The sequence below is a fragment of the Castanea sativa genome, chromosome 10 (assembly GCF_040712315.1).
Source record: "Castanea sativa cultivar Marrone di Chiusa Pesio chromosome 10, ASM4071231v1".
NCBI classification, from domain to species: domain Eukaryota; kingdom Viridiplantae; phylum Streptophyta; class Magnoliopsida; order Fagales; family Fagaceae; genus Castanea; species Castanea sativa.
Window position 1 is genome coordinate 1,785,566 of NC_134022.1, and position 144,179 is coordinate 1,929,744.

The 144,179-nt window shown below is 34.2% G+C and overlaps 8 protein-coding genes across 10 annotated transcripts; 5 read left to right on the forward strand and 3 right to left on the reverse strand.

Annotated features, from left to right (window-relative positions):
• The first annotated feature begins 7,490 nt into the window (after window positions 1-7,490).
• On the forward strand, window positions 7,491-14,898 carry LOC142612560 (uncharacterized). Of its 2 annotated transcripts, XM_075784649.1 has the most exons (7): window positions 7,491-7,708; window positions 8,144-8,197; window positions 8,823-8,932; window positions 12,124-12,746; window positions 13,448-13,550; window positions 14,489-14,564; window positions 14,661-14,898. In XM_075784649.1, exons 1-6 carry the CDS (start codon window positions 7,634-7,636, stop codon window positions 14,529-14,531), a joined length of 1,008 nt encoding a protein of 335 aa, XP_075640764.1. In that variant the 5' UTR covers window positions 7,491-7,633; the 3' UTR covers window positions 14,532-14,564; window positions 14,661-14,898. The 2 variants fall into 2 exon arrangements, with proteins under 2 accessions (XP_075640764.1, XP_075640765.1); XM_075784650.1 differs by lacking the exon at window positions 8,144-8,197.
• Window positions 14,899-18,336: 3,438 nt separating this feature from the next.
• On the reverse strand, window positions 18,337-23,692 carry LOC142614186 (uncharacterized protein At1g32220, chloroplastic). The gene is made up of 7 exons (XM_075786737.1): window positions 23,558-23,692; window positions 23,363-23,459; window positions 23,161-23,249; window positions 23,027-23,082; window positions 22,389-22,535; window positions 19,146-19,271; window positions 18,337-18,757 (listed from the first exon to the last, which is right to left on the reverse strand). Exons 1-7 carry the CDS (start codon window positions 23,650-23,652, stop codon window positions 18,477-18,479), a joined length of 891 nt encoding a protein of 296 aa, XP_075642852.1. The 5' UTR covers window positions 23,653-23,692; the 3' UTR covers window positions 18,337-18,476.
• A 15,156-nt stretch (window positions 23,693-38,848) lies between these two features.
• On the forward strand, window positions 38,849-44,356 carry LOC142613258 (dolichyl-diphosphooligosaccharide--protein glycosyltransferase subunit DAD1). The gene is made up of 5 exons (XM_075785512.1): window positions 38,849-39,078; window positions 39,171-39,218; window positions 43,150-43,237; window positions 43,510-43,553; window positions 44,105-44,356. Exons 1-5 carry the CDS (start codon window positions 38,995-38,997, stop codon window positions 44,186-44,188), a joined length of 348 nt encoding a protein of 115 aa, XP_075641627.1. The 5' UTR covers window positions 38,849-38,994; the 3' UTR covers window positions 44,189-44,356.
• A 3,781-nt stretch (window positions 44,357-48,137) lies between these two features.
• LOC142613700 (glycerol-3-phosphate acyltransferase, chloroplastic) lies at window positions 48,138-64,547 on the forward strand. Of its 2 annotated transcripts, none has more exons than XM_075786160.1 (13): window positions 48,138-48,614; window positions 51,205-51,302; window positions 53,359-53,445; window positions 53,564-53,661; window positions 56,257-56,314; window positions 57,747-57,848; window positions 57,941-58,002; window positions 58,104-58,214; window positions 59,591-59,669; window positions 61,278-61,397; window positions 61,474-61,587; window positions 61,767-61,918; window positions 64,130-64,547. In XM_075786160.1, the coding sequence occupies exons 1-12, from the start codon at window positions 48,317-48,319 to the stop codon at window positions 61,899-61,901; spliced, it is 1,362 nt and encodes a 453-aa protein (XP_075642275.1). In that variant the 5' UTR covers window positions 48,138-48,316; the 3' UTR covers window positions 61,902-61,918; window positions 64,130-64,547. The 2 variants fall into 2 exon arrangements, with proteins under 2 accessions (XP_075642275.1, XP_075642274.1); XM_075786159.1 differs by having other exon boundaries at window positions 48,230-48,614; window positions 61,764-61,918.
• An 11,413-nt stretch (window positions 64,548-75,960) lies between these two features.
• Window positions 75,961-87,666, forward strand: LOC142614273 (uncharacterized). The gene is made up of 5 exons (XM_075786857.1): window positions 75,961-76,755; window positions 77,739-77,775; window positions 80,591-80,827; window positions 81,030-81,077; window positions 86,944-87,666. Exons 1-5 carry the CDS (start codon window positions 76,430-76,432, stop codon window positions 87,481-87,483), a joined length of 1,188 nt encoding a protein of 395 aa, XP_075642972.1. The 5' UTR covers window positions 75,961-76,429; the 3' UTR covers window positions 87,484-87,666.
• A 17,755-nt stretch (window positions 87,667-105,421) lies between these two features.
• Window positions 105,422-109,018, reverse strand: LOC142614282 (putative xyloglucan endotransglucosylase/hydrolase protein 30). Its single transcript, XM_075786865.1, has 4 exons — window positions 108,561-109,018; window positions 108,262-108,362; window positions 107,448-107,656; window positions 105,422-106,089 (listed from the first exon to the last, which is right to left on the reverse strand). Exons 1-4 carry the CDS (start codon window positions 108,778-108,780, stop codon window positions 105,561-105,563), a joined length of 1,059 nt encoding a protein of 352 aa, XP_075642980.1. The 5' UTR covers window positions 108,781-109,018; the 3' UTR covers window positions 105,422-105,560.
• A 10,266-nt stretch (window positions 109,019-119,284) lies between these two features.
• Window positions 119,285-129,542, reverse strand: LOC142611591 (UV-B-induced protein At3g17800, chloroplastic). The gene is made up of 3 exons (XM_075783665.1): window positions 129,254-129,542; window positions 128,144-128,418; window positions 119,285-120,279 (listed from the first exon to the last, which is right to left on the reverse strand). The coding sequence occupies exons 1-3, from the start codon at window positions 129,371-129,373 to the stop codon at window positions 119,460-119,462; spliced, it is 1,215 nt and encodes a 404-aa protein (XP_075639780.1). The 5' UTR covers window positions 129,374-129,542; the 3' UTR covers window positions 119,285-119,459.
• Window positions 129,543-134,281: 4,739 nt separating this feature from the next.
• Window positions 134,282-142,440, forward strand: LOC142611663 (uncharacterized). The gene is made up of 4 exons (XM_075783760.1): window positions 134,282-134,829; window positions 135,739-135,934; window positions 138,588-138,719; window positions 142,009-142,440. Exons 1-4 carry the CDS (start codon window positions 134,537-134,539, stop codon window positions 142,129-142,131), a joined length of 744 nt encoding a protein of 247 aa, XP_075639875.1. The 5' UTR covers window positions 134,282-134,536; the 3' UTR covers window positions 142,132-142,440.
• Window positions 142,441-144,179: the final 1,739 nt, after the last annotated feature.

The following is a 144,179-nucleotide window of genomic DNA, read 5'->3' on the forward strand; positions in this document are numbered from 1 at the left end:
GTATTAATTTCTAAAATTAATATATTTCCAAATAAACAAATTTCCCATATGACAACACAACCAAACACGCCCTTAATAAATATGTTATATATCAATACCAACCAATATTAACACACAAAAGAAAAAAAAAAAACAAAAACAAACAAGGACACATGGCGGCCATGCGTTTGGGTGCATAACATACAAGGACACATGACAGCCATGCGTTTAGGTGCATAACATACAAGGACACATGGCTGCCATGCGTTTAGGTGCATCACCCAAAGTTTCCAATTCCCATGTAACTGCAATTAGTATTATTTTATTTGTACTTTTGTTGGCTTTAAAATATAAGCCACATCGTAGTATTTTTGTATCTCTTTTTTTTCTTGAACCCATCCATTATTAATTTTTATCTCTTGTGTCATTTTTTTTTTATCCCATTCCTACCAACCCACCCACCTGCTTTCCCTTATATTAAGAGTATTTTTGGTAGATTATAATAGACACTGTAATGTAATAGTTGTTATTATGGTTTAGCTATTCAGTAGTGTGATTATGCTTTTATTAAAGTGAATAGTCATTCCTTATGAATAGCTATTCTTTAAAATAAGGAATAGCTTAAAGAATAGCTATTCATCTCTAAAAGGGTTGAAATAACTATTCCATAGTAAGTGTATTAATTTCTAAAATTAATATATTTTCAAATAAACAAACTTTCCATATAACAATACAACCAAACATACCCTTAATAAATAAGTTATATATCATTACCAACCAATATTAACACAAAAAAGAAAAAAAAAAAAAAACATATGAGGACACATGGCTGGCATGCGTTTAGGTGCATAACATGCAAGGACACATGACTGCCATGCGTTTAGGTGCATCACCCAAAGTTCCTAATTCCCATGTAACTGCAATTGGTATTATTTTATGGAAAATGCTAACGAATGCCCTTAGGACATTGTTTAATAATCCATTTAAAGAAAATTTGTATGGGGAAAGAAAGAAAAACAATTAATGTTTTGACAGCTTTTTTCATTTCCCATAAAAGTGATGTCAAAACTTTCCTAAAATGGATTGTTAACCAATGCCCTTAGGGCACTCTTTAGCATGTACTTTTGTTGGCTTTAAAATGTAAGCCACATCGTAGTATTTTTGTATCTTTTTTTCTTTTCTTAAAACCATCCATTGTTAATGTTTTGTCTTTTGTGTCATTAATTTTGCTTTTATCACATTCCTACCTACCCACCCACTCGCTTTCCCTTGTATTATGGGTAATCTTGATAAACTATAATAGGCACTGTAATGTAATAGTTATTTCTAAGTTTTAGCTATTGAGTAGTTTGATTATGTTTTTATTAAATAGAATAGTCATTTTTTATGAATAGCTATTTTTTAAAATGAGGAATAATTATTCATCTCTAAAAGGATTGAAATAACTATTCCTTAATAGGTGTATTAATTTCTAAAATTGATATATTTCCAAATAAACAAGCTTATGCACGTAACAATTATGAAAATAACAAATCATAAAAAATAACTAATCTCTCTTTCAAATTTTTTTTAAAAATATTATTTTTTAATATATATAATTATATGAGCAAGATATTTCCTAAAATATATCTTAAGTTTAATTTAAAATGTTTTCATTCTATTGTCTTCAAGGTGCTATTATTATGTTGTCACCAAACAAATGAATAGTAATAAATATTACATTACAACATCTTGTATTTATTATAATACCTATTCATATTTCTATGTAATTACCGTTACAGTTTACTAAACGTGCCTTAACTAATAGTGTGTTTGGTTGTAAATGAGGAGAAGAGAAAAGAAGAGAAGGGAGAGAGGGAAAAGATAGGAAAATAAATGAAAAAGAATATGCTTCCTTTTTACATGTTTGGAAAGAGTGTGGGAAGAGGAAAAAAAATTTAGACATATGTTTTTACCTAAATACCCTAAATAAAAACTAAAGTGTTTGTTTTGGCGAGAAGTCATTAGAAGTGAGCCCCCCAAAATTGCAAGGTATGTTACTTGTCTTTCTTCTCATTTCTGCCCAATTTGGGTAGATAAAAAGTGGGTCCGATAGATGCTCTTTCTTTCCCTTTTCTATTCTTTTTTTTCCTATAATGTCAACAAGGGAAAGTGTCGTGCCAATACAATTTTCTTTATTTTCTCTTCTCATCCTCCATTTCCAAACATAGTGTAAGTTCTTATCTCCTCAGTTACACAATTTCAAAATTTTTCTCAAGTCTCATTCATTGTCTCTCTTTCTCTCTCTTCGTTGAACCTCTCTCTCTCCGCTAAACCAGTTCATCACCTAAAATTCTAAAACGAAAAATTCATCATTTTAACTCTTTTAAGCACCACATTTCTCACCTTGCTTCTCCCACCTCTTTAAATCTTATTTTACCCACAAATTTCAGATTTCCTCAAATCTCATCTTAGATCTTACTCACAAGCAGCCATGTTGCCTTCAATGAGAGATAAGTACCAATTTTTCTATCAAAATTAAGAAGATTATTGTTTATTTTGGTCAATTTATTGAAATGGTTGAAACCGGTTTAACTTCTCAATTCTCAATTTTCACGATATGACCGGCGACTTTTGGTTAAACTTGCTTTTTCACTAATTTTCAATTTTTGATAAGAACCAGACTGGATTAGTGCCCAGTTTCCCATTGAACTGGTCTGTTTCTGGTTCGGTTTTTAAAACCATGGGTAGGAGCACTATTTTAAGTCACCATGTAATTAATATAGCATATCATTCAGGATATCTCATCTATGGGAGGGATTAAAGATGTTTGATATGGTGTGATCTAAAATTATTTTTCTAATTTTTCATATGTCCGTGGTAGCTAAAAAACTTGGTCAAATTGAAATCATTTTCTTTAATTAAGGAAAAACAAGGTTGACATTATAAACCTCTCAAAAAAGAAACTCAGTCCCCCCTCCCCCCCACAAAAACATTATTTTGGTCCCTATATTTTAGGGTCACAGTCAATTTGGTCCATGTTATTTTTAGCTTACAATTAATTTGGTCCATACCGTTAACTAACATAATACTCCTATAGGGCAAACGGTGTGCATTTTTGGTACACTTAAAGCTTACATGACAACTAATATAAAAATATATATTTTTTAATAAATATTCAAAAATACCACGTCATCATTTAAATTTAAAAAAAAAAACAAAAAAAAAGTTTTTAATTTCTTAGTTATACATTCCTATATTTTCTTGGTAACCAAACACAAAAATCAAATTTACCAATTACTTTATAAAAAAAAATACCAATTACATTCTCATATTTTCTTCCATTTTCTTCTAGCAACAAAAAACAAAAGCACAAATCAAATTAAAAAATTCAAACATAAATTTGGACACAATCTAAACAAACTCAAATTGCAATCTCATATTTCATTTCATTTTCAAGAGACAAAAGTTATATCTAAAATCGCAAACACAATAGATTTGTTTCCATCTCTAAGCACCCATTTTGACGTAGGAGAGAGATTGTGAGGGTGTGGGTTTGGGTCAACTCGACTAAACCAACTTAGAGAACCAATAGTGAAATTGAGTGAGGAGAGTGTGAGAACCACCCTTGGTGTTGTGGTGGCAGTTTTTGGGCCGGTGGGTGGCTAGGTTGCTAATGCTAAGAGATAGAAATCATTGAGAGAAGAAAGAGTGAGCTAGAGAAATAGAGAGTTTCAGGTTCAAGGAAGTTTTAGATCTACCATTTTTCTCTTGAAATGTAAGTTCCTCTTGGTTTGAATGAGATGGGTTTGGTGATCAATGATAATGGTCTTTTTGTAAAAACCATTTGGTGGGACATTGTTTTTCTGCAGAATTATTCTCTCAACAATGATGTTGTTCTTCGTCTCTTCTTTTTCTTCTTTTCTTTATGTTTTTCGGTTTGAATTTTAACTTTCTCAGTTTCTTGGCATATTCTAAGAGCACTAGCAGTGGTGGTGCTAAAAAGCTAAATAGCTATTTTTAGCACCACCATATACAACAAATGTGATACATCAGTGGTGGTATAGGTAAAATTTTTACTTACTCAGCTACAGTGCACAACTATTTATGACTGTGCACTGTAGCTCAAAAGCTAAAATCAAATAATATATTTTATTATCTCTCTCATTAAAACAATATATATATCTTTTCTATTTGTTTTTTCCTCTGTTCTAGCATTCTTCACTCTCACCCAAGCTCCAATTCATCATCTTCCTTGCCCAAGCTCACTCTTCAGTCAGCCATCGTCGCCTACCCAAGCACCATCGCCAACTGAAGCACTCTTTCCCTTGACTTCTCTCAAATCTCCACCGTTCATCCCATTGCCCCTTCCATCGTCCACCATGTCATCGAGAAATGCGGTGGGGTCTGCCACGACATCCCTTACCTCCAAACCCTATCGTTCTTCAACTAAGCCATAGCCCACGATATTCCGGCCTAGTCCACTGACCCTTACAACGGAATAATCGACCTCACCGGAAAAGTTCACCAGTTCAACTTGGCTTGGCAAGTCATCGATTCGATGAAAGCCACCGTGCATATCTTGTTTATGTTGTGTTTAATCGAATGGAGGACTATGGAGGCGATTCTTGTGTTAGTGTTGAGGCTGATTTAGGGTTGTGTTTGTGTTTGGGGTTGTTGGGTGTCTGTGATGGTGGTGGTGTCGAGGTGGTGGTGGTGGGGGCGGCACTGTGAGTGCTTGAAAACAATGAAGAAAAAAAAAAGAATTGTTTATTGTAGTAGATATATTTATTTTATTGTGTTAAAAGTCAAAATAAAACTACTGATGTTGGGGCTTTTGTAAAGTGAGAAGATAAACTAGATAAAGTAACTTTTTGTAGTGCCAAATAGTTAAAAAAATAGCTCCACCAATGTGGATGCTCTAAATAACCTAGACTATCATTATCATTTCTTTTTCTTTTGAGTTCTTTTGTAATATTTTTTTCGATTAAATTTTTTTAATTATTTAATTGCTAATGTGGTATTTTTTGATGTTAATAATTATTTTTTAAATAATTGAGTTGCCACATAAGCTTTAATTGTGCCAACACAACATACTGTTTGCCACGTAAACATTTTCCGTTAATGAGTTAATGGTAGAGACCAATTTGATTGGAAGTTAAAAATAATAGGGACCAAATTGACTGTTTACAAAATGTAAGGACCAAATTAACTGTGACCTCAAAAGGGACCAAAACTTAATTTTCACCATAATATAAATAACAACCAAATATCCAAAACGATCAAAATACCCTCTTAAACCTCTAAAATAACAAAAATATCCCTAATCCAAAAAAACCAAAATATCCTCAAAACCTTCCCATTCCCCTAAAACATTTATAAAAAAAAAAAAATCAAAATCAAAATGGCCTAAAAACTCCTAAATGAAAAAAAAAAAAAAAAAATTCTAAATGATATAAATGCCCTCCTAAAATCTCAAAAAAAAATCCTTCAAAATAACTTAAGTACCCTTAAATCAACAAAATAACTTTGAAACCTCAAAATAAACAAAAGACCTTTACCTCCAATATGATTGAAAAACTTTTGAATCCACAAAAGTGAAAAAAATAACTCCTAAAGCCATTAAAATGAAGAAAACACCTTATGAAACCTCCGAAATTTACCTGAAGATTTTGGGAATCATTCCCAAACTTTTTAAAAACTACAAAAAAAATAATTTTTAATTATCATTTTAGAGGTTTTGAGAATTTATAATTATGAATGTGAATGTGTAATTAGGTGAATGGGCGGGTTGACTATTACGTGAATTAGGGTTGTCCAAGTCTAACCTTGATCCAACAAAACTGCCCAATTTGAAGCCATATGAATTGGGAATTACTTGATCTAAGTGGTGCAACAAATGACGACGGGTGCATATCATTCCAACTAATCAATATTGGTTCAAATGGCTGTTCTCCCCTCCCAAATCTTTGATCAACCCAACATATATTGCCTTTATTCATTCTTCTCCAGCATACCACTACTCACCATTGTGATGAAGGTATTGGATCCGGTGAAGACCTTACCAAATTTGGCTAGATCTTCACTGATTTGATGAGATCCCACTAAGTCCAATGAAGATCTCTATATCTTTGCCAAGAGCCACCATGCACTAAGAGGACGACGACTTTGATCGAAATGATCATCGAAGATCAAATGACTTTTCCAGATGACAACTCACATTCATAACGACTGGTAGTGGGTCTTAGAATCTAAGTCCCTCTAGAATTAGGTCGAGTATGGGTTGGTGATCAATTTGACAAAACCTGACATGTGGACACCAAACACCACTAATGTGGGTATTATTGTTAAGTTGATAATTTATATTTTTGGTAAGTTTAATCAATATTAGTTTTTATTATTATTTTTTTCACTGTTAAACTCTTATTTTAAATGTGACTATAAGGGTATTTTTAAAGATATTTTCTATAAGATTTTAATGAAAACAACTAGAAAAAATCAACAATTCTCTCAAAGCATTAGTATTAGGGGTTGAAGAATCCCTCAAATTGTTATTTATAGCATCAAACCATAAAAAGTGGGCAGTTTTCGGAAGGCTAGTTTAAAAAAAAAATTACAATCTAGCTACAGTAATGCCTTATATATAGAAACTATTGTTCATTGATGCTAAACTTATAAACTTATATTTTATTCAACTTTCACACTCTCTCTCTTCTTTCTGTCTCCTGTCTTCTGTCTCTTCTCACTTTCTCTTTTCTTCTCTTAAACCAACCTAGCCAAGATCCTCCATGTCCGAGACATCTGAGGCTCTGCCACCATGTGCCATCATGAGCCACCACCATGACATGCCACCACCTCATGACTCTTCTCTACCTCTTTGTCTCACCATCTCTTTCTAAAGCACAGCCCATGGGGCCGAACCCATGATCACCAATATTGGTAGTGATGCATGACGGTGAAGCCACCATTGGTGGCCGCCAATCTTTCTCCTACTCCTTTCTATCTCTAATTCTCTCTCTTTTTTTTCTTTTTCTTTTTCTTTGTTTTATCCTACATAGGTTTGAGGATTGGGGTTTCTTTGAAAAAGGGTCTAAGGGTTTTGGGTTGTGGAAATTTGGAGGCTTTGGTTGCTTTCAATTTTAGTGGCTATGACTTGCATTTGAATCCGTAGTGTTGGTTTGGTTTGGTTTGGGTGATGTGTTTGGTGCAGTAGTGGTGGGGTTGTAGGGGGTGGTGGTTGCTTGATAGAGAGAGAGTATAAATAAAAACTAAAGAAAGAGGAAATAAAGAATAATATTTAAATGAAGCGGTAAAAATGTAAAGTTTGGGATGTTAAATGTATTATATTGTAATATAGTGGTGTGGTATAATAAATAAAAAGTAACTTTTTAGACTATAAAATGGTAGATTTTATGCAATTCCAAATACCAAACAGTAAACACCAAATTTGAACATAAAAAATATTGGGTAAGTTTACTTTTTAAACCTCAAAATTTTTGAAAACATTCCATTTACCATAAACTTTAGTATTTTCGTTGATGGGGGGTCGCGTGCTAAAGAAAAGCAAACCCAGTCCACAAAAAGACTCAAAAGAGAAAGAGGGAAGAAGGGTTTTGTTGGGAGTTGGGACACAGAATAGAGTAGAGCATCCGCATAAACAACAACAACAAAAAACATGGGGAAGGAAGGCGACTTGTGGGATGATTCCGCTCTCCTCAACGCCTTCGACTCCGCCATGTCCAAGTACAAGGTCCTCTCTCTCTCTCTCTAGAACATATTCTATTCTATTACACTGATTGATTCTGCTTTGCCAGTTCTGTATCTGAATCAGTCCAAATTTTATGCTTGTTTTGTTTATGATATATAAGCTTGGCTGAGGCATTGCTTCACTTGGCTATACTTTATTTTTTAATTTTTTTTAAAGAATTAAATGTATTAGTGAATTGTGTAGAGTTAGAATTTAGAAGGTAGCATTTATTAGTTTTAAAAAAAATAGAGTGGAAAGTTTTCATTCTTTGCTTGATTTTAACAAGTGGATAAAAAAAAATTAAATTTACTACATGTTCATTGCATTGGTACTTATGGGTTTCAAAACAATAACAATGTTGTAGAAAAATATTTTGGTGAATTTGGGATGGATCAAATTACTAGAGTTTCTAATTGTTATTAGCTTTCTTGTTTTTAGGAACATAATAAGGGAGTACACAATCGGCTGCGGACTTCGCCTCATGAAGCTGAGGTCACTAGCTTCGAATCTCCCATTTCTAGTCCCCCTTGGGGTTATATATATATATATATATATATAGCTCTCGGGCATGAGCATGAGTATAAACTTCTTAGCCTATTAGGAATGTATGACCCTGGATTATCTGGCTACTGGTTTTGGTGGGTGGGGTCAGTTGTCCGTAAGTTTTATTGGCTAGAGGCGAGTCTAAAGGGATCTTCTTTAGAAAGGCGAGTCTAAAGGGATCAATGTATATAAATGACATAAAAGATTGATTTATAAAAATAAAAATAAAAATAAAGGACATAAAAGATTGAAAGTTACTTAGTAAATAGACAGACAACAGGCATGCAAACACACATGCATGTACAAAGTACAATATAATGATAAATGGAGTGAAAAGAACCATTGATCAAACCCAAAACAAAAATGGAAAATAGATACTTATTGGTTATTGAAAAATATACAAATAAGAGAACTGTGGAATAGAACTTACCAATTCTTTTTTCTTTAAATACAGTGATAACTGACATATGATCATGCATGTATTTTGCAAATTTAAAAAAAAAAAAAATTAAAAATCATCACAAATTTTTAGTTGTAGTAACATTGTAATCTTTTCAATCAATTCATTTTCCAGATAATGCATAGCAAAAATGGTCATGAAACTTCAACCGAGGGAGGAAAAGCTATTGGCAGCACTGAGGAAAATGTCTCTGCTAATGTTAACGGAACTCATGAGGCTAGAAGGTTGGTAAATTTATTATGCTATTGCCTATTTGTGATCTAATATATGCTATTTATTTTATATAAAATTATTGGAAATGCTACTTTTCAAAAATAAAATAAAATTATTGGAAATGTTAATGTGCAATGTGAAGAGATAATGAATGTTTTGTGTTTTGTTATGGTATTTTCATGTTTTGGAGCCTGTAATATATAAGAAATGAGTGAGTCTTTTTTTTTTTTTTTGGGATTTTTAGAACAATATTCTATAAGATAGTGTCAATAAGCTATGGCTCAAGTAACACTTCTTGCTGTTGTAAGGGCAATGTGGAGGATCAGGTCTTGGGTTAAAGATCCAGAGGGTGCGTGTATAACTTACCAATTAAATTATGGGTTAATTATACAAATCCACTCTAAATTATTGCGTGTTTTCACTTTACAACTTTGGGATGATTCTGCTCTCATCAATGGCTTGCGAAGGTTGTCTTCTTGTTCCTGATTCAAGGCCTATAATTGAGCAATTTGATGGGGCCCTCAGCTCAGTGTAGGGCATTGCCTTTAATGACTGTTCCTAATACATTTGCTTCTCACTGTGTTTCAACTGGCTTAAGATTGCTATGCTTTAGCATGAATCAAATAGATATGGGTGATTGGGGTTTGGGGCATTCTACTACTGTGATTTTCATTATAGTTTAAGGAGGGTAGTTTAGTAAATCTTGTAATGACAACGTAGTTTCATCTTTTTCTTGTTTAGAGGTCACGTGCATAGCATGTGACTGTTAAAGTTAACAGCCATTTGAACAATTGGATGCAAATTGCTATCTTTGTCCAAATTGGGGTGTTAATTGCAAGTTTTTATGCTTTGGGGTGCAAAGTGCAAGCACCCCTTAGTTTAGGGTGGATTTGTGCAATTAACCCTTATTGAAGATAGAGGAGATGGCTAAAATATGTGCCTTTTTGTTTTTAACTAAGCTGATCCCAAAAGGAGCACTTTTAACTCCTGTGGTGGTTTAGGCGAGAGTCAACCAGGGAACATACTTTCTCATAATTTCCAATTTGTAGAATTTAGTACTACAGTGTGAGAGACAAGTATAAATATTTTTAAACTATACAAAAAAAAAAGGAATAAAATACGGAGTTTGCAGTGGTAATGAGCTGTTTGAGGTCCACATGCACAAGCCTTTTTTAAAAAAGGTGATATTTCATTGAAAAAATGCAAAAAAAAAAAGTGCAACCTTAAGTATACATCTTGTATACTGAGTGATTGTTTTTTGTATCATTAAAGTTTCATTATTTATAAATAAAAGTGCAACCTTAATACTTGGGAAGATTTTTTTTTATAGGTAAGAAAGTTATATTATTAAAAAAGGAATAGAAGAAAAAATACATAGAGATCATGATAGTGAACAAAGGACAACACCGAAACAAAGAGAAATAAAGGAATCATAAAACTATTCTAAGAGACAAAAGAAAATCAATGAGAGTAGAACAATCCAAGAGACCCCAACACCGAGACTAATCGAAGAGAGTTCGTTGGCACAAATTTAACAATTGAGCCAGTGATTTCTTAGTATCCTCAAAAGAACGTTGATTACGTTCTGTCCAAATAGTCCACATCAAACAGACATGAACCAAATTCCAAATACCGGAATTATGTTTCCCAAGTCAATGGTGCCAACAAAATAATAAGTCTGCAACAGAACCTGACATGACCCAATCCATCCCAAACAGTTGAAGCATATGCATCCACATAGAACGATAATCTTTGGGAGTTTGAAGATAGTATTCATCACCTCCATAGGGCTTCATTTTGCTCTTTTTTAATGGAATTCTATTCACTTATTATTAAAAAGCACATTTGAAAAGGACATAACTGATCACCTCTGACCTGCCTTTTTCCCTTGGAAAATTTTGAGTAATGCATCAAGGACTTTAAACTTCTTATTCATAAAGGAATATAACTTGTAATTGAATATAGATAATCACATTGTATTGTCGGCATAGCATGGTTTCATTTCAAACAACAGAAATATATTTGCATACATTCTAATAAAATGTTCTTAGTTGGTTCATTGTGAAGATACCAGTAATTCAATGGAGGGAATGAGTTGCGTATCTTAATTGGAATTTTGCAGCCTATTACTTCTTTTTTTAAAAAAATTATGCAATCTTACTGTTATCAGCAATTTTCAATTGAGATGAACTTGTTGAAAACGAATATGAAATAAAAAATAGAGTGTGTGGATGTGTCACAGAGAGAGATGCTTTTATGGAGGCTTTGAAAAATAATACATAACCAAAATAAACAAAATAAGCTAAAGCAAACAAACCCCTAGTTCCGTTGGCTACTGGTATTGCAAAATGCCATGTAGGTTTTACTTGCAATAAGGTGGCTTAGGATTGCCATAAAGCCTAGCCAAAAGACTATAGCAAATTTTTTTTTTTTGATAAGTAACTATAACAAATTATTTGCCCATAACTTTATGATTTTGAATTGATGGATATCATGTCATTTGAAAAAGAAGTATTAGCACCATGCTTTCTGTTTCATGTTGAATTATGAATGGAATATTGTGTTTTTGCAGTATACTTGCTTATCAAGATAAACCCCACCATAGGAAAGCTTTTATCTAAAATAAGGGGAAAGTGTGCTAATCCTATAAAAGCAATATAATTTAAAATAAAAATAAAATAGACCTTATCATCTTTCTTTGTCTCTACATTTTTTTGTTGATATTATGCAAAGAGTATGTTATTTTTTTTTTAAAGGAGGAGAAAGAAGGTGAATGTACACTATCATTCTTTGTCTCTATGCTTTGTATTGATATTATGCATGAGAACCATTTTATTTTATGCTAATGCATATTAAAGGGTTAAGTCACAATATGTGGGTCAAAATTAACCGAAAATAGTTGCATGCAGGTCATGCAAGCATACATAAACTCAAAACCTTATTTCTTCTCTTTGATTTGTTTGTAATTGTTTCAAGTACAATTTGTTCACCATCGTGAACATAATGTACTTATATTCAGTAAAACTTTCTATTACCTATCCAAAAAAAAATACATAAACTCAAAACCAGATCATTGCATAAATTCTGTATTGCATGCAAGGCAATTGTTGTTCCTCTAGGGCTTATATTCTTTTGCTTATTTTTAAGTGTAAATTTTTTACCATCTCTCAAATATATATATTTTTTAAATTATAAAAATTAGGGATGCAGATGAGAAAAGCAATGTTGCATCAAGTACTGCAGTATACTCAGGAGAGACTAGTAATCTTTCAGAAGTTAAAGAAAATCATTGTGTAGATTCACATGCACCTGAACCCTATATAAATTCATCAAATAGTCTACTCGAGCAAGATGCCAGTAAAGACAGTTCATATTATCATGGTGCAGAGGATTATAACAAGTTACTCAACTCATATTATGAGCTTGAGGAGAATAGGCAAAAGATTTTGGAGCAGCTTCATCAATATGGTGGTTGGAACTATCAATATTCTGGTGAAGGTTCTGGTGTACAGTGGGGTAGCTGTTCTACTTCTCAAGAACATGCTATCCCTGCAAACCTAGATTCTCATCCAAATGTAGTCTGTTCATGTTGCCCCTGCGTTTACCAATGCTTGGCGGCCCCATGTACTTCATGTCCTGGCTGTTCTTTGGGTGGGACATGTGTGGGCAAGACTTGCGCTGATGCTTCTATGGCAATGGTTCCTGGAAGTGAAAGATCTTGCCTTCTCAAAGATAGTAACATTGTCCAAGCAGCAATGGGAGCTGCAGAAAAGGCACTATCTTCTGTGAAGCCACAAATTTCTGGTGATTCTAATATAAATGAAGGTGAGCACGGATTTCCTAAAGGAAGAGATTTGCATGAAAATCTTGCTTGTTGGTACTTTTATGATGGTTTATCAATGGTGCTGCCATGCAAATAGCTAGAATGTTGGGTTAAAAGGTCCTATTTGGAAATGTGACAACTAGTTTCTTTTGCCTTGCAAAATTGACTTTTCTGTTTTTCATTGATGATTAGACGACCCCCTTATACCTCATTTTAACTTGGATTTTTTCTAATTTCTCAATTTTGTTTCTTTGGGGTATGTCGTTTTTTCTGTTTGGTTGATCTGCTTTTATCGTTTGTTGGACCCTATTTATTATTCCCTGTGGATAACTTGTTTTTCTATCTTTTCACATGTGCAATTGAGGGGCTCTTCAAGTTTGTACTATATATTATTACTTTTCTACTTGTTATCCCTTACTTAAAACATATCAATGCACTCTGGAGTCTGGACTTAAAACTCAGTAGCTTTAGTTTTATTTACCCGTCATGACCTTGCCTTTTGTCGTATAAAGCATATTGTTAAGATGTCCCTTTGGTTCATGATAAGAACTGAATCCCCAGCTCCCACTTGTGCTTTGCCTAACCAACTTATTTTGATGGTTTAGCCGTCATTTTTTTTTCTACTATGTATATTGTGTAGATATAAACAGGGTGCTGATCTATTGTCTTATCATATTTCAATTTCTTTTTTCATGGAATGCAGATAAAGAAAAAACTGATGGAGAAACAGTTCAAAGTACTAGCTCTGAAACAGATCTGGCTGTTGTTTTAAATGCTTGGTATTCTGCAGGCTTCTACACTGGCAAGTAAGTATCAAGTTTCCGTTCAGTAGTATTATTAAACACAGATTTTTTTTCAATTGATACTGATTGTCTATAATGTATCCACTTCATGTTCCAGGTTTAAGCTACATGTCACTTTTCATTTCTCTCTTCTTACACACAATGGATCACAATGCTAAAATACTTTTTTTTTATGAGTCAACCTCACAAATTTGAGGCAATTTAGTTTCCTTACCTTTTTCTTGATGTTCCTCTTTAAGCCCTAATATATTTATAGTTTGTTACTTAGTGCCATGATTTGTTCCAATTAAATCCATTTTAGCTATAAGCACATTTTTTTTTATATTGACACTATTTGTTTAGTCAATAATGTTTTCTAGAAAATGAGTTATTTTCCAAAAAGTATTTTCTATTAAACTATCTGATCTTCCTATGTTTGGTAGTTGGTGGCAACCTTAAATGATTTGAAAAATAATTTCTTAACTTTCCTTAATTAGCTTATTGTGAGTTAGAGTTGTTTTCCAAAAAAAATTAATAGAAAACAATCTCTAAAAATAAGCTATATTTTTTCTGTTGATCAAAGATAGTTTTCTTTTTAACTCATTTTTTCTGATGCAACCAAACACTAGAAAACACGGAAAACTATCTTTACACAAAGATTTCATCGAAACAAATGAAGCGTGAGTGAAGAGAAGTCATGTCATTGACAGGCCCAAGTCGATCAGCCTGTAACCGGTCATCTTTCACTTTTAATTATCTATACGTCGTAACGGTGCCTCTCTAATTGGTTTTGGCATTAGTAATGGTTTTCATTGGTCCTCCTAAATTTAGTAGTACATCAATTCGTTATGTTGTTCCTTCTCCAAAAAAAGAAGAAGTTAGTATGCTGTTACGACTATTTTTAAGTTCCTGTTTATCAAAAAAAAAAACTATTTTTAAGTTCCTTGGTGGCATTTTGGCAGGTACCTTACGGAGCAATCTATTGCAAAGAAACGGCACAGCTAGGCATTGCTACGCTTTTGGCAACATTAAGCAGAGGTAATCCGCGGTGTTAAAAATTTTCAATTGTATGAGTGGGTTAGTAACTTTTTTTTTATTGAAGGATCAATATAATTATATATCAAATTTGTGCAGGGGCTGAATTGCATCTGATTGCTTGAGCTTGAGCTTGTGCAAAACTGTACGAAAACATCACTCTCATGGAGAAATAAAAAGTTGCTGTGTTTTACTTTTACAGTGAATGCCTTCTCAGAGCTTTTCGTTTAGTCCCTTTGTATTTTTATTAGCTTTGGACGTTAGTTTTGTGATTTCCAACCAGCATGGTGTTAACTGCAAATTGGCTTTTTTTTTTTAAGAGAGATAGAACGATTTTTGAATTGTGGGAACAACAGTTTTTAGAGATATAAATAGAGATAGTGTCAACTTATTTCGTTCGCTTCTAATGATAACTCTCTATCATCAGACTAAGACATCAATCAGTTTTTAGTATAAGCGGGAATTGAACTCCAAATCTCTTATTCAATTATCAAATTTCTTAGACTTTAAAGCTATTTAAAGAATCAAATCTTTTAAAATAGTTTACGGCACCAACCAATAAAATGACTAAACTTTTATTGTTTTTATTTTCAGTAATATATTTAGCATTTATCATTATGTTTTATTCTTGAAAGATATTTAGCATAGCTAATATACTTGAAAGATTAATTGTAATTTAATATCTTTTATTTTATGCTTTATAATTTTCTATTTTTTCTTTGTAAGAGTTTTGAAGATAGATTTGAAATTGATTTTATTTCTTTATATTTTTTAGATCAAGATTGTTCATTTTTACAAATTTGTTCATTTTTTTTGTATTTTATTTAATTATTAAATTATCTATGAAGTCATCATGATCACCTCAAAAAACTTTGAACCTCTCATTTTATTTGGGTTCTTTGAATGGTCCAAGTTTTAAAACTACGGGTCACAATTAGTAAAGGTTATGTTTTCCAAAAATAAAAGAAAAGAAAAAAAATTCTCATGACAGCTCATAATTTGTTAGCTTTTTAATTTGCTCAATAATCAGATTGGGCAAAATAATGAATTGAGGATCAGTTTTTCGGACCGCTTGGGATAAAATATTAGGCAATATTTAGGTACAGTACTTAAATGTTGTTCTTTATGTTATCTTCTTAAGATTCTGTCATATGGATTTTCTTTCATGGGTTAGAAGTATATTTTTTTAGTTAAATAGCCATATGACTAAATCTGAAGAGAGGAACTTAAAGAAACTGTACATAAATTTTGTCCTAAAAGATTATCCGAGCTATTGTGAGCAGATTAAATGGACCAAGCCCAGAATATTCCCAATTGAAGAATAAAGTCCAGCCCACGTTGGACCAAGATAGGTGACATGGAAAAGTGAAGAGAGAGCAATGTCTTTTAACACCTATTAAGGAACCGGTGCGATCTTATTCTTATAGTGCACAAAATATCAAAACATGGATTGTGATCATGTGTTTTTTATGGTGTAACGAAAATATTAGCTGATCTTATGATATGGATCTATGTCATGCGTTTCTCATGGGGTAATAATAATGTGGGATTTATGATTTGGAAGCTGAGTGTAATTCATGGAATGGGCCATGTGTGAACTTGTCATCCACTTGAATTAAAGCCAGATTTTGGTGCAAGGAAATGTTTTTATTATCTTATGAAAAAAAAAATAGGACCATAAATTATTTCACAATTTTGATGTGGCAATGTGTGATTGATGGAGAAAAAATGGTAGGTCCATGTGTAAATAATAGACAACTACTCACAATCTGTCACATCAGAATTGTAAATTTGTGACAAAGAAGTTGTGAAATAGTTAGCCTATAGATACTCTAGTTTGGATGGGTACAGTGAAATTGCCACCAATCTTAGGATTTTTATAGGCTTGATTGACCAGCTAATTGATTTTATAACCAACTTGGGGTTAAGACTAAGAGCAGGTAATAAACAAAATGAAATCTCTCTCACTCTAGCAGACCTCATTTGATTTCACCTACTAATTCGGGGAACACTCATCTTTGAGTTCCTCAATCTCATCTCATACATGCTACTTCATTTCCTTACTTTATACAAAACTTTCTGACACTTTTTATTTATAACTTGAAATCTGGCATTTTTATGATGTCTTCTACCTACAAATTTCTCACTAAACACCACTCATTTTAGAACTCAAAATCTTTTGGAATTGACTGTGGATATTAAGGCTGTCCAATGACCTGGATCAACTGACCCGCCTGCTCGAACCAGTTAGAACTGAAGGTCCATGGGCAGCTCCGAATTCAATCTACAGTTAGTCACGGGTTGGCAAGTGAAATAACCGAATAATTCGATTCGGATTCGGGTTTCAAAATATTTCACCCAAAAAACCTGAACCAACCGAATTATTTATACACAAAAAAATACAGTATATGATTTGACATGCTAGCAGGAGCAGCCTAGCAATGCCAGCCTGAGACTCAAAGACCAAAGTTAACTTTTTCTCACACAAATTCCCAAAATGCGTACCAGCCGTTCATCTCAAATTAAATTTTAAAATCAACGGTATTGATGAGAGTAAAACTGAACACTCAGTGATGATATGACCGAATTTATATATATATCCATCACTATTGTTACCCATGGATTGCCATTGTCCCTGATCTTCCTTTTTGCCATTAGGGAATATTTGGCTTTTTACTGAATAGGTTTATTATTGAATTTATCAGTTAGAGGATACTCGTAACAATTAACAAACACCCTAATTGAATATCATCCTCCACTGTGCCCTGTGGTAGTGTCAAACTTTGACACTGATGGTAGGGTAGTTGTAGAAGAAATAGTCTACTCCAGCTGAGGATTGATACGTGATCGTTTGGGTAATTTAAGTCCATAGGAACCTCAACTAGTTTAACTGTAGGAAAGGATTTTTACTGGCATGGAATGAAGGCTTTACTAAGTTAATTCTCAAAGTTTCAAGTATCTAGGTTTGTTACTAGCTAATATTCCTCCTCATTTTCGTTTTGGTCTCTGGTTGCAGGAACATCCCCGCTAGTCACTAGGCCATGACAAGTTTCTATGAAGCACATCCATCGTGAAGCAAATAAATGTACTGATGAACGGGGGATCATGGGATCTTATGATATACACTCTCTTTGTACCTTTTGCGTTTGTCCAAATCGCTTGCATTTTTATTACATTTAGGATGTTCAGCAGCTACATTCGCATAGACTAATTTAAGCTTGTTGACTATTTTCCCTTATCTTTTATTTTATCAAATCTAATATCCTTTCTTCCTACGCATACACTAATCTAAGCTTGTTGACTATGCTCCTTAGCTCTCCTTGCTTAGCTCTCCAATTAACATCATTTTTTTGGGACAAATAAGTTCAGAGGCCAACGCCTCCCAGATGAATATTACGGCCCCATGCTGAAATTGAAAGCTCAAACATCATTGTGCAAGTTACTAGAACTACAAGATCTAATGGTGACATTGTAGAAAAAACCTAAAAAGGTTTTAAGATACATTATTATGCAAGTTACTAGGACTACAAGATAATGGTAGGACATTATACAAAAACCTAAAAAGGTTTCAGGAAGCCTTTCACATAGATCCTTTACACAATACCTATGGCTCTTAGGTCATTTATAGGCATGGTATCTGGTCAGCAAACTAAGAACAAAGTAGCAGGATTGGTGGTTGTGGGTACTAGTAACATTATAAATTGATACATTTTGGTTAAAAAACCAGGAAAAAAAAAATGGGACTCTAAATGCCGATAATACGAAAATGTAAACGTTTTACCTCAAGCCAGTTGTATAAGCCATTTCCAAACCTTACAATGGTTCAATGTATTTTGTCTCCATACAAGGTCTCATGTGATATGCATTAACCAGCCTGTCTAATTACCATCTTTGATTATATGTAGATAAGCTAAATCAGACCCTCACTTTTTCTGCAGCTTCCTTGATTTGTTCAATTGTAAAAATGCCAAAGAAGTCATCATCTGAGACTGCATTGATAGCTGCAAGTGCAACATCATCAACACTAACAGGAGGAGCCAAGAGCAGATCAGATGCTGGAAGAGAACTCAAAGGTCTGGTAAAGCTCTCAGTAGCACGCAGAATTCTCTCCACTGGTTCCCCTATTAAATCCAGAGGAATCTCAAAACCATCCACCCTCCTTTTCCCATATATAAAGCCCGGTCTTAATACAACACCTGAAATTAAAATTTCAGTATAACGTCAAAAGAATGAAATAATGAGGGATCTTTCTTTCTTTTGTTGGGGGGAATGTTGTTGTAAACATATCTGATCTCTGTATTAAGAAAATTCTGGTATTTATTTACCATTAATTGATCAATGACTAAGTAGATCAATAGGCAGGTTTGTTGATTAGCAATATCTAGCAAACTCATTGATCATCCTAAATGAATGGTTCAAAGATGATTGTCATCCACTCAGTAACAAATATTTGCCTAACAAGTTTCTACTTTGGTACCTACTTTCATTTCTTCTGCACCAAAAGTACTGACAAGCCAAATATGTACCGCTCCTAATGAGAGAATCTTTAATTTTTTTCCCAAAAGTAAATGGTGGGTAAATTACCAGAGTTGGGATATTTGGAAAGAACTTCTGCCTCTGCTTTCCTCTTTCCAGTGAAGTATCCAGTTGAAAGTATAAATGATGGTAAATTGTAATCATGCACTGAGATCAAGATAAACTTTGGAATCCCTGCCAGGAGAAACGAAGAAAACATAAGAGATGATATCCCTCCTAGCATGATACTTTCAATATCAATATGCCATTGTACATAATTGACAAATCCCAGAGACATTAGAATGAAAAGAAATATATGGCAGTATGATATATTTGATGATACTGGAGATATTTGAAGAAAATTAAATTTTATTTCTATTCAATTCCTGGTAGTAGATTTCCACTACTTCTGAAATCTATTATGCTCCACATTATTGCCTAGAATTATCATTATTATTATTATTATTATTATTATAAGAACAACAACAATAATAATACTGTAATATAAAAAAATTTAAAAAAGACAGACCAGAAAACTGGTAATGTACAACTGTTACTCCAACTCCAACCTGTTACTTAGTATAAATATTTCAGTTATCATCTGATATTTTCTGCCTACAAATAAAGAATTAGGCTTCACAATGGCACAAGCGTCAAAGCATGCCCTGTTTAGGGTTCTGTTATTTAACAGTTCTTAGGCAGACGTGAATTAATTGAATGGAAGCAACAACCTATAAAATGAATAATGTTGTTATACAATCATTGGCTTTCATATGCCTCCCAATCTTAATTAGTGGCACCTTTGCCGACAAATAAAAGAGAAACTCGATCTATATAAGACTTCCCAAGTTTGTGTAAGTGAAAGTTTCAACTAAAAACCAACTATTATTGAATTAGCACTAATGTAAAGATTCCCATGTCGCAACATGTGAGGGACATGGGAACGTAAAAAAGGAAAGAGAGCAATGGCTTTCTCTCGCTTTTGGCATAGCGGGCCCTGGCGGGAGGCCCGCACGACAAGATATTAGCTTAGAGGGGCATACATAATCTATAGTGGTATAGATAATATATATCTATTTTGAATTGCAGATACATAAATGATAGAATTATTTCAAATTGGATCTTCGAAAGAGATGAAATTTCCTTGATTAACAATAGTTGTAGTTTTGCCAATATTCTGGGGTTCCATCAAGTTGGAACATCAAGAAAGAGACAAGGAAGAACATGTGGTAGAGGATTATGAAATTCATTCAAGAAAAGTCAATAGAAATCGCCTTTGCTATGTGAACTTTTATTTTAGGAGTAATTCAACTAATTGGTTAGAAATAAAATAATAATATCCACTTCTCATAACTTCATTTGAATCACCATTTCATATAATCTTTTAAATATTATTCAAATCTATTTAGCAAATACCACTATTTTTGGTTTTGGATCTTCCAAATCATTCTTGCAGGAGGTCTGGACCCATTTTTCTCTGATCCTTTGCTAAGGATTAGTAATCCTTTTTAGAAATCGAATGGATTCGATCTTATACATACACAAGGAAGGTAATCAAAAAAGGTAAAAGGTTAACATGTAAATATCCTTGTATCGTACCACCTGTGAAAGCTTGTTATCTCATGAATCATGATGCATTATTGTCTACATCTTAATTATCTTCTCCAACATATCAAATTTAAAAATTCTATGATATACACATTCCTGGTACCAACTATAATACCAGAAACATGCAGAAGTTTTCAGTAACTTTGAGGGTTCTGTTAGCTAAAAAAGCTGAATTTTTTATAACAACAAGAGGTTTCATCTTCTTGACTATTGTTGTGGATGAAAGCTCGAAGATTGGAATCCAGCCAAAACAGCTAATGATGATTTTACTTTATTTTTTCATTTTGACTAGGCCCTATTAGTTTTATTTACTTATTTAAGAATACAGCTCTTGTGAGCTTAATTCTCCATTCTACAACTGTTTTGGCTGTGTAGGAGCCACCTCAAAGAAGTTGTGTCTTCAACTTAAAATCATGTTTACAAAGCAAGACTTAACCATAGATCCTAAGATCAAGAATAAAAAAGATCCTAAGACCAAGAATAAAAAAGATCATATTCAATGTACAAAGCTCCTAATATTGCAGGGCCAGTGAGAGATTGGTAGGCGGCCTTACTCCACAAATATTTTTGGGAGAGGCTAATTCCTAGACTCGAACCTACAACATGCTTCTTTGGGTGGAAGGCACTTTCCATCCCACTAAGACCCAAAGTAAACAAATAAATTGTAATTAGAACCCACAATTTCAAGAAATCATGCACTTCAAGCATCAATTTATATATCACCGGTCAAAACACATTGTGTCCAGTTCACTCACAGTTCCCCTCTTTCCCTTTTCTTTGGTGATTTTTCCCTGCAATGACAGATCATATTTTGAAAGGAAGTGGCTATTGAACAGTTGAAATCATGAAATGAGTTGTTATGCTTCTTTGCAGTATTCCCTTGAAATCATGAGATGAAGAAATGATTTCTCTAAGGTAGCTCCTATGTGGCTAACACAGCTGAAGATTGGGAAGTAAGTTTCATAAGATTGCATTTTCAGATAAAAATATTGATTAGGGCCATAGGTTTCTGATAAACTCAGCTAAAGGATACTGCAACCTTTCCTCCTTTATGGAAATCTAAGTTTTATAGCCCAGATACTTTGGGGTTTCTAAGTAAAATTTCACAAAAACTTAATCAATATATCAAGTTATTAATCAACACTAATTGAATATCATAATCTTTCCTAGTGAAGCAAAAATGCATGAAAAATCACAAAGAATATAAGATCAGTGAAAATCCCACATCTCCCTTTCCTGCTCTTGATGGGCAAGATATTCAAAAAGCTGAAAGCCTAAGGGACTTTTTTCTCTTTAAATCCTTGAGGCTAACCATTCTTATTCAGTATTAATTTCCAACTAAGTGAATAGCATACCCGTCTTATGTAAGTCATCCACCATAACTAAAATGAAGGAGAAGTAGTTATCCAAAAAATTATAATAAAGAACTATTAGCAAGCTCTTTGAAAGATCTTTTGCATCTAGAGAAGGTGGGTTGACATTGATTACTGATTAGAATGGGAATGAACACAAAATTCTGTGGAGCATAGGCGATTGAGTTCTATTGATATATGTTTCTTATTAGGTCTCTACCCACAAAAAAAAAAAAAGGTTCCAATCAACAGGTTCATTAGCAAGAAAGAAAGAACAAACAACAACAATGAAGCAATAAGGTCCTCAATAATATAGTTTGTTGCAAAGAATGAGAATCAAACATTTCCTTACCATAATCCTTTGCGGCATTCACTGACACAACATTAGCCTCTCCATTAATCCTTAGCATTTGTTCCTCGCTACCAAAACCTCCAAGGGTTGAAACCACAGCAGTAGCTCCAACCAGTACTTCATCCCAGTTTACATAGAAAACATCTCCTGCACATAATAATGAAGATTAATATAACAGTCTGCATCCATGGCCTAGACCAAGTTTTTTATTTTATTTTTATATACAAAATGAAAATTCTACTCTAACCTAATTTAAATGTATATATGTGTAAAACTCCCTCCTGAATACTTGAACTCCGGCCCTTACGCTCTGCACCCTACAAGCACTTATATTTGTAGAGTGACCATTGCGCCAAGGATACAGGGATAGTTATAGTGAGTGTTTAGATTGCAACGAAACACTCACTAGCGTCTGCGTTTTAGTGGGCCCCGTGCACTATTTACGGGATCCACAAACTACTTTTTTTCAATAAAAACAACTTTAAAACTAGGTTCTACGGCACTATTCACGCATTTAAAATTTATTTTACTATCGTGTTTTTAGTTTTCAGCAATAAACGGTATCCAAACACATTCATAATATAATATAAAAAAATTATTAAAGAGGGGAAATAAAGAATATCCATTTATGTATGTACCTGTCACCCAATTTACCTGATCCACCCACGAATTTGGGTAAGTAGGACGCCCTGACCTGCGACATGAAAAGGAGGTGGTGCGTATATGTAGATAAAAAAATAATAGTAAAATGTATTAACAAAATGTTTCAGACCTGCTTAAACTTATGACCTCTATGCCCTTGGATACAGCAGCCTTGCAAATAGCAGAACCAACAAAACCACTTCCTCCTAAGACTACAACCTATTAATAATAATAATCAAAGGGAAAAGCATGTTCAATCATGAGAAGTATGAATTATATATTAATATTAAGAATTTTTGGTAACAAGTGTGCAGTGGTAGTGGTACCCTTACCCTTTCAGTCTTAATATCAGCTACAACATCAATTGTAGCAGATTTCAAATCATCCCTTATGGTTGCTGCTTCTGCATAACTGCATCTCACACCAATCCTGTACAAAAAGATACATATATAATCAGTAATCACCTCACAATATCAATAGAATAAAAGTTTGTGTGTGTGTGAGAGAAAGAGAGAGAGAGAGCTGACCGGTTGCGAAAATGGGAAGTGGGTGGACGGGTACGAAGTGTGGTAAGGGAAGTGGGAGCGGAGCTAATTGCAGAGAAGGACAAAAACGAAGCCATGTTGGAGAATCTCTCTCAGTGCTCCACACTCACACAAGTGTATATATATATAATCTCTTTTATTAGGGAGAAATATATATTATTTTCATCACATTTTTATACTAATTTTTTCGAGTTTACAGTGCACCTTTGGATTGCACTAAAAGAGAAAGTAGATAAGTTTGTGATTTTTGTGTGAATTCTGGGCAAAATTTACCAAACAGTATAATTCTGAAAAAAATTTAGATAGATGGTATGCTTTCAAACTTTATTAGTTAGTTGGACTCTTTTTTGAAAATCGAGTATAGTAAAATCGATTTTCAGCCAAAATCGCCAAAATCGAGTTTAATATACTCGACTTCCTATCAAAAATTAGCTCTAAGATGGATAAAAAAGGAAGTCGAGTATAGTAAACTCGATTTTGGCTGAAATTTTGGCTGGAAGTCGATTTTGTTGTACTCGATTTCCAAAAAACAGTCTAACTAACTAATAAACTTTGAACGTATGCCATCCACCTAAAATCTTCCCAATATTATACTATTTGACAAATTTTACCGTGAATTCTGTATACTATTTATAAAAGCGTAAGTATTTTATTTAGCAAAATTTTATTAAAACAAAATCTCATAACACTAAAATAAATTTTTAATTTCAATTTTTAATTTTCAACCGTATCCAAACATATCCTTTATAAGCTGTTTTTTCATTCCTTTACAACTTCCGAAATTTCAGTCAACTCCATACTGTACCTGCCCGAGATAAGGCCCGTATTTTACTTTCTATTGGTTTCTTTTTAACTCAAAACGTGACTTGACCCACCAATGCCTAAAACAATTGACAATTTGACTTTTAAATTATCATTTCAGGGTTGTATAAAACTAAAGTTTTTTTATTTAGAATTATTTTCAGACCACAACTTCTCGTCATTTTTTGTTATTAGTTATTAGACTTATGTGGTGGACGTGAGTAATTTTTTATTATTTTTATATAAACTTATCATTTTTTTCTCAACTAATCAAAGTCAATTACATCATAATAGTAGCACAATGACAGCTCTAGGCTTACTAATCCAAATTTAATCCGGAGTCTATTCCAAGAAGATGTCTCATTCCCCACTCATCTTGGCCCGAAAATGATATCTTGTACTATATGTCGGGTACACAATATACCACCTCTATCTTGGCCACCTGATTTTATTGTGGGTTACTGAAGATGAAAACGCTAAAGGCCCCGTTTGAAGACTATTTTGTGTTATTTAAATGCTAAAAATTGGGCTCACTTTAGAGTGAGTTGTTTGGTAGGAGAACTGTTACAAGTGTATTTATATTATAGTACTTAATATAGGCAGCTTAAGCTCCTAAAAATCCCATTCCCATAAGATAACACTTCAAAGACACTCTGTTTTCTAATGCCCCCGAACTAGACGGATTTTATATATTGTGATTTTCTACAAGAAGCTTTGGCCCACAGTAGGGAACAATGTAATGAAAGCGATCACATCCTTTTTCTGATTCGACTCAATGCTTGAAGAGATAAATATATCTTTATTTCTCCCCGTCCCTAAAATTTCTAATTCATCAACTGTGAATCATTTTAGGCCCATAATCCTATGCAATGTCATCTATAAAATCATTTTTAAAATTATTGTTGCCAAGCTCATGCCTCTCCTCGACAAGATTATGGGTCCGTTTGGATAGAATTTATTGCTAAAAACTGAAAACTGAAAACACTGTAGCAAAATAATTTTTAAATGTGTGAATAGTGTTGTAGAACCCATTTTTAATAAAAAAATCGGCTGAAAAGTGAAGTTGTGGGTCCTGTGAACAGTAAACGGGATCCACAGATGTGACAAAAAGGACGAAAAAGTCAATAAATCACGGTTACTGTTCACGAATAGTAGCATGAACAGTAGCGTTGTCCCCCTGACGCGTGCAGCAGCAGCAGAAGAAAAAAAAAAAGAAAAAAAAAAGAAAGGAAACATGAAAATGCAGCTTTGCAAAACGCAACGTGCATCCAAACGGGCAATATATCACTAGCTCAGTCTGCATTCATGCCCAACCGCTGGATTGCCGAGAACTAGGTTATTGTATAGGAAGTGCTTCATGGCTCCAAGTCTTGGAAAACAAAACCTGGATTGATGGCTATAAAGTTGGATCTACAAAAGGAATGTGATAAAGTAAGCTGAAATTTCATTCAAGTTGTCCTCATTCACCTTTGTTTCAACGAAGTGTTCATATAATGGATTCTAGCAAATGTTTGTTTTGTTTCTTTTGAGGTGCTAGTCAGTGGTGGAAAATCCGATAGTTTCAAGCCTAGCAGAGGTCTCAAAGAGGGGAACCCCTTTCCTCCTACCTATTCATTAATTTAAATTCTACTCAAACTAAAACTATTTTATCAAAATTTTCTTTTTCTTTTTTGTTTTTTTTCCTCAAGTTGCATGGTTTAAAAATTATTTAAAACAAAATTTAAATTATATTCAAACTAAAAGTTTATTATAAAAAATCTATAAACTTAAATCCTACACAACCCACATTTTTGTTTTTGTTTTTTTTCCTCAAGTTGCATCTTATTAAATTAATATTAACTATATAATAAAAGTTGGACTTAAAAGCCGTGGTTACGCCAAGTAGTTACTCTTGCTAATTAGTAAATTAATTTAATATTTTTTGTTAGGATATATTTCCTCAATTAAGGGATAATATTTAACAATTGTTTAATTTAGATAAAACTTTATAATTTAAATTTCAAAAAATTTAAATTATATTTAAACTAAAAGTCTATTATAAAAAATTTATAAACTTCAATCCCACACAACAACCCATGTTTTATATGTAAAAAAAAAACCAATGTTTTGATTAAGGGATAATATTTAAAAATAATTCAAAACAAATTTAAATTATATTCAAAATAAAAATCTATTATAAAAAAAATTATTTTTTTCCCTCAAGTTTCATGATTTAATAATAATTTAAAACAAATTTAAATTATATTCAAACTAAAAATATATTATAAAAAACTTATAAACTTAAATCTCATACAACCTACGTTTTTGTTTTTGTTTTTTTTTTTATCAAGTTGCATCTTATTAAATTAAATCAATATTTTATTAGGATATTAAGCTACAAAACTAATCGCTAAAGGATAAATTTAGATAAAGTTTTATCATCTAAGTTTTAAAAATTTAAATTATATTCCAATTAAAAGTCTATTATCAAAATTTTCAGAACTTATATATATATATATATATATATATATATATATATATATATATATATATATATTCAGTCATGACTTTTCAATACTGTAAGGACACAATTCAAATTCCCAAACTCTGACTGGTGGGAGATGGGCTTGAAAGGCCTTTCTTTACAATAAATTTGTAGAGGATGGGTTTGTAATCTAGATTTCAAGAATGGTTTAGGCAATCAGGGAAAGGATGGGCTTTGGGCCCAATGGGACAAATTAAAGAGTTGTTTGCAAAAGTAAGACAGCGAATTCCTCCTCGGACGAAATCCGAGGATAGTTTATAATATTATTTCTTTGAGTTTGGATACAAATGTTGATTATCATCTACTATTGGCTCTCTCTCTTCTACTCAAAAAGCCCTGCCCCTTTCTCATATGTCTTCCCTTCTATTTATACTCATTTCCTTCTCTTCATCATCTTCCACTTTATGGTTGCAATCCTCATTCCGGATACTTGTCCCATCCATTCTTCCCTAAAGCCCGCTGGGATTAGGGACCAAGTTCCAAGCTCCATGCTCAGGTCCCATCCTTCCATCTATACAGTCAGCATATCAATTACAGAGCTTTTAATGTATGGGCGGTGGTAGCAGCTTTACTTTAGACATTCCACCGCTCTTTCTATTGTCTTCCACGTGTACTGTGTATTCCCATAATCGTAGGATTCTTTATAATATAACCCGGGGACACTAAACTTCTCTTCCCATGTCCTCGGCCTAATAATCCGAGGACAAATCTACTCCTCGGACGTATTTGGACATTTAGATACTGCATGATCATTTTGATGTCTTCGGATTTGGGTTTCCAGCCCAAAAGACTTCGTTGGGCTATCCTTCATAAATTACTGGGCTCAATACCCCTACAATAGCCCCTCGAGATTCTTTATTTTTTCACCTCGGGAGAAAAATAGAATCTCGACTTAAAAGACCTTTTTACCCTGCAGAATCTTGGCAATATTGCTGACGGAAATAACTTCTGAATTACCCATCGCGTGTTCCCGATGCTTCGGTATGCGAAACGCCCCCGAATTAATTGTTGGCGCCTCTATGTCTCCCACGTTTCAATGATGTGACACATATCCAACGGTCGAGAGCGATTCCTGTGTTGAGGCGGGAATTCACCTGCTTCAAAACACCTTTTGATATATAAATACTAACTTTCTTCAAAATTCTTCACACTACAGTAACCTCATAACGTACCTGCCATACTTTCCATCTTCCCATACTTTCTCTTTCTATCAAGTACCCTGTCCGAGGTGACCGTGCTTTCTTCTTTTTCAAAAGTAAGTTCTTCAATACTCTTTTCCCTCCTTATCAGCTTTTTGTTTCTTTTGTTTCTTTTCCTTCCCATCTTCTCTTTTTCTCTGTATCTTTCATCCTCGGCGTAGTTCTTTGTTAGTTTTCTTCACACCCCCTTTTTTCAAAGATGGGTAGATTTGCGTCCCTGGTGGATTCAAACGAAAAGATAGAGCATTTTAAGGTTAAGTACAAAATTCCCTTGGATGTATCTATTAGGTACTGTAATGAGGAAGAATGTTATACAAAAAGAAAAACGGGGGAAGTTGTAATCCCGATGATTGCGTTCATCGAAGGGGGAATGAAAATCCCCATGGGAACCGTGACTAGGGATTATCTTAGGGCTTTTAGATTAGCTCCCACCCAGTGCGCCCCAAATGTCTTTAGGATCCTAGGTTCTATAGATGCCTTAAATGAGAAGATGAACCTCGGGCTCACTCACCACGACATGAACTAGGTTTATAACCTCCATTACCTAAGCAAAAAAGACGAATATTACCTAAAATCTAGATACCCAGAAGTTAGGCTAATTCAATGCCTGCCTGAATCAAATAAAGGCCTAAAAAACGACTTCCTGATCGTATCAGGAAATTGGCACGACGGCCTCCCCTGCCCGACAAGGGAAGGGACTCCAGGTGAAGTTTCTTTTACATACTATTATCCTTTGTCTTTTTACTTATTCTTACCCTCTTTTACTTGGATAACTCTATAGATCCACACGCCGCGGATCGTCATCCTAGTCTTGTTGATTTCGGACGGTTGGATAGGATCCTACAAGCTGAGGTTTTCGTGCATACTGACGGCCAACTCCGAGCGGCTCATCTGATCCTCGGCTACACTCCGATATCCAAAGCTTTTCAGGCGCCGAAGTGCGTGATCAAAGCCCACGATCCTCGTCTTCCTCGGATTAGCGTTGCCGTTGAAGGTTTCTTGCTACCGGAGGGGACTACCATTCCTCAAGGCACTTTGGTCACCCAACCAATCCAACCACCACAATTCGTTCCAGTTGGGATTCCCACAGTCCCTTTCTCCACACAATCAACCTCTGGTGAAGCTGCGTCTTCCTACCCTACCATAAAGGAAGAAGAAGAAGAAATACTTGAGGTATTAGATTCCGAGGACGAGTTTGAGGTTTTTAATCAACCCTACTCTCCTGAAGATTCAACTCCCATCTTCGGCACCTCTACACAAATCTCAAAGGCTACTACTCAAGAACCTGACAACATGGGCATTCAACGTAAGATTAAGCCCAGCCTAAAAGATGTCCTCGAGGGCGCTGACAAGGGCCCTAGAGTCCAAGAACCTCCTAAAGAGTTGCGCCCTCGGACTCAAGAAAAGGGTGCTGACAAAGGCCCTGAAACTAGGCTCCCTCCTCCTCCCCTATCCTCCCAAACTCAACGCACCAACATAGCTGATCTTAAAAGAAAAAGGGATCAGCCGAAAGGGAAGGAAGTGGTGGAGGCAGGAAAGGGCTCTCTTTCCAAGGAGCTTGAGGTGGAAAAGGGTGGAAAGCAGGCTCGCACCATGCAGACTAGGTCGGAAAGAAGAACCGAACAACAGGTGGCCGTACGCGCCCCTGTATGGCTTCCTGACATTTTCATGGACGACGAGGCCATCACCGTGGACGCGTCCATCAGAAACTCCGATGAAGGGACAACTGCATGCGTCGCAGATGCATTGGAGCAGGCGTTGTTACTCCCCGAAGACATGGTTGAGCTGAGAAAGAAAAGGGACCACACCGTTTTTATGACTTTGAAGAAGGAGCTTGCAATGGTGAGTTTTTTCCTCTAAAATCTTGGCTACTATTTTTATTACATATATATATATATATGTCTAAGTTTTATATGTTTCGTTCGTAGGCCGTTCAATCTGCCCATAGGGCAAAAGAGATTGCCATCAGCTCCTACAAAACTCTGAGGGCCGAGGAATTCAGGCGTGAAACCGCCCAAAAGATCTCGGACCTTCACAAGAAGAAACTGCAGGAGGTCACAGCAAAGTTGGCTAAGGCAGAGAGTGATAAGGCAGGCTTAGAGGCTGATATGAAAACAACGACTAAACAGGCCGAGGATCAGCGCCTAATGCTCCGTCAAGCCGACGATAACTTCTCAGCAGCACGAAGGCTCGTAGAGGATCTCAAGAAAGATCTGAACGAGTCTGAGATGGCCAAAGAGGAGGCCATCAAGGGCAAAGAGGAAGCCTTTGAGGAGAAGAAAAAGGCTGAGAAAGCAAAAGAAGAGGCCGAGATCTTAAGGGACCAAGCCGAACAAGACGGTTATGATATAGGTGTGAAAGAGGTCACTGAAACTTTCAAGGCTCAGGTTCCCGAGGTATGTAGGCATTACTGCCTCCAAGTGTGGAAGGAGGCACTTTTCCAAGCTGGGGTTGATGCCTCTTCCACTCTTTGGAAAGCAGAGAGTGTCTACTATCCTCCTGCAATTCGAGCTTCTACCATTCCTGAAGCTGCCCAAGAAGCTGCCTAGGGATCATCTGAGGATAAGGGGGTGATTTGGCTGAAGACTCAACTCTTCCTGAAGATGCTCCTAGACAAGTTGATCCAGCACAAGAAAAGGCACTTGAAGACGTACAGCCCTCAAGTGACCTTCAGGAATCTTCAAAGGATGAGTTGGGTGATCAAGCTAATCCAATAACTTTGATAGATGATCCTAAAGGCAAAGGAATTGCCGTTGAGTCCTCGGTTCAGCTTCCATCTCCTCAAGACCCCAAAGGCCCTCTGAAGATTAAGCTGAAACAGTGACTGCTTGTTGTCTTTCCTTTCTTTATTTTTATTTTATTTTATCTCTAAGTGTAATACCTAAGTGTAATTGCAAAAGTACTATTGGAATCTAATATAAGCATGAATGTTGTTTTCCTTGTTTAGATGATTCTTACTTTTTTTGCTTTATTTTGATCATATTGTTCAAAAAGTACCATCTTTTTGCTCTTTACCAAAGTTAATAGCAATAACCTGAATTGAAATTGATACTCCAAGAAGGTTTAGTTATGCCGGGAACTGCATTAAGTGATGCATTTAAGTAATTGATTCTTCATTTTGGATCTCTAGTTGAACTATGTAAAAATAAGGCATATGGTCTTTTAACTTAGGTATGCAAAGATTTGATGTTTTGACAAAAAAGAAAAGAAATGTTAATTATTCCCAAGTAAATGATCCAAGGACCAGGCCTAACTTAGGTTTTGTTTAACACTTGGTAAAGAATATCAATTTAGACGAGGTATGTGGTCCGAGGATTCAGGCATACCAAACTTCAGCTTGATACTTAGGCGAATAAATTGAAATGTTAATTTTCCCAAAGTAGATGATCCGAGGACCAGCCGTAACTTAGGTTCTGTTTAACACTTGGTAAAGAATATCAATTTAGACGAGGTATGTGGTCCGAGGATCCAGGCATACCAAGCTTCAGCTTGATACTTAGACGAATAAATTGAAATGTTAATTTTCCCAAAGTAGATGATCCGAGGACCAGACGTAACTTAGGTTCTGTTTAACACTTGGTAAAGAATATCAATTTAGACGAGGTATGTGGTCCGAGGATCCAGACATACCAAGCTTCAGCTTGATACTTAGATGAATAAATTGAAAATGTTAATTTTTCCAAAGTAGATGATCCGAGGACCAGACGTAACTTAGGTTCTGTTTAACACTTGGTAAAGAATATCAATTTAGACGAGGTATGTGGTCCGAGGATCCAGGCATACCAAGTTTCAGCTTGATACTTAGACGAACAAATTGAAATGTTAATTTTCCCAAAGTAGATGATCCGAGGACCAGACGTAACTTAGGTTCTGTTTAACACTTGGTAAAGAATATCAATTTAGACGAGGTATGTGGTCCGAGGATCCAGGCATACCAAGCTTCAGCTTGATACTTAGACGAACAAATTGAAATGTTAATTTTCCCAAAGTAGATGATCCGAGGACCAGACGTAACTTAGGTTCTGTTTAACACTTTAGTAAAGTATATCAATTTAGACGAACGAAGATAATGAACGCAATGCAGTTTACAACAAAAAACGGCCGAAGTGCCTTTTATTTAGTAATAGTACCTTCGTAGATTATTTACATTCCAGGGATGTTGTACAACACGTTCGTCCAAATCTTCCAGATTGTAGGCCCCTATTCCTGCGACCGAAGTAATACGATAAGGTCCTTCCCAGTTGGGCCTCAATTTTCCCCACGCAGGATTCTTCGTCGTGCCCAAAACTTTCCTTAATACTAAGTCACTAGGTCCAAAAGGTCGAAGTTTCACATGAGAATCATACCCCTGCTTGAGCTTATGTTGATAATAAGCTAGTTGAACCATGGCATTTTCTCGCCGTTCCTCAACTAAGTCTAAGTTCCTCATTAATAGGTCATCATTGCTATTTGGAATGAAGGAGCTTTTCTTCAGGGTTGGGAACCCAGTTTCTAAGGGTATTACTGCCTCGGCTCCATAAGTCATGGCGAAGGGTGTTTCACCTGTGGATCTTTGTGGTGTAGTTCGATACGTCCACAAGACATGTGGCAGTTCTTCCACCTACCTCCCCTTGGCGTCACCCAACCTCTTTTTGAGTCCGCTCACTATTACTTTGTTGACAGCCTCGGCTTGCCCATTTCCTTGGGGATAAGCCGGAGTGGAATATCTATTCGTGATGCCCAGATCACAGCAGTATTTCCGAAAGGCTTTGCTATCAAATTGTAAACCATTATCTGAAATGAGAGTATGAGGGATGCCGAACCTGGTAACGATATTCTTCCATACAAACTTTTTTGCTTCCATGTCTCTGATATTTGATAATGGCTCGGCTTCAACCCATTTGGTGAAATAATCTGTTCCCACGAGGAGCCACCATCTGTTTCCTGTTGCTTTGGGAAAGGGTCCAACAATGTCCAAGCCCCATTGAGCAAAAGGCCATGGGCTAGATAGAGGATTCAGGACTCCCCCTGGTTGATGTATATTTGGAGCGAACCTTTGACATTGGTCACACTTCTTTGCATAATCTTGCGCCTCCCTCTGCATATTTGGCCACCTATAGCCCTGAGTAAGGGCTCTGTGAGCTAAAGACCTTCCCCCTGTGTGACTTCCGCAAATCCCTTCGTGTAACTCTTCCAAAAGTAGCTCCGTTGCCTCGGGGTGCATGCATAACAAATATGGTCCCGAAAAGGAACGTTTGTACAATTTCTGGTCCTCGGATAACCAGAAACGAGTGGCTTTCCTGCGAACTTTATCTGCTTCAGCTTTTTCTCCAGGCAGGATGTCATTTCTGAGAAATGTTACTATTTGATCCATCCAACTAGGCCCTTTCCTAATTTGAAGAATTTGAGTGGAGTTACCATCCGTCCCAGTGGGTTTCAACAGATCTTCAACGAGGATAACTCGTGGTAGACTTTGTGCTGAGGACGTTGCGAGCGTGGCTAATGAGTCGGCATGGGTATTGCCACATCTGGATACATGCAATAGTAAAAAAGACTCAAATTTAGATTGCATATGCCTGACCTGGGTTAGGTATTCTCGCATTCTGGAATCCCTTGCTTCTAGCTTCCCTTCTACTTAGCCTACCACCAATAGTGAATCCGAGAACATTTGCACCGTCTTTCCTCCCATTTTATGAACCATGTTCATCCCTGCGAGGACGGCCTCATACTCTGCTTCGTTGTTGGTGGCCTAGAATCCTAATCTCAAAGATTTCTCAAAAGTAATTCCCTCTGGGGATATCAAAACTAGCCCTATACCAGATCCCCTCTGATTTGCTGCTCCATCAACATGGACTTTCCATAATGGAGGCCCTTCGCACGAAATCATGCCTACTGACTTTTTACCTATGCCTTCTTGATAGTCTTCTAACGAAGGCTCAGCAAATTCCGCCACAAGGTTCGCGATGACCTGTCCCTTTATAGAGGTGTGATGCATATATTTGATATCGAAAGCTCCTAGGACAGTTCCCCATTTGGCAATTCTTCCCATATAATCTGCATTTCGCAGAATCGATTTAAGAGGGAGTTGTGTAAGAACAACAACCGTATGAGAATGGAAGTAATGGGGAAGTCTTCGTGTAGCATGTACCACTGCCAAGATAGCTTTTTCCAGTGGCAAATAACTCAGCTCGGCCTCATGCAGAGATTTGCTTACATAATAAACCGGTCTCTGGATATTATTGTCATGTCGGATAAGAACTAAACTAACTGCATGGTTAGCTACTGCAATATATGCAAACAGAATTTCATCAACTTCTGGTCGAGACATAACTGGCGGTCGCGAGAGATATTCTTTAAGCTGTTGGAAAGCCACCGCGCATTCCTCGGTCCATTCAAAACCCTTCCATTTATTCAGTAATTGAAAGAAAGGTCTGCATCTGTCCGTGGACCGAGATATAAATCGGTTGAGAGCAGCAGTCATACATGTTAGCCTCTGCACTTCTTTAGGATTCCGAGGTGGGTGTAAGCTGTTTATTGCCTTCACCTGAGCAGGATTCACTTCAATTCCCCGATGAGTCACCATATATCCTAGAAACTTGCCCGATCCCACACCAAAAGAGCATTTAGAGGCATTGAGCCGCAATTTATACTCTCTTACCTTTTGAAAAGTGTTGCTCAGATCTTCTAGATGTGCAGAAACTTCTTTACTCTTTACCACCATATCGTCCACGTATACCTCAATAGTTTTTCCTAGCTGTGCCTCAAACATTCTCGTCATTATCCTTTGGTAGGTAGCCCCTGCGTTTTTCAAACCAAAGGGCATTACCTTATAATGATAATTTCCCGTAGGAGTGACGAATGCAGTCTTCTCCTGGCCCTCAACGGCCAAAGGTATCTGGTGATAACCTTGGAAAGCATCAAGAAAACTCATCCGAGGATGTCCAACAGTAGCGTCAACCAATTGATCAATCCGAGGCATTGGGAATGAGTCATTCGGGCAAGCTTTGTTTAAATCTGTGAAGTCTACACAAACTCTCCATTTCCCATTCTTCTTTTTCACCACCACCGTATGGGCTAACCATTCAGGATAAAACACTTCTTTGATAGCACCTGCCTTTTTGAGTTTGAGCACTTCCTCTTTTACGGCTTCGAAATGTTCTTTGGAGGACCGCCGAGGTGGTTGCCTCCTTGGTACCACAGTTGGATTGACCTTTAAATGATGACATATGAAGCTCGGATCAACCCCAAGGGCCTCATACGCATTCCAAGCAAATACATCTATATTTTTCCTTAAAAATAAAATCAGCTCTGTCTTCTCTTCCTGTGGCAATTGAACTCCAACCTGAAAGAACTTCTCAGGGTCATTGTCTATGAGAATTTTCTCCAATTCTTCACATACCGCTTCATCTATCTTGGCTGCGTCAAGAGACTTTGATTCTTCACATACCGCTTCATCTATCTTGGTTGCGTCAAGACACTTTGATTGATATGCTTCTCCGTTAGCCGAGGCCGAGGAATCTGGCTCTGGTCGACGCAGAATTGCAGCCGTGACACACTGTCGGGCCACAGATTGACTCCCAAGTAACTCCACCACCTGGTCTCCAGAATGAAATTTAACTTTGACATGCAAGGTTGAGGAAACAGCCCCTAACGCATGCAGCCAAGGTCTCGCTACAATAGCCGTATAGGGAGAATAAGCATCGACCACGATGAAATCTACGTCTACCACCTCCGGACCTGATTGCATAGGCAGTCTAATTTGTCCCTTCGGAATGACAGCTTTCCCTTCGAAGCTTATCAAGGGTGAGTCATATGCCATAAGATCTTCAACCCTTAAATTCAAGCCTCTAAATAGGTCAGGGTACATGATATCTGCGCCATTGCCTTGATCAACCATTACCCTCTTTACATCATAGTTCCCTATTCTGAGGGTTACCATTAAGGCATCATCATGATGCTGGATGGTTCCCATCTTGTCCTCTTCAAAGAAACTTAGGACTGGCAGGATGCTTGCCTTAATCCTCTTCGGTTGATCTCGTGACTCTTCGGCCAATGTTCGAGCCACTGACATTACCCTGAAAGGAGCTGAGCCAGTCCTTCCAGGTGCTGCAAAAATGACATTGATAGTACCTAGAGGAGGTCTCGACGAAGGGCCGTCGTGGTTTGCTACTCCTGATTGGTTTCCTCGCCCATTAGGTTGGTACAGGAACTGCTTCAGCTTTCCCTCTTTAACCAATTGTTCCAAATGATTCCACAAAGTGCGACAATCCTCGGTGGTATGACCCCTCTCCTGGTGGTAATGGCAATGGAGATTTTGGTTGCGTCTCAAAGGGTCCCCTGCCATTTTATTTGGCCATTTGAAAAAAGGCTCATGCCTTATTTTCTCCAACAACTGCTGCACCGGCTCCCTGAAGACGGTGTTGACCACTTGTGGGGGTATGTGACCAGCCTGCCTGGAAAAATCCCGTGCAGGCCTACTGTTGTTGTATCTGTCCGACCTGAAATCCCTCATTTCTTGTGGGATAACCTTCGCCTTGCCTTTTCCCTACTGCTGATCTTCCTCAATCCTTTTGTACTCGGCGATGCGATCCATCAGTCGACGTACGCTTCTGACAGGTTTCTTTGTTAAGGACTTCCTCAAGTCATGCTCTGTTGGTAGGCCGACCTTGAAGGTCCTTATTGCTACATCATCAAAGTCTCCGTCAATTTCGTTGAACATTTCCCAATACCTGTCCGAATACGTTTTCAGGGTTTCCCCCTCCCTCATAGCCATGGATAGTAAAGAATCCAATGGACGAGGAACTCTACTGCACGTGATAAAGCGAGAACCAAATGCTCTAGTAAGCTCTTTGAAAGAATCAATGGAGTTTGCCCTTAAGCCGTTAAACCATCTCATGGCCACGGGCCCCAGGCTAGAAGGAAAAATCTTGCATAACAAAGTTTCATTCCTGGAATGCACTGCCATTCTCTGGCTGAAATGGTTTACGTGCTCCGCAGGATCCGTCCGACCATTGTAAAGAGTGAAGGCCGGTTGTGTGAAGTGCCGAGGTAGCCTCCCTTCTTCCAATCTGCGCGTGAAGGGTGACCTGGAGATTTGGTGTAACGCTCTTCCCATGGCGTCATTTCCTAAGCCCCTAGAGGGGTAGTCTCTGCCACGCCTCCCATGCAGATTGTCTTCTTCGGAAGAGAAATATTCACATGGGGGAGTTCTGGATCTCTGCCCGTAATTGTCATCCTCGGATCCTTCCGAAGAGGGGTCAGAGACCGGAGGAGTTCTCCTTCGCCTTTCGTGACGCAATCTTCTCTTTAGGCCGTCAATCTCCTTCTGCATGGCCCTGGCATTTCTTTCATAAGGAACTCTGCTTCCTCCTTGCAAATGACTTGCACTTCTGATGGTGTGTGTAGTATGTACACTTCCTTCTCGGTTCTCTCCGTGATCAGGATGCAAGGAGTGATCCTCACGCTGGGAGCCCACGGACTCCGCGCTGCGTTGTGGTCCTGATCCTACCATGATGTCCTAAACTTCCTTAAAGACTAAATTCCCACAGATGGCGCCAATTGTAAGGACATAATTCAAATTCCCAAACTCTGACTGGTGGGAGATGGGCTTGAAAGACCTTTCTTTACAATAAATTTGTAGAGGATGGGTTTGTAATCTAGATTTCAAGGATGGTTTAGGCAATCAGGGAAAGGATGGGCTTTGGGCCCAATGGGACAAATTAAAGAGTTGTTTGCAAAAGTAAGACAGCGAATTCCTCCTCGGACGAAATCCGAGGATAGTTTATAATAGTATTTCTTTGAGTTTGGATACAAATGTTGATTATCATCTACTATTGGCTCTCTCTCTTCTACTCAAAAAGCCCTGCCCCTTTCTCATATGTCTTCCCTTCTATTTATACTCCTTTTCTTCTCTTCATCATCTTCCACTTTATGGTTGCAATCCTCATTCCGGATACTTGTCCCATCCATTCTTCCCTAAAGCCCGCTGGGATTAGGGACCAAGTTCCAAGCTCCATGCTCAGGTCCCATCCTTCCATCTATACAGTCAGCATATCAATTACAGAGCTTTTAATGTATGGGCGGTGGTAGCAGCTTTACTTTAGACATTCCACCGCTCTTTCTATTGTCTTCCACGTGTACTGTGTATTCCCATAATCGTAGGATTCTTTATAATATAACCCGGGGACACTAAACTTCTCTTCCCATGTCCTCGGCCTAATAATCCGAGGACAAATTTACTCCTCGGACGTATTTGGACATTTAGATACTCCATGATCATTTTGATGTCTTCGGATTTGGGTTTCCAGCCCAAAAGACTTCGTTGGGCCATCCTTCATAAATTACTGGGCCCAATACCCCTACAAATACAATCCCTCTTAACTAATAAACCTTTCCTATAATTAAAGTTTATAATTTATGTTTTAATCTAATAAATTCATCTTACTTATTGTCATTTACTTCTGAATTTGCATGCAGGATATTATGTCAAAGTAAGTTTACTATAAAGAAACAAAACAATGGACACCTATTTTAGTCGAGGAACTATTTTGTTTATTATTTTACTAAGGCATCAATCAATTTTTTGTGTAAGTAAAGATTTGAACCTCAAATTTTTTATTTAACCATAAAAAATTTTATCAATTGAGTTAGCAAGAATTACGATATATTAATACGAGTAAAAACTTTTTTTTTTCTCTTAAAAAAAAAGAAAAAGAAAAAAGTAAGCAAGTAGAAGCCCATTAGAGGCCCATCAGATCAGCGAAAAATGACGAAATTGCCACTTCCATTTTTACGACGACCCGTGAAAAAAAAGTCAGGGGGTCAGGGTCTTCATCCCATTACCATATATTTGTTGTATAGTCAAGCTCGGTAGCGAGAAAGAGAAGAAGAAGAAGAAAAAAAAGTAGGGTTTTGCAATGGTGAAGTCGACGAGCAAGGAAGCCCATGCTCTTTTCCACTCTCTCCGATCTGCTTATGCAGCCACTCCCACTAATCTCAAGGTCTCTCTCTCTCTCTCTCTAGCAATTTCTCTTTTTCTCTCTCTATAATTTAAGATCTCTTACACCAATCGTATTCTTTTTTCTTTTTGCAGATCATCGATCTCTATGTGGTTTTCTCTGTCTTCACTGCTTTGATCCAGGTATATTACGATTTCATTATATAATTTACTCTCTGGAAAACGTTTGAAATGCTTATGTTAAATTCCCTTTCTGTTTGGTTGATGAGAAAATGCGGAAAAAATAAAAAGGAGAAAGGAGAATGTAATATTTGAAACATTGTGTTTTGGTGTTGTTTTTGGATTCAAAAAATTGAAATTAACATCTTAGATCAGCTGTTGCATACAATTTGATGAGCTGTTTTGTTTCCCTGGAAAAAAATGATAATATATATTAAGAAAAGAAAACGAGAAATGGAAATTTTAGTACCAATGTGAGGCCCTAAAGAATTATGATCTGAAATTATTTATTTATTTATATTTTATTTTATTGGTAAGTTACACAAGAACCCGAAGAATGGGTCTTGAACTCACGAGCCCCTACGGCTTATAAGGGGAGGAGGTGCTGGCTGAGCTAGAGCTCATTGGCAATTGTGAATTGTGATCTGATATTCATACAATTAAGAGAACTAAAAAATGATGTGGATGAATAAGCACCACGAACGGCCAGTGTACAGTCTCTCTTAAAAGGAATGTTATTTGAATGGAAAAACTTTATGCTCTCCTGCTCCTCAAAAAATTCTACAATTTTTCTCCTTTTTTTTGCTGAGGAAATTGGGAATTTATAAAATACGGAAGGATGTTTTGGCATCATTGTTCATGCCATTTGGGTTTATAAATGCATGGGATAACTTATTTGACGCCAGATGGTTATTTCTGTATCTTACTTTATGAACTAATTTCCTAAGATGACAATTCTGATTGATCTTTTATAGTTGCCATTGCATACAATTCAGATAGCTTGGGTGCTTATACTCTTTTTATAGTTGAGAGTTATATTATTCCACAAAATTGACTAAGAAATACAAAATACATCTTGAATTTTACACATTTAAGTTCAAGCTATCTATGAAATCTAAGAAAGAACATGGGGGATTATTTCCTAACACAATCATTCAATCATGAGGGAGGATATAATTTTCCATGGTTGCGTAGAATATTTGTGACTTGTAAGGGTTTAAAGCAAAATTTTTCTGTAACTCTATATGTTCTCTTAGGATTTTTCTTTGACAACAAAGAATTATAGTTTTGCTATTAAAGTCTGTTGGGATTTAAATTTTTTTTTTTTTTTTATAAGTAATAAGATTATATAAATTAGGAAAAATGAGTCACCCAAGTATACAAGAAATATATTGGGGTAGACAATCAGTTGCAAAAATTGCATAAATCTAATAAATCAACTATAGAAAATAAAGAAAGGTTCCCGATGGCTGTCAGCCAATCCAATAAGATTGTAAAAAAGAACAACTTAAGGTTAGGCAAAGAACTTTCGGTGTCTTCAAAACTCCTGCTATTTCTTTCCCTCCAAATGCACCACATTAGGCAATGGGGGATAACCATCCAAATATGACCATTTTGATTACGACCAAAATGACCTTGCCAATGAGCTAAGAGCTCAACTACAGATTTTGGCATCACCCACGAAACTCCAAACAAAACCAAAATCATGGACCACAAATCTGAAGCAATAGGGCAATGTAGCAAAAGGTGATCAATAGATTCACCATTGCATTTACACATATAGCATCAATCTGTAATCCTTACCTTTCTCTTCCTTAAGTTGTCAATAGTCAAAATTTTATCCAAAGCTGCAGTCCATACAAAGAAGGCTACTCTTAGAGGGGCTTTTGATCTCCATATGATTTTTTCCAAGGGAAAGGATGCTCACTGCTGATTGCAGCTGTATCCAGAAGATGGTAATAAGTACCAACCTTGAAGCTCTTTTTCTTATCAGGTTTCTAGCACATCTTATCCTCCCCAATCCCTCTAAATCTAAAACCATAAATGGTATCCATGAAAGTCATCAAAGGCTCCAATTCCCAATCTTGTATGGCCTGTACAAAGTGTTGATCCTAGTGAAGAACCTCATTAGTGAACTGCATTAAATCCGCCACACTTGCCTCCTTCTTACGATAGATCTGAAATAACTCAGGGTAGCAGACATCAAGAGAACTCTCCCCACTCTATCGGTCTTGCCAGTTTTTTTTTTTTTTGATATGTAAGAAGAGAATATTATTAATAAGAGAAGAGCAAGAAAAATACAAAGAGTTCACGGTAGTGAACAGAGGAAAAAGGAAACAAAAAGGGTGATTGTCCTGTTTTTCATCTTTCTGAACGTTGGAATTTGTGGAAATATGTTTTTTTTTTCCCTTTAACTGTTAAGGATATTTGTCCTTTGTGGAATGTGTTTTGAGGGTTTTTTTTTTTTGGGGTCCTTGGAAAGTGCTATTTAGATGCATCTCTGTTTTGAAGATCCGAGTTAATTCCTGTACATCTAGTTTGAATGTTAGATTGCTGATGTACCCATTCTACATCCCTTCCTAGTCCTCTCATTTAATACCTCCTTAAAATGGGTCTTGATGCCAACAGATATTTGCAAATATTTTGTGACTTTTACTCACTACAACTAATGCTTACAAGCTTTGCAGTGTTTATTAGTTCTTTGAATTAGGCATAGAAGATAAGTATGGTCCAAAATGATTAAGTAATTTTTGACCTTCTGATTATATATATAGGCATCTAGCATCCTGATGCAGCTTGTTCAACAAGAAGATCTTATCACATGAATTTATGACAGCTTGTAAGCATAGTAAGAACTTAGGCTTTATGGTGACAAAAGGAAACAAAAAACTATATCAGCAAGATACAGACTTTTCTTTTTGACAAGTATATCAGCAAGTTACAAACTTATGAATAAATGATTTACCTTCTTCCAGTTTCTCATAATTAGCATTGTCAAAGTTCTACTTTGGGTGTTTGATCCTCACCTGATATCTTTTTATGTAGTGTGGCGTAATTCATTCTCTGATATCTGTTTCATCATCGTATTTGCAAAACCTTTTTGATTTTGGTGATCTTGAGCTTTTGTCTTGCTTTGCACAATCAGCAATTTTTATTTTCACTTGATTTTTAAATCTTTAATATTTGTTGTTTGGCTAGCTTAAAATTTACTCTCTCTCTCTCTCGATTGGTTAGATTTGAACCTCAAACTCACTCCAACCTTATCCCATCCCTTTACCAATTATCGTTTTCTATATTTCTTGTACTAGCACCTCAATTCTGACGCTTCTTTTTGAGGCTTTTCCTGTGGATTATCTTATGGTGAACTGTGAACCTTTTTTGATGCTTTTAAGCTAGTAAATTACTTTCTCTGCTGGTGCCCAGTAGTTGAGCAACTTTAACATGAGATAATTTATGGTAGTGGTCAGTATTCTGTGCCCTTCTCTGTTTTTCCTTCAGAGCCCTTTGCTGCTCTTCTATCTCATCTTCAAATTGGTTTTCATATATTCCCTGAACAAACTTGTTTTGCTCACTAAAGCAGAATTTATTGACAATAAGTTTCTTTTCCTGAGGCCCATTATTGAGTCAGACCTGACATTGGGATAAGAGAGATGATTTTGCCACATTGTTACTTAAAACACTATGAGCAGCTAGATTCACTAAATGATGTTCGATATGGTTGTGGCTGATTGTTATATTTTAGTTTCCTTGCTGCTTTATTATTGGTCTGTGATCCATTTGGTCATAAGTTCTATATCTTGTTTCTCAAAAAAAAAAAAAAGTTCTATATCTTATTGTGCCTGGAATATAACTTTCTCTTTGGCCTTTTAGTTTTACATTCAAGTTCTATCAGTATAATCTGCCTTTTTGAATCTAACCTTGGTTTAGGAAGGTTTTATTTATAGAAGATGAATTTCAACTAGAAATTTAACTAATTAGAGACTGGTTCTGTATTCCCCATTTATTTTTAATTCTTTATGCATATGTGTTTCATTGAATAAAGAAGATTTTAATTGGTTTCAGATCTTACCTGGTCCAGTTCTGACAAGTAGTTTGCCTTCTTGCTGATGAACAGGTAGTATACATGGCTATTGTTGGATCATTTCCATTCAACTCGTTTCTGTCAGGAGTACTTTCTTGCATAGGGACTGCAGTCCTTGCTGGTAAGCTGGATTTTTAGTTTAATATTTTGTGTGAGGAGCAAATCACATGACACATGCTGAACTCTGACTTAGCTTTATAACTACCATGTCACCAAATAATTCTAAATAAGTTGAATTAATGTTGGTTACTGATTTCCGTTATACTTTTTCTAAGCCCGCCCCTCTTTTTGCTAGTATATACTTCTTGGCATCCAATCTGCATACTTGCTGATTGATTATGTAGTTTTTGGAGAGAATGAATTTGTGGCTGATAGGCTTGTTTTTTACTGCAGTTTGTCTCCGCATCCAAGTGAACAAAGAAAACAAGGAATTCAAGGTAAATTTCCTTTCCACTACGTTTTTTTCTCTTCTGCTTTGATTGTTGCTCAGAAGGTAATGAAACAACCTGCTGAAAGAATTTAAATTTTGTTGGCTTTGGTAATTGGTACTATTGTTTTGCTGCAAACATAGAAAGGCAAATGGCATGAATTTTTTGTCCTTCCTCGGTCCCCTCCTCCCATTCCCTTCCCCCTCTTGCAATTCCCAACAAATGCAAAAGGGTAAAACTTATTGGAAAAAGTTTGGCTCCAAACTAGTTTGGAGATATCTTGTTGTCTTATAAATTGTCACATAAGGGTTGGAGAAAGATAGCTCTAAACTAGTTTGAAGCCAAAATTTGGTCAAACTTGTATATAGTTCCTTAGGTGCTGTACTTTAGTTTCCCAAATTAAATTTAACCATATGGCTTTGGAAGCCCAAGTGCATTGGGAACATAAGGGACAACACCTAAGTTTTGTTGAATGCAATTTTAGAGCAGAAAAAAGTGAGCACTATCATAATCTTGATAATATTCATTCTTACTGGTTTATCTGTTCCATCAACTTGCAGGATTTACCACCAGAGCGTGCTTTTGCAGATTTTGTTCTCTGCAATTTGGTGCTTCATTTGGTTATTATGAATTTCCTTGGATAGATTGCAATCTATGGGCGTTCTGTAATGTTGTTCCTTGGACTTTTACTAGACTTTGCCATAAAGTAGTTATCGCCATTACTAGACTTTGCCATTGATGCTGCAATTTTTCTTAGGTTGTAACTTATGGAGCTCGCTATATATGAAAAAAGGACCTGCAACTGAATTTTCTATGATTTGTTTTTTATTTGAGAAGCCTCATTCTTTATTAAAGAATTAGACACCGAAACAAATTTTTGTTGTTATGTAGCATCCATGGTTTCTCAGGTTGATAAATTTAGTCACAAATTTTTTCACAACTAGTGCATTATATATGTGATATTAGTGGTGGATTTATTTAAAAGTGATGCGACTTTTTTTTACATCTAGTCACCTTAATAAGTTGTAATAAAGGTTGTGAAAAATTTTGTGACTACCATTGTGCTTTCTGTAGGACTTGGTTTTGAAGTATTCATATTTTGTCTTTTACTTGAGAAACTGTAAAACAAAAGTTATCCTAGGGATTAATTTCCAAAAGTTATTGTTGTGCTTTGTTGCTCAAGAGAGAATTGCCAAAGAGAGGAAATTAGAGAAATAGAGAGAAAGCAAACCTAGCCTTAATCTTAATATCAAATGAAATTTGAAAATTCAGATGGTGTTTGGTAGGGTATTTTGAACAACAGTTTTTAGTATTTAAACAACATTATACGTATTTCTATACACTTTTTTCACATACACATAATTACTTAATTCAAAAAATACAAATAACGTTAGTAGAAGAATAATACTGAACAGGTCTGAGATCAATTTTTCAACACTCACAATGAATGAATTTTTACAACATTTGCAGCAATTAATTGCATAGGAAGTAGTTATATGATGACGTCATCATATAACTAACTTCCTAAATTTTAGCTTACATATTTTCTTTGTGTCTATCACGTGTACTTTTCAACCGCATGTTGCCATGTTTTTTTTTTTGATAAACCGCATGTTGCCATGTTATAATGTCATGTCACATGCTATATCATCACGTGCTACATTATACTCCCCCTTTGAGAGAACTATTTGGGCTCTTAAAATTCCTTCTAAAATAAAAATTTTCCTTTGAAAATCAAATGCTTGATTAACTGCCTACTATCCTCAATTTATTGAAGCGCCCTGTGGATTCAATTTATCCTATTTGCAAACAATGTGATGAGTATGTGTTTCTTGTACTATGGTCCTGTAAAATGATGAATGATGAATGATGTGATGTATAAGGCACGTTCTTCTCAGGTGTTTAATGGCTGACCTTGTTACCCGGTTGAAGTAAGATAATATGACATTATTTGGGGTCACAGCTTGGCATATTCGGGAAATGAGTGTTACGTCCATAATATTTTTACAATAAATCATAAGTGATAAGTTTTTTTTTATAAGATAGGTGATAAGTTATTATTGGTTCTAATTTGTATCTATAACTTAAATTACTTTTTTGTCCACCTATAATAGCTAATAACAACTCACTATTTAGAATTTATTGTGAAAAAATTATAAACATCACATTTAGAAACTCAGTTATTTGGGGTCACAGCTTGGGGTCAGATAGTCATAGTACCTTACCGTGTCAGCCAGTATTCAACTGGTACAAAAAAACCTCTTTATTTGTACCGCTCTAAATATTTGTTGATATTGGAAGTGATCCGGCCAACAAGTGAGAATCATTTGGTAAAAAGGTACAAAGGAAAAAATCAACGAATGCAGCAAAAACATGTACCAGAGCCCATGTTGCCATCATGTTTCCGGTCACCACCTTCACGTCACTAATGCTTGCTTCTTCTTCTTTGTTCGCCCTTGAATCTTCATCTTTCTGCTTTGTTCTTCCGTTTTCTTCTCTAATGTTTTCCTTTTACTTAGCTTAAAAGTATGTTTCATTTTATTTGATTTGATTAGGGCGTTTGCGGTGCGGTTCGTATGGTTTTGGGTCATTTGTAACACTGCACTTTGCGGTGCGGTTTGACCAAAATCATAAATGCACCGCATCATACCTCAATTTTGTAGTCACATGTACAATGCGGTGCAGTTTGGTACATTGTACAAGCGTGCGACTTGGTTAGTTTTTGGTTAATATATTTTTTAAGATGTCACAACAAATTACTAGTATACAATTAATAACCATGATAATATGGCAATAAGTTAATATATATATCTATAACACAAATATATACAAGTCAAAAAAAAAAAAATTTCCATGACAATTTGACAATAAACTAAAAGTACCACAAATATATGCAAAACAAAAGAATAATTCATGACGGTAATTATACACAATTATATATGTTAAACAAATATAACATGTAACACAAAAATGCTTAACAAGTAGCAACCATAAGGTCTATAATAGTGTATCATATACACCACTAGTCTTCCAATGAGGTTTGAACTTTTAATTTTGTATTTGACCAAAATGAAGTTGTTTTTAATGTGAAATTGGAACACACTAATGCTAGTTTGGCCACTTAAATTATATAATATTAAATTAGTAATAAGTATTTATTATAAGGGTCCGGTTAATGTGTGTCCTTAAGGCACACATTAAGCCATCTATTTTTGGAAACATTTTCTCGGGCATTGAAAAAGCTGTCAACACTTTTTCAATTCTCGAGAAAATATTTTAAAAAATGATTAATTATTGTCTGTCATAAGGGTACACATTAACAAAATTCTTAATATAAAATATAAATATATGAGTGTAGTGCTGTGTGCTTTTATATGGTTTTCTTATCATAAAACCGCACACTGCACTGCACAATGCAGTGCGGTGCAGTGCAAGTCATTGCCACTTGAGTGCGATGTAGTTACTTTATTTTGCCAACGGTTTTGGTCGGTTTGGGTGCAGTTTTGCGGTTTGATGAACACCCCTCGATTTAACTATCATTTTGTATTGTGTGCTATGTGCTAACTCTCTGACCACGTGAACTTTGAAATTCAAAATAACTTTTGTGCTACACACAACCATCCAACCAGGACTAAAAAATAAAAAAAATAAAAATGAAAAAGAGGTTTTGTCATCTGTGTGTTTTATATTTGAGAGCTACAATGTTTACAATATTTTCATAATAAATCATAGGTGGTTAATTGTTGTTGGTTTTAATTTAAACCTAACTGTGAAATTACCTTTCTACCCCATTAATAACAACTTGTAATTACTTGCTACATAAAATTTGTTGTGAAAATGTTGTGACTATATCAATTCTCTTTATATTTTTATGAGCCTGGTTAACAGGTGTTTTTATGAGCTTGGTTAAAGGACATCATTTATCTTTGTATAAAAAACAAATTGGTGTCAAGAAAAATAAAAAGAATAAAGAAAGAAAATAAAAATAAAAAGAATAAAGAAAGAAAAGAAGAAGGAAAGGAAAGTGGGAAATGATCCCCAATGTGAGTGTGGCAGCCACAATTAGTTCCCCTTTTGACATACATGTAAATTTTCACGTGTCTTTTTTTCTCAACCCAAAACCAAAACCATCTCTAGCTTTTTGCCTATTCTACGTTTGTCTCGTTTGTAATCATCTTCATTGTCTATAAGCGGAGAGTAAGTCTACTGCTATAAATATTTTCACAATTTTGTCCTAACTTTATTATGTGGTGAAAATAAAATAGTGGACCTACGTGAGTCTATAATTTCGCCATTTACGAGTTGTCATGTAGCAAAATTATGATAAAATTGTGAAAATATTTGTGATACTAGACTTATTTACAAGAAAATTTTTCTTTTTAAATTGAATTTTGATGTGATTCAAAAATCCATTTAAACCAAGAAAAAACTTGAAAACAATCCGATAAAATATATCTCTAGCCCCTATGTACAAAAGAAGACAATTTTCTACTCATCCATGAATAAAAAGAAGAAAAAAGCACGTGAGCCCGCCAATCACAATCCTAAACTCTATTCCCTATGGTCTATTATTAGTCTCCCAGAGTAAGTCCCAGTGGTAGTAGTATCAACTCACTCTCTCTCTTTCTCTCTCGCTCTCTCAAATTTCAATCAAATCTTCAAACTTCAATCTTCACACATAAAGCAACCTTTTAGAAAGTAGAAAACAAACCAACAAAGCTCTTCCCCAATTTTTTTCCTCTCCACAGAAAATAAAAAAATAAAATAAAAATATGTTTATCCTCTCTTCTTCTTCGCCAACCACCACATTCTTCATATCCACAGCCACAACCACACCCACACCCAAAGCTAGGGTTTCTTTCTCTTCTTTTGTTTCTTCTTCTTCTTCTTCTGTGCGATTCTGTACTCGGAGACAACCAATTCCGTCTCTCTTTCATTCTTTTAAAGCGAGTGCCATGGCGGAGATGCTTCAGGACAAGGAGTCGCCGGCGCCGCCACCCGCAGCTACTACTTCTCCCGGAGAAACCAGTAAGGACTCCCGCACATTTCTCAATGCCACCACCGAACAAGGTTCGCTCTCCTCTTCTATTTCTTTACTTTCTCTTTTTGTTTTCTGCTGAGAAAAATGTGGTGGTGGGAGTTAAACGAAGACTGAGATTCCTAATTGCTTTGTTTGTTCTTTACTCTCACTTCTTGTGTTCCTTTCTTTTGAGAAAAATGTGCGATTGTGTTGTGCTCTACTTTTTTTTTGTTAGTAGCATCACTGCCGTGTACTATCAGTATCGTTTCGAGTTCTTATCAACAGTTACGCAACTAAATGCGTAACTAACAAATAATTGATTCTGGTTATGGTTTAGTTATCATTGTCCAGAGATGACGAATTCATATTCAGTTCCTCTTAGTTTCGTAAAATAGAATGCATTTTGAAATTCACATTTTGAGGCATAGGAAGAAATAAAAGATATGTTGAATTTTATAAGTATATGCTACATCTTTAAATTTTTTTTTAAAAAAAAGCCTAATATGTTAAGTGAAGATGAAGAGATTTTGTTTGAAAAGTGCAATCGTTACACCGATGTTTTTTGATTTAATGAAGAGATATGTTTCTAGAAATGCGCCGGTGTCTTATCCTATCAAAATCTATGTAAATCCTATTTCAAGCCTACCTAAAGAAACACGATTCCCTTTTGAATACTTCTTATACATTGTTTATTGCTTTTTAAGTATAATCATGATTACGATACATGTCTATATACTTAAGAGGCCGTGCTATTTAAGTTAGTAATTTATGTATATCTTAGCATGTGTCCAGTGCCCCAAGATCGCTTAATTTGCATTTCTCCATAATGAGTGGTCCGGTAACAAGGGGCCATTTTTTGAGTTGATGATTTTTGAATTCCAAGAGGGTAAAGAGAGTTTTTAGTACGAGTCATTGGTTCTTGAGTTCTGCTTGGATTTTATGACAGATGAGAGAGAAAGAGAGAGACTTTTGAATTAAATGACATTTATGCCGGAGAATTTTTCATGTGGGTTTCAAAAGGGGATGAACTTCCACTTGTCAGAAAATATTTTGCTATACTTTCTACTTTATGAGTCACACTTTGTTGTATTGTGTATTAGTGGTTATTGTAATCATGGATATAAATCATTGTATGCTTTAACATTTTGTAATACTGTCCTAAATTGAAATATAGGACTGAGAAATCGATGATGCTTATAGAAAAAGTTGGTGATAGGTGATATCAGACCTTGCTCTATTTGTTTTTTATTTTTTTTTTAATCCAAAGCTTGCTATTTTGTAGTGGATGTCAGGGAAATGTGGGAATAAACCTATTCATGTATTTACATCTTCAATTATAACTAAGAAAATTATTTAGAACAAATACAGCCTGTAAGTTGGACCTTACATTACTATTTTTGGGCATGGATCCTATTTTATCCTGAATATTGTCTATGTTTGGTTATTTTTTTAACCATAATTCAGGCTGACGATTTACCCAATAAATTAAGATATATATATATATATATATTATTTATTTATGAAGTTTGTCTTTTACAGTGGCTGCACATATCATAACCATATTTGTTGGGAATACATTGAAGCCTGTTTCTGTAACTGTTGTACCATGCGCTAGGGTCTGAGACTAAAACGTCTAAGGATGGTTTATTGAATCTTGACTTCTACCAGGCTGATCCATGTATTCAATTATGGATTTAGAGGCCTGAAGAAAGTTGACCTTTGTTTGCTTTTCAAAAAAAAAAAAAAAAAAATTACTGTCCCCATCCTCTAGGCCTTATTGGTTGGGCTTCTCCGATGGTGCTTGAGCTTTTAATTAGCAAAAGCTACTTGTAGACTGTTTGGTAATTCAAGGGTGTTTTAGTTTTTTGTCGATTTCATAAAGCAGCTTGGTCTTTTCAGGTTTGAAAACCAGATCATGGCTTGCTTTTTTAAAGCAGTTGCAACTTCTCGAGCCCTCCCAACTGGCCCTTACGCTTATTAATTTTCTCTCGGTTTGTCATGATAACACGTAAAAATGGAAAGTAATGAATTTCTAACAGAGGTTAGACAAGGAAAAAAAAAAGTAAAGAAGGGAGGTTCATGAAGCCAACTTTGTTCAGTATTTTGGCTCATCGAGAGCTGAGAATAAATAAGGGGACAGTTTAAATAATCATTGATTAACACTATTTGATATCTATCTAAGTTATTCAGGACATAGAAAAATTCAAATAACTCATTCACAATAAATGAATAGAATGCTCTTGGGTATGAACATAAACTGCTTATCCTGTCAGTTGTGAATGCACTTGGATTACCTGGGTTTTGAGGGTTGTTACTAGCCTGGACAATGCGGTTCTTTGTGATTGGCATTGGAGATTTGGTAGAACTGATAAACTAGCCCATAAGGCCTCTCCTTTGTGTTTTGTTACAAGTCAATAGCCATCCATTTGAGGGTGAGGGCTGTGGAGTGAAGCTTGATGGAGCTCAAAGAAACCTTTTCATACTACTATCATTCATGGATGGTTAAAGTGGATGCTAGGTGTTTTTGTTTTTCTTTTCTAGATTTTCTGGTCTCTGTTTTTTTGTTGTTGTTGTTGTTGTTGTTGTTGTTGTTCTTATCTCCTACATTTTTTAATGACTTATGTTGAAATTTATCTGCAGAGTTGCTGGCAGGAATTACGAAGGAAATAGAAACAGGAAGACTGCCTTCAAGTGTTGCTTCGGGGATGGAAGAATTGTACCACAATTATAAAAATGCAGTAAATAAATCTATATTCCTTAACTCATTTTTGACAGATTACATTCACATATGTTGTAGAACCACTGGTATTTTTCTTTTCCTTTCCCATTATGTAAACTGCATAGGCATTATGTCTTGACTTTCTTCCTGGGAAAAAGAAGTTTACGGTGGTATAATGTGTACAACTGTTCAGTTGTACATAATTAAATATGCAATCTAATTTCTATCTTCCAGGGAAAAAGAAGTGTATGGTGGTGTACTGTGTACAATTGTTCAGTTGTACATAATTAAATATACAATCTAACTCCCAACTTTAAGATAGTTTACAGCTTCTAGTTTGTTGCTTATAATTGGAGCAAAATACTGTGCAGTCGTGAAAGAGAAAATATAAACACTTCTTGATTCAAATGAATGCTTGAATGTGCAATTAAAACTTCATAATAGAGTATTTTTCTTTTATTCACGTTCACTTGATTAAAGAAAGTACTTTCTATTCTGGCTGACATTCTGTGGCCCTTATATGTGTGTGACTGCCTTCAACTGTTGCTTTGGGGATGGAAGAATTGTTCCACAATTATAAAATGCAGTAATAAATCAATATTCCTTTGCTCATTTTTTACCGTATAAATTCATATATGTTCTAGAACCACTGGTATTTTTCTCTTCCTTTCCCTTTAATTAAAATGCATAGGCATTATGCTTTAACTTTCTTTCTGGGAAAAAGAAGTTTATGGTGGTATACTGTATGCAATTGGTTAGTTGTATATCACTTAACATACAATCTAACTCCTATCTTCCAGGGATAAAGAAATTTGTGGTGGTATAATGTGTACAATTGTTCAGCTGAACATAACTAAATAAGCAATCTAACTCCTATCTTCCGGTGATAAAGAAGTGTATGGCAGTATACTGTGTACAATCGTTCAGTTGTACATAACTAAATATACAATCTAACTCCCAATTTTAATATAGTTTTCAGCTCTAGCTTGTCGTTTATAATTGGAGCAAATACCATGCAATCATGAATGAGGAAATAGTAATACTTCTTGATATTAAATGAATGCTTGAATATGCAATTAAAACTTCAAAATAAAGGGGATTTTTTTTTTCCAAGTTCACTTGATTAAGAAAGAAGTCACTTTCTATTCTAGCTGACACTCTGTGGCAGCCCATATGTGTGTGTGCGGGTGTGCACAAATAAAATACTTTTTACATAACATTAAGGCAAATATGCTGTGATTGATATATGGAGAACATGCAAAACAAGTTTAAAACTTCAAATAACCTAAAAAAAAGAAGTTTTACCTGAAAGATGGTTAGTACTTATTAGAAAAGCTGGACCTAAAGTCTCCCTCATCATTCTACACCTTCTTCTTTTTTACTGTTTTTGTCTATGTTTTCTGTGTTCACCATCATGAACACCTGTTTTTGTAGTTTTTGTTCTTTCATGATGAATATAAGTCTTATTACTTATAAAAAAAAAAAAAACTAATGAGGGTAAAGGCAATGACAATCATGGTTTTTAAAAATGATTCACCCCTGTAATTATAATATCCATATTTAATCAATTAGGATAATGTCATGATCAGTTCCATAGTTGAAGCTTCTGTAATGCTACTTTTTTATTGTAAATTGTCAAATATTTGATAATTTATGTGACCTTGACTGCTGTACCAATGATTGTTCTCATTATCTTATCCAAAAAAAAAAACCAATGATTGTTCTCATTATTTTGTTGCACTTAATGCTACTTCTTGTTAATATTGTATATTGGTTTCATGCTTTATTGTTATTTAAAACTTCTGAATGTTGGGGAACATGCAATTGGTGTAGGATTATTTTTCAAATTTCCTTTACAAGGACAAAGACAAATTTTCCTCATTTAGGGTTTTATCCTGCAAGTTTAATATACTGATGTACCCTTGAACAATATGCTGTGTTCATGAGCCATAGCTCAAATTGTACCTTTCCCTGTTTTAAGAACAGGTGGAAGGTTAAGGACCCAATCGGTGCTTATGTAACTTACCGATAATTTAAAAAAAAAAAAATTAAATTTGTGAGCTGTCATGTTTCAGGTTTTCCAAAGTGGAAATCCAAGGGCAGATGAGATAGTACTGTCAAATATGGCTATTGTGTTTGATCGTGTGTTCTATGATGTTGAGGTAATTTTTAACTATTTACTCTATCATTATGTAAATCTTTTTTTGATAAGTCAGATATTGGATACAAGTTATCAGTTTTTATGAATCCTTTGTATGAAATATTATAGTACTTTTTCAGGACCCTTTTGTCTTCGAACCAAATCACAAAGCACTGCGAGAACCTTTTGATTACTACATGTTTGGTCAAAATTATATCCGTCCTTTAGTTGATTACAGGTGAGGTGACAACTTTTATGTGCTTCTTTCCCCATCTGGTTTTGTTGACAAATCTTGATTTTGTTTTCAATCAACTACCTGAAATTGAAGACTTCACTCGTTTTATGTTTTTCTACACATTCATATCAGTAATATGTCATTCTTCTATATTAATATGCATGCGGTTGAAGTACATGTGGTCTTTAAGTATGATAAACAAAGACGCTTAATGTAGAAATTACTTGTTGGGAGCTATGTCTGATGGCTATAAGATCTTAAATTAGTTCTCGTTACTTGGGAAATGGTATTGTTGAGTTATTATTTGAGTATGCTTAGGATCTTAAGTGGATCAAGTTCATATATATGTATTGAAGTACATAACTCATGTATGCTATTTGCTTCTTATTTTATTGCTTTCTATGATCAAGTAATGAGTTGCACATTTGTTCACCTCCTTTTTAATCTCTTACTATTTTTTGTTTATTTCATTATTTTTTGTTTGGTTGGTTTTTTCTTTTTTGGTGTTAATTGTAACTATCCACTTTAAACAATGAGGTCACTTGCAATGTCCACTCTAAACTATACAGTTTTGTGATCGACACTTTAATTTGAGATTAATTTGTAATGTCCACTCCAACATCCATCTCCAATGTTAGGATTAGCAAATTAGTGGGCACTAAGGTGAAGAAAACAAATTAATGGGAATTGCTTTGTTAATTTTGACATATTTCTGCAACTCATGACCAAACCAGCCCATTAATTTGTTATTTTTTAATGTTGATTTTGGATGGTGAAATGGAAATTGCATATTAATATCAAATTAGGGTGTTATTGCAACAATTTCTAGTTTAGAGTGGACATTAGAAGTGTCCCCATAGTTTAGGGTGGGTTCTGTGATTAACCTTTTTTCTTCTTTTGGATTTTTTTAAATTTTTTATTATTATTATAGACAATAAGAATATTATTGATGAAAAAGAACAATGTGTTTACAATTGTAAACTCACTGCCCTTGAAACAAAAACAAACAAATCATAAGGAAAGTCTAATAGAGATAAGGAAATCAGACAGGGAACTACAATGCGTAAGACCCCAAATACGAGACCACTCAAACAAAGTCCTAGCAAGCAAGTTCTTCAACATATCTATATGTCTCTCAATGTCCTCAAAAGTTCGGGCATTGCGTTCCTTCCATACTAACCACATAAGACATGCTGGTACCATATTCCAAACCTCTGAAGAGTTAGTTCCCAACCAATTCCTCCAAGCAGAAAGTAGAGAAACAATAGTATCCGGCATCACCCACTGAACCCCAAACATAATAAGGACCTCGCTCCACAAAGCAGATGCAAACTGACAATGAAGCAAAATGTGATCCACAGTTTCCTCATCACACCTACAAAGACAACATCAATTAACAAGGGGCAAATTCTTCTTAACAAGGTTATCTATTGTAAGAATCCCACCCCTAGTAGCAGTCCATAAAAAGAAAGATACCCTTTTAGGTACCTTTACACACCAAATGCTCTGCCAAGGGAAAGAAACAGAAGGGGCTTTCAATAAAGCAATATAAAAGAATCGCACATCAAAAACACCACTGCGATTCAATTGCCAAATCAAGATATCCTCACCCTCCCCACTAGGTATCCTGGCAGAGACATGCTCATAGAAAGAATAAAATCTCCGCAACTCCCATTCATTAAAATTGTGACGGAAAAAGAAGTTCCAACTCCTACCTCCCCCGTCTGGTTCATGTCATAAGTATGACTAATCCAATGTGTTGTTTAGATAACAGAGTGATAATGTAGCAGCTTTGTATTTTTAAACTCCTTAGGATTTAGACCGATTCTAGAATGCTTAGAGTGCCCATATTTGTGAGCATGCAAGCATTTAGATAAATACATATTGTGATGCCTCTTAGTTGTCTTAAAAAGGTACAACAAAACTCAAAAGCTGATGTTGCTTGGTTGTGGTTTGCATGTCTTGGTAGTGGTTTTGGGATTTGAATATCTTCCATCTGCACATTAAGGGTCTGTTTGGAAACAACTTATTTAATTTTTTGTTGAAAACTTTTTGTTGAAAGTGTGCTAATGTATACTTGTACCTTGAAAAAATTTGAAAAAGTGAGAAAAAAAGGAAAAAAGTGAGGTTTTAAAAAACTGTACATAAAGTTAAAAGTTAAAATCTAAAACTTAAAACTGATGCCAAACTCACCCTAAGTAGGCTTCTGTCTAGCTTTCTCATCATAAGAGTGATCGTTGTAGTATGCGTAGATGTCGCATAATCTCAGATTCACGCTAGATGATTAAGTTGGAAACAGTGAGTCCTCCTGTAGATCTTTCCTCTGATTGAGAGCTAATTGTCTATTTCTGTATTCCATCACAGCACTGTACTCAGTTTCTCATCTTTAATTGTTGTAAAAGTTCGATGTTCTCTTTTCTTTCAAGTCTTCTGTTCTTATCCTGCTTACTTATAATGGAATTTACTGGAATAATTAACTTGTTATCTAATTCTGAAACCGGTGGCTACTGTTTTGCAATCAACATGTATTGAGACTTCCATTTGCTTTGGGGCCCCTAGTGTTTTACCTTAGCTCTGACTTGATAGTCTTTGATGCAGAAATTCATATGTTGGCAACATTTCCCTTTTCTATGAAATGGAAGAGAAGCTTCAGCAGGTTCCTATTTTCAATATTCCAGTTTATTTTTGTATACGCTGCAGCTAATAGTTGAATTCTGTTCAGTCATCTCTTTCTTGCCAAGTTAAAAAAATGTAACTTCCTCCTAGTTTGTTGTGCTTATTTTTATGTGTTTGTATGGGGGCTGTTTAAGCTAGAAAGTAGATGTGCATGCTGAAGTCTTATAGATGATTTTGGGTTTAATGAACACAGGGTATGTGCATAGCTCCAAAAAGAAAAATAGAAGAAAAATTCAATGTGGTCAGTGTTTACTTTTTATCATGTAGTGTTTTTGAAAAGGAAATTTTTTAGGCAGGCTACTTCAATAACTGAACCAACATGATAACTTGAGGAAGCGTAGGCTTATTGTTATTTTTTTTTTGAGAACCAGGCTTATTTTTATTGACTGGTGTTGCATATGTAAGAGGGCAGGGGATTCTATTAATCATTAACTCCTGCATTGCCCAATAGCCAGAGAGTTGTGGGGTATGGTATTTACACTTTTAAGGGTTACTTGGGTTATGCCAAAGGATGTAGTGGAGCTTCTAGTTATCTGGCCAGGCAAAGTTAGAAAACATAGAAATGGGGTGATATGGAATATGGTCCCCCACTGTTTGATGTGGGGTATATGGAGGGAGAGGAACGCACAGATTTTTGAAGGAACCAAAAGATCGATTCAAGACTTGAAGATTTCTTTCCTACAGACTCTATTAGGGTGGACAAATGCATTGGGTGTCTTCTTTTTTAATTCTTTATCTGATATGCTTGATAGATGTAGTTTTACGCTTCTTAGTTTTTTTATTGATCTCATACTTTCTTTAGTACACGTCTTGTTTGCTTTGTTTTTTTGTATTTGTTATTTCTATTAATGAAGTTTATTATTTATCAAAAAAACTGAACCAACATTAGCTTTTTATGGCAGGTTTTGTTTAGTTCCACTGGTCTATGGGTTGATTGTGTTATGAAATTGAGAGCTGTTCTTGGTTGGTTAGTTTGGGGTTAAAGGCTTAAACTGTCCAAAGTAACCTGGTGTGAGTTGTATGGGGGACTTTCATAATTAGAATCTTTCTGCAATGTGTTTCCTTTACTATTCTAGGCAATGAGACTAAGGCTAGCATTTAGCATTGATGCTAGCTGTCCCAATTGCTTTTGTGCATTAGTTGTGTGAGATTTGGATGGTAAGAGTGCCTAGATGTTTCTCTGGTATGCTGCATGCTATTGCTAGCTGTCTGAACCAGTCCATCAATGCCTGTTCAATTGATGGGTGAAGAAATAGAACATCATAAAGAATTATCTGCTTGTTTAATGGCCTGTCATATGTGCTTATTTTTAAAGTATTTTTTATGCTTGCCAGTATTTGATCTTCAAATATTTCTTGATGTAGAAGTGGCTTTTTTGGGATGTAATAAGTAACTCTTATAATTGATTGCAGGGTCACAATATTGTCTTGATGTCAAACCACCAAACTGAAGCTGACCCTGCTATCATTGCATTGTTGCTTGAAGCAACAAACCCGCGTATTGCTGAGAACATGGTGAAACTTCTCTTTTCCCCTTTCAAATACAGATGCCATTGTTGTGCATTTGGAAATGTTGGCATAACAAATTTGTACTTTATATACTGCAGACCTATGTAGCAGGGGATAGAGTTTTAATAGATCCTCTTTGCAAGCCCTTCAGTATGGGAAGGTGATTTTGAAGTTTGTAGATATATCATATAGTTATCATGCTCCAGTTCCCATTTAAAGTTTCATGAATTTTATGTTATCATCCTTTTTAAATTTTCCTAGGAATCTTATATGCGTGTACTCAAAAAAGCACATGACTGATGTTCCTGAGCTTGTTGAGATGAAAAGAAAAGCAAACACGCGAAGTTTGAAGGAAATGGCTTTGCGTTTAAGGTATCTCTATTTCTTTGCTCTGTTTGTCTGATTGAAATCATGGATATGATATCTGTGCATATAAGGAATAAGTACAACTGGATGTTATTTCTGGTCATCATGGGTATCTTTGCCATTTATATTTTTTACTAATTTGTGTCTTTCTTCAGAGTAAACCTTATATATATATATAAGTAAGAGAAATTTTATTGCAAAAATGACTACTTCATGCAAAAAGAGGCACAAAGTGGCTAAAAGAATTATAAACAAAAAATTATGTACAATGAAATGAAGAATCTATAAACATTGGAATGGAATCACTATAGGTGAGTCCCCAAGCATGAGACCAATCAAACAAAGTTGATGCAGGAAGCCAAAATTTTATTCTTTAATTTGCAATTAATTTTGTTTTTGAATTTGGTTATTAATGTTCAAGGTTTTAAGGGATTTAATTAGATGTTTTCCGTATTGGTGTAATGTCTAATTCCTATTTAATTAGTACTCCTGTAATCTAGAAGAGGCAGATGAGTTTGATTATGAATTTTATGATGAGTTAAGAATATTTCTCCTCCTTTGTTCTCTTTGTTTGGTGGTGAAGCCTAGGATTTGTTTTGTTTGTTCCTTTTATTCATATTTTATCTCCATTTTCCTACTTGTTCTGCATCAAAAATCCCTACGAGCAAGGCTAGGAGCTGATCCCCTGTAATCTCCAAGCCCTCAAATGTATGATTATTATGCTCCCTCCAACTGATCCACATCATACGCAGCAGTGCCAAATTCCAAATGTTTGACGTTTGACAATACTTCCCCAGCCAGTTCCTCTACCCAACCAAAAGATCAAACACCCTCTATGGTAAAACCCAAGAGACACCAAAAGATCTAAAACTAGAACTCCATAACTGGTAAGCCCCCTCACAATTAATCAAATGATGGTCAACAGTCTGCCCACTACACTGGCACTTACAACACCAATCCACTATATTTTCTTCATATTTCATTCAATGAAGTGTAATGTTTATATGATTAGCACTCCCAAATTATTTGAGTTAGTTTTGGAATTGTTGAGTAGGTATAAGCAATACACTTTCACCCACACACACCTTCACACATACTTTCTCAGTTGATTTCTATCTTTTGGTATAACGATCTCCTTTTTGTCCCTTTATGGCTTTATCTGAGCTCATCCTGATCCTTCAACTTGGAGCATATAATTTTTTACTATTGTTTATAGAAGTAGGGAAGTTACTATTGTTTCTCGAGTGTCTAGATGTTTATTGTGTTCATTCTCTTATATGACTTCAATACAGAGCATGCTTCTTAGTTTGATGGTTGATTTTCTATAAATTCTGGAAAATCTCCATTCTGGTCTTCTATCACTTAGGTGCTTCCTGATACAGGGGTGGATCACAACTTATATGGATTGCACCGAGTGGTGGGAGGGACCGACCATATCCTAACACAGAAGACTGGTATCCAGTAAGTTTTTTCATCTTCTATACTTTTTTGCGAATGTTTGTTTGGGTTTGTTTCTCATGCCTTTTAAGATACGTCTAGGTAAAAATATATTGGAATTTAATGTCAGTTTCATTGTGACCCTGGTAGGATGCCGAACAAGGTTTGTAAAAGTTGTTTAGGGATTTAGGAAGAAAAGCAGGATAAACTCTATGTTTCACCACTTAGGGTTGCTTGAAATCACCACCAAGCCATTTGAAAATTTCAATGGAAGTTTCATGAATCAGGTCAAGCTCTCCGCATTGGGGTAGAATTGTGCTTATATATACTCCAAGGACTAAACTCTTAACACTAATTGATGTGTGCCAGAGCCCAATTATTGAATTATGAAAATAACATTGACTCTAGTAAATTAAATAGAATAGTAGTAGCCTAATTAGCTATTTTTTTATGAATAATAAATTTGTATTAAATAAAAAAAGAGTCTGTCAATAGACAAGAAATATACTAAAGATAGCAACCAAGTCAAGAAAATGACCAACTACCAATGAAAGTAAGAAAATTAGAACATGAATGGTTGAATAACACAGCCATTCAGTCAAACAAAGCATGCAGAAGGAATAGTTTCAACTCCATTGAAGGCCTCTCTAACCTACAAATGCTTTATGATAGTCTAACTAATTATACCTAAAATAAATTCCAATGGACCAATAGTAAAAATACAGTTAACTTCCAATATAAAATTAAAAAAAAAAAAAAAAGTTTATGCAGTCCCCGCATCATTCAACTCCCTCCACAATTTCTGTTCCCTTGTTGAAACATTGCCAAACTCTGTTTCATTCCATTGCATTAAATCTGATTTTAGCACTTTAAACTTCATGGCCTAAATATAACTAGGAGTCCTCTGAAAACAATAAGCCTCCCACCAAGACTTCACCTTTTCCACAAAACCCTCTACTTTTAACCACATGTTTTCGAAACGAAAGGGTCTATGCCTGTGTTATTGATTCCCTCCCTCTAACAGAATAGGAAAGTGATCTGATAAAACTCTGGGTAACCTTCTTTGATAGATGCAAGTAAAGTAATCCCCCCAATGATGGGAGAAAAGAAAACAATTGATTCTAGAACCTGAGGAAGAATTAGACCAAGTGTAAAACCCCAAATATGAGACCCATCAAACGAGGTCCCAACTAGCAAAGACTTCACCAGATCTAATGGGCTCTTAATATCTTCAAAAATACATTTATTATGTTCCTACCAAATTAACCACATGAGACATGTTGATACCATATTCCAAATTTTTGAAAACTGTTTCCCCAACCAATTCCTCGAAGCAAACAGTAGAGAGGCTAAAGTCTTGGACATCACCTACTGAATCCCAAACAACAAAAAAACTTCACTCCATAAAGCATGCCCACAAAGTTACAGTGGAGCATAAGATGGTCCACAGTTTCCCCATCACATCTACACAAGCAATCAATTAACAAGTTAATATGTTATTTATCTGGCCAAAGAAGTTCGTTCATATATATATATATATATTTGGAGTTCTTTTTGTATGACATGTTATCCCCTTTATTTCCATTTTTTGTAATGTCATTAAATTCTTCTATACTGATATAAGGGGGTCAGGCACCCTTTGATACTTCTTCAGTGGACAATATGAGAAGGCTAGTAGAACACTCTGGTACCCCAGGGCATATATATCCTATGGCATTATTGTGCCACAACATAATGCCCCCTCCACCCCAGGTATCTCTTTGTCTTTGACTTGGCATCTTCTCTGTTATATTTTTTGTTTGCTGTGAAGAATATTTGTTGTTTCCAGGTAGAAAAGGAAATTGGAGAGAAAAGAGTCATCTCATTTCATGGGGTTGGATTATCAGTGTCACCAGGCATCAGCTTCTCTGATATTGCCACTGCCTGCAAAAACCCCGAAGAGGTTGGTTCCATTTAGTATACTGGTCTTTCTCTTACCTGGTTTAATATATGGTTCCTGAAATATACATTCCATTCAGTATACTGGTCTTTCTCGTATTGCTTTCCAAAGAGCTTCATGCAAATTATTTATATGATTTTATTTTGATTGATTATTAAAGAGCTGGCTGTTCACCTCAGCAGGCTAAGGACCTATACACACAAGCTGTCTATAATGTCGTGATGGAACAATACAATGTGCTCAGATCTGCTATTCATGCCAAACAAGGACTGGAAGCATCTACACCAAGTGTCTCTTTGTCACAGCCCTGGAATTAGTTAACCTTTTTAATCAGGTACCTTAGCTTATTATTATTATTTTTTTGGCAAATATTTTATTAGAAGGTAAGGAAATTGTTCAAGTACACGCAGGTAGGATACTAGAGAGATACCTGAAATCACATATAATTGGGTACTTAAATCTTTTTAAGTTCATCAATTGGGTCCTATGCACGAAGATTTTAGTTTAATGAAACAGATGCTTTCATTAAGGCTGCGTTTGTTTGGACTGAAAACAGTTTCAGGAAATCATTTTCCGCGTTTTCGTATGTTTGGCAGCCACGGAAAATTCGGTCAACGGAAAACCATTTACAGTTTGACCGGAAAATCAGCCCTCTCCAACGGAAAATCATTTCCACTTTGATTTTACCTTCAAACGGTTTCCGGAAATCACACTGAAGAGAGAGCTCCTCACACAGTCCAAAACTCATCTCCAAGCTCACCTCAGCCAAACTCGGCCCGGCCGCCAAGCTCGGCCGGCCCAAACGCCGCACAATCTCGCCATCCGAGCCGTGCCTCGCACCGCGCGATCCAGCAAAGACCGAAGCCTCCACCGCGCGATCTCGCCTTCGCCGTCCATCGCGCGATCGAACCTCCGCCACGTGTCTCGCCTTCGCCGTCGATCGCGCGATCGAACCTCCGCCATGTGTCTCGCCTTCGATCGCGCAATCGAAGCCTCCGCCGCCGTCGATCGCGCGATCGAAGCCTCCGCCGCCGTCGATCGCGCAATCGAAGCCTCCGCCGCCTTCGATCGCACGATCTCTCCTCTCTCTCTCTCTCTTCCTTCTTCTCTCCCAAAGTTGATGATTTTTTTTTTTTTGGTTTTGTTTGTTCAGTGTTTATCACAGAAAAGATTTTTATATATTGATTGGAAGCTAAGAAAATGTGAGAAAATGTGAGAAAATGTGAGCAACAAATACAAAATGCATTTTCTATAATATTTTCAAGATGACAACCAAACACCTGAAAAAAAATTTCAAAGTATTTTTTCAAATGTTACCAAACACCTAAAAATATTTTCTTTTCCCGAAAATGTTTTCAGCTGAAATCATTTTACACCCGGAAATTATTTACTGCCGAAACAAACGCAGCCTAAAGCACAAATACTTCCATGAAAATGGGTTTGTTTACCAAGAACAATATTGAAGATCAAGCTGGAATACTTGTGGTCATTGTCTTTAATATCATTGCTTGTAAATTTTTAGCCCTTGGGAGTATTTAATATGGCAGATATATATTGGTGAATATTTAATTTAGAATGATCAAATAAAATTTATCATATACCCTTGCATTCTAGATTTGTCAAATATGAACTGATGAGGACGGTACACCTTATGGGTTTCTTATTTAGTTAGATAGTTTAGGATTCCATTTTATTTTGAGTTCAAATAAGGTTTTGATGATTAGATAAGGATTAGCCTTTTTTTTTTTTTATAGGTGATAAAACTTTTATTAAAAAAACTGAACATCATATTCATGATAGTGAATACTCTGAACAAGGAAAAATACAATCAAATCAAGAGCTAAAAGAAAGAGAGTAAAAACTCAGACAAAGAAATACAACTCGTACAACCCCAAATACAAGACCAAAGAAACAAAGCACCGAAAAGAAACGACTTTAAGAGGTCTAAGGGTCTCTCCTTGTCTTCAAAAAAGGGTTAGCCTTTTAGATTGTTATCAGTTTAGAGTTAGTTATATGGTTTATGAATTTTTATTCCTGCTCCTTAGGTGCTGATGCCTAAGTTTGTTTGTTTGGTTGTTTTGTTTGTTTTTTTTTTTTTCTTGGTGCTGATTCCAAGCACCCCTAAGTTTTTATCTTTTAATTTTCTTGTTCTTTTATTTTCTCTTGATTGTCCTGCATCATGAACTGAGTTGACAAGAGATGTAAGAATTCAAAATTGATTGGAAGTAATTCACACCCTTTGCAAATCACTTAAAGCATATGTTAAGAAAATGCTATTGCATGATTTATTTTTCTAGGGATGTTTCTTGGCTGGAATACTCTCTCTCCCAAGCCTATCATAATTATTATTTTAATTGTAATGGAGGATTTTTATATATATATATATATATATATATATATATTATTTTTCTTTAATCTCAAACCTTAAGATTAGAATTGCTAATGGGAAGCCAGTCCATACAGAGTTAGGGAGAAGTCATAAGAAACTCTACATTGTAGCTGTTCTTTTGTTATATTTTAATTAACTTCCTTGGTTGTGTTACAGGCTACGACCCCTATTTTGAACATACTTTTGTAATTCAACCAAATGGCCGCTGCCCCATTAATACAAGCATGCAATGTGAAAGGTAGCCCTACATCCATGTCCCTTGATTACTTGATGGATGTTTGCCACACATCACCTGGTCTTTTTTTTGGGCATATGTTTGAGTAGAGATGAATTCATCAGAATCCGGTACTGTGATGGAAGTTCAAAATTTCAGCTTCAGGTACCAAGGGTGAAGCACAATTTCCGGTGTTGTTGTACAGATCTGTGATAGGCAATTTACGTGTATAATTTGATCAAATTTTATACATCATATCTTGTATTCAAACTAGATGCACAATTTTCCTCTTTCTTTCTCTTTGAATTACACTATCTTGAACTTTTCACAATAAGGTCATTATCTGGAAGTAGTTGAACATGTGCTCAAGAAGCAAAGTTTTTACCTATACGGCTATTCGCCAAGCATGATTTTGTATAGAATGAGTTGGCTAGTTTTCTTAGTGGAAAGATGGGATGACAGATAAAGTGAGAAAGCCACTAAATTTAAAGCCATGAAAAAAGAAAGAGAAACTATAATTGGGCACATGAAAATGGATGTAAATACTATTTTGGTACTTAAATTTTATCAAAATTTTGTTTTTTGTTCCTAAATTATTGAAAAATTTGTCACTAAACCATTGAAAAAAATTTTTTTACAATTTGATAAAGTTTAAGAACTAAAATAGTATTTTACTATTTTAAATCATTTTAACTTGACGTCTTGATTTTGAGGGTATTAAAGGTTTGCAAAGTTAGTTTAGGCAAAATCATGTCTTAAAACTGAAAAAATAGATTCAAAAGTTTAGGGAAGATATTAAACACCTTACTATGTTCATCAAAAGATGGTATCTAATTTGTCTTTTTTTTTTCTTTGGTAAAATTAATTAATTAATTATTATTATTTATTTGCCCTCGGGGCACATGTCCCATTATACCGTGCATGTAGAGTGGTGCAGGTGGGATAAGATTACTGGTTTTGATCTGCTTGGATTTTATTTTATTTTATAATGTTTTGCAGAGGATTTTGATCTGCTTGGATTAGGTGAAAACAAAATATATTCTTGCATTTTGAAAATATTTGTAATAGTGAGATATAAGAAAGTCTATCAAAATATATATGAAATTTCATTGTAACTCGAAGCATCCTCGCTTTTAAAAAAGATATGGTCTGTCTTATGATAAGGGTTGGATTTAGTGTGTGTTTGGATAAAGATGAAAAATAAAAATTATTTCACTATTCAATTTATTTTTGCTATTATTTATGAATTTCACTGTACTTTTTAGCATTATTCATGAATCTTACTGTACTGTTTCAATTAACTTTTACTTTTATCTACAGTACTTTTAGTAATAATTTTTCAGTTTCAGCAAAATAAGCTGTATCCAAATACACTCTTAATCTATTTTGTAAGTACACAAGGATGTGTATCCCTATGTTCATTATTGCGGTTATGGTATAACTATTTCAAATTCTTCCCATGGAAAAAAATGATAGCATGTTGCTTTATTTTGGAGGTGGAAATCTTAAAGCATTCTTTACGTAATCCATTAGCACCTCTCATAAGTTTTCCTCGAAAATAAACTTTTATTGTATTGACGCTTATGATATCATCCTCTTTGCCATGCAGAAATAATTCATCTACCATTATGAGTATGACCTTTACTACAGTCATGTTGTCCAAGGTCCATGGATCAAATTATTTCATGGAGAATCTTCATGCAAGATGTTTGTCACCTTGAGAAGAAGTTTTTTTCTTTTATTTCCTTAGTGAAAGACGTTATTCTACCCTAAAGTAAGCCCCTCCACTTACCCAAAGTCAGCTGAACAATGAATGTAATTAATGCAATCGCCTAAGGCCTCCAAATAAAAGAAGACTCTCAATTAGTAATTTTGCATCTCAAAAAGTAAGGAAAATAGATTTTAAATAAAAAATTTTAATAAATATTATTTAATAAATATTATTTAATAAATATTTATATATAAAAAATACCCCCTTCAAATTTTCACTTAAGGCCTCCAAAGTTGTTGAGCCGGCCTTGCACTTACCAAGAGTTCATCTTAAGGTGTAAAAAAGAGTTCTCACATTCCTTTCTTTTTTCATCTCTCCTTATTTTTGTTTTAGAGTTAAAATAGGTAGGAATTAAACACTCGATTTTTTGTTTGTACAACAAAAGATTTAAGATTAGATGATTGATACATGTATTTCATGAATGCTCCCTCTTTCCAAAGATAGTATAGGGTATCCCGTCTACTGGGCTAGATTGTATTCTTGTGCATGATGTACCTTCTTAATCTTCAATAATGTTTATGATCTTTCAAAGGAAAAAAAAATCCTAATTTGACAAATAGATTGAAGAAACTTATGATTTTAGTTGAAAAAACTGAATTATTATTATAGAAATTGTGTACCCTATTATAGAAATTGATTTTTTCCTCCGGCCTAAACGAGCTAATTGCACAAGCCAGTTTGTTTGCTTTTGCATATTAGAATTAGAATAAGCGACTCTAGTTGAGGTTATACCATAAAATCAGCCCAAAAGGCACTTTTTTTTTTTTTTTTTTATTCCCAAAAGACTCAGTTATTTTGCTGAGATGCACAATACAGACGTACAAATTTTTTAGGGGTGTGCAGCTACCCACCAAAACTAACCCGACCCAATCCAATCCAACCCATCGGGTTGGGTCGGTTTTTAACGCTTGGTAGGTTGGGTTACAAAAAAAATTTTGATAGCGGGTTGGGTTGGGTTTAGGTCATAAAATTTCAAACCTAACCCGAACCACCCATATATTTAATATATATTTAAAATATATTATATAATTAATAAAATTTTAAAATAACTAGCTCTTCTTATCCTATATAAAAATCAATTAATTCACATAAACCTTAGTAAATTATTATTATTGTTTAGTCATTAGTGTTACATTGATACTAATTTTTGGGTTTTTTGAATATATTTATATTTATATTTTTTTCTATTCAATTTAATAACAATAATAATAAATTTGTCCAACCTATGAGTTCAACCCCGACCCATGTGGGTTGGGTTGGACTTATGTAATGAGTTGGATTGAATATTTTTTGACCCACCGTGATGGATTGGGTCAAAAACTCCTTTTAACCCGACCCAACTTGACCCATGCACATCCCTAATAGTTTTTTGGACAACTTTTGATAGCTTTTGACAATTTTTTTACTTCTTTTGGTAATTTTTTTTGACAATTTTCTTAATTTTTTTAAATAAGACAAAAAAAAGAAATGTTAACATGCAGTCGAATTTTTGTTTGTACAACAAAAGATTTAAGATCAGATGATTGGTACAGGTGTCTTATTTGCCTTTTGTCTCTTCTTTTTGGTGTTTGTTTCTTATGTAAAAAGGAAGATCACATGCACTTTCCCCATTGCATTTTCAAAATTTTTAATACCATTTTTTAAAATATGTCTTTGTGTTCGTGTCGGCATAGATTACAAGACTAGTAAGCTAAGCAGGAGACAGCGTTTCATATTAAATTTATAAAAATTATATATAAAAAAAAACATAAATACAACTCTGGCCCCCATGTAGGGCTGATACGGTTCCTAGTCAAGGCATGGCTTTGTTTATGTACTTAATATTATTTTATTATTACAATTTGTTTTGTTAATGTTGCATGAACGAGGCTTTCGAATCATCTCACATTCTCATGCCATCTTCTTCATATTACAGAATTACAGATACCAATATTTATACACCATATCACGCTGTGGAGTGTGCCCTATGCCTATGCGGTCTACCAATGTTCACTCCCATTTTCTATTACCACTTTTGTCCTTTCATGTTGCCTATGCATGAACTATGAAGCTCTGTTCATTTTGTTTTTATTTTTTTTATTTTTTGAAGAAGATTGAAGGTCTTAGATTAGGGGTTCTTACAAATAATAATGACAATATCTAACCAACAACAACAACTCGCTAATAAATTGGAATTGCCTTGACTTTTATTGAAGCCCCTCAATCACAATGAAGCCGACATTTATTTACTTTTTTATTTTTTATTTTGTTTTATGTAGCTATAGGCAGTTGTAGAGTTAAGATTTTAGTATAGGAGAGCAATATTAAAAAAAATATAGAACCTAAAATTAATTCCAAAAAAATTGACTAATACAAATAACAAAATAATGTAGTGAAATAAGAGAAATAGATAACTATAAGTGAGAAAACAAAAAATATATATAGATAAGCTTTCGTATATATTCAAGTGGTCATCATAATCTTAAGTTGATATCTCTTAAATCTGTACAATTGTAGTATAGCAAGCTTACATATATATAACCTTAAGATGCTTGTTGAGTGTCTTAGAATTGCTTCATTAAAACCTTGCAAAGGAAAACCTAATAAGAAAAAACTTTAGCAAAGGGAAAAGAGTACAATCAATACATATCCTTTAGAAAATTTACTTTCCCTCATGAGTACATAAAACTTTTACTGTTCATGATAAAAGATCCTTAAGTATGCGCATGCCAATGCCATGCACTATCTTTTTAAAAGTCGCAATCGATAATGGTTTAGTGAATATATTAGCCAAATTATCACATGATTGTATCTGCTTGACAATCAAAATCTTTGCTCTTCTAGAGCTCATGTGTATAAAATGAATTTTGTGCAATGTTCTTGGTTTTATCACCTTTGATATAGCTTCCTCTAATTTGGGTGATACAAGCAGCATTGTCTTTGAATAATATCATGGGGCTATTTTTGATTGATGATATTCCTCATTTTCACGAATATGTTGAATTATTAATCTCAGCCAAACACATTCATGGCTCACTTCATGAATTGCAACAATCTCTGAATAATTTGAGGAAGAAACATAATTTTTTTGCTTAACAAATCTCCATGAAATAACAGTATTGCTATAAGTAAATAAATATCATGTTTATAATCAGCCTTTGTGTGGATCAAAAAGATAACCCACATTAACATATTCAACTAACTGTGGATTTGATCTATTTGAATAAAATAATCTCAAATCAGTTGTCCCAGGAAGGTAATGTAATATACGCTTAATCTTATTCTAATGTCTTTGAGTTGGTGCAGAACTATACCTTGCCAGTAAGTTAATTGCAAATGCTATATTAGGTCATGTGTAATTTGCAAGATATATCAACACGTCGAATGCACTTAGATATGGTACTTTAGGACCAAGAGTTTATTCACCATCTTCTTGTCGTTGAAAGAGATATTTCTTGATATCAAGTGACTGACCTACTATTAGAGTGCTTAAAGGACGAGTTTTATCCATGTAAAAGTGTTTTAAGACTTTTTCCGTGTATGTAGATTGGTGAATAAGAATTTTGTAAAGTTGAGATTTCCAATTCTTGTATGTTGGCATTAATTTTGTGTTAAATTTGATTGTAATTCTATTTATCATTTACTTGTATTTTTGTGGGATTAAATATAATGGGAATAATGTTCAATTTGGTGAATAACTGTGAAGAGCAAGGGATTTCTCGACTTGCTTGTAATTGGCTCGTGACTGCTGCAACCCGCAAAAGGCCATGTGAGGATCACATTTTGGAAGTTCAAACGACTCAAGTGTTAAAGGCAACTTGCGACTTGCTTGCAACTTGGCCGACTTGCAATTAACTTGCAAAATGCTACTGACAACTTTTTTATGTGTGTTTCCCTCGTCTCTTTATCCGCACTATAAAAGCCCACATTATCCATAAAATCGTTAGGAGAGTTTCAGAGAGAAAATTTCAGAAATTCATTAGAGAGTTAGAGATTGCAAACCAACAATCATCTACACATTTCTCTTTGTTTTCTTCACTCTTTTACCTCTCAAATTCCATATCCTATGAGAGGAACTTAGCCCAAACGCAATCCACACCCATTCAAAGTGTAGAGAGATGATTTGGAGCATTTGGGAAGTATTGAATTTATGCTAATCTTTGGTAGGAGCAATTGGTGATAATTGCAGGATATGAGAAGCTAGCAAAGATAAGACTCAGTGAAATCCGTTGGTAGCTAAGTCTTGGAGGGCTCAAGTACAGTGGATAGACTAGGTTTGGAGGATCTCTTTGTATTCATGTACTCCAACTGAGTTGCTAGTGGATTAGTTTGGCTTGAAGGGCCATGGAAAGGTTTTTCTACCGAGTTCTCTGGTTTTCCTCTTTGAAGCAAATCGCGGTGTTATCTTGTTGTGTCTTTCTTCCCTTACTACTTGTGCATTTACATAATTGTAAATAATGTTTATCCATGCACTAGTTAGTAGTTTTGGTTCATTTGCATTTACTACTCTTATTCCGTATTGTTTAGAGTAGATTAAAAGCAATTTAATCGTAATTTTAAAATTGGGGGTCTAAACTCATTTTAGTATTTATAATAATGATCTTTCAAAATCCAATTGGAAGATGTTCAATTTGTAGTCCAAGACAAAATTTTGTCTTACCAAGATCTTTCATCTCAAAAACATTCTTTAAACAATTTGCTGCTTTTGTTAGCTCTTCTGGAATTCCTACAAGATTTAAATTATCAACATATACTATAATAATAACAAATCTATATTCTAAATTTTTTATAAAAATGCATGGACAAATTGGATTATTCTCAAATACTTCTTTCAATAAATATTCACTGAGATGATTGTGAGGATACTTCCCCAATTAATCGGATTTATCCGCTTTGGGGAGCCAGTCCCTCACGGTTTATCGGCTCGTCCCCGAGTGCAGGCAGGATTTTCACCTCGACCAAGGGCTGGCCTTGTAATCGCAGGCTTGACACCAAGTCCCACATCGGTTAGAGTTCCCTCCCACATATGGTTTATAAGCTTCTGGAGCAACCATATGTGTACCACTACAACACATGTGTTGTAGTGGTACACATATGGTTGCTCCAGAAGCTTATAAACCATATGTGGGAGGGAACTCTAACTGATGTGGGACTTGGTGTCAAGCCTGCGATTACAAGGCCAGCCCTTGGTCGAGGTGAAAATCCTGCCTGCACTCGGGGACGAGCCGATAAACCGTGAGGGACTGGCTCCCCAAAGCGGATAAATCCGATTAATTGGGGAAGTATCCTCACAATGATTATATCACATGCATTTGGGTTGAATTAACTCATATAAGGATCTTTGTAACTTGATAGAATATATGCTTCAGGATGTAGGATTATACGTTTCAAGTATTTTATATCCTTTAGGGATTTTCATGTAGATATCATCATCTAATGATCCATACATATATGTTATAACCATATCCATTAGCCGCATATCTAAATTTTTTTTGGCTACCAAGCTAATAAAAAATTTGAATGTAATTGCATCAATTAGAGGAGCATATGTTTCTTCATAATCAATACCAAGTCTCCGTGAAAAACCTTGTAGGGGTGCAATAGGTACATATATAGCATAACCAAATGTGCACAAGTGAGAAATATTTGGTTGTCGGCTAAGTACAAGTTGTTGGTGAGAATTTATAATAAGCTGCTGGCCTAATGTGAACTAATGATGCAACATGTAATGTCATGTCCCCAAAGTAGAAACAGGTAATTTTGATTTGATGAGCAAAGGTTAAGCAATAATTTGAAGCCTTTTGATTAGTAATTTGGCTAAACCATTTTAAGTATGTGTATAGGCAACAAGATGTTCAACATCAATTCCAATTATCATACAATAGTCATCAAAAGCTTGAGATGTAAATTCATAAGCATTATCTAAACAAATTTTTCTAATTTGATAATCATGAAATTGTGTTCGCAACCTAATTATTTGACCAAGAAGTCTAGAAAATGCAACATTCTTAGTATAATGTAGACACATCTGACAATCTGGTTGATGCATCTATTAAAACTATAAAATATTTGAATGGACGATAGTGTAGGTGTATAGGTTTGATAGATATCACCTTGAATTCTTTCCAACGACTCCTCATTTAGGCTAATTGGAGATCATTTGATTAAAATTCAATCAAATTGGATTAAAATCAAGCTTATGGACAGTTATAAAAAATTGGTTAGGTGTTTTTCACATTTACATTGTTTTTGCGATAGCTTACTCGTTTTAATCAATTTGAGCCCGTGAGTAGTCATTTTAAAGGGAAATCAAATAACTATGATATGAGCACCATTTTATCCCAATCAAGTAGTTGGATTTTAGTCATATCTAGATCAAGCTTGGGTTGGCTGCGGTTAAACTTTATCTAACTTGTGAAATGGTTTGGAAATATTAATTTTGATATGAAAATGAAGTAATTTGGGTAATTCAAAAATTGACTTTGTTTTACTATCAGTCATCTCGGCCAACAAAAGGCATTTTGGTTATTTTTACAAACTTGTTTAATCTGTCACCCAACTGGAACAAATTAAATTATTTTAAACCAATTCCATTATTTTAATGTTAAAAAAAATGATATTTTTGGTATTTTTAATTAAAAATTGGATTTTTTGTAAGTAAAGCAAAGGCAAACAAAAAATGGTATCGATGATTATTTTATTCTAAACCCAATTATTTTGATCTAAAAAAAAAGAATAGAATATGAGATATTAGGGTGTCTTGTTAAAGTGATAATGTAAAATAGACTTCAAAAATAATAATATTTCAATAGAGTGATAAGAGCACTCACATCAGTGTGTGTTAAATGGCATAAGAAGTGGATTTCGCACATTTAAGCCCAAAAATCACTCACATTAGTCAATTTAAATGTGTGTAAGTTTACATTGTTTCTATAGTAATCGTATAAATATACACGACTATTGTACCTTTGTATTTTATTATTTTAATCTTTTTTTTTCACTTCTCTCTCGTCAGATTCTCTCTTTCTCTTCCCTTGACCATTGTCTTTCGCTATCTCCTCTTGTCCCAGGAACATGCTTTGTAAATCCATACAAATCATCAAATTTGTCAAACCCATCCTAAATCTAGATCTCAAACTCATCAAACCCATATAAATCATCAAAAAAGAAGAAGCACCAATAGCAAATAAATCGACCTAAAATCAATGTCCACCCACCACCACCACAGCCCATTGCAACACTTGATAATCGAAACAAAAAATCAACCCAAAATTAACGGAAAATCAAACCAAAATCAACCCAAACTCATCAGCAGAAAACCCAAAATCAAACCCAAACCTTGTACAAACTCATTGGAGGCACAATCGTTGCCAACAAATATAACAACACCTTCATGTGCGAGTGTATGTGGGTTTGGGATGAGAGAGAGCTAAGAGGGAGCTAAAAGGAGAGAGTGCTAAGAGCAAAGAGAGAGACGTGTCTAAGTGAGAGTATAAATGTAATAGATAATCTTATGTGAGTGGTTAAAAAGTGATTGAATAAAATAAAAAAATAAATTTTTATACTAAAATAAACAAATTTTTTTACAGGAGTTGGTATGAATGCCGAATGGTCTAAGAAAATGGAATATGAGATGTAATATAATGTATATTTATTTATTTATACATTTTCGGATGTAAATGCTGCCACTTGGTGTACTCATAGATAATACATGTAGATGATTTCCCCATCCAACTACTCTTGCGAAGTCAAGTACCATGACATAATGCGTTGATGGCAAATCTACATGGTAGTTGGCGGTAAGACCGTACTTAGTTACTTAAAATGGAAGAATGTATTTACTCAAAAAAATAAAAAATAAAAAATAAAATGGAAGAATGTAATAAAAATTAGGGTAAAATGTAAAACTGACCCTCTAAGTTTTTTCAGATTTCATTTCAGTCATTTAATTTTGCTTTTGTTTATTTTAGTTTTCTAACTTTCAAATTTATTCAATTAAGGTTTTTCCATCAACTTTTGTTATATGTTATGGTTAATTTTTTAATTTTATAAAATTTTCTTCAAATTTTTTAAATTAAAAAAATACAATTAATGATTGAAAAATAATTTTCAGATTTTTTTTTCAAAAATTTTTAACAAAAGTTAACGGAAATGTCTTAATTGAATAAATTTAAAACTTAGAGGACTGAAATGAATGAAAGAAAAGTTAGAGGACTGAAATGAAATCTGAAAAAAGTTAGAGGGTCAATTTTGCATTTAACCTAAAAACTATGTGCATAATTTGCTCACGTATTAAAAAAAGAAAATAATAAAGAGTCCAAAAATCTGATTAATCACTAACTTACTGTAGAAGCCCATAGTGGCCGGTTTAAATTCAATTATCTACCTTTCTCTCTTTATTAATTTTGTTATTTGCATCACTTTCTCTTTTTTACCTCTTTTTAATCAAGAATAGTAAATAGCATGATTATGTCTAACCGACATGCTAATCAATCAAGCATGAAATTGATGACTTCTTAGAAACCAAGGCAGAAATCAATGAAATTTAACAAAAACTATAGGGAGTGGGCTACCTTTTTATCCACAATTTTCTTTTGTTTTGGTCCTTTTACATGCCTATCAAAATACATCCCCCTCACATTTAAAAGATTTCTTTATTTGGTTGTGTTAACGGCACAGTAAAGTGCTCACTAACACACTACTTTATGGCCGAATTTGTGTCATTCACCTAATTTTATGTCAATTTTATAGGTTTTAAGGTCAAATTTATATATATTTTTAATTTTTAAATTTATTTATTAAATTAGATTTATATTATTTTAACTTTAATAAGGACTGTACAATGCTTGTTTGTTTTATTTTATTTGATGGATCTAATTAATGTGTGCCTTGCACATAATAGCTATTTATTTTGAAATTTTTTTATAAAAAATTGAAAAAATTATCAAAATAATTAATTATTTTTTCTTTTTTCTATAAATTTTTTTTAAGAATAGTTTACTAAGGTTGCGTTTGTTTCAACGGTAAATTAGTTTCATAAATTATTTTCGCATTTGTGTGTGTTTGGTAGCAACTGAAAATTTGGTCAACTGGAAAATCACTTACTTTTGACCGTAAAAAAGCCCTTCCCACCCATAAAATAACTTCCGTTTCTATTTTACCTTCAAATAGAAAATTTCCAGAAAACAGAGAGACAGAGCACGAAGAGAGAGAGAGGGAGAGAGAGAGAGAGAGCACAAAGAGAGAGTAGAGAGAGTGAGATCGCGCCCCAACCCGCGCCGGCGAGATCGCGCCTTTGCCATCGCCATCGCCGATCTAATTTGCGCCGCTCAACGCTCAAATCCATCTCTGATGAACCCGGTCTGATCGTGCTCGCCTTCGCCTCTACCGCGCGATCTCGCCTCAACGTCGAACCCAGTCGCCTCTCTCTCTCTCTCTGTCTTCGCTCTTCTCTGACCGGATTTGATGAATTTTTTTTTTTGGGTTTTGTTGTTTTGTATTGAAAAATCTCTCTTCGTTCTTCTCTGACCGAATTTGGGTTTTGTTGTTTTGTATTGAGAAAATTTGATGAGTTTTTTTTTTTGAGTTTTGTTGTTCTGTATTGAGAAATGACATTTGTTTAGAAGCTGAGAAAATATGAGCAACAAGTAGAAAATATATTTTCTATAATATTTTGAAGATCACAACCAAACACCTGAAAATTTTTTCTAAAGTATTTTTTAAAATACTACCAAACACTTGAAAATATTTTATTTTTTCAAAAATATTTTTAGCTAAAATTATTTACACCTGAAAAATATTTTACACCTAACCAAATGCAGCTTAATATGCATTCAGATATACAGATAAAACGTTTCAACGGGAAAAACTCTCAAAATAAAAGAAAAAAGATACAGGTGTCAGCCAGTAATGGAGAGTTTGTAATTATTATACACAAAAGAGAACATGCAAAATACTCAAAAACAGTCCAAAAAAATAATATATAAAAATGATGTAGCAGAAGCTCTCCTATACAATATTGACCTGCTTGCCTGTGCAACTGACAAACAATGAAGTCATGCACATAAATTAAACTCAAAAATTTTGAAGTGAGTTTAAAGACTCTGTATGTAGTCTTTACCGTCACACTCTCTCTCTCTCTCTATTCTCTAATAATAAAAGAAAACTTTTTTTTTTCTAGGCTCACACTGTACTAAACCAGTAAGGAAGTAACACCAGCTTCACAATCTCTCTCCCTCTTGGCTCTGCAAGAAAATTACACATACAAAAGACTATCCAGAAAACTTTTGACTTATTATCCTCCCCACCGTGTCCATCAAATCACATCAGAAACTCACATAAGCCAAAGTTAACTAAAAATAAGCTATACTCTCACTTCCACTCCCACAAACCGACAAAACCCAACTCTCTATCTCTCTTTCTACACATGCATTCAAGACTGCAGGTCCTCCTTCAATGAGTTTGGGTTGTCCTTCAACTTCTTGGGGGGTGAATGGGTTGCATGGTGTCTCAGCTGGCTGCCAAGTTTGCCTTCTTTCCACCATCGCCGCCAACTTACCAGATCAAGAAGAGAGACGATGGCAAGCTCACTGTGGTGTCTTCTTCCACTCCTTCCATGCCTATTCCAAACGCTGATGACACTTCCTTAGACGTTTTGCTTATTGACACCAAGCGTGGCAACAAGATTGTTGCTTTTTATCTCAGGAACCCATATGCTCGCCTCACTTTGCTTTACTCTCATGGCAATGCTGCTGACCTTGGCCAGCTCTATGACCTCTTTGTGCAGCTCAAGCTCAATCTCAGAGTTAATCTCATGGGGTCAGTCAGTCAGTCACTCTCTCTTCCTCTTTTCATTTTTGCTTTTTAAAATTTTTTTTATTTTGAAAAAAAAGTATATTCTCATTTATTATATGGTAGGTTGGTGTAGCTGTGTATGCAAATCTTACATGTATATTTTTTTGGTGTGAGTTATTTAACCCTTGTTCTGAAAAGGGTAAATCTTTTTGTGTCATGGCTTTGAAGCTTTTCTACCCTTTTGTGTTTTCAATCACTGTCTTTTCAAAGGATGCAGTATTTTTTTGGAACTGGTTTTGTTGGGTTTATTAGATCTGTTTATTAGTAAAGATAACAGCTTTATTCAATGTTCTGACTAGTGACTTCTCTTCTTAAGGTGTTAATGGGTAATGGTTTTTTTTTTCTTCCCTTTTTTACAATGAAATAAAGGTGAAAGTAAACAAGGTTGATTTAATAGTGTTTCCTTGTAGTTAGAGTTCTCTCATCAGTCTTTTTCCACCTTTTCTATTTGGCCCTCGTTTTTTACTTTCCCCTCCTCTAAGAAGTAAATTTTAATTTCTATTTTCTACTTTGATGGGGACATGGCTTAGTATTTAACTATTCATCTTCTTTTTCTCTTTATTTTTGGGGGGATATTCTGTGCTTTTGGGGCTTTGTGAGATTTTATGGCGTGAAATGGCCAACTCGTAACCTATCGAACTTTCCAAGATCTTAGTTTACTTTACTGTGACATTTTATGCACGATTTTTCAGTAATTTAGAGTCATCTAATCTTTCTACTTAAGAGAAAATTTTGAAAGGTAAAAAATATTCCCTTCATTTTTTATGGACGAATTCATACTTTTGATTAATGTTTTAAAGGGGTTTCTTAAAAAAAAAAAAAAAAAAATTTCCTCAATCGAATTTGTGATCTTGTTTTCTATGTACAATGTGATATTTTTGAAGCATTAGATTCCATTTTTGGGTTTATGTTAATACCATGCCTTCCTTCTGAATTTTATGATGCAGATATGACTACTCAGGCTACGGAGCCTCTACTGGTAAGGTAGGCTATGACAGTCTGAGTTGTACCATGCTTTGCAGTGTTATTATTGTGCTGCTCCGTGACTTTCTTACTTTTTAGCTGTTGCTTAAATTGGTAATGATTTGCTGCCTACAATTGGTATTTACCATTGGAATAACTCTTTAGATTGATAACTTTTTTTAGCTGACTAATGAGAACTTTTTTTTTTTGAGAAGATATATAATGAAAACCTGATTCATACTGTAGCTGCAATTTTGGATTTGGGAATAATTAGGAGAGTAACAAAGGAAAATGTGAGACCTCAGTTGGAGGAATGGACAATAGATGGGAGTGTTGACATTTATCATGTATTAATGCAAAAGAAACGCATAAGCAGAAGGAGGTGTACATTCTAAATCAAGATATATGAAGCGAGTTTAGTAAAAGTTGGGGATTTAGATTGCATGAAGTTTAATTAACAGTTTATAAACCAAGTGAAAATTGTGATGAAAGTTGGTTCTGATGAATCTGGAATTGTGTTCTGTGTATGACGTAGAGCAAAACCAAAATTACTTTAGAATTTATATTTTCAGATTTTTGTATTTATCTTAACATGAAATTGGATAATTGTAGACTTTTATTTGGATAGGGATTAGATTTGAGATTAGATAGGGATTTGTATTTGAGTTCCATTAGGATTAGTTTTAGTATTTTAATTTTCAATAGTTGTAAATTAGAACGGGCGTTTGATTGATTGATGATATTCAGATCGGAGATTTTCCAATAGTTGGGTTCTGATTCCTAACAACTTAGCTGCAAATGCCTAAGTTTTGCTTGGTACTGATTCCAAGCAACCAATAAGTGCTGATTCCTAGGGTTTATCTTTACTTTTCCAACCACCATATGGAAAACCCAGCTTTAAAAAAAAAAAAAAAAAATCCAGAAAACCTGCGACCCACAACGCCAGTTTAGACCCACTTGAAGTTAGTGTCGCGGTCTAATTAGTTGTATCCAGTACCTGAAATTTTGGTCTGATCTCACTGGTCTTTCAAAGTTTTACATAAAACGAGACTCAATCAGTTCTAATACAAGATCCTACCTGTCATATTGAAAGCCCAAACCCAACCAGTGACTTCCCTTTAATTTTCTGCAATGCTCAGGTACAACTCAAGTGTGCAAGCTCAGGTTCTTATCACTATTTTTTTGTTGGAAATTGATTATTTTAGTGCACAATGGTAGAAGTTCAACCACCTATATTTTATGGTTATCAAGATGACAACCCCTGGATTTTCAAAAATTGGATATTTGTGATGGATCAATTCTTTGCACTAGTGCATTTATCAAATGACAAATAAAAAATGCGGTCTGCCAAAACAAGAGTTGCTGGTAGAGCATTGGAGTTTTGGAATCATTATGAGAACCTACAATTTTGAAGACACTTGTCTCTAATTACTTGGGAAAGAATGAAAGAATACCTTTGCATTGTATATTTCCCACAGTATTATCACAAGATTAAAGAGTCAGTTGCACAATTTTGATCATTATGTTAATTTTCAAGATCAAAGGACAAGTATGAGGCAGTGCAACAATGCTGCACTTGCTCATGAAGCATCTGCCATACACCAAAATCTAATGAAAACTGTTGAAGACTTGGCTACTTAAATGAATGTTGTTGAAGACTTGGCCACTCAAATGAGGTAAATCAAATGCCATCAGACCTTGATATTGACCAAGAAGTGCAAGTGTCAACCAAAGTTTCAATGTTCATGCAACTAAAGGAGTCAACTCTAGAGCCTAAACAACAAGAAGCCTCTATACTTGAAGAATCATCCACGGTGCATGCAGATCTACAGTTTGATGAAGTCAAAAAGGTTGATACTCCAGTTCCACACATTGAGTTTGTGAATCAAAAAGAGTTTCATGGGGTGGAATACAAGGTTTATCTATTTTTAATGCTCCCAAAGAGGATTCCTTAACTACAGCGAATGTTATGTGCTAGATTTTTCATCCTTCAATGATTTAAAACTTGAACCTTGAGGTTGAGTTTCTCCAACCAAGGGAGTATGATGCAGGAGCAAAACCAAAGTTATTTTAGAATTTATATTTTCTGATTTTTGTATTTATCTTATAGGAAATTGGATAATTGATAATTGTAGGCTTTTATTTGGATAGGGATTAGATTTGAGATTAGTATTTGAGTTCAGTTAGGATTAATTTTCATCAGTTGTTATCTTTTATCTCTTTATTTCCTGGATCTAGTTCTGTATAAGCTTTTAGTTTATTTGTATTTTAGAACAGAAGATTGACTGATAAGCTTTTAGTTTATTTGTATTTTAGAACAGTAGATTGATTGATTAATGATATTCAGATTGGAGATTTTCCAATAGTTGGTGTTGATTCTTGACACCTTAGATGCTGATGCCTAAGTTTTGCTTGGTGCTAATTCCAAGCAACCCCTAAGTGCTGATTCTTAGGGTTTATCTTTACTCTTGTTTCTTTTATTTTGTCCTGTATCAGTGTGTATTTCATCTCAGAGCATTAAAACAAAAATGTGGATAAATCTAGCATATCTTCTGTTTGGATTGGTCAGTTAATGGTCATATTATCTAGACGAAAAATGTGTGTATATTGATAGCGACAATGTTTAATCATGGTGTTGTGGTTCATATTAAGTTTTAGTTGGTTACTAACTTACTATGGACATGGTCGATCTTCTCTTTTATCTCATCACTCTAAACATGCTTACTAGTTGGTGTAAATTTATTGGATTTGCTTCAGATTTTATGGTTGGGAAATCTCAAAGCCTTGTGGACTGAACGGTTGAAGTACTTTCTTGTGTTGTCTTTATGAAATGCAGCCTAGTGAATCCAATACATATTCTGATATAGAAGCAGTATATCAGTGCCTTGAGACTGAGTATGGAGTTAGCCAGGAAGACTTAATCTTGTATGGGCAGTCAGTTGGTAGTGGACCAACACTGCACTTGGCATCTAAATTGCCGAGGCTCAGAGGTGTAGTTCTGCATAGTGCAATCCTTTCTGGTCTTCGCGTGCTCTGCCATGTCAAGTTCACATTTTGTTTTGATATTTATAAGGTGAGGATTCTGTCTTGTTTGTTGTAAGTTAGCCTGATCATAAGAACAGGCCACCCAATGAAATGTCACTATTCCAGTGTACTTCCAATCAATTCCATTGGTAGACTTGGTAGAAGGATAATTATGCTATAATTGAGTATTTTTATTGGTTTATGCTATCTCTGCTGCAATTTCAAGGTAGTAATTATACCATGTTATGCAGAACATCAACAAAATTAAGAAGGTGAAGTGTCCTGTGCTGGTTATACACGTAAGTGTTTCTTCCCAAGAGCTCTCTTTTCCTAGTAGGTTCTTCTGCCTTCTCATGCTTGTTTGTAACGAGTGACTCAAGAAGACAACCATGTGAATGCCATTATTTATTGGAAAGATTGTTTTTGGATGATTCTTGGACTGAAAATACGTTTCAATCTCCTGCTTCTTGAATTGGTTGATCTGATTGTCTTTGATTTAGCTTAGTAAGTGCATGAATTCTCTGGCACATGAGACCTTTCTTTTCCACAGATGGGATAATCTTAACTGTCTGATCAATATTTTTTTTTGGCATTACTGCAATATTAGGCTCCAAGCCAGAAGAACTTTTTAACATATCTGATCAAGTTTTCTACAGATATGGTTTTCTGTGCTTATGTTCAGGTGATAATCATGAAGTCTGATGTGCATGATTATCATGAATGTGCACCATCATAGTCTATCCCAGATGTCATAAATTTATATGCAATATAATAGAAAATTAGACTGAATAATGACAACATTTAAAAGGTGCAATTTCAAGATTGCTTTGGATGCAGAAACACTGAAATACAAAAGAATACAGGAATTTTCATGGCATGTGGGTTGTAATCTACCAAGCGAAAAGGTTGCTAGTCTTAGTCTTTCTAGTGTATGATGGCTTACAAAAACATTCTAGTGCATGATGCTCTCCTTAAGAGAGTAGGCAGTTAGAATCATATGTATATAAGTACATTGAGTTAGAATGTAAGTTGTGTTTAAGTTAGAGAAACTCATAGTCATGAGATCGATTGGAGTTGGGCAGTAGCATGAAGGGAATCTTGTGGAGAGAGTTGGGAGAGGTAGAAAGGTTTATCTGTACCAAAAGATACTCCAGTGTTCTAGTAAAGTAACAACACCACCCAAATTCATCTCTTTCTGCATCTTTGGTCCAAGTATTTTCTCAAAATATAGAAGGGACTGAAACCAGTATTGGAGGTAGTATTACTGCAAGTCTGAACTGTATAAGTATGTTTCGGGGGGAGACCTTCACTTGGGAAGAAGAAAAAGAAAAAAAGGGGGGGGGGGGAGTAAACAACCTAGGACTCCTGAGCAATGAATAAAGTCGCTCAACAATTACTACTATTGTAGTCCTCCACAGTTTTCATTGCTTGTTTTTAACAGTTGTAAGTGTGTGTGTGTGTGGGGTCAATGAATAGCATAAGAGAGCATAACTTTCAAACGTAGTAGGAAGACACAATAGCTATGAACACTAAGCAAACAAAAAGGACTTCCTGTTCCTACACTAGATGCCTGTCATGAATGCAATTATTAAACATCATTAGCCCTCTTCATAGCAACTCCTACATAAATATCTTTATTAAAAGCGCTTAACTCTATGCCACAGTTTTCCCAATGTTCACCTTGGCTTTCTCTTCGTCCATCCTTAGGGTCTGTTTGGGATCCGCTTATTTTGCTGAAACTTAAAACTTTTTGCTGAAAGTATTATAAATAAAGGTAAAAGTTAGCTAAAATAGTACAATGAGACTTATGAATAGTACCAAAAAGTGCAGTGGGGCCCAGCTAAGGGTCCGTTTGGATACAGCTGAAAACTGAAAAGTGAAAACTGAAAACACTGTAGCAAAATAATTTTTAAATGTATGAATAGTACAGTGGGTCCCATTTTAAATATAAAAAAAACTGAAAAGTGCTGGTACTGTTCATGAACAGTGCATGAACAGTACAGAACAGTGAGGAATAGTGCTCTTGTCGGCTGGTTGAAACCTGTGCAAGAAAGAAAAAAAAAGAAAAAAAAAGAAAAGAAGGGAAACGCTGAACCCTGGACGCGTTCAGCGTTTCCCAAACGGACGCTGAATAGTAAAAAAAGCTGGCTTTTTAATTTGGAGCCAAACACACACTTAGTTGATGATCAATTTCTTTTTTTGATAAGTAACGAAAATTTTATTAATAAAAACAAAGCTAGGTATGCAGTGCAGCACCAATCCAATACAATAATACCCCTCTTTCAAAGATTGTCAGTGGATAAAATCTTCCCAGAAGTTGCCCAAGAAAAGGAGCCCACCCTAGGCAGGACCTTTGAATGCACACCAATTTCCATTGGAAAGATGTGCTATTAGAATCGGATAAGGAGTGATAGTAATTGTGAACCTCAAAACCCCTGCTCTTGTCAGGTCTCCAACAGGATCTATCCATACCCTCCCTCCGACAGGCTTGGAATATATGAGATCCAAAAAAGAAACTAGAGGCTCCAACTCCCAATTTTGGACCGGTCTAGAAAAATGAACATCCCAATGAGACAACCCATTGGAAAGCCTTAGAACATCATATATAGAGGATTCTTTATGGCGATTGATACTAAATAACTCTGGGAAAGCCACCTTAAGTGGGCAATCACTACACCACACATCATGCTAGAACTTCACTCTAGAACCATCCCCCACATCAAATTGAAGAAATCGGGAAAACGTCAACAATCCCCTTCTGATAAATTTCTAATGGCTCACGCCATAGGGACCCTCACAGAATGAGAACACCAACCTCTCCATTTATTCCCATACTTGGCCTTAACAACCCTCCTCCAAAGATGTTCCCTCCTGGTCCCATATCTCCACAGCCATTTCCCTAATAAAGTTTGATTGAATCTTCTCAAGTTTCTTATACCCAATCCCCCATGTTGAACTGGTTTACAAATCTGATTCCAATTAACCAGATGGAATTTATGCTCCTTGCCAATCCCACTCCATAAAAAATATTTCTGAAGCTTTCCAATACGTTTGGCCACCTTCACCAGAATAGGGAAGAGAGAAAGAAAGCAGGTAGGTAGACTGGAGAGCGTGCTTTTAATCACAGTGACCCTACCCTCTTGGATAACTAAAGTCGCTTCCACCCCGCTAACCTTCGTTCCATCTTCTCATGAACTGGATTCCAAATTGTCCTCTCCTTAAATTTAGCACCTAAGGGAAGACCCAAATATTTCATTGGAAGAGAGGGCTGTTTACATCCTAACAAAACCACCATATCTCCCATTTGCTCACTTCCCCTAACAGGACCAACTCTGATTTCCCCAAGTTAATCTTCAGACCTGATACTGCTTCAAACAACAAGAGAATGTCCAAAAGTTTAGCTATTTGACTCAAATCAGCATCGCAAAAGATCAAGGTGTCATCTGCGAAAAGTAGATGAGACATCATCAACTTTTAAATGCTTCCGCCCCCTTGATTTTTACTGATGTAAAGAAAAAAGTTTGTCAGAAGTTAGAATTCTTTTGAGTATTACAGACATTGACTCTGAGAATATTGTATTAAAAATAACTGAGAGTTTAAGTTTATAATATCTAGAATTAAGAAATAAACTAATGTACATACCAACGTGCCTTCTACACTGAAATATATTACGCATCCCATGGGTTCCTTAAACAAGTTAGTAGATGTATAAAATGGGAGAATTTATAAATGAGGGAATGTATTTTCAATCTTGGAAATCAATTTACTGCAGATGATGATGAACATTGTTATGGGAAAGAGGGGAAATAGAAGGAAATTAATATCAAGGAGAAAAAGGGAAACAAGAAGAGCTTTATTAGGGATTGATTTACCTCATGGAGTTTTTCAAGTGAGACTTTGATGCACATCTGTGGACGCCATCTTTAACCCAAAAGCGTAAGCCAAAGGGTATGGTTTGAATAATGTTGCGTCACTCACTCTTGTTGCTACCACTCGTTGTGTGATTCCATTCTCACATAAAACTTGACAAGCTGGATGAGGAGAACATGAAAGGGCTTAAAAAAAAAAAAAATCATGAAAGACTTAAAACAATCAAGTAAACACTGCAGATGGAGAGATTTGAAATTCTGCATGAATATTGTATGCAACTTATATTGTTCTGATTTGTATTTAATACTTAGTAATGAAGGTGGTCTAACTAAAACTTTTCTTGCAAGTTGACTTTGTATATAACTTAAACAAGTTAATTAGCTTAATTGATGTCTTCCTATTAGAGAATATGTAGTATCCTAAGTAGAGCTCTTTTGGGGTGAATAGCTCATCCATCTGACACAGACAATGAAATGTTGAACAGTAATACACAACCATAGGTTATAAGAACGAAAAGAATGCCCATGTCAACATATGAAATGCCTCATGACTATCATGCATGTATGATGCAATTTCATGATTGATTAGGTGTATTAAGTCAGCGTGGTTCGTTTATTTCTTGGGTGATTGCTTGTGTATTAATTGATACTCCCTCCATCCCACAGTAGATGAAAGTTTGCAAAGTAGTATGCATTTAATGAAACAAAATAAACATAATGATCTTCCAAAAAATTTCTGGAGTGGGTCACGTGTGTTTGGAATTGTCCGCACTTGCATTTGTCACTTAATCTTGGGCATTTGATAAAGATTTATATGTTTATTTTTCTTTATTAAATTGCATCTTATTTACAAACTCATGTCTATTGTAGGGAGTATTACTTTCATCTAGAGCTCATAATCGAACTTGCCAGTTGCCAGCAATTTATAGCAACTGTTAGTGCTAGCGTAATTGTGAGCTCTATATACAGTGTTGGCTCACTTCTTTATGGCATATGCTTTTAGGACTGAAGATTTGTAATTGTGTCAATATTCCAAATTCCCATAGTGTATATAAATATTAGCTTGAAGTGATATAAAAAAAAATGAGGAAAAGTTTCCAACTTCTTCAAATGCTAGCCTTCGGTTCAAACAACACAAGTCCTTATGAAAATGGTTATATTCAATCCCTTAGTCAAGCTCCTTTGATTGGATACACCTTCAAAAAGAAAAAGTGAAAACAAAATTCCATAGAATATAGTAGTTCTGTGTATACAACTTTTTAGAGTTAGCCATCTGCATTACAGGAGTTCTCTTTTGCTATTTGGTGGCCATTTATCAATGAAATAACTATAAAAAAAAAATTCTATAAAAAAATTTATAACTAAGGTTTTTAGCCACTTTGTGAGTACTTTCTACCTTAAATAATCCCGATTTATGTGGAAAAGGAGTAGATCTTAATACTTTCTTCCTTATTGCTAGGCCATAATCTAGTTATTTGTGAATCAAGAACATCTAATTAAAGATTCAAGCAAATTCTTAATAATTCAACCAAGATTTTCAAGCCAAGAAATGCAATCCAATCACACAAGTTAAAGGGGCAGACAAGCACCAAGAATTGCATGCAAAATGCCCAATGCAAAAGGAAAAACTATGGGACAAGACAAAACAATCCATTATAATAAAATAGGGTTTAATGTCTCCTCAAATTTATGCAAAATACGCAACAATTGGTGACGATACTGGGAAACATTACTCTTGGTATTATAATGCAGTAACTGGCCAAAATTACCATTTCTACTAAGATTTTATGCCTTTAAAGATATTTGATACTACAGTGGAAATCAAGAAACCAAGCGCCACAAGTTCTCTGTGAGTTGCTCACTCAAATCATATCTAAAGGAAACACCTCAAACTTTCTGTCCTCCTCTCCTTCCTATGTCATTAAAATAAATAAATAAATCTTTTTTCCTTCTTGGCTTCACCATCACTGCAAGCAAAACCCTTCAAATTTCCCTTTTTCTTTGGCCTGTCTACGGACAGGAAATGAATTTAGTTTCCTTCATTGGTCAGCCAAACATGGGTGGGCAGTATTAGACATCCAACACTTATATGCACCAAATGAATTGTTGGTTTAAATCTCTTATCACCAAGCATTGAAGAGGAGCATTCAGAGATTGCTTTGAAGAGACTGCCTACTATATGATTTTGTCTTGTGAATTGAGCTAAGATTAACTAAAAAAAGTGCTCTATATAATTTATCTTGTCCATATTTCCTGTTGACTATAATTGTTGAAATGGAGTTGCCTAAATTTACAGGGAACGGAAGATGATGTTGTCAATTGGTTACATGGCAATGGGCTGTGGAAAATGGCAAGGGAACCATATGAACCTTTGTGGATTAAAGGAGGTGGGCACTGCAACTTGGAGCTATACCCTGATTACATCCGCCATCTTTGCAGATTTGTCCAAGAAATGGAGAAGTTAACCACAGAAACCCGTCTTAAAAAGATTCGGCAGAGCCTGCGACTACATACGAGGCACACATTTTCTGCTAACAGGTGCTGTAAAGTTAAATGCTGGCGACCAAAGTGCTTATGTCCTGATTGTTCTTGCTGGCCCAGCTGCACAAAATGTTCTTGCCAACCCAGCTGCACAAAATGTTCTTGCCAGCCCAAGTGCCTAAAATGTTGTTGGAGACCTAGCTGTCCAGAATGTTGGAGACCCAGCTGCAAAAAATGTTGCTGGCGACCGAAATGCCTAAAATGTTCGAAATCAACCTGCTGTATTAAATGTTTTTGCTGGCTATGTTGTGTGGGAACGCATAGTGGTGGGTTAGATAGAAAGGTGGATGGCTAGTGGTGATTTTGTGCATGTATAGATTGGTGAACTTGCTAACACCCCTCTAATCTTGTGCAGTATTGTATGACGAGGAAATTGTCATCGATAATCAAAGAAATTGATATAATTGAATGTTTCTCTTGATACTGGTGAACTCTTGGAACTTTGATTTTATATGAGCTCTTTTAAATATTTTCTATTGATAATTCATTTTGAAATTTCTAGGCAGGTCTTGACTGTTTAAGTTATCAGATATCAACACTTGCCTGATAGAATCCTACGTTATATGTACAATCCCTATGATATTTGAAGCTGTTTGATAAATATGTAGCTCTTGCATGAAGGGCAGAGGGCAAGGAGAGATTGTTCTGATCTATGAAGAGTTGTGTGCATAACAGGTAGAGCTCTGAACCAAGTGGAGATTATAGAGACCAGGATAGCATTTTCTGGACTCAAAGTGGCTCGTCTGTAAAGCTCAAGCTTGCTAATATTATAAAGACGGTGACTGAGTTTTAATCTACAATCTGCCCTAATAGGGAGTCTTATAATAGAATATTGGTTAAGTGATTAAATTTTATTCTCTTATAATTACACCACACCAGAGTGGGGTTTGAATTCTTTTCTCTTTTCTATTAGCTTGAGTCTTTCTCTTTCCTATTGGTTTGAACTTTTGGATCAAGTGATAATTTTATTAGTCCAAAGGTAGCCTTTGCAAAGGCTCAGTGTTCAAGGCAATTAACAACCTCCTTTGTGGACTATAAAGTACAATGAGTGCCCTGCTGGATACTATGAAGTTTGCAGACTTTCAACCAAAGATTGAAGTTTGAATGGCTTTTACTACACTTCTGATGCCCTAAAATACATACTTTCAACTAAAAATCGAAGTTTGAATGGCTTTCCCGTCACATCAACCATACAGTGGGAGAAGTCACTTATGTTACAAATTTAATTTCTTGAAAGAGAATTGGGGCTCAAGTGTTGTGGATTATATTTGGTTATAGATCCATACTATCCCTTGTAGTTGTATAGAAGCTATATTTTCTTCAAGCAATATGCTGATTTTATAGCATGAAGTTCTAAATAGGCTTAATCTGTGTCAATAGAGAATCCCTGAGAAGCCATTTTGTTGTGATCATAGTACATTTTGTTCGGTTCATTGCTTTTTTTTTTTTTTTGGGTCTTCATACTTTCTTTAGGTAATGAAATTATCATTCACATTCATGTAAAAAAATAATTTTTTTTTAAAGTAGTAATATTCATTCATCAAAAACAAAGAAAGCTCATGCAAAATATGTAATTCTATGCAAGTAATGCTTTAACTTTTTTAAATATGGTATCAGAGTAATAACTCTGAACTTTTAATAGGAACAACTGTGAACTGGGCTTTGAGTTTGACTAACAGCCTTGTGGGGGTAATCGATTGACTTTAAAAGGAAGCCTTGGGTAATCTATGCAATACCCTGATCGAAAGCATCTTGGAAATATAGGAGTTATATAATGATGGTGAAGCCAATTCTCTCTTTTCCATGAGTAAACCTTGGGGTACTCGTTATATATCTTCCACTTACAATGTTTGTTTTTGGCGCACTCATAACTTTGTTGGTATGCCACAATACTGCCCCCATTAATTCTGCACGTGAAACTTGTTTTTGGAGATAGAGTGTAGCAAAATTCAAAGCTAGTTTTTCCACCAGGTTCCACCCAGTCACTGCCAAGGTCACGGTTAGGATCTTCACCATAGCATTTGATGGCAATTGCACGTGACATTTCATTGATTATGGTGATTTTTTTCATTGCAGGAGATGGAGGTTTGAAGCGTATTAGGTGCCATGGTATCCTAAGAAAGGCCTCAGACAAAGGGGTTACAAAAAGTAGCAGTGAAATGAGCAGAAGAATAAGATTACTAGAATTCATGTTCATGATGTGTCAACACTTTTTGCAATATTGCACATACAATACAACCTCTCCATTATTCGTCTTATAAATAGACAAAAGCAGGGCAAATGAGACAAAGATAAAGGTAGAAGGAACCGTTTTCCATTTGTTATCAACTCTTCATTAAGCGTTAAAGTTAAAAAACTCTTTTTTTGTTGAGTTTTAAATTGGGATAACGGCTATACAGGAATTAGCGTTTAAGGTGTTGTACTTGTGGTTAGGGGTGGTAATTGGGCAGGTTGGGTCATAAATGAGTCTGATTTTATAATTACACATTTAACAATTTATTATCCATTAAAAAAAATTGAAATAACCATTATCCACCGAACCCATTTAATTTGCAATCCACCTATTTAACCAATTATAAATTTATATGCAGCAAATCAACAAAAAATTGTTGAATATGAATAGGTTGTGTTATATCGGTGTCATACCGGCTGTTTTATATTATAACTTTTTTAAAATTACTCATGTCATTGTGTCGTACCTATACTCATACGGTCATATCCATGTTTTTGTCCTGCTTTCTAGCTTTATTGCCTTTTGTATTAAAAGTTTGGATGAAATCCCCAAACTTGAACTTGCAAGTCTCATATTTCCTATCATTTCTCTTGAACCTTCAAATTTTTCTTTACTATTACTGCATGAATTTTCAAAAATTGAATTAAAATTAGTAATATCAAGATGAAATCATATCATATACTATATAATAAAAGTTGTGCTTAAACACCATAGTTGTGCCAAGTGGCATCACTAAATTGCAGCAATTTTTTTCTAAGTTGTGGTTGTGCTAAGTGGCTTCAACAAATTATAGCAATATTTTGAATAAAAATAATTTTTTAGATAGAAACAACTTATTTGTTCTTATCAATTTTTTTAGATGAAATAACAATTAGTGTTTAAATAAAACATGTAACATGCATCTAAGTTTCAGTCGATATAAACAATAACTTATTTGTTTTTATTAATTTCTTTTAGATAAAGTAACAATAAGTATTTTAACAAAACATGCAACATGCATTTAAGTTTCACTTGATAGAGACAATAACTTATTTGTTCTTATCAATTTCTTTAAATAAAGTAATAATAAGTATTTCAACAAAACATGCAACATGCATTTTAGATAAAATAACTATAAGTGTTTTAATAAAACATGTAACATGTATCTAAGTTTCAGTTGATAGAGACAACAACTTGTTTGTTCTTATCAATTTCTTTAGATAAACTAACAATAAATATTTTAACAAAACATGCAGGAAGAACTTGTGCATTGAAATATAATAGGGTGAGTTGCAAAACCTAGTAAGGTTTTAAGCTCCATGAGCATTTAATAATAATGCATGTAAATCAAATATTTTATGGTTACATGCTTTGATAAACAATCTTCATACTATTCTTAAAATATCTTTTGAACTTAACATTGTCTTTAAATAGACTATAAAATACTTTATCATAAACTTTCCATTAAACTTATAACACATTCAACATACTTTTCTTATAATTTCCAAGTAGCCTAATAACTAATTTATGATGCATATTAGCTAGTTTAATTGAAAGTCTGTCACAACTTTGGGAGGCTTCCGGCACATAGTGCTAGGCATCCAACATTCTCCACAATGCTAGAAAATCTAGGAATCATATCAAAAAGCATCATCCCTTTCGGTGTGATCATATCATTAACCATGGGGGTCGGTTGACATCCTCCATAAGTTGGCCATTCCCAATAAAGGCAGGTACAGCAGAGTCCTCACCACTTATAATGGTCAATCAAAATCTCCATGGAAATACCAGTACTATAACCCCTACTGGCTAAGTTCAGATCATAACAATAGAATAACCGAAAATTATATTTTTCTGATAACTATGCTTTTACACAAATATTTCATAACAGTAGCATATCCACTTCATTCTTAAATATTATGTTCGTGATATAAGTAATAGTATCAATATACTAAAATTATCATATATATATAAGATTGAACAACTCACGAACATATATCTTTACTTAAATCATGCTTATATGTAATAGGTCTAATTAAAAGGTTTTGATGCATAATAATTTTCTAAATAGTCTTTATACTTATCAAACGCACATATCACACATCTCTTACTTGAAAACAGAAAACGCGAGAGATTTGTATAAGAGGAGCTCAAGTGTCCACGTTCTTATTCTTGTTCTCGTCACCTAAATGAAAGACCAAAACTTATTACTAACAACTCTTCCTAAATATATAAACTTATATATCAATCACAACTTAACTCTCAAACTCAAGAAAATCTTAATTCCCATCACACAAAGGTTCTCCAAATACAAGATACATTCATCAAGCACATTATTTACCAAACCATAGAGAAATCAAGGCATACAAAATTTATTTATGATCTAGACATACCAAAAGATGAGTATATTAATTTATAACTCAAAACGTTCACCCTAACTTTAGAATTAAATCCTCCAAGTTAGGTGTATCGTTTACTGTTTACTGCTCATTTCAGCAGAAGATGCCTCATTTGTAAAATACAATTGGGCTATCTAAACACATCCAATCTTCATGCAATTTTACAGAGCCACTCCTCTGGATGTCTAGTAGATACCATATGAATTTCAAAGTCAAAGCATAAAATCATGATTTATTAAAAATCATACAATACAACATGTTCAAATCTATCCTGGCAGAATTTCATTCAACTTAGAAATTAAACTATTATTTTCTAGATAGACCCAAATAATAAAATAACTTTGCATATAAACCTTTACCTTTATAAACTTCTTTCCATAACGTTAAAAGAGCAAATATGTTTTATAACATCAAAATATTAAAGCCTTATGCACTTAAATTAATTAAGATAATACTAAGTATATAAACCCATAAAATTAGTAATGCAATTGGGCTGGAATGTTACATAGACACAATAACTAATTTGTTCTTATCAGTTTCTTTAAATTAAAGTAATAATAAATATTTTAACAAAACATGCAACATACATTTTAGATAAAATAACTATAAGTGTTTTAATAAAACATGCAACATGCATATTTTATAATTCAACCAAGAATTTCAAAACATGCAGCTTGTTTTGCAAGGCCATAATCTACTCGTCTAATTATGGATTCAAGCAAATTCTTAATAATTCAACCAAGAATTTCAAACCAAGAAATGCAATCCAATCATACAAGTTAAAGGGGCAGACAAGCACCAAGAGTTGCATGCAAAATCCCCAATACAAAGGGAAAAACTATGAGACAAGACAAAATAATCCATTATAATAAAATAGGGTTTAATGTCTCCTCAAATTTATGCAAAATACGCAACAATTGGTGACGATACTGGGAAACATTACTCTTGGTATTATAATGCAGTAACTGGCCAAAATTACTATTTCTACTAAGATTTTATGCCTTAAAAGATATTTGATACTACAGTGGAAATCAAGAAACCAAGTGCCACAAGTTCTCTGAGTTGTTCACTCAAATCATATCTAAAGGAAACACCTCAAACTTTCTGTCCTCCTCTCCTTCCTATGTCATTAAAATAAATAAATAAATAAATCTTTTTTCCTTCTTGGTTTCACCATCACTGCAAGCAAAACCCTTTAAATTTCCCTTTTCTTTGACCTGTCCATAGACAGGAAATGAATTTAGTTTCCTTCATTGGTCAGCCAAACATGGGTGGACAGCATTAGACACCCGACACTTATATGCACCAAATGAATTGTTGGTTTAAATCTCTTATCACCAAGCATTGAAGAGGAGCATTTAGAGATTGCTTTGAAGGGACTGCCTACTATATGATTTTTTCTTGTGAATTGAGCTAAGATTAACTAAAAAATGTGCTCTATATATATCTTGTCCAAATTTCCTGTTGACTACAATTGTTGAAATGAGGTCGGCCAAATTTACAGGGAACGGAAGATGATGTTGTCAATTGGTTACACGGCAATGGGCTGTGGAAAATGGCAAGGGAACCATATGAACCTTTGTGGATTAAAGGAGGTGGGCACTGCAACTTGGAGCTATTCCCTGATTACATCCGCCATCTTTGCAGATTTGTCCAAGATATGGAGAAGTAAATCACAGAAACCCGCCTTAAAAAGATTCGGCAGAGCCTGTGACTACATACAAGGCACACAGTTTCTGCTAACAGGTGCTGTAAAGTTAAATGCTGGCGACCTAAGTGCTTATGTCCTGATTGTTCTTGCCGACCCAACTGCACAAAATGTTTTTGCCAGCCCCAATGCCTAGAATGTTGTTGGAGACCTAGCTGTCCAGAATGTTAGAGACCCAGCTGCAAAAAATGTTGCTGGCGACCGAAATGCCTAAAATGTTCGAAACCAACCTGCTGTATTAAATGTTTTTGATGGCAATGTTGTGTGGGAACGCATAGTGGTGGGTTAGATAGAAAGGAGGATGGCTAATGGTGATTATGTGCAAGTATAGATTGGTGAACTTGCTAACACCCTTCTAATCTTGTGCAGTACTGTACGACGACGAAATTGTCATTTATAATCAAAGAAATTGATATGATTGTATGTTTCTCTTGATAATGGTGAATTCTTGGAACTTTGATTTTATATGAGCTCTTTGACAAAATATATTATGTTTTCTATTGATAATTCATTTTGAAATTTCTAGGCAGGTCGTGCTTAGGTTTCTTGACTGTTTTAAGTTATCAAATATCAACACTTGCCTGATAGAATCATAAGTTAAATGTACAAGACGAAGAGAGGGCAAGACGAAGCTGTTTGATAAATGTGTAGCTCTTGCATGAAGGTCAGAGGGCAAGACGAAGAGATTGTTCTGATCTATGAAGAGCTGTATGCATAACAGGTAGAGCTCTGAACCAAGTGGAGATTATAGAGACCAGGATAGCATTTCCTGGACTCAAGTGGCTCGTCTGTAAAAGCTCAAGCTTGCTAATATTATAAAGACGGTGACTGAGTTTTAATCTACAATCTACACTAATGGGGAGTCTTATCATAGAATATTGGTTAAGTGATTAAATTTTATTCTCTTATTATTACACCACACCAGAGTGGGGTTTGAATTCTTGTCTCTTTTCTATTAGCCTGAGTTTGAACTTTCTCTATCGTATTGGTTTTAACTTTTGGATCAAGTGATAATCGTATTAGTCCAAAGGTAACCTTTGCAAAGGCTCAGTGTTCAAGGTAATTAACAACCTCCTTTGTAGACTATAAAGTACAATCAGTGTCCTCCTTGAAACTATTAAAGTTTGCAGACTTTCAACTAAGGATTAAAGTTTGAATGGCTTTTCCTACACTTCTGATACCCTGAAATGCATACTTTTTAAAATCAAAGTTTAAATGGCTTTCCCGACACATCAACCATAGAGTGGGAGAAGTCACTTATGTTACAAATTTAATTTCTTGAAAGAGAATAGAGGCTCATGTGTTGTGGATTATATTTGGTTAGAGATCCATACTATTCCTTGTAGTTGTATAGAAGATATATTTTCTTCAAGCAATATGCTGATGTTATAAGTTATAACATGTAGTTCTAAATAGGCTTAATCTGTGTCAATAGATAATCCCTGAGAAGACATTTTGTTGTGATCATAGTACATTTTGTTCGGTTCATTTCTTTAGGTATTGAAATAATCATTCACATTCATGTTAAAAATAAAAATTCTAAAGAAGAAGTAATATTTATTCATCCAAAACAAAGAAAACTCAATACAAAATATGGTATTAGAGTAATATAACTTTTGATAGGAACAACTGTGAACTGGCCTTCGAGTTTGACTAACAGCCTTGTGGGGGTAATCGATTGACTTTAAAAGGAAGCCTTGGGTAATCTATGCAAAACCCCGTTGGAAAGCATCTTGACTTCCATATAGGAGTTTCATAATGATGGTGAAGCCAATTCTCTCTTTTCCATGAGTAAACCTTGGTGAAGTCATCATATATCTTCCACTTACAATGTTTGTTGTTGGCGCACTCATAACTTTCTTGATATGCCACAATTCTGCCCCCATTAATTGTGCACTTGAATTTTGTTTTTGCAGATAGAGGGTAACAAAATTCAAAGCTAGTTTTTGCACCAGGTTCCACCCAGTCACTGCCAAGGTCATGGATAGGATCACCACCATAGCATTTGATGGCAATTGCATGTGACATTTTATTGATTATGGTGATTTTTTTGATTGCAGGAGATGGAGGTTTGAAGCGTATTAGGTCTACTGGCCATCGTATCCTAAGAAAGGCCTCAGACAAAGGGGTTACAAAAAGTAGCAGTGAAATGAGCAGAAGAATAAGATTACTAGAATTCATGTTCATGATGTGTCAACACTTTTTGCAATATTGCACATACAATACAACCTCTCCATTATTCGTCTTATAAATAGATAAAAGTGGGGAAAATGAGACGAAGTTAAAGGTAGAAGGAACCGTTTTCCATTTGTTATCCACTCTTCATTAAGTGTTAAAGTTAAAAAAACTCTTTTTTTTGTTGAGTTTTAAATTAGGATAACGGCTAAACAGAAACTCTAATTACTGGACGGGAATTAAAAATTTATAAAAAGCCTCCAAACGGAAGTACTTTATTGCTAGGAAGCATAGACACTTGATTTAGGGTGTTGTACATATGTTTAGGGGTGGCAATTGAACGGGATGAGTCATAAATGAGTTGGGTTTATAATTACCCTTTTAACAATTTATTATCCATTTAAAAAAAATTTAAATACCCGTTACCCATCTAACCCATTTAATTTGTAATCCACCCATTTAATCAATTATAAATTCATATTCAGCAGATCAATGAAAAATTGCTGAATATGAATGGGTTGTGTCATATCGGCCGTTTTATGTTATAATTTTTTAGAAATTGCTTATATCATTGTGTCATATCTGTACCCATACCATGTCTGTGTCCTTGCTTCCTAGCTCTATTGCCTTTTGTATTAAAAGTTTGGATGAAATCCCCAAACTTGAACCTGCAAGTCTCAAGTTTCCTATCATTTCTCTTGAACCTTCAAATTTTTCTTTACTATTACTACATGAATTTTCAAAAATTTAATTAAAATAAGTAATATCTAGATGAAATCATATACTATATAATAAAAGTTGGGTTTAGAAGTCATGGTTGCACCAAGTAGTTTCACTAAATTGCAGCAATTTTTTTCTAAGTTGTGGTTGTGTCAAGTGGTTTCACTAAATTACAACAATATTTTTAATAAAAAAAAAAATTTTTAGATAGAGACAACAAATTATTTGTTCTTATCAATTTCTTTAGATGAAATAACAATAAGTGTTTAAATAAAACATGCAACATACATCTAAGTTTCGGACTTTCAGTCGATATAGACAACAACTTTTTTAAATTTGTTCTTATTAATTTTTTTTAAATAAAGTAATTGTAAGGACACAATTTGAGCCCAAACTCACAGTCAGAAGAGAATGGGCCTGAAAGACCTTTTACAATAAAATTTGTAGAAAGTGGGCTTAAAATTTGGGTTCTAATGATGTTAGATAACAACAATGATGGGCTTTGATCACAAAGATACACACAAGAACTGTTTATATGAAAGAACCTTCTCCTCGGACACAAGCCGATGATGACTTATATTACCTCTTCCTAATATAGATTACAATTATGGATAATGGGGTCTACAATGTTTTTTCTCCCTTTTCTCTCCCCTCCCTTGCTGAAGGTCCCTTCTTCCTTTTATATTCCATCCTTCTTCTCCTCTTCATCCTCCACGTCAGGGTTAGATTGCTGATTTAGATGCTTGTCTCATCCACCTTTCCTGAAGTCTTTGGAGACAAGAGCCAGGCTAAACTCTGATGCTCAGGTTTTACTTCCTCACTAATGCGGTCAGAATAGCAGTTGCAGAGTATTCAATACGGGGCGGTGGTAATAGCTTTATAATAGATATTCCACCGCCATTCTTCTTATCTTCCACGTGTACCATGTTTACCCTTACCTATAGGATTTTCTAGAACATTGCCTGTGGATATTAACCAACCTTTTACCAACGACATAATCCTCCTTGGATCATCTTTTTGGACATACTTGTTCAGGCATCATCTCTTTTTTATTTAGTATTGCTTTAGGAGTTAATATTCATACATCCTCGGACAATTCAGTGTCCTCAGATTAGGCTTTTAGTCCAAAGAATACTTTTGGGCCACCCCACACATGTTCCCGAGCCCAATGACCCTACACTAATAATAAGTGTTTTCATAAAACATGCAACATGCAATTAAGTTTCATTTGATAGAGACAATAATTTATTTGTTCTTATTAGTTTCTTTAGATAAAGTAATAAAACCCAAATAAGTTTCTTTACAATTTTGTTATTTACTTTTTTACCCCTCTTCCTAAATAAAACCCAAACCCTAAGTTCTCTTTATATAGTTTGTGTTGGTTTGGGTTATGCTCATGATTATTTGGTTATGAATTTGCTCTTATTTGTGGCGGTATTGTTTTAATTCTCAATTTAATATTAATAATAGTAATTAAAAAAAAATTCCAACCTGATCCATGTGGTTTGGGTTGGGTTTGGTTGGACCCTTATGATGGGTTGGGTTAGGTTGTATTTTTTTGAACCCATCATGGTGAGTTGGGTTGAAAAAACTCCTCAACCCAACCCAAACCAACTCTTGCACACCCCTATTTGATAGGGAAAATCATGGTGAAAAAAAAAAACTACCTAAAGTTTTGGAATTCAATATGTTGCCTTGGGCTAAGGAGAATGGAGGAGTCAAAGCCATGTTGGCAAAGTTGGACAAACTTTAGGTAAAGTTCTAGGCCAAGGATAACAATAACATAATGGAAAGTTGGAAATCTGATTGAAAAAGGTGCATAATTGAAAATTCAGAGGTGCATGGATATAGATATTACATATTAGGCAAGCACCTTGGATTTCGGATCCCCACAATCCTTGGTTTCAAGCCAATATCAATCAGTCCACAAGCCCAATACATGGCTTGGGTTTGAGTCTTTGTGATTTAATCTTATCCATCCAAGTAGATATAATGAGGAAAAAGTTAAATTTCATTTTTTGATACACCCACGGTTGTGGAGATCCTTAAGATTTACATTCCGCAAACTCCCTAAAGAGGAAAACTCATCTAGACTCTTAACAAAAATAGAAGTTTTACCACAAAATCAGCTGAAGTTTTTGCAACAAAAATCGAGTTATTTTTGGAGTGTTAGATTTCAAATTGATACTATTTCCTTAAGGTGTTTTAAATCCTTTCCTACTTAAAAATAGGTTGAAGTGATGTTTGCCTTTTTCTAGTTGAATTGAGATTTTGTGTTAATTAAGTTTTTTTTTTTCCTTTCTCTAGTTGGATTAAGAGGACTTAGTTATTTCTTTTTCATAAATGGAGTAATTCTTAGGTATTCTTAGAACAATGAGAATGGTGAAATGGTGTTCCATCATTAATTCGTGGTGTGGTTTACTATGAATGTGAGAGGAGAAAGCACTATTTCCCTATATTTTAAGAAAACTTAAGGATTTTCCTCGTAATTAAAGGAGTAGGAAGAAATGTCTTACCATTATAAATATCAATTGTAATCATTCTTTGAAAAGAGATGATGATTCTAAATGGTTATCAATAAAAGTTACTTTTGAATGACTAAAGATCTGTTTGAGATCTGCTTATTTTGTTAAAATTGCAAAAAATTTGCTGAAAATACTGTAAACAAAGGTAAAAGTTAACTGAATAGTACAGTGAGACTCATGAATAGTATCAAAAAGTCTAATAAGACACATAAATACTAGCAAAAATAAGCTAAATAGTAAAATAAGCTGATTTTTTAAGCTGAAGCCAAACATACACTAAGTAGTTTTTTAGCCCAATTAAAATTTTTCATGTGATCCTGTTCTAACAGAAGAAAAGAAAAGAACTTTCGGTCAGGAGCTGGCATAAAGAAGGCTCTTTATGCTACCAATAAATGAATGACACGATATATTTTTATTGAAAAACAATACACTCTAGCGCACACAATTATAACTCAATTAAACCAAAATCGTCAAACACGTAAAACACCTGAAGAACTAAACAGCTCCACGCCTAAACCCTTTCCAACTCCTCCTCTCCTCATACCACTGGAACTCCACCCCGTCGCTGGAGCAGCCGCACACGTCGGTTAGGAGCTGTCGCTGCCGCCTCCCGTCAGTCAAGGTTTGTTCTTTTATGATTTGTGTTTATTGTTTGACTGGTTATTTCCCCAAACTTTGGGGGTTTTGGGTTATTTTTTGGATATCAATCTGTTCATATTGGTATGGATTTTGCTATTTTTTGGTATTTTCATGGGTGTGGATTGGATTAGGTTCAAACCTTAAAAAAATCTGATTGTGGTTTTTTTTTGTTCCCAGCTAGCCTGGGTTCTTATGAAGAGGCGGCGACACCACGATCACGGCGGCTCCGGCGCATTTTACAGGTTCCAGCACGGAGTCCAGTGGAGGCATGGAGATTCGGTGGTAAGAAGAGGCGGACAACATGCGTTTGGGTATACCGTTGATTCCTCTAGAAACCGATATGCGACGCTGCTGTGTTTTTGTTTTGAATTTGGGGATTAATCTAAGTTATTCTTGTCTGTGGTAAGGTGTATGTGGTGTTTGTTTGGTTAACGACGTGGCTTTCTCTCATTGGTGGCGTAAAACCTCACTTTTACGCCAGCTCCTGATTGAAGTCAAGCTTAAAGAAAAATGCTAGAGATACGAAAACAAATAATTAGCACTTATGCGGTGTAATCAGGTAAGAGTGAAAGCTGATGATAAAATTCCGAGGTGGTTGAACCTAATTAAGATTATATATATATTCTTTTTTTTTTTTTTTTGATAAACACACACACATACATAGGAGAAGGAGATGAGATAAGAGAATACACTCACACGCTAACACCAAAACTGTATTGTTGACCAAAGATCAACATGTATCCTATCCTTAAATTAAAGAGTTCATGTTCCTTTTCTTCTCTTGCCAATGCAAAAACATTTTGTGTCTGGAATTATTTCTTGTAACATTTTTATGGATTTACCTCATTTCCTTTGACAAGTTTTTCTTTTGGGTAGTTTGGCTTTTTTTTTTGGAACTTTTTAAAAAATTGTTAGAGAAAATTTATAGCCATTAACGTTTAGATCAATTTTAACAATTAAAGTTCATGACGATGAGAATATATTTTTGGACAAAGTTTAGTTACAAAATTAGTTGTAACTTTAGGTTACAAACTCATTAAATAAAATAAATATTACAACATATTGTAAAAATATTACCGTTGAATTGCATGTTCTTTACGCTCTTAATGCACATGTTAAATTTGGTGTCAATCGGATATTATTTACTATATGATTTATAAATTTATATTTTGTGCATAATTTTAAATTACCAAAACTTTCAATTTAAAAAATTTATTGATGACATAACTATTAATCTCTAATTTTCTTGAAATTTTGCAAATATGGAGGATATAAGAAGAATATGTAATCCAATGGTGAATTTATTAAAATTTATCTCCAATAAAAAAATAGTAAGTAAGTTTATAACCGAAGGCTACAACTAATTTTATATCTAAATTTTGTTCTATATTTTTAAAACTAGACAACTGCATTATTTTTCAGCAACAAAAATCTATTAAGATGGTTTGTAGTATCTTTCTTAATATTCAAGTATCTAAACGTATCTAAATTACTTTTTCTCGCTTAAAAGTCACTACAATTCAGTTTTCTCGCTTAAAAGTCACTACAATTCAGTTTTCTCCCTTAAAAGCCTCTTTTTTTTTTTTCCTGAATATCGTGTATGGCCATTGGTTTTGTCCATATCACACTGGACATAAGATAAGCTTAAAGTGTCACTTTCACGGCAGACTAATCAATGAATCAGGTGAGGTACTTACATCCTTCTTTGGTTTCTTTTTATCTAACAAGTCACGGCTATCTTTGTTTGATGGTGGTAGAACTAGGAATTTTTTTCGAGAAAGTTAAAATATAATTAAAAAAAAACTTAAATCCAAAGAATAACATATATGTATATATGTATTTATTTTAATTAATTAATTTATTTATATATTACTTATATATGGAATGTTTGTAATTTCAATTTAACGTATGAAATTTTATTACCTAAACAAAAATATTACATCAAATAAATCTTTACAGCTTTGCAAAAAAAAAAAAGACTAAGTCTTGACATGTCTAAAATAATACAAGTCAATTTAACAAAAATAAAATATAATTAAATTACGTATGATATATATTAAACGCAATTTAATTTAATGAGTTATGTATGACATAAGAGTAATCAAATGAAATAAAAAATACATTAGTCAACTATATAAATGCATTATATATTTTTAGGAAAATTCTAGGGGGCATTATTAAAATTTATGTCCAAAATTATTATTTTTACCAAAAATACAAGAGGGAGGGAGTTTATAAATAATTAGAACAAGACTAGAAATAATTAAAATATTGATCTCAATCTTATTTAGATGTTTGAAAGGAAAAGAATGAAATGGAAAATAACTTTAAAAAAAAGATGTGATAGGGTTTGACTTTGAACTTTATAGTGATTGATTTTTATTACTAGGCTAGAGAAAAATTAGGTTATGGTGTAGGTTGTATTTGAACTCATGTCCCTTATTCAATTGCAAATAAAATTTATTAATTGAGATAACTAAAATTGGATAAAAAAAATATTGAGATAACTAAAATTCACAATATTGTTTCAGAGTTATTGAATGGAAAATAATAGAAAACAATATTTTATACAAACATTACATTATGTTATTTCTTTAATAAAAATAAGGTTATTGATATTAAAAGAAATAAAGGTATCCTGGGGACTTTTTTTTTTTAGAATATTAAGTATTTTTAACACGCACACATAGAGAGAGGAGAGAAGGTCTTAAAGAAATTGAAAGTGAGGTATATTTAAAAGGGTCTAACTCTTAGATATATATCATAGGTTTTCATGAAGACTTTTGAATTTTGATAATAAAAAAATTCCTCCTATTTTTCTTATATTTTGGAGGAATTAAAAATTGTGATTAAGCGAGAAAGAAAATGATTAGTGAATAAAAAATCCTTAAAAATATTTGTATTTGAATTCATTTCCAACTGCCTATTAGATAATGAAAATAATATACTTCAAATTTTCCCCCAATATATTACCTCTCTCTCTCCCAAACACCGTGTGCATCACTGCATCCAATGGCATTTTGTGCTTGTTTATACATTATAATGACATTAAAATAAGGCAAAAATGCCTTTTTGTCCTTACATTAACCTACTCCAATCTCTAAGATGACTAAAAATGCCGAAAAACCATCAAAATGGCCAAAATACCCTTAAAACTTTTGGTTATTTTGATGGTTTCAAGTATTTTAGGCCATTTTAAAAGTTTTGAGGTGTTTTTGCTCATTCTAGAGGATTTGAGAACATCTTGGCCATTTTAACGATTTTGGGGTATTTTGGCCATTATCTCTAATGATTTGGATTGGCTAACTACTTTACCGGTGGTGATGAAGGTGGCAAGAAAGCTAGCAAATTAAAAGTTTTTATATCGTTAACACTATGATTAGAGGGGCCTGGTCTTGATGGTGATGGATTGTGGAAGTGGACCTGGTATTTGCGATCATAGCAAGGCTTTAAGGGTTTTTTTTTTTTTGGTTAACAAATTTATTATTGTTTCCCTGTTAGATAGGACAGAATTACAATTTATAACGTTTGATTTATTATAATTATTTTTTTAATCAAATTAAAATACTAATTGATTTTTGGTATAGTTCCTCAAAAAAAATTGGTTTTTAGTATAGACAGGTTAGAAATCCCAAATATTTTACCTTTTTTATGAGAACAATTATATTTTTACCAAATTTTAACCATAAACAAATAATTTTTTAACCCAAAAAAAAAATTAATTCATATGGACAATAATAATAAGTTTATTAGCAATGACATCTTCTGCATATTGGTTCCAAGAAATATATATTAGCGTGACATCTTTCTTCTATCATTTTCTTGTGAATTAACTTCTCTAAGATGGCAACAATAAACTACCGCCTTTGGAAAGCACTAGAATGCTAACAAGGGACCGTATTGCTAGGTCAGAGTAATCAAAATTAATGTAATTAAAAAGACATTAACCTACTCCAATCGTTTCTCCAAAAAAAAAAAAAAAAAAAAACCTACTCCAATCTCTTTTAGTTATAAATTTATAATCACAATATAAATTTATAATCACAATATCTTGTGATTATAGATTTATAACTAAAAGAGATTGGAGTAGGTTTTATTTATTTTTATTTTTTTGTAAAACGCAGCTAAAACGCGGCTTAAAAGCGTGTAGTGATAAAGAATTTCTGAACCCAGTTTACGTCTATTGTCATATCAATTGATTGAGCTAAGAAAAACAATAATGCTATCGAGTTAGAATGTCATTATCATATGTATGAATGTAATTGGATGCCATAATTATAAGGCGGAACGCACAAAACCTTATCTTGTGTAATGTTTGTCTAGATATATATCGATTATCGATTATGACATTTTGAGCTTACCTTTCGTTTTGTTCAATGGTGACTATATCAAAGTTAGAACTTCATAGTATCAATTACATCATGTCGTCATTACAAACCAAGAAAACTATCACAAAGTTTAAAAAATTAAGCTACGAAACTTATGTAGAGTTTTGAAAATTATTGATAATTATTAGGGGAAAAAAGAAAAACTCGCCTGTAAACAATGACATGAAAGACAAGAAAGAGATACTTATATGATAAAAATTTATGTTTATTATCTATTTATTTCTTGTTATGTGACATCATTTCATAATCATAAGAATTGTTAATAGTATACTAGAATTTTTTTCTGGGGTTGCTTTTCTTTCCTTTCAAAAGCACTGAAACCACAACAGAGGGTGTCAGTTTTTATATAGTAGAGAATGAGAAATTTGAATCTTAAATATCTCTATTGGAAATACTAAAGTAACCAAACGATGTCAACTAGTTAAATTACATTACTTTTAAAGAGCATTTGGTTGTTTGGTTCATATTTTTGTTACAAGATTACGTTACAAAATATGGAATTAGGAAGCAAACAAATATGAGCATAAAAATTTCTCTTACTATATTATCTTTTCATACAAACAATATGATTAATTGATGTTATTCATTCCTAGATATAATATTATTCTTATAATTACCTCTAAGCCAAAGTTTTTTTTTCGGTTTTGTATGGGCATTATTTGCAAGCCGAATGAGCATACCTTTCTTATTCTTTTTTTGGGATCATAAAGAGGGTCTTTAATGTAGACTCATCAACACCACGTTACGTGACGGTAACGGTAATACTACATGTACCACTAGGACCTTTCTCAACTTGAACTAAGTTCTTTGTTTTTGTGAACTTGGACTAAGTTCTCAATTAAACACTAGATAATGTCCCGCGTGATACATGAATACTTTGCAATCTCATTCGAAATAAATTTTATGTATGTTAAGACTAATATATAATACTCAAAGTTTGTTTAGATACCGCTTATTGCTGAAAACTGAAAATTTTAGCAGTATATTGTAATTATTTCTAAAAAAAAAGATAAATATTTTCCTTAAAAAAAAAGATAAATGTCTCATAAAAAATAAAAAAAATAAAAGATAAATAGTAAGCAAATATTTTCTAAGGGTAAATTGCAAATTACACCCCTAAAGTTTGGGGGTGTTTGGATTTTACATCCTAAAGTTTCAGAATTTAGATTTACCCCCTGAAATTTGAAACTATTTGAATTTTACACCTTGATGTTTTGGAATTTAGATTTTACCCCAAACTTTAATGTTTGGATTTTATTCCCTAAAATTTTTGGGTGTTTGGATTTTATATCTTGAAATTTCTGAATTTTTTTTATGAAAACTTTATTAATCTAGAGATTTGAAACTATAGCTAAAGGTTTATCCAGAAAGAAAAAGAAACTATAGCTAAGGTCGAATATATTACGCTATTATTAGATTTGAGTGATAGGGTCTTGCCAAAGGGGGAAAAAACTTTCCTTACTGTAATTATTTGGAAAAGCAAGAAACTTCATAACGATTTAATCTGTTTAAGTGAAATAAATAAATAAACATTATAAATAAAATTTCACAAAACCAACACGTACCATAAGTACATTTTAAATTACAATATCAATAGTAGATATGATCACATATTACTATTAGAGGCTGAAGAAGAAATTGGGATCCGACTTCGCCGCTTTGATTGCCTTGATTGTTTGTGGTGGCTCCCTCCAAATCGCAATCTTCCAGTGTCTTTGAACCGCTGCTTCTCAACTCGACTAATGACACATTCGGGTGGTGGCACGGGGTAACGCAACGTATCATAGCAATAAGAGTAATACATGAACCTTTGGCGGAACCACCGCATGGCTTGGCGGCGCTTACGTGTCATGATTGCATAGTCTTGGCTGTCTAGGTAAGCATCCTTTTCAGCACAAGCATCAGCAGCCGAGACTTGCTCAATTGGGTCCGTGGGGCAACCCTCTAGGACAAGGTCCTTGAATTCGGCTACAAAGGGTGCATACTTGTAATTGACTTTGTATCTACCTCCTGATGTGGCCCAATTTGAAGCGTCCCATATGGTTGTGTACAGCGACATCGGCTTTGATGGGTAGTCACCACCCATTGCATCATTTTTCACCACCTCTCTTATTGGAACTTCGTCGATGTAAAATCTGTCCATTCCAAAATTATTATTAAAAAAAACAAATAGTCATAAAATTGACATAATTAAATTACCATATTTCATGTATCAAACTTGTTTGATAAATTTATTTCGTGTACCAAACTCACGGGGGTAGAATTTAGTGATAAACAATGTATGATAAGTCAACAAATATGTCTTATTATTAACGGAATTATAGTAACACGTGTAATGTCACGAACAATTGCTTCATATAAACGTTGAGCTAGAAAATTTCAATTGCGGTTTAAGACTAATCGTTATTATAGTTAATAAAAATATTGAAATATCTCAGGTAGGTGGATTTGGCCAGCAATTTTTTGTCGCTGGTATAGGAATTTATGAGTTATCCCCTAGATTGGCAGCCTAAGAAATTAACTATAAAGAATACAAATTAGTCCCACATGCTTACTTATAGCGCATGGACCAAGCCCCTTCTCACCAAATAAGTTGGAAAATTGGCCTACCTAAAATAAGATCGAATATTTATATAGTTTAGCTGTTCAAAAGGAAGTAATTGAGGGTAATTTTAATATTTTATAGAAAATTATACAATATTTTTGGGAGTTACATAATATAGTACTCCTTCACCTAATTTAACAGTTGACCACACTAATTAAATTTATTATGAAACTCATTTTTCAAATATAAGACTAGGGAATACTATACTAGCTTTAGAGATTACAAGTCACAACCCACACGCAACAGCAATCACTAATACCTCTCGTGGGGTCAAACAAAACATACTACAACAAAGAAAGAGGTTATAGAGGGTTACGCTACAATCATAATAATTTCATACTTACTAAGTTGAAAAATTATTATTATATAGGACCATCAATAACACTACATTATTGTTCAATATTAACAATTTGCTATAATAGACAATTGTGAATTTTTTTAATTTTGGTGTGATTATAGACTTATTGGATATAAAAGGCAGACCATGTTAACAAATCTATATACAATCATCCCTATAAAAAATAGAGTTAAAGAGATTTAAAGTCTGTATTGTGTATCCAAGAATTATGTCATTTTGGATATACTTTTTAAGGTCCTTTTGGATATACATCACTGTTAATTTTTTTAAGATTTTCTTCCCTCTTCTCATGTGTTTGTTAAATACTTAAGGGCTGTTTAGTATGGTATTTTAAGTAATAATTTTCAGTTTTTAACATTATTACACGTATTTTCACACATTTTTTCACCCATACAGATTTTCAAAAAATACAAACAACATTACTAAAACAACATTACCAAATGAGCCCTTAGTATTTTAAAAAAAAAAATTGTCAATCTTTAAAAAGGACTTTCCAAAAGCAGAAAGGAAAGCAAATCGGCAACACTTACATAGTTTTATTGGCAGTCCAAAGAATGCTGTATCGGTGGAACTCCTTGGAGGGGTCAAACCAAAGACGATACCGCTCCTCCCGGCCGCGGTTTGTGCTACCATTACCGTACAAGTTGGTTTGGAACCTCCATGGCTTACCTTCAAGGTTCCCTAAAAACTCAAAGTCTAACTCATCATGGCTCTTCTCAAATACGTCACCATTTGATGTCTGTATATGGAAGATATCAACAAAAATCAACCATGATCATGACAATGTATTTTAATTATGTAGGAATAGGGTGCATGATGGTTTTGCAGGGCATGGGCAGATAATTCATAGCAGTGACGAATTGGTCTTTTATATTTTTGGGAAATTTTTAAAATAAAAAATAAAAAAACAAGGAACTAATTTTTAGGCGTAAAACATTGATGCATACACCGAGAATAGTGTGTGTGTATATATATATATATATATAGAAAACTATTTATGGCACTGAAACGTTGGTATCGAGTTTGAAAAAGTAAAATCTCTACTTTTAATTACATGCCAGATTCAATTGATTGCTTACGTAGTTATGTTGAATTCCAATTGTTAAAAGGAAAAGTCTTTTATGGTGTACTAAAAAAGAATTCTATTCCCTTTTCTGTTTCCTCACTTTTTTTTTCCAGAACGAACCAAACAAGAGGATAAAAAACTTAGTAATTCTCAAAGATTATGAAACGGAGGTCAAAATTTCAAAATAACAAACAAGAAGAGATTAGGCTTTTATCCTATATATTATATTTGAAAAAAGACAGAATATATATAGAAAGCTGAATTAATGACCTACGTACATAAAAGGCAACACAGATGCCAGCCGTGTAATCTGATGGCAACTTGATATTGGCGCTGAAGAACCCATGTTTGTAAAGATTGGAGGAGATGAAGCCCGAACCTATCAACAACCATAACCAGAACCAATCAATAAGAATGAAATAAAGAAAGGGTTTTGGCGAAAAGAGACCGGATATAGCGTCATAGAAATATATAGTTAAATAATTAAATTTACAGTATTCTTGTAGTTTTGGAATAATTGATAATTTAACATGGTATCGAAAAATTCAGTACATAAAATCTTCACAGGATCATGTACCTGTGAAGCGATCAAGGAGAAGACGGACGCCTTTGCCGTTGGGAGAGCGAACAAGGTTGCCGTCACCGAAGAGAGGAGAGTAGCCTTGGTTGAAAGGGATGGTGGTCAGATTGTTGAAAGCTGCGTTTGTAATGGAGATTAACAAAAAGATAGAGAAGAGCGCAAACGTTTTCGATGCTCCAAAGCCAAAACCATAACAACAACGTAGTAAATCATCCATGTTTTTCTCTGTAACCCACCACCTCTCTTTGCGTTTTCTGCAAGTTTATTTTTATATATATATATACACAAATACAAATTAAAACAGTGAAAGGAATTTAATGCGAAGGAGGAGAGAGAGAAAGAGAGAGAATCCTCTTTGGCTGCAGAGTTTTTATTTTATTTTTTACTTTTTATTTCATTGTGTGTGTACGAGAATGCCCTTCTTATGTTGGGATATTATTATTATGGGCTGCCTACGGTGGACGGTTATATATATTGTGTATATATAGAATATAGTTGGGGTTGTTGGAAATTTGTGATTTTTTTATAGAGTAGTTTCTTCCTGTCATAAAAAGAAAGCTATTTTTTTTCATTCGTTGTAATAATGCTAATTAGGAAACAAAAATTTTCTTAAATCCTTTTCAAAAATTTGAACTAATTATAGCATTATTTCATTAACAAAATTATTTTTATATGGATTAATTATTACTGACATTATTTTTAGTAGTGGTACAATATGTCATTTAATTATTGGATTTTTGTTAGAGTTTTGAGTTTTTATTGTTAATAAAAAAAATGCATATAAAAATTTTCCCAACTTTTTCACACAATTTTTTATAAACTTGTACACAATTATTGACATAAATTATTGTTTTTCTTATAATAAAAAAAGTTGTATTATCAATAACACATAATAAGTTTGATGTTATCTTAGTTCTAAGAGGCTTATAATTTAGTGAGAAAACTAAGTTCAACCCAATAGACTATGGGTTCAAATCTTGCTCTTCTTTTAGTTGAAGGGGGAATGCTTTTATTAAAATTGTTGGGAGATTCATGATTGATTCTAGGATTCTAATTTATCAAGAGGGGATTAGATGATAATAATAATTAAGAGTTGCTATTTCATGCAGTTGCCAACAGTGAAGGAGGAAGAAGGGTACTGTGGAAGATTTTATATATATATATATATATATATATAAAGGTGGTTGAGAACTTGTGATTAAGTTAAAAATAAAGGGTTGGTTAATGATTGATTCTAAGGTATCAACTATAATCAAGTATATAAGACAATTAATTAATTGGATAATAATATTTAGGAATGTCTGTTTCATGCAGTTGCCAACAGTACTGGACAGTGGAGGAGGGTTGTCTTTTACTTATTAGGCCAGCTTCAAACTTGAAAGTCAAGGGAATAGGTGAGAACCAATATGATGCAGAAGATTTGGGTTCTTTTGGTAGGTGTATGTCACAAGATTCTGGTTCCATGCAGAAGCTTTCTTTTTTTTTTTATTTAAATTGAATTATGAGCTTTCTTGTACGAAATTAAAAAGATGGCGCACAAGAAAATTATTAATTTATACATATTTGAGTTTCGGACAATGACACAGAAAATGAGGTTTCTAACCGAGCCTTCTGCTGCTACAGTCGTTGGTTGAAATTAAAATTATTTGGCATCATCCTTGTAAATTGTATGAAAGTTTCAAAATAAAATCTAGCAATGTCAAACTTTCAAAATACAGAATAGCGAATCAGTTTTTTCTTCTTCCTTTTTTTTTTCCTATGTCGTGGAGTTGTATGAATTATGAAATGTAACTTTTTCATAGAGAAAATTCCATATCATTGCACTCTCGCACATGTGTACACAAAATTTGGTTATGCACCGTCTCTTACTTTAACAAAACAATAATTTTTTTACTCTTTAATAAAAAATAAAAAATTTTCTTATTCTTACTTTAAAAAAAAACTTTTTTTTTTTGGTTAACACTTAAAAAAATCTTTGGTATGATGCAAAAGGATGCATATGTGTTAAATTATAAAAATATAAGGTCATTTTCAGCAATTTTATAAGGTGTCAAGATACATAGATATATACAAAGATTAGGTTACTTTTTGTTTTTTCTTCTAAAAAAAAGATTAGGTTACTATGGTGTATTGAACATTCTTGGTTGTTTGGCAATGAGAGTGACAATAACCTGATCTTTCTAAAGAAGACCAAACCAACATTGAAAATAATAAGGCTACCATTTTTTAAAAAATAAAAATAAAAAAGAGGTTGGACTTGGATTTAAATAATGATGAAGAGTGAATTCGTAAAACAAGTGGCAGGAGGTGGGTATTATTGTCCATATAGGAAAAGGGGATAAATAAATATTGGTAGGTAATTATGTCAAAGTAGAAGGGTATTATGGGTAATAGGAACTATAATACGATCGGGCTGAAGAGGAAAACTTCTTCCGAAAAACCGCGTCCGAGACTAAAGGCGGCGTTAATAATGCCACGCTGTCTTTACTATGGCCTCTTGTTTTCCAGGAAATTTTTGTCAATTTCCTTTTCTCTTTCTCAATTTCTTCTCATCACTTTTATCTCAATTCTTTTTTGAGAGCCAATTAATCTCAATCTAAACCTCTTCTTTATTCTCCAAAAAAAAAAAAAAATCTAAACCTCTCCTTTTATCTCTATTTTTCACAAAATTAACTGTCACATCACATTAATGTAGAAAAATGATAGGAAACTATTCATTGCACATGAATTTTTTATTTTTATTTTTATTTTTAAGATGCAATAGGATTATAATTAATTAATGGTTTTGATGATTGTTTTTTATCATTAAATTACAACATTAATTAGTTTTTTATTTAATTAAAATTTGAACCTTATATTTTTTTTAGAATAATTTACTTTATATTAGTTTACTTTGATTATTGTGTAAAATAAATTGTATTTTGAAAAAAAAAAAGTAAATTTTTAAAAACTATATTCTATTTTAAGATTAAAGATATAAGTTCAACCAAATGAGTGATATTAATTATTTTTTAACAGGTAAATTTAAAAAAATTATATATTCTATTTTAAGATTAAAGATAAACTCAATCAAATGATTGCTATTTAAATATTTAATAAAACTATATATATTCTATTTAAAGATTAAAATCGATAAACCCAATCAAATGAATGCTATTAAATATCATCCGGGAAATTATTGTGTATTCCCGAAATACAATAAATACGTACTCCTTCCTCTCATATTAATGGTGGACCCATTAATTAAATTCATGGTGAGACGCACTATTCATGTGAGAGGTGGGACCTACCATTAATGTGAGAGGGGAGAGTACGCAATTATAGTATTCCAGGAGTACCAAATAATTTTTCATATTCTCCTTATGTCTAGGTTATATATATATATATATATATATATATATATATATATATATATATATATATATATATAGCTAAACCTTAGAAAAAATTCATTTAAATTTTAATTGAATTCTCAATTTTGCGCCATGTATCTTATTTAATTTTTAATTTGACCAAATGAATAATTGAATGTAAAAATTAAAGAGTTCAAATCCAATTACATTCTAGATTGGATTTCAATTGGAAGCCAATTTTTAACCATGTGTCCATCTAAGTTTTTTTTTTCCTCAAAAAAAATTATAAATCACACACACACACACACACACACACACACACATATATAATGAGAAACCATTATTTATTTTAGAAATGTATGGTTTTAAAAAAATGTAAGCTAATAACATGTATAATTTAAACCGTATAACTATGGTTGTTTTTAATTGTACTTGTGCATATGCACAAGACTATACATTAATTTTAGATAATTGATGTACATCTCATCCATGATAATGATATGGGTATGAATTGGAACACAAAAGAGGTGAAATTTTGATAAAGTATACTAGATCCATCACGATGATGACGATTTATATCTTTTTCTTTTTTTTATCAAATGTCATTATCCTAACAAGTTCAATACACTGGTTCACTTAATATAAGCAATTATTTTGATTTGCATCCTATTTAAATTAAATTAAGATGTGTTTCTCCCCAAAAAAAAATTTAATGAAGATGTAAAGTTAACAATGGTAATCAATCTCACTCTTTTTTGTTCAGTTCACTGTCACAAGTGCACGATCTGAGCCTAGATGGAATGTTTGTGTTACCAGTTTGCATATTGCATTTGTTTCCCATCATAACAAAATAAAAGGTCCAATACATTGTATATATGTTGCACACATTTTTACTATGTCTCGAAGAGGCTTGAATACACCCATTTTTCAAAAATAAGCTGAATAAAGTTCTTTCATCTAGAAAAGATGATAAACCAAGAGTCTTATAACTTAACTAATACCACATTTTGATACCACCAACAAAAATGTCCATACAAGACCATAGTCAGGGGGTAAATAGGGGGCAATTTTCCCTTAGTCTTATCAAAATTTGGATTCAGATCCTCTAGAGCTCTTACTGTACTCTATTAGATATAGTTCTTTTAATCTTGACTTCTTATTTAAAAACCAATGGTTCAAATTATACCATGTTACTAATTCTTGAACAAAACCTTAAAAATAGATGTCACGACAATTGTTAAAAGGTATATTCATTATAAATTTAAAATATATTCAACTAATGACTAATTTAATCAAGTTTATGTAAAAATATCTAACAGAGTTTACTAAATCAATCGAATTAGCATATATTTATAACATACACATTCAAATTGATTAAAATTAAAAGTGATAATATATAGTAACATATAAGCCAAAATATATTTTTTTATCATATTTATCATATGGGCTAATCAACTACATCCAAGTCTTTCTCAAAAAAAAGAAAAAAAAAGAAAAAAAAAACTACATCCAAGTCAATGTTATTATCAGGTTCTTCATTTTGTGAAATTATTTCTTCATTGACAAGTTCTTCATCCTTGTTAACATTTACTATCTCTTATTGTTTTTTTATTTTAATAATTTTTTATTCATATTCCTTCTTGGCATTCTATCTTAGACTTATAACAATAGTAAAAAAAATATAAGTATATTTCATTTAATACCTTATTCATAGTATAGAAAAATTTGGCTGCTTATAAAGGGAAATTTGGCAGCTTATTGGTGAGAAATAATTTTTTTTTAAAGAATTTTGGTATGAGATTGAACAATTTAGAGATATGTGAGATATTCAATACTTAAAAAGTTCGTACCTTCCCCCTCAAAAAAAAAAAAAAAAGTTTCGTACCTAGCTATGTGGCACCAAATATACTATGTTTGCATGCTCCAGTAGTTAAACAACCATATGGCATTTTACAATCCAGTTGTTGAAGTGAACAATCGAATCTCAATCAATCACTCTCACTCTCGTAATTTGGCTGTTCAACAACCGTATATATATTCAATTTCTCTCTCCTTCCCTTTTTTTGTGACTGGCAATCATGCAGCATGCCATTTGCAAATTTCAACGCAAAGTATATTCATCCTGCCAATGCCATATCCATATATATCTAATGTAAAACTGGAGAATTTCATTAGCTAGATATGTAAGGAAATTAAAGTTGAGCATCATGGGTATAAATAAAACATTTGAGTTGTAAATATTGGAATTCAATTTTTTGTCTTCCGTACTTGTACTCAATAAAATAAGCATTATTACATATTTTGAAAATTTAACTATTAAATTTCATATTCTTTACGCTCTTAATACATATGTCAAATTTTGTGTCAATTGGATATTATTTACTATATAATCTATAAGTTTATTTTCTATGCATAATTTTAAATTACAAAAACTTGTAATTCAAAAAATTTATTGATGATATAGCTATTGATATTTAATTTTCTAGAAATTTTGTAAGTATGAAGAATGGAAGAAGAAGATGTCATGCAATGATGAATTTGTTAAAATTATTCTCCAATAAAAAGATATTGAGTAAAATTGTAACCTAAAACTATAACCAATTGTGTAATTAAACTTTATCCAAAAGAAATTGCTTTATTAATCGCTCTTCAAGTCTCATTTTCCCATTGTAAACCAAGACATCGAAAGAATAAATATATATCTATAGTTTCTTCTTCTTCTTCTTCTTCTTCTTCTTTTTTTGCTAAAATACAAAGTGCATTCTCTAAGTTTGACTGAAATTCATTTAAGTCATTTAACTTTACTTTTGTTCAATTGAGTCCTTTAAGTTTTAAAGTTATTCAATTCAAGTATATTGTCCAATTTCATTATAAAAAAATATCATTAAGTATGCAATTAAGTAATGAAAAAAAAATTGAAAAAATTCTTACATAAAAAATCTATAAAATACTTTAATTAATTTTATAGATTTTTTTATATGAAAATAATATTTTTTTTAAGGGCAATTTTCTAACAAAATTGTACAAAAGATCTGAATTAACAATTTTAAAAATAAAGAGGACTCAATTGAATAAAAGTAAAGTTAGATACTAAAATGAATTTCAGCTAAACTTAGAGAGTGTAATTTTCATTTTAACCTTTTTTGTTTGTAGGATTCGTCTATTATTTTTATACAAACATGATAATAATTTTTTTTTTTTTTTTTTTGGAGTGAGATGTACCGGTCAAATAGGCTAGTAATTGCTCTATATACTTCCCATAGCCCGGGGGGATAACGTGTATATTTCAATTCGAAAGTCTTTTTTATTTATTTTTATTCTTCTTCTTCTTCTTTTTTCACTGAGGAAATACAATAATAAATAGTTATTGGAAGAAGAGGGAGACTAATGTCCTCTAAATCATTAAATCATATACTATCATATCATATATACTATATAATAAAAGTTGGATTTAGAATTTGTAGTTGAGCCAAGTGACTACTCTCACTAATTAGAAAATTAATTTTAAACTATTTGTTGGGATATATTTCTTCAAATTAAGAGATAATATATAACAACGGTTTAATTTAGGTAAAACTTTATCATTTATGTGGGGGCCTGAGGACCAAGGATGAAGATCAAGGAACAAAAGAGATATTAGTTATGATGAGGGCCGAGAACCCGAAGACTCGAGGACGAGGTTGCTTGAAGTACAAAGGGTAGACTGGTGATATATGACAAAGAGAGTGAAAATATCTGGTTTGAGGGTAGATAGCCTGTGGCCTCCGTATTGATTGCTCTGTACCTAGTTTCTTGGCCGCATTAAATGAAGAACAACAGTTTTATCAACCGCATTAATGTGGAGGTGACCTGAACTATGCAAAATTACAGCTAGCCAGTTCCTTTCTACTACCTTCTACAAGCAATCAAACAAGTGTCAACATGAGAAAGGGGTTAGGTGGGAGATGGACGTTGGAGATGCAAGGAAGAAGGAGTATATATAAAGATGAAAGGAGTTAGAGATAGGTGGGACGACGAAGAAAAGAGAAAGAAAAAGAACTCTGAAAACAGTAGGAATAGTGATAGTTGAATGTAGTATATTTATCCTCAGACAAGCTTGTTGGGGGGGGGGGGGGGGAAGGGGGGTTTCTGATTCCTTATATATTGAGTGGTATCCTCGGGACATATCTGTCGATTATTGTGCTGTTCCCTCTCTATAAATTCTTTGTTTTGGACCTAGGGTGATTGGATCCATTTGCAATTTTTGAGGTGGGCTTAATACCTTGGGTGGATTTTTGGTCCTTACAATTTAAATTTTATTCAAACTAAAAGTCTACTAAAAGTTATATATAAAAAAAATCTAAACTTAAAGGGAAAATTATAACTTACCCATATGTGGTTTAGCCGAAATTTAAGTTGCCTACATGTAGTTTGAAATTTGACATTTTAGTAAATTAATTCTACTCCAACTAAGAGTCTACTATTAATATTTTAAGAACAACTAATTAGTAAATTAATTTTATATATTTAAACTTCAACCGATTTAAACTCTTCAAACCAAAAGTTTATTATCAAAAATTTCTAAACTTAAATATTTCAACAATATTAAATTCTATTCAAACTAAAAGTCTATGATAAAAAATTATAAACTTAAATCCAAACAAGAACCCACATTTTCCTTCTAAAAAAAACCTTTTTAACTTTTACTCCAACTAAAATCTATTATTAACATTTTAAGAACAATTAATTAGTAAATTAATTTCATATTATTTGTTATTATATATTTCCTTAAATTAGGGAATAACACTTAACAAATGTTTGATTTAAATTTAAATAAAACTAAAAGTCGATCATCAAAATTTTTCAACTTATTAAATTAATATTTTATTAGGATGTTAAGGTGCAAAACTCTTAACTAAGGAATAAGATTTAACAATAATTTAATTTAGATAAAACTTTATCATCTAACTTTTAGAAATTTAAATTCCACTCCAACTAATAATCTATTATCAAAATTTTCATATATATATATATATATTAATCCATAGTTTTTCAATATAATTTCTCTTAATCAATAAAATCATCTATATAATTAAATCTCACACAATACACCCCACTTTATTGTATTTTTTCACTTTTTTTCTCAATATGCAACTTATGCTTTTGTTTTAATCTAATAAATTCATCTTACTTAGGGTCCGTTTGGATAAAATTAAAAACTGAAAACTGAAAACACTATAGCAAAATAATTTTTAAATGTGTGAATAGTATCGTAGGTCCCATTTTAATTTAAAAAAATCTGAAAAGTGCATGTATTGTTCATGAACAGTAACCGCACAATGGTGAACAGTGCGTCATGTCCCCTGGTTGAAATCTGTGCATAGGAAAAAAAAAAAAAAAAAAAGGTCTGAAACGTGAAAATCTCAAACGCAGACGCCAACCTTTCTGTCCAAACCCACCCTTAATGTTCATTGCTTTTGAATTTGTGTGCAAGATATTATGCCAAACAAAGTTTACTGTAAAAAAGCAAAGCATTGAACACCCATTTAAGTTCTTGGTTCTCTTATGTAAGTTTTTCTTTTATTTTTTATTCTCAAATGTTAAACTCTTTTGTGTATGTTTTGTTTTTTTGGTTTTCATTATTATATTTAATTTGTGAATGTGTTGATTTTTTTAATTAGACTATCACTAGGAAAAAAATTTGTATTGAGGAACTTCTTTTTTATAACTGTTTGTGCTGGTTAGAGTATAGATTAAATATGACACAAATAGAAACGATCAAACTCATTCATATCTTATATTAAGAAATTAACACAAAGCATAATGAGAATTTTCAAATATAAAGTAATTAAACACTGATAAAGCACAAACTCTAAACAATTAGAACTTAAAACAATTTTTTTATAAAAATTATTTACTTATTTTATCATTTATTATTATTATTTATTTATTTATTTTGTTTTAATTATTTATTAAAAATAGCTTAGATATGAATTTTCATCAGGCTGTGTATCATACAAAAATAATACTAGTTATAAGAGTAATGCTACAGTTACAAACTATTTTATAACATTTTTACAAACTGCTGATACTTGAGCCGTCCTTATTTGTGATGGATCATCCGCATGGGAGTTCAAAGTGGGAAGATCTTTAGACACCACATATAAAGAAAGGAAACCACGACAAGTGAAAACCTCAGAAGTGAAAGAAATCTTCCACGAGGTTAGGACGAAGCCTCGCAAATATGATCCTCTATTCCTCGATCTCCAAGGCAGCTAGTGTTTATGGAATGTCTCTACTCTATAGAATTGGATTTCGTAATTTAAAAAATAAATAATAAAAAGCCGACATTTTTTACAGCTGGGTGTTCAGAAATGTGAAAGTTAAAATTGCCTTCAAAGTCATCATTGAATCTTGAATTTCACTCCCGGATTCTAACATGGCACACCAAATCTAACATGGACAAACTTGGAATCAGGTATGCACAATTCAATTATTCAACAATCAGATTGCATGTTATTTGTCTTTTCAAATACAGGATATCAAATGTACGTCTAAATTGTTTCAGTCTCACTCAAAATTTTGTTTTATTCATTTTTCATCAACAATCTGCCAAATCCCTCCATTTAAAAAAAAAAAAAAAAGACCATGTGACTAATATTTTAGGTGTTGCTATCTTGCTGGCCTAATTGTTACAAGACTACAAAGGTCAGGATAACCAAAGATCATACTAACAACATATTCAAAACAGTAAGTCTATAGGTACTGTCTTTTTTCTGTTTGTGCTGTGGTAAAATGCATATGAGAGAGTCTGTGTTCAGTCAAAGAAATTAATGAGAAGTAGTAGGCATCCATGAAACAGAAGATTGTCCCATCAAAAAATAAAAAAATAAAAAACAGAAGGATTACAAACTTTTGGATTCGGGATAATATTGATACGATGGTATAATTCTTTCTCAAAGTACAAGAATTTCGGGAATCAAACTCAATATCTAAGCGTAACCCCTCCCCAAGCAAATTGTTTGCCTTTTTCATTAAGCTGTCTAAGAAAAAGTAGATAAATACATGGTGTACTTTACTTTTAGAAAGATTGAAAGGGGAACATACCCAACAGGTAGGGAGGAAGAGAGAGAAAACAAACCATATAAAACATATTTAGCTTGTCTCTAAGTATTAAAGAAGGAAAATTATTTTATGAGACTGTCTCATAAAACATATTTAGCCTGTCTCTAGATATTAAAGAAGGAAAATTATCTTATAAGACTGTCTCATGAGATAAATTCACTTCTAATTTTCAAAAACCTAGTAACTAATAATTTCTTGGAAATAGTTGTAATCTCGCTCTCTCCTATTTACATTTTTCTTTACTTTCTCTAAGCATTTGGGCCAGGAGCTTTAACTTGTTATGTAATTCTATATATTTCAGTATCTAAAATGAACATGGTATGTATCTCTTGGATACAAAATATCTAACTATTTTATATACTGGAAATCCATTACAACATGCTCGATACAGCACAAACTATACAGCCTCGGTGAGCATTAAATAGAGCTAATACTGTTTTTAGCTTTTTACAAAATGGTATTTAGATTCAACATAGCTTTCCGCAGCCCATAGAAATGATCCAAATGCAACTGCCTCCAAGACTAGCATTGTCAATCCAGTGAAAGTAATTGCAAGTACTTCATCATTAGAAGTGTCAATTGAACCATCCTCTGCAATCCGAATGTCAGGCCTCCCAAACAGGGCTTGCGTCTGCTTTTCAATCAAAGAAATAGCTTCTTTGGATCTTATAGTAGCATATCTCTGAAGAGTCTCTGCATCCAAGTACATAACATAGGATCTCAGTTGGTATGATTTGCCTTCACCAGTATTCATGAAATTTCCCCCATCACTCTCACCACCATCATCAGGAAACACCCGGATCAATGAGTCAGGATCCCAGAGCTGCTTTGTTGGAACTGGTTCATCAAAACTTACCTGGTCTTTACTTAAACCATCAGTAAGGGTTTTCATGGTTCTTTCGAGTTGAAACCGTTCATCAACTCTTTTAAGAAAATATCCATACATTATTGAAGCAGCATACAGCTTTCCAAGCTTGATTTTGCTCATCTGAACAACTGTATCAAGAGGTCCCACAAGTCGCTCTCCAAGTACAAGAGATAAGTGGCTCTGTATCATCTCAAAAGCTTGTGGGGAATGAACAGATTCAAGCTTTTGTTCCTGGTTAGGCCAAGAATCCAGTAGCGCAATAGGATCTGAGGGTTCTGATATCTTAGGGATCATCAGAATGTCCTTGTCCATAAATTTCTGTATAATTAAGCAGTATATTATCTCTTCCAGTGTCTTACGCCTTTCTTTCTCTCTGACTTCAGAAATTCTCCTAAAATACACAATTTTAGTTAAATCAGCTACAATATATTACCAGCAGGTGAACAATTTAGCAGGCAACTGGGGTATATTATTTAACCCCCCCCCCCCCCCCAACAAAAAAGGATACAATGATGCAAGCCAATACACCTGTAAAAGAAATTGATTATTTTTATAGATCTTTATAGCCTTTTGTGCACTATTGCCAGTGGTTGATGCAAGAATTAACTCTAAAAATGGGGGCTCATGTTTGAGAAACAAAAGAATAAAACAAAGCAATAGGAACTACAAATGAGCACTGAGAGTTGCTTGAAATCAACAAGAAGCAGGAAAACCTAGGAATTAGTACCTAAGTTGCCAGGAATTAGCAACCAATATTGGGAAATTCCAACAAAAAATTTTATTCATCAATCATGTCTCCCACAATGTTTTTCCAGAGCCCTAAGTGGAGCTTCTAGGGTTACAACAAATAAGAGGAAAGAAACAATAGAACCAAAATAAAATTCAAACAAAACAAAATCAATCAGCATTAATTCTTGCTCGGCCCTCTACATCATTCTCTTTTGGTTGGCGAAAACTCGACCTTGAGTTTTTAAGGAGAACTTGATACTTGATACTTGCTACAACTCTTGATGCACTTTTGACAGCACTGAGAACAAAGAATCCTTCTATTATACCATATAATTGAATTAGTTTGAAATGATAAGCATGCATTTAGATTAGCTTTTTTCTTTTCACTTATTAGCTTATTTACTTATATACAACTTTTTAAAGCCTTGTTTTTTCTAGGTACAACTCTACTTATACCCACTTTCAGCAAATAAGCAAAATGCTATCAAGGTGGAGTCAAGTGTTACAAATGATACAGCCTTATCTTGAACATAAGAAGCATCATTGTACCAAGCCTTTCAACTTCAAGCACCAAGAGGGTTGATGAGTAGCAGATGCATCAAACTCATTTTTTCATTTTTTCACAATACGAGCACCCTAATTCTTTGCAATCTTGTTTAACTTTCTCTTTGTCAAGTAGTGACTCTCCAATAGATTGTATTAGATCCCCCACGCATAGTTCAGGGTGTGTTAATTCTAAATTTGCTGGCACTTGCATTTCTTTTTCAACACTAGGTTATGGTAGTACTACGTGTTCCTAATCACCAAAATCTCATTGAAGGATTAGGATGCTCACAAGTAACACTTGCTTCAAGTCTGGAATCACCTTATGGAACACAGAGAAAGGAAAAACCTTGGATTCCACCACATCAAAGTCATTTGAAATCACAAAATCAATGTGTGGAATCAGCATAATCTCATCTAGAACCATAGGAAGCACTGTGGTTTCAACCTCTTCAACTTCACCAAGATGTAGATCTTCAAGCATTATGGAGGGTCGATCAAAAGCACAATCAACAAATTCAACTTTCACATCATGTACACACTTTAACATAATACTCTCTTGAGAAACCATCTCTTCACCTTGCTCTTCAAAAGGTTTGTTTCCTTGTACGCATGTTAGACCAACACTTGTTGGGGCTTGTGCGTCTTTGTCGACATTAGGCTCTAGCGTTACTTGAATGTTTCTCCACTACCAAGATCCCATCATCAATATTGTCTTCTATGGGGGCAACAATAATTTCACTCTAATCTATCATCCTTGGTTTCCCAGTTGAATCAGTTTATGTCTTCACTTGCTTCACTTGTCAGGCCAAGTCTTGGACACTTTTCATTAGTTTTTCAAATAATTCCTTTAATTCCTTGAAGTTTTGACGAAAGATAAATTGTCCAAAAGTGCACTGAGGACATGAAATGGGTTCAAAGCATGCAATTGGCTGGCTATTCCATTTCCCCGTACCGTTACTTTGATCTTGAAAATTACCACACTGAGATTGGGGTAGATACTTAGCTCGAAATTATGGTTACAAATATTCATCACAAAACTTTTCTTTCATATCTTCCCATGCAGTAATGAGAGGTTCATACTTTATATAGTGCATGTATTCGAGATCCTTTACTTATCAAAAAAAAATGTATTCGAGATCCTCATAGAAAATTTGTGCTCCATCTCTTGACTTCAACTTTGCACACCTAACTTTTATGTCATCCGCAAAATTTGCTTTTTCAAAGAATCGCTCCATCCTATTAATCCAGTTGACCTAATCCCATGAATTATTTTTACAACCATCAAAATAAGGTGTTTTTTATATTACCATTGCTCAATGAACAAGAATCTTGACTACTTAATTTGATGTTGAAAATTGAAGAACACTACACGGGTTGACTTCTACATTCTAGGTTTAATCGGCTAATCTGACTTCCTTTTTGGAAATTGGGTTAATGGGCTGACCAGGTGGGACTAGGCTTGGCTTTCTCTTCTTCTTTCGAAAATTGGGTTGGGTCAGGTTTTTTTTTAAATAAACTAAGTTTTTATTTTTTTTGAGAAAGTAAAATAAACTAAGTTGGTTTACAAGTTTGGGATTTTTTTTGGGACCATGTTAGGAAATGATGGGTTAAAGTTTTACTCAAGAGAAAAATAAACTATGTTTGGGTCACACTAGATCGGGTAATGTTTTAGAAACAAGTGTGCTATAGTCTTAAAACAAAAGAGCTAGGTGACAAGTTGCCGAGATCAGATAGATGGGTTCCTAGGGGACTTGCAGCGGCACGACAATGAGCAAGTGATGGTCATGGCGGCATGAGGCAAGGATGGAAGGTGCCCGAGGTGGGTCGCTGCAACTGGGGCTTGCAAGTATGTACAGTGGTAGTCACAGCAGCAAGCAAGAATCAATGGAGGTGGATATCTGGCGTGAAAAAGGCCAAAAATTGACAATCTAGGGTCAGTGGCGACTGGACTTCTACTCTGTCTTCATGGTTGCAAAAGGGTTTGGTGATTTGAGTGTGGACTTAGAATTTGTGGCCGTGGGGTTGGGGCCTTGGGTGGTAGGGATGTTTGTATCAATGGTGGTGATATGGTGGTGCTAGAAAAAATTTTGTGGGGTTTTATAGTAGTGGTAAGAAGACAACAGTGATTGGGATTTCTGATGGGTTGGTTCAGAGTGGCTTCATGACTGCAGTTCAGCAGATTTTTTTTGGGTGTGATTTTCTTCTAGTTCTGGATTGACTATAGTGGTGTTTCATGCTTCAAACAAATCGTATTTTGCTCTAATACCAAAAATGACGCAAGACAACCAAAAAAATTGAACAAGAAAATTAAAAGACAGGAAAATATAGGGATATGACCTAAGATTCAACATCTAGGCCTGGCTTGGAATCAAGCACCAAGAGGGAGAACCACTAGGAGTCAGCACCTAGAGCGGAATTGGAGTCAACACCAAACCAAAGAGACCAAAAGACCATTTTTCATTCATCAAAATATTAAATATCTCCCAAGAGGAGTACAACAGTTTGCTTATAAAGGATTGCTAAACCTTAGTTCTAATAGTGTAGGAAACCCTAATTGCCTCATTACAAAAAATAACATTGCTTCCAAATTAAAATACTAATAGTTAAATAAACTGCTAGGACTTAAAACATAAAAATACAATTGACCTGGAAACATAAATAATACTAAACAAAAATCTTCTTGCATCTCCCGCATCAGTAGTATTGATACTTTTTCAAAGGTACAAAAAAAGTGAAATTGCTCCAATGTTTTCATCACATCATCTTTTACTACATGCTAGCATGTTTGAAAAAAAGCCATCATAAAACCATTAGGCTTAGGCTTAGGCTTAGGCACTTTATCACCACTCATCTCTTTCACGGCTTCCAATACTTCCTCTTCCCCAAAGGGAACCACCAAACCCTTTGACTTATCCACATCAAGAGCATCAAAATGCATCCCATCTAGCATTGATCTCCACAGGGTAGATTCAAAATAAAGTTTTTCATAAAACTGAACAATACCTAAACAACACCTGCACATATGGCCTCTTGAGTTGTGGCTATTGTTCTATCCATAGAAATAGACCCGATGAAATTATTTCTGCGGTGAGAATTTGCCATTCGATGAAAAAATTTAGTGTTTTGATTTCCCTCCCTTACACAACACTCAGGATTTTTGTCTCCAACTAATTTCTTCCATGAGCATAACTTTTTGAAATTCACTTCTCTTTTGATCCCACATTAGTTTCTCCTCATCACACAAACTATGAGATTCTTCTCTAGCATCCAATGCTGCTATCTCTCGTAAGAGATCTTGCTTGCTGATCCCAACATGCCCAAACACCTCTTTATTCCACAACTTCAAATCTTGTTTCAAAGCCTTTAATTTTTGACACACAACATGATTTGAAGATCCTTGAAAAAAATAGCCCTGCCACCATTGTTTCACTCTCCACGAATCCATCACATTTTAGCCACATGTTCTCAAACTTAAAATAGGATTTACCTCATTTAATATTACCACTATCAAGTATAACAAGAAAGCGGTTAGATTAAGGGTGAGGCAGTAGACTTTGAGCTAAATCAGAAAATGTTCCTCCCAATCTCAAGTGACCAGAAAAAAAAAAAAAAAAAAATCTAATCTCAATATGGACAGAGTTTCCTGATTGTTTGACCATGTAAAATGTCCACCTATCAATGGTAAATCCATCAGGCCATGCTCGGAAATAAAATCATAAAATTCCCACATTACAAGCACCAGGCACTGAGCCTCCTCCTCTCACCCACTCACTCTGGAATGTGACAACATTAAAATCACCCCAATGCACAATGGTAACCCCCACCAACTATTGATGCATGTAAGTTCATAGTTCACTGATGACCTCAAGCTTTGTAACTCTCAAAGACCTCTTTGGCCTGACCCATAATTTTTTATAGGTGTTGTTTGTACCCTCCATTTAGCTTCAATGGCCATAAACAAATTAATGGCTTCCTCCTCAAAACCATCAAAAGATAACCCAAAAATCTACTAAAGCCCCTAATTCTCCTTATTGCCCAATCAAATGGATTGCGAGAAACACTGACCTCATCACCTTTGTAGAGCATGTTCAACGGGCTCATATCTAAGGTTGCACTCTCCTCTATAGTTGGAACCATAACCCAGTGTGCTGCATTAAGTCACTCTTCAGTGTCAGTGCTGTTGTCATGTATCCCAGCTTGGGTCATGGTCAATCCCATTGGAACTTCTGAAATGCATCCTGGCTTGGGTCGAAGATGTCTTTTGATTGAACCCTTTATCACACTATAGAGAAAGATGTGAGTAAATATCTTTCATTGCTCCCAGCAAATAAGAATTCAAATCAGAGATGGTGGGGCTAATAGGATACAACATCAATCGGAGAAAAGACACCGACCGCAAAGTCAATGCTACTTGCCCCTTCGTTGTCAACGTCAAACCAAAGAGACAAACCCCATGAGATATGAGAATGGCTCTACGTTCCAGAATTCGCAAGCATCGTCTTGCTACCGCGAGTTTAGGGACAAGGCTCGCTTGACCTGCCTTTGAGCACTCTCCCACTTCATATGTGCTTGGGCCTGATAGAATTGGGCTGAAATAAGGTCCATTTCTTTGGTCATTCAGTGGTTGTAGACCCACTAAAAGAGAAGGGATAAAATTTGGGCCCAGACCCATATTTTCACTATTAAGACAATCAATTTTTTTTTACTAATGGTTACTTGTGGATTCCATTTAAAATTTTATATGTCACCTTTATTGTAATCCCATGAGACCCACCTCTTCCTCCCTCAACCACCTCCACCCTCAAGTCATTCCTTATCCAATGCAGCCTTTCCTTATCCAACATGAATTCCAAATATAACACTCCTTCCCATTATCATTTTCATTTGAATTTTAACTAAACTGTAACGTGAATCTTTTTTTAATTTCTTCCAGAATTTTCTCTCCAACTTTAACATTTTCAATAACGCGCCAATCACTCCCATTCCCACCTCCCACAGCTATCTGACTAGGTTTACCACCAATCTTTTCAACTGGCACCATTTTTATGGGCTTTATATGGCTGGGTTTCACCACTTCCTCCTCCCCTAACCGCCACTTCCCCTTGCCATTGACAATAGGTTGCCATGGTTGCTCCATGCAGCTAGTCTTCTCTTGCCCTTTCACCACTTCTGGGAAAGATTGAGAGATTTAAATCTCTGAATTGCGCTTATGCTTCTAGGCAATAGCTTTTTCCTGACGTAAACCTACCAAAGCATATTGATTGGGTTCTAGCAACTTTGTTAATTCAAGCCCAAAACCCTTCCAACCACTTTTTTCCTTGCCTTTAGGTATGATGATAGACCTCCTTAACCCGCCAACCTTGACTTCAGCCTCAACTAGATATTGCCCAAAATAATTGAGCACCATTGAAATGTGTAAGCGGTATCACCTTCCTTGAACATAAAGAATTGTTTGGGGTTAACCCCAACAACAGTAAGTTCAATATTATTCATCAACCACAGGGCAACACTGTGCAACTTTCTTCCCCATAACCACTGATTTCATGAAGTTCTTACCCCGTTCAAAAATCCATCCATAAAACAGAAAAACTTCCCCCTTCCTCTACCACCAGTTGGAATAATTTAGATTCAATGAAGAAACTATGAATCCCATCCATACCGGACTCCCAAGAAATTTGGGGACATTTTTGGCTAATTTGAGAGAGAGAGAGAGAGAGAGAGAGAGAGAGAGAGAGAGAGAGAGAAAACCTAGAGGCCATATGAAGACCTACAAGAAGAGTAGAAGACTAACCAAAAAATGAGACCTACAAAACTAAAGATAAGGATAAAGAATCAATGAAGTAAGGGTATTCAGGGTGGTGGCTACCATTTAGATTGTAGACAAAGCACATGTTCTGAACTTCAAAGTGACAATGTTTGTATCTAATATTGAATGCTAAATTCTCCAAGGGTTCTTCAAGAATTATTTCACAGACGTATCAGAACAGCAAAATTAATTCCACCCCAAGAGCAAATAAGCTTATCATCTTGGTATTTTTGAGGCACTAGAAAAGGTTAAACGCTAATTTATAATTCCCAGCACAGCAACCATCATATTAATTTAAAACCTCTCGAAATGGAAGATACAAGCTTCAGGATTGATGATTGAAGCTGGGGACACAAGCATGGTAAGAAAAATCCATATTAACGAAATCTCTCAAAAAAATTTCATAGAAGGGACACTACTAAATTCAATACTGACCAAGAGCCAAAGAGAATATACTACATTCCGAACAATAATAAATTCAAGTTGTTTGAATTCATCCTCAAAGATGCTTTCATAGTCTAATATATTGTTTCTTCCAGTATTGTTTCCTCCTTTTTTCTTACTATTGGTAAGTACACACGCACCCAATGGGCATTGAACCCATGACCTCACCCTCCCCAAAGAATATTGGTTACTTCTAATCAAGTCTTTGACTTTATAGAAATCAGCATCACACACACACACACACACATGTATAAGTTTGCTATTCCTCAACCAAGGAACATGTAACCCAATATCCCTAATGCTAATCTATCAATAACTTAAGAGAGCATTGAAATATCTCCGTGAATATATATTCCTTTCATAAGTAAAATTCGAATGGAACTCATCACAATATATAATTATGAGGCACCCATAAATTCCATAATGAACTTGACACAAAAAGGCTATACTTCATTCCTAACAAAAATGACCTCAAGTTGTTTTAAGGTAGCCTCAGAGATCCTCTCATATTCTAGTTTACTGTTTTTTTCTGGTGTCCACCACCTCTGAATGAAATCGTTAATAGTACAAAAGTCTGCATACATCAAGCGAACTGCAAGACATTATCTGTAATGCTATCCCTTTGTTAGGAATCAAAGGAATTCCAAAACTTAAAAAATGAATAGTTGAATTAATATGATCAATTACAGAATACTAATAAATATGGGGGAGTGGAGATGAGAATACTTACTTGTAGAGGAGATCTTGAGAGGAAGGAGTTTCTTCTCTCTGGGCATCGCTATGAGTTTGAAGGTTCTCAATTTGCTGATCAACAGCTGCAGGAAGTAGATGAGGATGGGTTTGCAAAATTTGCGCCAAAAGCTGTCCAACTGAGGATTCAAATTCAAGAGGAGCAAATCGTGACAAATTATCGCTTGAATCCCCCGAGGCTTTAACGGCAAGGCCTTTTGCTCGACATTTGTGCAGTCCAGTTCCTAGCTTGGTAAAGCAAACCGAAGGACAGCTCTAGAAAAGAATGAACTTTTGTTTGAGATACAGAAACAAGCATCCCAACACATGGATCTGTAAAGAGTAATTATACAATACTCTAGGAGTAAAACAAAGTTGTACTCCCTCCTCCTCTCGCACCCATGAATAATGAGTAAGCACTATCATATTCATAGGGAATTTCACATCAAGTTTGGGACTCTCTAAAATCAATGAGCCCCTAATATTATGATTTTAAATAACAAAGTATAGCAATTGTGTGGTCCAGTCTAAAATGTATGAATTTGACTAAAAGGATTTCTTACTATTTTTCTCTCTAAGTATTAAACCTCAATCTGATACTCTAGAAAAATTAAAATTAAAAATGATGATCTTATGATTCTTATCGTCTTCTCTCTTTTTTTTTAGAAAGTTTCAACCTATAGCGTCCGCTTTTAATAATAACTCTTTATCATCTGACCAAAACAATAATCGATTCTTGATATAAGCGAAAATTTAACCCAAAATACCTTATCCAACCCATAGCGACTTAACCAATTGAGCTAACTGGAACCAACTTATGATTCTTATCTATGAAAAAACAAAAAATTCAACTACATAGACTCAATAATTATAAGGAAACTTCCATTTTAAATTCTCATAAGCTCTAAAAAAACTACATAAGAGATGAATTTTCATCCTTTTGTTTTCCTTTGGCTACATTGTTTGAGTGACAAAGCATATATGAATTTTCAATTGGCAGGCACATACATAAGAGTAAAAGAGGTTTTAGGTATAATAATAATAAAAAAAGTAAGAGAGTATAGAGAAAAGAAAAAAAAGAGAGCAAAGCATATATGTATAGTATACTTACTTTGGAAGAAAATCGAGAAGAAAGGAAGAAGTGGTTGGAATCGGAGAGTGCGTGGGACTTGAGATTGATGGGCGACGGAATTGCGACCAAAACATCGCTCATAGCTCCTGTAATCTGCATTCTTATTATCTACGCTCGCTCTAGGGCTTTTTCTTTCACCACAAACTCACTCAGACAGACTCTGTTTTTATTTTATTTTTATAAGTACTTTTTGGTAGTTAATAAAACTGTCGGAGTTTTACTTTTACTTTCCATGATTTTTTCTTTTTAAAATTTTAGCACTATGCATAATTTTTAAAGAGAAATGATATGTCCACAATATTTTTACAACATTTTTACAACAAATTTTAAGTGGCAGGTTGTTACTGGTTGTTATTATTGGGGCAAAAAAATAATCTTAGTGTTAAGTTCAAATTTGAACCAATAATAACTAACCACTTATGATTTGTTGTAAAAATATTGTGGACGTAGCACCTCTCATTTTTAAAATTGGACTGAACTGAAAAACCATGATTTAAGTTATGTTTAGATAATTTTAAAAACCGTTTACAAAAATAACTGTAGCAAATAATTTTAAAATAAGACTAAACTATGCACACGTGGATTCCAACAAAGTTGGACAAACTGTTTACGCAACTAAATGTTGAGATGTGCACACTACACAGTGGCTGAAATGGACAAACACGTGCACACAATGGTTGAACTACATGAATGGACAAATTGCATAGTACATGTAGGTCCCAGCAAGGATGGACAAATGCAAAAATGCAAACGTGAGGGTGAGACGCTGTATCCAAACGTTACCTTAATCCGGTTCAGTTCTATTTAAAAACCAAAAATTCCAAAAATAATAATAAAAAGAAAAAAGTTCTCCCTAATATAATAATTCTCGTATGTGACAATAATGATAGGTAGAAGTATGCAGTAAAACATTTCCCTAATAATAATAACTAGTCCCTAACTTGCGTGATACACGAAAAAACTATTGACTCTAAAAAAAATCCAACAATATATAAATAGATATTCTGAAAAAAAAAAAATAATTGAAATTAATCTAAACAAATAATTAATCAAACAAAAATACAGCTTTTAATAAGAAAACAAAAAATCAGATGAACCTAAATAAAAAGTATTTAAAGTGAAAAATTAAGATCAATCTACTGAGACGCAAAGACCAAAAATCCCAAGACTTAAAACTTCAAAATTTATAGAATCCTCAAATTCTACTTCAAAACCAAACCAAATTCAACAAATTTATATATATCATACCAAATAAAAATTTATCGTTCTCTAGGCTAGAAGACATAGGTTGTATTTTTTATTTTTCTTCAAAAAAATTGAGATGTTTTATCTGCCATGTACAATATAAAAAAATAATTAGTAGAAATTTCAACTCAAAAACCAAACCCACGATTATCAACGTGAGTTTTTTTTTTTTTTAGTCCTATCATAATTTTTGTTTTTATATAAATTATCAACTTTTGAATTTGAGTTTAAGTTGGACTTATTAGAGAGATAAAGTTTCAATCCTTGTTAAGTTTTGATTAAATAAAAATAAATTTTATTTAAAATGATAATGATGAGTTTGAGTGTAAGTTGAACTTATTAGAGAGATAGAGTTTTACTTTTTGTTAAGTTTAAACAAAAAAAATAATTCTATTTAAATAAAATGATAATTTTATTTAAATATTGTTCTAACGTGAAAAATTGTGAGAGTTTCAGAGGTTTCGATTATATATATACTAATAAGAATAAACGACATAATTAGTCATTATTTTTTACACCATATCTTTTTTTTTTTTTGAGCCATCAGGGTATCTTAATTTAATCTCTGACATTGCAATTGTGTCGGCATCGACATTTCAATTGTGTCGGCATCGACATTTCAATTGTGTAAATACTCAATATGATCCTAAACTTTTGGTATCGTGTTAATTTGGTGTCTGTCATTATATCATAGATGAAAATATTTGACACATTTAACAAACTAATAAAAAAAAAATCTATCACATCAATTGCCAACAATACAGTCATGTCATACTTAAAAAAAAAAAAAAACCACGTCATACTAAACAAAATAAAGAACAAACTTATGTACTCACGCCAGTTATATGGGGGGAAATTAATTCCCTACACTCTCACTCTCTCTCGTTGGACCCTCTCTCCCCCACCATCACTCTCACTTTCCCCTTCACGCCATTAATCCCTACGCCCTAACTCTCTTGTTAAATCTGAAGTTGCAAGTAGCATCATTGATGAGAGCTTAAAAGGAGTGGCAGTAATGGATCTGACCAAACAATTGTGAAAGTTCTATAAGGTAATGTGATTAACTACTATGAGCAAAGAAGAGGAGATCAAGAAAGATGGAGTGAAAGGAAATGTTGCTTGGGGGTATTGAGCCAAATGCAATTCCTATGAATGGTTGAGATTGATAGTTGCAAAAAGCAACTTTCAATCTCAACCATTGATTCAAAAAAGTTAAGAAAAAAATTAAGAGAAGTAAAAAGTAAAAGTTAAAAATGTGAGAAGTGAATTTTTTTTTGAAGGATTTGGGTGAATTGTACCTATAAGGTATTGCACCGAATCCTAATCCCTCTGCTTGTATTACCAATAAATCTAACTAAGTACATTAATATATATACCATGCATAGCCATTATCATTGGTTATAACTGACAAACTGAGTTTTGTTATATAAAGTCAGTCAACAGGGTGTTTGGATTGGGGTGTTTTGAGTTATATAACTCAAAACTCATCACTCAAAACCCAAAATCTATGGGAACCACTGAGTGAAATTTTGTTTGGTTGAGTTTTCAGTTTTTGTTTTCATAACTCATATCTCAAATTTTTGAGTTATGAAAATGAAAACTGAGAACTGCTCTGAAGATGTTTTCAATTTTTAAGAGACGAGTTTGATGGCATTTTCGTAAATAAGTGCAACCTTGTGGGACCCCATCAGTGACTTGTTACATCCTTGCTTAGTACTGTTGGAAGCTTTTCTCTTCTTTAGCTTTAGCTCTTGTTGCACAAACGAAATTAAAACATAGAGTTTAGTAGTTATAAAGAAATAAATCTAAAAAATAGAGAAGTGAGAAAAATAATATAACAATTACATGTAAGATTGATGACCCATTCTTTGATTTTGGGGTTCTTTCGAGGCAGAGTAAGAAGAAAAAATCAGTCACAACAAAGCCCCTAGAGCTGAAAAGGAAAGAAAAAAAAAATGTAGAAATTGGGACTCCTACGATTGAGTGAGAAGAAAGGAGTTTTTTGGAGATGGGTTTTGGGGAGATGGAGGCGAAAGTGTAGATGATGAGATTTTTCTAGGGATTCGTTGTGTGTATGAGATAAGGAAGACAAAAAAATTTATTTTGGGTGAAAGGAGAGAGAAGGTCATACGCGAGAAGGAGCAGTGACCATTCTGAACTGTGCAAGTTGTGGGCTCCACAAAAAAGTGATAAAGTTAAGTTATGAGAATGAGAAACATTGTTTTGAGTTATGAACCAAACAAGAAGTTTTTAGTTTTGGGTTTTTGATGAGATAGAGTTTTGAGATATGAGTGACGAGTTTTGAGTTTTGAGAAGGCCTCAAACCAAACATGCTCTAACCTCTAAAGACAAAGATGGGTATCCCTGTCTTTCTAAAATGATCCAGCACTTAAATAATCTTCATACGACACTATATAGTGATAGACTTGGCTTTGATTGGGACTGTTGTGCATCACTTCTCTTTACAACAATACGACGCCCTTCTCAAGTTCGTTCTCACCACTCATCATCAATAGTGATGCTATTCTTCAATTTAGAATCATTCTAATTTTAGTTTTTTACTTCTTTGATTGTCGCTTTGATACGATAATAATAAATTATATAATTGGAATCACATTGGTGGAAATGATAAAATAAAGCAACTAGATTAGGGGTTAATGATGTGAGGGTGAGGGAGAGAGGGACTCTAACAAGAGAGAGTGAGAGTTATGGGTTTAATTTTTGCCCAATCTAACTCATGTGAGAAGAAGTTTGTTTTTAATTTTTTTTAGTATGACATGGTCTTTTTTATTTATTTTAAGTATAACATAGCTATACTGTTGGCAGATGATATGATAGAATAAACATATTTTATTAGATCATTAGACAAGTTAGATATTTCCATCAAAACATAACGGCAAAGACCAAATTAACACCGCACCCAAAAGTTAGGTACCAAATTGACACAATTGAAAAGTTAGGAACCAAATTGAAATATGGTGTACCGTATAGGGACCGATTTTGTAGTTTACCCTTATACTTACTTAGACTTGGCTTGTTTATTAAACAATTTTAAAATGAAGGCTCGAGCTTGAATTATTTATAAACAAATAAACATGAACGAACTTTTTTAACTAGCCAAACCCGACTTATTTATGAATGGTTCATTTATTGTCTTACCACAAAATTAAGTCTCGGCCTACAATAATAAAATGGGCGAGTTAGTTTGGCAAATTAAAATTTCAACATAGAATAGAAAAGAAAACAACTCACATTCCTAGTTAAAGTACTCATATGTTTGATACTATTTTTTAAATAACATATTTTAAAATATAAAAAAATATAATTATATATATGTGTGTGTTTTTTTTTTTTTAAGCAACGGGAGAGAATACTATTTTATTTAAGTATAAAGAAAAAAAGAAAAGAAAAAGAAGAAGGGAGATGGAGAAAGTAGCGTGCTTCTAGAAGAAAAAGGAAGAAAAAAAGAGTTTGATTTTGAGAATGGGCCCCGCAAAAAGTGAGCTTGCGTAACAAAAAAGTGTTTCGCATATCAAACTGTTTTTTGCTTCCGTGCTATTTTTTTTTTTGTTGGTAAAAGCTTCGGTGCTATTCTTTCTTCTTCTCAACCATTCAATTTCGGAGATTTGACTTTCCCTCGAGTTTTGTTGGTTTTTGGGCCTTTTTTATTTTGTTATCAGCCCTCAAACGGTGCGTTTAGGTAATCCTAAATTACAAAACTACCCAGCTAATCCTGCACTGGCTGGCACCGTAAAATTTTGTGGACGAAAACGTAAAATCAAAAACAAAAACCAATTATATATATTTAATTTTAATTTCAAAATTACTTCCTTTCTCTCCGTTTTCAGTTTCACAAGTCACAGCACAGCACACACAACACAGCCCCTAAACACAGATTCGAAAGCTCTCCTCTCAGATTTGCCTAAATTATTAGAATTTCAATTTCGATTTCCAAATTTAAAATTATTATTATTATTATTATTATTATTATTATTATTATTAAATCCCTATAGATAGATGTGGAGGTCGAAATCGAAGGCGGTGTTGGTATTGGGGCAAAACGGTTTGAGCGGCACTCGGGTGTTGCAGCAGCAGCACAACAAACGTTATGCTCGCATCATCCACACCTCCTCCCTACCTAATAATTCCAACGACTTTTTGTCGCCGTGGCGGTGGCGGCAGCAGGAGCAGCAACAGCAACAACGTTTGTTTAATGAAAGTAGCACTCAAAGGAGACGCTTTCTCGGTTGCGGAGATGGCGAAGAAGGCAATGTTCTCTCCAAGGTTCACGAGGAGAAGCTTGTGTTGGGGTATATCTTTTCTTTCTTTTCTTTTTTCCCTATTACTATTTCCTGTATTTATTTAATTTTTAATAGTTAATTGCCAATATTGTTAATTTAAAAAAAAATTATTAAGGCAATTTTTGGGTTCGCATTTGAGGAGGGGGGACTCTTAGAATAATTATGGTTAAATGATTAAATTTATAATTTTCTAAGTACTCGACTGGGAGGAAGTAACAGGAATGGAATGAAAAGAATAATTTTAAAATATTATTCTCTTTCATTGTCTTGTTTGGGAGTCTTTATGGAGGGAATGAAAAATTCATCTTGGAAGAAAATAGAATGAATAGGAGAGAACACTTTCTATTCCCTTAAAATCTCAAATTTTCATTCCCTAAAATTAGGGGAGTGGGAGGGAATTAAATTCGATATAATGAATTTTTTTTTCTAAATTCCCAAAATACCTCTATATATTCAATCTTTTATTCTAAAATAGAGGTCTAATAATAATATTGTCATAAAATAATTTCATTTATTTTCTTTACTTAAATACATTCTGTTCCATTCCTTTATGATCATTTCATTTCATTCCCTTAAGAACTCCCAAACGAAGCATAATAGCTCAAGGTTTTGGGATAAGTGGTTACTTATCATAAGCATAGTTTCAGGACATGTCAACTCTTGATCTCAAGCTAGACAAGGTTAATGAAGTTCTTTTCACTTCTGTTTCTGATTTCTAAAGCTTCCTTCATAAGTTATAGACTTGCGCTGCGCATTTCAGGCATGGCTTATGGGCTGAGTTTTCATTTCAGGCATTGAGAAACAAATTGTTGAATGTCTTGTCTTCTTGTGGCTACATTAAATCATTATTTAGATTCAGACCTTTTTTTGGTTTTCTAATTGATGGAGACTTCAGCTGACAGATCTTTTGTTCGCTAGGTATTCTCCAGAGCAGTTGTTTGATGTAGTTGCAGCTGTTGACTTGTATCATGGTTTTGTCCCCTGGTGTCAGCGGTCTGAGGTAATTAAACATAATCCGGATGGATCTTTTGATGCCGAGCTGGAGATTGGTTTCAAATTTCTTGTTGAAAGTTACATTTCTCATGTTGAATTGAACAGGCCAAATTATATAAAGGTAACAAATTTCCTTTTAGTTTTTGGGTGGTTATTCTTTTTTAAAATAATTGTCTTTGCCCTTTTTTTTGATTTTTTTATTTATGGATTTTAAATAATATAGTAATCAGCTTAGAGATTTTGTATGATCTGAAAGTTTGCAAGAAAGAATATGAGAACTATTTACTTTTCTACTACTACATAATATACATGAGGATGATTGGGGCAACCTGCCAAAGGGATATACAAAACTATTTTGAATTAGTGTAAGCATTAATCTTAGGTTGACTTGAAGATCCAAGAGCCTTGAAGTTCAACTGGTTGGCACTTTTGGTGCTTCTAATGGAGACATCCAAGGTTCAAATCTCCCCTCCCCATTGTAACTATCGAATTATTAAAAAATCTTAGGTTGACTTGAAGAGATTCCCAAAACCGATAAGCTACACAAAAAACTCATTATCTCCCATCGTAATTAACCGAGGAAATCAAATTCCTCAATTCTCTTCTGTCTTTGTTCTTATCTTTTACTGATTTGCTACTACCAGTGGCTTCCCTATTCAACAAATTAGCTGCTGCCATTTCTGTTTCCAGCCTTTGTAAAAAAGAAATGCAACTTCTCATATCGATTCAAGGGAAGCCCAACCAGTTTACTGAATCCACGAATTCTATATTTCACTCATCTCAAAATATCTAAAGTATCATCAATACACAATAGCTGGTTGTTATTATACAGCTCCACCGACAGTGCCCAATCCATATTCCAGCCATAAGGAACAATCATCATCAATGGGCAAATGAAGGAGTTATCACCCACATTTGAACCCAAAACTAGACTCTCATAACCATCCTCACCTGACTCCAATAACCCAACCTAGTCTCTACTGATAGTGATAGAAAACCGGATCTCCCAAAGAAGCCCCCTCCTTCAATTCTGAAACACTTTGAGGCCGCTGCACCAACCCAAAGACCCGGTCATCAGAATAACCTGCCTCACTGGTCGTCAGTATCAACATATCCACAATATGTCTCAAAAACCCACTCACACAGCTTGACGAAGAGAATTGACCCTAAAAATTTCCAGCAGGATGGCTATCGACACAAAAAAAAGCCACTGAAGAATGCCCATCATCGTCCAACACAAGCCCAAAAATCCTGCTCCCATCCAAGACTAATAAGCAATGCCAAAGAGAAGAAGGATCAGAAACAGCTGGTACCTTTTTTCCCACTTGAGTTATCTCCAAAAGCTTCTGACCAGAAGCTTGTATACTGACCTTGGATGATTTGCTGATCTCATAAGAGCCTGTGCATCAAAAAAACTGAACTTAATAATGATTTATTAGTTGGTAAAGGCTGGCTCTCAGTTGAACCCAGATTTGGGCCTGCACAGGTTTCTTTTCCCAAGCCCATATCTTGTTCTGGCCCACAATGACCCTATACTTTAACTTGTGCTGCATTTTGCTTTGCAACCCACGTGTGTATCGGCCCTTAAAGGAAGGTATCCTGTTGATACCTGCCTCTTTCCCCCTTCAGTTACCTCCACAATTAATCCTCTCCTTAACCAACACGAATTCCTTATTTCTCTCTCCTTCCCACTGTCATGTGAATTTGAAAATCGTAATGGCAATCTTTTATTTATAACACCTGATATTTTCGCCTCCTCATTAACAATTGCCATATTTGACTGGATTCTTCCATCACCACCACGCACAACGGCTGGGAGTGGTTTGTCACCCAGGTGTTGCTTCTGATGCTGTTTAATTAGTTTGGGATTGACGTTAAATCTTCAAATCAGAGGGCAAAACCATTTTTTCTGTCTCTACCTTCTGTTTTCCCTTGCCATTGGCAGGAGCCTGCTGTGCATGCACCACATTTTCTTGTTTCTTTTCCCCTCAAACCACTTCCTTGAAAGGCCGATCCAACTGCACCACTGAATGCCTCTTAGGATGCTGTACTAAGGTGTTTCCATGACCTGAAACCACCAAAGCTTGCTTGGAAGGTTCCAAAAGTTTTCTTAATTCTAGCTCAAACACCCTCCAGCCACTCTTTAATTTTCCTTCAGGTATGATAATAACCTTCCTGCGTCCACTGACTCTATGCTCAATCACTGCCAAATATTGGCCATAGGCATTTGAGCACTGCTGAAAGGTATAAGCTATATTGCATCAATGACACTAATCTCAATTTTAGCCTTCAACCACTGTGTCACTTTCTTGCCCATAAACACAGATCTCATAAAATGTTTGCCATGTTCGAAAATTTGTAAAACAAAAAAACTTCCCCCCTCCTCTAATACCAATTGGATTAAATTAGATTCAATAAATAAACTTTGAATTCCCCCCATGCTGATTTCCTTAGCAGTCACCAAAGCAATTTCTGGCTAATTTGAGGTAGCTGGGTCTCTGCTCCACTAACCCTCCCTTTTTTCTCTTCCTTCTAATAGGTAGATGTAGTTGTAGATTTCCATGTCTGTGAGGCTTTTAAGTAGTTTATTGGAGTGTTAAATACAGAAGGGTTGGTTCTCTTCTCCATATTTGCATTTGTTTAATTGGTTGCTTACCAGGATTTAGTTCTTAATATCCTTGGTTATGAAAACTGGCCTTGAATCATTTGATTATTATACAGTTACTTTTCTGGTGGTTTCCATTATGAATTATTCTATATTCTATGTTGTACAGACTACTGCAATGGATAGCAATTTGTTTGACCACTTGATAAACATATGGGAGTTCAATCCAGGACCAGTTCCAGGAACTTGCAACCTGCATTTTTTGGTGGATTTTAAGTTCCAATCACCACTTTACCGACAGGTGAGTTTCCTTGGTTCATTCTTGAATATTGCATCTTCCGAACTTTGTCAACTTTTAATTTTTTTAATCGGTCAGTCACACACACACCCGATGGGGCTTGAACTCATGATCTCATCGTCCACCTAGCATCTATAAGGGAGGAGATGCAAGCTGAGCTAAGAGTTCATTGGCAACTCCCCCTTTTTTTTTTTTTGAGAAAAGCTCATTGGCAACTTTGTCAACTTAAATATTATGCTTGTTAAATTACCGATTGTGCCAAAAGTTTAAGCTATTGGAAAATGGTGAGTTTAATCACTTAATCATAATTCTAATCCTTCCCCTCACTTGTGGGCCTAAACTTCCCCTTAATAAGTGGTAATAAGTGGGGGCTCAACAAGTGAGAATTTAACATTTTAAATGGGAGGTAGAGTGAAGACAATGATCGAACTTAGGATCTCCTAATTTGATACCATGTTAAATTATCGATTGTTCAAAAAGCTTAAACTATTAGAAAATGGTAAGTTTAATCACTTAACCATAATTCTAACAATGCTTATTTGGATATTGACTTCATTAGGAAAGATAAGAACGTTGAGGTGATACTCATAGCTAACCACCTTATTTTCTTCTCTTTTTTATTTCTATGTATGTCAGTGAAGGATGTTAAACACCAACCACCTAAATCCCTACTACTGATACTTTTGTTACAATTTGCTCAAACTAACATGCCCCTTACCATTACCTCTGCTTTCAACCTGCAGCAATGGGTAGCATCTATGACTAAAAGTTTCCTTCTTCTTCTTTTTTTTTTTTTTTTCACCTAAATATGAAGCTCCTATTCTTAATCAGCAGAGAATGTGGTAAAAAAAGAAGAGAGCATTTTGCCTGCTTTAGCAAGAACTGCAAGGAATCTAAACTGCTTTGTGGTGTCCATGTACAAGCTTGGAGATATACTAGAAGGTCTTGGCAAGCTTGACAACAAAAATGATGAAAGTTTGCACTCATGCATAAACTTTCCAGACGAGAGAGAGAGAGAGAGAGAGAGAGAGCTACCGGATCTGGAAAACAATTGGGGGGAGGGGAGCAGCAAGTGGGTATTTTAGGAAATTTATTTTATAAGGTTATTGCATGGGTTGAGGAATAGCTATTACAAGTTTTTTAATAAGGACTAGTTATTCTTCATTTTAAAGAATAGCTATTCATAATGAAAAGCTATTCCCTGTAGTAAAAGGATAACCAAACAACCAAATAGTTACATCTTAGGAATAGCTATTCCATTACATCATCTATTAATGTACCAAACATGCCCTTAAGTTGTATCCCCTCTGTTAAATTCAAGTTGCTTATTCCAATTAGTTTCCTTTTTAACTATCACCTATATGCGCAGATACTTATCCCCCTTCATATCTGTAATGGAGCCAAAAAAAAAAAAATGTACACGTTTCTTAATAACCTTGTAGCACAGCAAGGGTTATGGTCATCTAAAAGGTTCTCCCTTCTTGGTTTGTTAGGCATTGAATATTCCACTTGATCTAGTGTACTCTAATTCTCTTAGCTCTCTACTTTCTTATTTGCAACAAAGACTATGAAATTGTTGCTCTTTGGAAGGTTGACAATTTTAGCTCCTTATTTCTTACTTTGAACCTTTTGTAAGTGAGACATATCTTCATTGGCCTGATACTCTAATTCTGTTAGTTCTTCTTTAGCCTTTTTTTTGTCGTTCATCTTTTTGGATAAATTTGCATTTAACTTTATAGCTGTGAAATAGAAATACATGTGACAAATTAATTAAGCTGCCTTATCTGTTGGACCTAATAACATTTTTTGTGTGGGCTGTGTCGCTGCCATTAGCTTTAACAAATTATGCAACTCAGTGAGTTATTTGCAAGAGAGAGTCTTGAGTGTGTTCTCTTATGAGCTTGTGTGCAGACTGTAGCTGGCATTTACAATTATGATTAGCAATTGATGCAATTTACATTCTGAACCAGGCATAGTTTATTGGAAGAGCAAGACTTAGATACAGTACTTAGGTATTGCTTTTTAGGTTTTTTTCTTAAGATTTTGCCTCGTGCCTTTTTTTTTTTTTTTCATGGATGGAAGTGTATTTTTTAAATTAAATAGCCACATGACAGAATTTTAAGAATGGAATCTAAGGAGCAGTATCTAAGGTACTGTACATAAGTTTTGTCCTTATTGGAATTATGTGATGAGAGAGCGAGAGAGAGAGAGAATTGGTAGTTATAGTCTGATAAATGTAGTTCTTGATTACATTTTAATTGTTTATGTTAGCTGAATTAACAATTGGAAAACAGTAAGTCTAGAGGCAAATTTTTTATACAATTGCTTATGTGGTGGTTGTGATTGGGGCATGATAAAAATGGTGTCAAACGTCAATGGTGGAATTAGGTGAAAGTGATTTTACTCCAATTCCAACAAACCATGTCAATAGTTGTGAAAAATATTGTATCCGTAGCATTCTCATTGGAAAATTGTCAATGAGCTCTAAGGTGGCATCTCCTTCTCTCATGAGTTCAAGATCTACTAGATGTACATTTAACTACCAATCAAATATACATATAATTAGGAATGGCAACGGGTCGGGTTCGTGCCGGGTTTTTGCATACTCGGCCCGACCCGCGGGCCAAGACCCGGAACCCGGACCCGACCCGATTATTAATCGGGTTTTTTTCCCGGGGCCCATACCCGCCCTGTGGGCCCTGTTTATCTTCTTGGGCCCAAATCTAGCCTAACAAATTTTTTTTTTTTTGAAGCCCATTAATTTTTTTTTCCTAGATTCAAGCCCATTCAAGCCATTTAGGGAGTTAGGGTTACAAATCTCAAATGCTCAATGATATATATATATAAAAGGGGGGGTTTAGTAATTTAACATAACTGGGTTTTTATCCGGGGCGGGTTTCGGATTTTTTTATAAAACCTGGACCTGACCCAAACCCACTTCGGGTTTTTTTTAAACCCATACCCGACCCTATTCTTTATCGGGCCGGGTAAAATCCGGCCCATTAGGGTCGGGCCGGGCCGGGTATCCGCGGGGCAGATCTAAATTGCCATCCCTACATATAATTGGAAAATTGTAACTCTTTAAGTCTTAACTTGGGCCTTGTCTACCTGTCTGCAATTTGGGGCTATGAATACATCTCATTTCTGTTTTAAATTGAGGGTTCAGAACAGTTATATATCTATTAATTTTGTGAACATTTCAGCCCTAAGGTCTGGACTTTAGGACTTGTATATTATGATGAAGACCAACTAGAAGCATTCTAATTGTTGACAATGACCTTCGTGTTGTCAGGTTGCATCCATGTTCTTCAAGGAGGTGGCCTCAAGACTGGTAGGTTCATTTAACGACCGCTGCCGTTTGGTATATGGGCCGGGGGTCAGAGTCCATGAAAATTCATATGGTCAAAGGGTATGAGAGCTCGTTTGGCATTTAACTGGGTGCAGTGCCGTATGAACCTTTAGAACGCATTGGAGAGATTACATTACTATCTCTCTAGCCTCTGGGTGGTTTTTATTTTATTTTTATTTCTATTTTATTTATTTAAATTTTGTTTGCTGCCTGGCGGCCGATTGATCTCTTGGTCATTGTAATTCAATTAAAGCCTTAGAAGCAATCCTATCGAAAAAAAGAGAGCCTTAGAAGCACTTTTTCTCCTTGTTATCTCAAGTTTAATAACATTTAAATATTTAATAACTTTCAATATGTGCCTTTTGTTTTTGCATTTACATTATGCGTGTAAGGTCCATGTTTCAGCGGAATCTCTTAATGGGTGTGTGTGTTTCTCTCTGATTTGCAAACATAGTTGTCAAAACGCGAGTTGTTTTTTTTGTATCGTATATCATAAGATAAACATTTAATAAAATTTATAAAAAACTATAGGCATACATATATAAACAGTATATTCATTATAAATTATGATATACATTTAATAAAATTAATAAAAAATTATAGACATACGTATATAAATAGTATATTCATTATAAATTTTAAATATATTCAACTAATGACTAATTTATTCATCACTAATGTAATAATATTTAACAAGCTAACTAAATAAATCAAATTAGCACGTGTTTGTAACATACACATTCAAATTGCTTAAATTCAAAAGTGATAATATCTTACAAATGACCCAAAATTAATAATTTTTTTTCATCGATCATATTGCCTAATAAGCCCCATCTAACTCAATGCTATTATCATGTTTATCATTTTGCAAACTTATTTCTTCATTGTCATTACCATTTACTAATTACTATCTCTTCTTTTTTTTTTTAATTATTTGTTTTGATAATTAAAAATATATATTTCTTCTTGGCATTCTAGTTTCTTGGACTTATAACAATAATGACAAAAATAAAAAATAATTATTTTGTCAATTAATATCTTATTCGTAATATAGAAAATAAATTTGCAAATATTAAAGTAAAGTGTAAATGTGTATTGTGTAGTCCAAATTTTATAGAAGAAAGAGAGGGAAATTTTTTTTGTGAATATGTTATTTTATTAGGCCAAATTAAGTAACCTAATAATTTTGTGTTAAAAACAAGTCTAACAACTTGTTAGATTCAAATAAAAGTACAAATTTTAACAAAAAATCTCATTTTAAAGCATTTGTTTATGTATCATACAATACGTACGATTTTAAGATACGATATGATTTATATGATATGCACATTGAATTGTACGATTTATGAGCATTTATGATATGCCGATACGATATGAAATTTTCTACACACGATATGATACAATACGTATCGCGTATCGTACGATGTTGACAACTATGTTTGCAAGCATGCTCTAGAAGATTCACTAAAAAATGAAATCAGTTGATTCTTGAGTGGGTTCCATTCGCTCCCATCATTGCTAATACAACCTACTATAGATTAACTACAAAATAAAATAAAATTGTTGAGATCTATTTTGTACAAATTTCGTTCATTTTTTTATCAACCAACCACTACACGTGTGCTCATGGAACCTACAAATTTATGTGAGAATGTGTAGTACTTTGGATACACAAAATAATTTTTCTATACTTGCAAGAACTTGATTCAAAGATGTGAATTTATATGGAAACATGACGTGCTAAAGTAACTATAATAAGAAGTTCACCAATATTTTTGCACTTTTTCTAATATTTTCATTTACAATCAACATCTGTTTTCCCTCTACCATGATAAAATAATAATGGTGTGTTCGACTCGATCCATGTTAGCTAGTGACCTTGGTTTCCTAGTGTATGCGACATGCATCAATGCATAGGCGCGAAACCTTACTAATGTATAGGCGCCATAGCACACCAAATGCGAAACTCTGCTGGATTTTTGTTGTGAAAATGGGGCACTTTTGTTGTCATATTCTCAAAGTGAAAACGTAGTGAGGATAGTGTTTTGTGTGCAATGACGCACCAGAGGTGAAATGCAGCCAAATTTTCGCCACAAAAATAAAGTGAAATGGTG

Coding starts and splice junctions, on each gene's coding strand:
- LOC142612560 (XM_075784649.1), top strand. CDS start 7,634: ATGGGGAAGGAAGGCGACTTGTGGGATGATTCCGCTCTCCTCAACGCC. Junction 12,747..13,447: donor TGATTCTAATATAAATGAAG/GTGAGCACGGAT, acceptor CATGGAATGCAG/ATAAAGAAAAAACTGATGGA. Junction 13,551..14,488: donor GCAGGCTTCTACACTGGCAA/GTAAGTATCAAG, acceptor GCATTTTGGCAG/GTACCTTACGGAGCAATCTA.
- LOC142614186 (XM_075786737.1), bottom strand. CDS start 23,652: ATGGCTTCGTTTTTGTCCTTCTCTGCAATTAGCTCCGCTCCCACTTCC. Junction 22,536..23,026: donor TCAGGTAAATTGGGTGACAG/GTACATACATAA, acceptor TATTATGTGCAG/GAGATGTTTTCTATGTAAAC. Junction 19,272..22,388: donor GAATGCCGCAAAGGATTATG/GTAAGGAAATGT, acceptor TTCTCCTGGCAG/GGATTCCAAAGTTTATCTTG.
- LOC142613258 (XM_075785512.1), top strand. CDS start 38,995: ATGGTGAAGTCGACGAGCAAGGAAGCCCATGCTCTTTTCCACTCTCTC. Junction 39,079..39,170: donor CCACTCCCACTAATCTCAAG/GTCTCTCTCTCT, acceptor TTCTTTTTGCAG/ATCATCGATCTCTATGTGGT. Junction 43,238..43,509: donor AGGGACTGCAGTCCTTGCTG/GTAAGCTGGATT, acceptor TTTTTACTGCAG/TTTGTCTCCGCATCCAAGTG.
- LOC142613700 (XM_075786159.1), top strand. CDS start 48,317: ATGTTTATCCTCTCTTCTTCTTCGCCAACCACCACATTCTTCATATCC. Junction 51,303..53,358: donor ACCACAATTATAAAAATGCA/GTAAATAAATCT, acceptor GTCATGTTTCAG/GTTTTCCAAAGTGGAAATCC. Junction 58,215..59,590: donor GAAATGGCTTTGCGTTTAAG/GTATCTCTATTT, acceptor TTCCTGATACAG/GGGTGGATCACAACTTATAT.
- LOC142614273 (XM_075786857.1), top strand. CDS start 76,430: ATGGGTTGCATGGTGTCTCAGCTGGCTGCCAAGTTTGCCTTCTTTCCA. Junction 77,776..80,590: donor ACGGAGCCTCTACTGGTAAG/GTAGGCTATGAC, acceptor TATGAAATGCAG/CCTAGTGAATCCAATACATA. Junction 81,078..86,943: donor GTCCTGTGCTGGTTATACAC/GTAAGTGTTTCT, acceptor CTAAATTTACAG/GGAACGGAAGATGATGTTGT.
- LOC142614282 (XM_075786865.1), bottom strand. CDS start 108,780: ATGGATGATTTACTACGTTGTTGTTATGGTTTTGGCTTTGGAGCATCG. Junction 108,363..108,560: donor TCTCCTTGATCGCTTCACAG/GTACATGATCCT, acceptor GGTTGTTGATAG/GTTCGGGCTTCATCTCCTCC. Junction 106,090..107,447: donor TGGACTGCCAATAAAACTAT/GTAAGTGTTGCC, acceptor TGGAATGGACAG/ATTTTACATCGACGAAGTTC.
- LOC142611591 (XM_075783665.1), bottom strand. CDS start 129,373: ATGCAGATTACAGGAGCTATGAGCGATGTTTTGGTCGCAATTCCGTCG. Junction 128,419..129,253: donor CTTCTCGATTTTCTTCCAAA/GTAAGTATACTA, acceptor ATTCTTTTCTAG/AGCTGTCCTTCGGTTTGCTT. Junction 120,280..128,143: donor TCTCAAGATCTCCTCTACAA/GTAAGTATTCTC, acceptor TGTGTATTTTAG/GAGAATTTCTGAAGTCAGAG.
- LOC142611663 (XM_075783760.1), top strand. CDS start 134,537: ATGTGGAGGTCGAAATCGAAGGCGGTGTTGGTATTGGGGCAAAACGGT. Junction 134,830..135,738: donor GAGGAGAAGCTTGTGTTGGG/GTATATCTTTTC, acceptor TTTGTTCGCTAG/GTATTCTCCAGAGCAGTTGT. Junction 135,935..138,587: donor ACAGGCCAAATTATATAAAG/GTAACAAATTTC, acceptor TATGTTGTACAG/ACTACTGCAATGGATAGCAA.